We start from the raw sequence: 121,896 nt of genomic DNA, 5'->3' as shown, positions 1-121,896 counted from the left end.
ATGGTCCAGCTCTCACTTCCATACATCACTACTGGGAAAACCATAGCTTGAACTAGACGGACCTTTGTTGCCAAGGTGATGTCTCTGCTTTTTAAGATGCTGTCTAGGTTTGTCATTGTTTTTCTCCCAAGAAGCATGCGTCTTTTAATTTCGTGACTGCTGTCACCATCTGCAGTGATCAAGGAGCCCAAGAAAGTAAAATCTCTCTCTGCCTCCATTTCTTCCCCTTCTATTTGCCAGAAGGTGATGGGACCAGTGGCCATGATCTTGGTTTTTTTGATGTTGAGCTTCAGACCATATTTTGCGCTCTCCTCTTTCACCCTCATTAAAAGGTTCTTTAATTCCTCCTCGTTTTCTGCCATCAAGGTTGTGTCATCTGCATATCTGAGGTTGTTGATATTTCTTCCGGCAATCTTAATTCCGGCTTGGGATTCATCTAGTCCAGCCTTTCGCATGATGAATTCTGCATATAAGTTAAATAGGCAGGGAGACAATAGTGTTCCATATCCAGTTCTAACTAGCTTCTTGTCCCACGTAGAGATTTGTGCCTTTCATTTTCATTTTTATTTTGCCCAAGTGTAGTACTTTACATTTCTCCCTGTTAAAATTCATCTTGTTTGCTTTGGCCCAGTTGTCTAATCTGCTCCATATTCTTCAGGTCAGGCATTGTTTTCTTTTTTAGAGAATACTCCAGAAAAGTGGATCTGGGTGGCGCTGCCTATCCCCACCCCCTATTTTTATTTTATTATGAAAGTTTGCCTCCCCCCCCCCAAAAAAAAACACCTGCTGTAACATAGAACAAAAGCAATTGATTTCTGTGCAGGAGCAGCACAGGCTTGGAGGGGGGGTGCAGAGATGAGTCATTTTCCTGGCAATTATTGGACAGGTTACATAGAAGTGCCCAATTTTCAGTTAATCTGCAAGCTCCTGACACAGAACAGGGTCTCCCATCCCCTCTTTCTGTCTCTCTGTCTGTCTGTCTCAGAAATGGCTCAGTGGTGCCCCCTCCAGCCTGGCTGTTCTTTGCCCTCTTTGTAAGTTGCTCCTCAGTAGGTCGCCAGTGGAGCTGCTGGCAATGAACACACACAGGCATCTATTTTATTTTTTCACCTGCTCTTTTGTGCAAATCTGGTAGATCAAAACAGCCATGTTTCAGACTTAAAAAGGGACTGCTTTGCCCACTGTGGAATTTGTATGAAATGCTGGCTTTGATGTGTTATGCGAATTCTAATATGTCAAAAATGTTCATAAGAGCACAAGGTGAACTCACATATGTAAGTACAAAAGCCACATGTCTGCAACAGTACAGGAAAGCAATCCTGAAGCCATTTCAAGCTGTGCTTTTCAGAATATTAAGGGGAGGCAGTGGCGCTCTCTTCCTGGAGCCGCTCCAGAGAAGCGAGGAGGGAGAAGCGCGAGCGCCACCTGCAGCTCCTGTTGGGAAGCGCGTCTCGCAGTCCAGCAGGAGACTAAGGAGGCCAAAAGACGAAGTGAACTCAGTTTAATATACACTGAAATAAAGTGTCTCTTTATCCAGATAAATATTTGAAGGGTGAAAGACTGTGGAATGTGTGTCTATCTCTGCCCCTTAACATTCGTGCAACAAATGCAATAAGTGCCCGTAGCTGGAAACTGCACGTGGGGAGGGCGTGGCGGTGGCTGCTGCGCTCTGGTCCCGCTTGGGGGCTCCTTGCTACGGGCATGATGATGATCATGGTGATTTTATTCGGATGCTGCCAGGCTCTTCTGACTTTCTCATGGGGCACATGTATCTTGGAACATGCAAATATCTCCGCCCACTTCAGTCAATGCTTTTAGCCTTTTCTATTTTAGCCAAAAGCTGCCTTCAGACCCCGGGGTGGGTGGGTGGGATGGAAATACAATACTGTAAACATGCTATAGGTTAGAGCCCCACTCTCTTGGGAGCCCCACAAAAAATTAAAGGGGAAAAAATCTGGATGTACATACTCAATATCTATGTTGTTGTTGTTTAGTTGCTTAGTCGTGTCCGACTCTTCGTGACCCCATGGACCAGAGCACGCCAGGCACTCCTGTCTTGCACTGCCTCCCGCAGTTTGGTCAAACTCATGTTTGTAGCTTCGAGAACACTGTCCAACCATCTCGTCCTCTGTCGTCCCCTTCTCCTAGTGCCCTCAATCTTTCCCAACATCAGGGTCTTTTCCAGGGAGTCTTCTCTTCTCATGAGGTGGCCAAAGTATTGGAGCCTCAGCTTCAGGATCTGTCCTTCCAGGGAGCACTCAGGGCTGATTTCCTTCAGAATGGATAGGTTTGATCTTCTTGCAGTCCATGGGACTCTCAAGAATTCTCCTCCAGCACCAGAATTCAAAAGCATCCATTCTTCAGCGATCAGCCTTTGTCGGCAAGGTGATGTCTCTGCTTTTTAAGATGCTGTCTAGGTTTGTTACTGCTTTTTTTCCCCAAGGAGGAGGCGTCTTTTAATTTTGTGCTGCTGTCACCATCTGCAGTAGTGATGGAACCCAAGAAAGTAAAATCTCTCACTGCCTCCATTTCTTCCCCTTCTATTTGCCAAGAGGTGATGGGACCAGTGGCCATGATCTTTTCTAAAATATAATTTTTTATTATTTTCATTAATAAAACAAAAACCTAAAGTATAACATTATAATAGCCTTTCATAAGCATTTGCTATACTGAGCTTGTGGCTCCCTCCCTTCAACTGGTTTCCAATTTCCTAATACAGGGGTTCCCAACAAAATTTTCTCGAGGACCCCTCATCGAGCCGCTATTGTGACAAGGACCCCCATTAATTCCTAATCCTAAAATTAAAAAGTGAGAGCCAAATTAAGAGTCTTTTTATATTTAATATTTATACGTTTTTTACGGTTACAACAGAGTACTCCATCAGTATACAGTTAGTTTTAATTTTCAGTTCTTAATGAGATGAACCACTTTTTAACCAACGGTCCATTTTTAACTGCGCGAACTGTAGCTTCCGCGAAAAACAACACTTTGTTTACAAACACTACTGTTTTGCAAAGAGGCAGCGCGCGCCAGGGAGGAGGGAGGGGAATGGAGAAGATAGGGTACCTGCACAGTAGCGCACAAATGAAGCCGACGCGTGCAAAGCATCTTGGGGAGGTGAGCGTTAGTAGAATGCGCGCGCTGCCTAACGGCATACAGTAGAACTACTGCCTCTATCTAATTCTAGTTTTGCGCTAGACTCTGCTCATGCAGGAAGCGGCCAAAACAAAAAAATCTGTTATCATACGAAATATATTTAATATATTTTTTATTCTAATAGCATCTTGCGGACCCCTCTGGCATAGCTCGCGGACCCCTGGGGGTCCGTGGACCACCTGTTGGGAACCACTGTCCTAATAAATTGTATATGCATTTCTGCTGTCAGTTTCGACCAGTGGCCATGATCTTAGTTTTTTTGATGTTGAGCTTCAGACCCTATTTTGCGCTCTCCTCTTTCACCCTCATTAAAAGTTTCTTCAATTCCTCCTCACTTTGGCCCTGATCAATAGGAGCAATAAATACATATAATATATGCTCTGCATCTTATCGGGCTCCTATGGGGGGAGCCCTCCCCTGCCCTGCCCTGCCCTGCCCTGCGAGCAGAGTGGGAGAGAGAAAAAAACTCTGTACAAGCTCAGGGGCACGCTTCTCCCGCTCCGCCCCCTTGGAACGAGCCAGGGAGCGAAGCCACGTTGGAAAACTACGCCTCCGGAGCCCCGCCCCTCCGCCTCTCTGGCGCATGCGCGGCCTAGTGGCCCCGCCTCCTCCCTCGCGCGCCTGCGCCGCTTCTTTCCCGCCGACAGGGCCGCAGGTCAGCTCGGAGCGAGACCGGAGGCCTGTGGCGCCTGCGCAGTGCGGCCTCTCAGCCAGTCCGTCAGCCAGGCGGCCTAGCGGCGAAGGAGGAAAAGAAGGCGGCGGCGACGGCGACCGGGCGGCCGGGCCTCATGGCAGAGCGCGCGCTGGGCCAGGTGGGAGCTCCGGAGGAGGAGGGGCGGGGGGGGGACAAGAAGGCGGGAAAGGCCTCTGAGGGAAAGCGGTGGTTGCGGCGGAGGCCCCGCTGGGTCTCCTGAGGGGAGACGCCGCCTTCCCTTTCCCGCCTCACGCGACGGGATCCGGCCTCGGCGGGACGGGGGCCTTGACGCACACGCTCCCCCCTCAGGATCACCGCCCCCTCCCGGGGGGGGCAGGCTGAAGAAAAAAAGGGGGGAGGCAGGGAGCCCCGCCCATCGACCACGTGACGCGACTGGACTGGGGGGGGGAGGCGGCCGCCCCCTGAGGTGTTTCCATTGGGGGGTCCGGAGGAGAGATCGGGGGAGCGAAGGGCCACTGTCTTCCGGGGGACTTGGAACGAGGCCTTGACGGCCTTACTCCTCCTCCTCCTGGTGGCCGAAACGGTCCCCCCCCCATCCCATTTCAACACCAACAGCCACTCTGTGAGGCGGGGCAGGCTCAGCGACTGCCCCCCCTCCCCTCTGCCAGCTTCCTGCGACTCGAGCTGGGATTCTAACCCGGGTCCTGGCCTGGCGCTCTGACCATTGGGCCATCCGTGCCTCTTAGGGCGGTGGGGTTGGAGGCGAAGGAGGGTCCCATGGGGGGGGGGAAGAGGTTGGAAACAAGTCTCCAGAGACCAGCGTTGGCAGATCAGCTGTTTTTTCCTGTCGTGTAGTCGAAGGTTTTGCGTGTCTCTCAATCTATGGTCAGGGCTTTCTGGGGAGAAAGTTCAGTTTGCATAGAAAAGGTAGAGAATCCTTTGATCCTAGCTTGTTTTGTCTCACTTGTATTTAGTAAACTTTGGAACAGCCAAAGTCTTCTGCATTTTCATTGTTACTAATGAACTCAACGAAATAGAAAATACTTCATTAAAAAAAAACGCCGGAAAAGGTTCTGCCCCGCATCACAACTTTTAATTAATTACTAAAATCCCAAGATATTTTAGTAGCTGGATAATTTTGTTCCTGCAAAATGAACCTGGGAGTGTGTGAAGATTCACCTCCTTATTTGTTTTGGGGAATGGCATGTGAGGCTTTGCTTATTTCAATAACTTTCTGGTCATTGGTCGCAGGCTGTGGCTTATTGCTACTATTCTTTGTTTTTTATGAGTGGGTTTAAGTATGTGGACATTTTGTGCTCTTTTTATTTTGAGAGTCATAGTGAGCATTTTTAATTTTACATACTCTCCTTTCACCCTAAGGGCCTAGGGTGTGTCACACCATTAGACTAAAATACAACATTAAAAACAGTTTAAAACAAATTACAATTACAAAAGTAGGCTGGGTCCTAAAAACAGAGTAAGCTCGCAGTTTACAATGGGTTACATTCTGGGAAGTGTGCCTAAAGCTAAAATTGGGTTGGGTGCAATGTCAGGTGGGGTTGCCAGAGCATTTCCCCCCCTGGATGACCACCCCCTTTCTACCCAGTTTTTCAATTTTAACAATTATTTTGCTAAGCACATAAAGCTGAATGTGCACAGGTTAAATGTGCATAAGTTGTGTGCTAGAACAGGTACAAGTGTGCAAATGCACTCCTGGCCACTGCAGAAAGCTGGGCATGCAGACTTAAGGCTACATATAAGAGGGCACCCAGGTTTGTGTTGTGGTTGAAACTTTAATTTTCTTCATCACTGTCCCAACCCCTGAAAACAAACTGTAATTATATAATTGCTTTTCATTTTATTCTGAAAGTATTAATTACTTAAGCTACATTTCTCATGTAGAGATGCTGGGAACTGATTTTTACTGTCTCGGTTATAGAAATGTTGTGATTGATGATCATCATCAGCCTTGATTACAGGTTGTTAATTGTTACAGTCTTGCTCATAAGCTGTATGGGAGAATACCCACATCAAGGCCTGACGCTCATTTCTCCTAGCTTGATTAAATTATGTGGGCAAGGCTTGTTGCTCTTCTCTCAAGCCTTTGGCCTTCCAAAGTTGGGGATTATCACAGAGGTGGCGACGCATGACTCTCAGGGATGGGATGGGGTTTTTGCAACTCTCCAATTGCATGCTGGGGAAGCCAATTTGCCAAGGTAGGTGCCCCATTTTGCTTTAAAAGCCATTGTGGTTTTGAAGATTTGGGGTTTAGATGGTTGCAGGTTGTTTGACTGTGCAGGGAATAGGGAGGGCCTCTCTGACTGTTTGGCATTTCAATGCACAGCTCTTGGAACCCTTTTCTGAGGTGAGATTTCTGAGAGCATTTGGGCTGCCTTGCAAAGGAAGTGTGGGAGATGGGCTGGCTAGAAGCATTTGTGCTTGTTGTTACTTACTTGTGTTCAGGGGTTGGTGGGAGCTCCCTCTTTTTGGCTGGTCTTCCAGAGTAGGGAATGTGATTGTTGTGTGCTTTGGGGGGCTTATGGGGAAAGTAACAGCTGGGGCAAGCTGTTACAGGGTTTATGAATGTGGGCTTTGATTTGCAGGAAGTCCCAGAACTGTGAGGGGAGGAAAGATGAATCTCTAAAGGGCTAGTCAGAAACATTAGGAAGAATTTTCTTATAGGTAGTAAGAGCTGTTTGACAGTGGAATGGTCTCCCTCGGAAGTTGGTGGACTCTCCTTCCTTGGAGACTTTTAAGCAGAGGTTTGGATGGCCATCTGTCAGGGATACTTTAACTTACTGTGGATTCCTGCATTGCAGGGGGTTGGACTAGATCAGGCATCCCCAAACTGCAGCCCTCCAGTTGTTTTGGCCTACAACTCGCATGATCCCTAGCTAACAGGATCAGTGGTCAGGGATGAATGGAATTGTAGTCCAAAACATCTGGAGGGCCGAAGTTTGGGGATGCCTGAACTAGATGACCCTCAGGGTCCCTTCCAACTGTACAGTTCTGTGAATCTATGATTCTATTTATCTTGTGGGGCTTGAGTTGGGTTATCCGGCTCCTCTATAGCTGGTGGTCTGTGCTTTGTTGTTGTTTAGTCATTCAGTCATGTCCGACTCTTCGTGTTGTTAGTACTGTATTAATAGGATTCTTTCAGAGTGTTTCAACCAGTTAATTGGAACATTGCATTCAGAGAGAGAACTGAATTGCCATGCCCCCATCATAGCCAGCACAACAGAAAGGCTGCAAGTTTCCCAACAAAAGCACTAACCTTCACTTGGAGGGCTGCCACTTATCTTTGATGGGTGTGTGTATAAAAGAGAGGCCATGTGGCTGATAAAGTCCCAGCTGTTGGGAATGAAGGATAGCCAAGAGCTCTGATGATAGTACTGTAACAGTATTTTATTATTAACAGTATTTAATAATACAGAAGACTTCCATATAGCTATCAGTAATTTTGGGAATTTCTTCAGGATATGAAACAATTCAAATAAATTTACTTTACTTTCTAGTAAGTTGTGTAGGCTAAGGTTTGGGCTGCAGTAGCATTTTCCATGTTTGTTTTCCCCTCTGCTAAACTCTGCTATATCTAGGATTATATCCCATTCCTGCCGCTGATGCTCAGGGTGTTTTGGTGCAAGTCTCATCCATTCATCCTCGGTTCTTCAACATTTTTATTCCCCTCTATCTGGGCGGGTGAAAATGTTTAGTGTCAGCTGCCCTTGTTTTAGGAATATTATCCTCAGCAGATGATGACGATGATTTTCCACTTCAACAGGTTATTTTCTAACAGAACAAGAGGAGTGTCTGTCGCTATGCAGAGTTCAGATCATAAGGACGACAACAGTAACTTGAAAAGCGAGAGCATGGGCAAGGACACTGATGCCAAGAGTGAGCAACCAGCTGACTTCAGCACGGAGATCATGAGTGTCACGGAGATGGAGCAGTCCCCTGACAACTCTCCTGGCGACAATACTCTGGAAGAAACGACCCAGGACAGTGAAATGGCAGACAATGAAGCTGCAAAGACTGGGGACCCTGAACCTTCATTCCCTCCCGAGTTTGAAAAATTCTGGAAGGTGGTTGAAACTAATCCACAAGATTTCACAGGCTGGGTTTATCTCCTGCAGTATGTAGAACAAGAGGTAAGCAAGTGGTTTGTGTTTTTCTCTCTGATGTCCTCTTTCAAATGGGCAGTGCTTCAGTACATCAGCGCTGATTTTGATATTTCAAGCGTTGCCATAATCCCCAGTGTGTTCCTAGCATGCAGTGAAATAAACAAGAATTTAAAGTACAGTACAGTACAGGATATATTACAGCATCTGATACAAATAACTGGTCATCAGCTGGTTCAAATGTTTTGCAACATTGTCAGGGAGATACTTGTGTTTGGGGGGTTTTCACAGCAGTGAGAGAAAGTTCAAATAATAGAGACAGTTGCTCTCCCAACAACTGGGAAGGTCCCTCTGCACGCCTAGGCTGTTCTAAATTAGACAAATTAGAAGACTATTTGCAGCAGACTGTAAATTCCTGGACAGCAGCTCTTAAACTTTGTTTTTCTTTGGATCATTGAATAACAGTTTTTGTTCTACAAATTAAACCTGTATAACTCATATGGTCTAGCCCAGGCATCCCCAAACTTCGGCCCTCCAGATGTTTTGGACTACAATTCCCATCATCCCTGACCACTGATCCTGTTAGCTAGGGCTCATGGGAGTTGTAGGCCAAAACATCTGGAGGGCTGCAGTTTGGGGATGCCTGGTCTAGCCCTTTGAAAAGAATAGTTCTGGTTCTTTAATGCAGATAGCACTTCAGGTAAATCCTAATTTTGCGTACTAAATTACTTTTTGAAAGGTTTTTTTAATCCCAAAGGCTAACTTTGTGAGAGGTATCCCTTTCATTTTGGTGGTTTTCACCTGTTGAAAGCTTTCATAAAAATGTTGGTTTTCCATTGCTGGCCACGATTTTGAGCATGTTGTGGAAGAGCATTCCAGAGTTGAGGGGTAGTGATTGTGTATGCCTGTCTATCGTGTCATCGTTCCACGGATTCTGCTCATTGATTAAATACTAGGAAGATTCTTGGTTATTTCTTCGTAAGATGGTTGTGAAATCCCGAGGAGGTTGTAATTTCTAAGGTTTGCAGGACTTCTACTTTTCCTTCAGCCTTTTCTTTTGTTCTGCATGGATGAAGAAAGTCCAGGCAAGTAGCCCCCCTATTGGTTGGCTCTTTTAAAAGAAGTGCTATTGTTCTGGATTCGGGGAGGCCTCACTTGACAGAACTTCCTCCTGATAATGTGTGGAATGACATATGCAATGTCTAAGACCTCTGAAACTGAGCTGTGTGTTTCCCCCCCCCCCCCCAGAACCATTTACTAGCTGCCAGAAAAGCCTTTGACAGCTTTTTTGCACACTACCCATATTGCTACGGCTATTGGAAAAAATATGCAGACCTTGAGAAGCGGCACAGCAACATGAAGCAGTCGGACGAGGTATGTAGGCTGTGGGTTTCAGCTGTTGCTCTTGGTCCTGTGAGCCAAACCCCGATCAAACCATGGAAATTAACTCTTTGGCTGCCAGTACCGTCCACTGTCCGTACAGGGCTTTCTGTTTGCGCTTGTCCCTCTTTGCGGCACTCGTAGCTAATATCTTCTCTCTTTGTTGGCAGGTGCGTTAAACCTCTACTACAGTTTGTCAAGCTTTGCAGTGCAAGCGCCTGCATTACACTGCAGCTTAAGAAGTAGGGCAGGGCTTTTCTGTCACTTACGTTATACATCTATTATTATTTCACAAAAATTGAACACTGTGGTTGGTTTTGCTGGTCACCATTGCTACATCTTATTGCATTTTTGGTCAGACGCTGTCATTGGTGCTCTAGAGGGTCTGTGCCCTATGGTCTGTACCCCAAAGCCTCCCCACACAGCCTGGTCAGATGCAGGGACTGACTGCTGCGCTTTGAAGATCAAGACTCCGCACGTGGAGATCAGAGCATTGCCATGTTCTAGCCAACCTCCACCCAATGGTAATGGTAGATTATTTAAACAAAATTCCAGTACATTAGTATTTCTTAAGGTTCGCCGGATAGCACAGTGTTGCCTCTCTCTTGCGACCTAAGTAAGGATTCGAAAAAATAGCCTTTTGGTGTTCTCTTTGTAGGTATATCGAAGGGGACTCCAGGCAATACCTCTTAGTGTTGATCTCTGGATCCATTACATAAACTTCCTCAAAGAGACGCTAGATCCCAGTGACCCTGAAACTGTTGGGACCATTAGAGGGTAAGTTGTTTGCAAAAATAATCCACTATAAACACCCTGTGGGGTGGAGTTTTGCTTAGAGCTGTGTTTGGTCATGTGAAAAAGAGCCTTCTCATTTTCCATCTGAGTGGAATCTCTGTTGAACAGAGGGCAGACACACGGCTTCTGCTATCCAAGCTCCTGGAGTAGATTTTTTTTAATAATAATATTTTTATTTGTCAAAAGGACTCGTCTGAACTGGTCTTGGGAGACCTGGATGTAGACTTCTGCTCAGCCCTCAGCTCCCAGCTTGTTATGTCTTTGGGTTAACAGCAATTGGGGTGGGGAAACTTCCTTAAGGGACACATTCTTCTATGGGTTATATGCTTTGCATGCCAGTGTGCCTGGCAGCACCCCTTGCTCATTAATTCACACATATACCCAAAGAGGTTTGTTTTGTTTGGGTTTTTGTTTTGATTATGCATTTTGTGTTTTTATCTTGTGAACTGCCCTGAGATCTACGGATAAAGGGCGGTATACAAATTTAATAAATAAATAGTAGTAGTAGTGATTTCTTGCCCACATGCTACATCCCATTCATTCATATTGTCTCTACCTGGCATTGAGGGGGAAGACTCCCCCCCCCCAATGCAGTTTGCATGCATCAGGACACTCCAGGCCATTAGGAGAGGAAGCTTTACCCCTTTGTCCCCTGCTGCAGGGGGATAGCCCTCCCCACCCTGACTCCTGTAGTTTGGAATCCTGGGCAGGGAATATTCCCATTGGAATGAAAGGGAAGTCGTCGCCCCCCCCCCCGCCCCCCATGCAAGCTACTGATACGGGGATATGTTTGGGGCTGCAACCCAAGGGAGTGGGGAAAGAATTAAAGCCTTCTTGTTTCCCATGGCAAAGTCCTGATCTGGATTAGATCTGCATTGCAGGGGGTTGGACTAAGATGACCCCCCTCCCCAGGGGCCCCTCCAAGTCTACGATTCTATGAAAGAAATACAGTACTGGTTAATAATCTAGAAGATGCCTGCCATTTGCTGCATTTCTGTGCTGGCTGGGGCAGAAGAGAAGCCCTTCCATCTACAGCCAGCATGGAATCCTCACTGGCCAGATGGAGTCTGCAGGGCAGAGGTTCCCCATCCCTGCCTTAAATTGAGGAAGGGGCCAACAATGATTAAAATGAATTATAGGCATGTTTTGTAAATTAAAAAAATGGTTGACACAGAATATTTTCTGGCATTTCACGGTGATAACCCTGATCGTTTTCTGTGGCATCACAAACTTCATTCTTTTCAACAAGAGGGTGTGGAAGTCAGCTTTTAATGCCTTCTCCCAATTTGGTTAATGAGATGTGTTCTGTGTTCACATTTTTCACTAGTTGCTGTTAAAGCCAGTTTGTCAACTGGACAATTTGGTCAAATTGAAATAAACTTGCATGTCACCACATCCTTAGTCTAGCAGTCTTTTTGAGGGTGTTGAAGAAAGGGTATTGTTTCACAAGAGTGAGGGAGCTTTTTGTTAAATTTTACATTGCTTTCTCTTCAGATCTTAAAAATTTTACATTGTCACTCACTGATGGAAGGAAACCCCTTTTTATATTTTGCATCAGTTCAGGAATCTGGGGAATAGAATATTGCAGAAATAACATCTGAGCCAAAATGACCTAAGAAATGAACAATATCAAATTCCATCAGTACAGTCAGATTATTAAGGCTGATGATGACTGTTTTCAGATAAACTATGGTTTTGCAAAATGTGAGCAAGCCAGTTTCCCCCTTTCCTTTCCCCTCTTCCCTTTTGGAGCCTGGAAGGGTTGGTTTAGTGTCCCAGGTCCAGTCTCCAATGCCATCTCCAGGCAGGGTTGGGAACAGCTCTCTGAAACCCTGGAGAGCCATAGCCATTTCTTGTGAACAGCGCTGGGCTAGATGGACCAGGAGGCGGATTGGGCATAAAGCAGCTTCCATTTATTCATTTAATTAATTTTCATACCACCCTTCATCTGAAGACCACAGGGTGATTCACAATTATTCCTAAGACACGAGAATCTTGGGTGCCATCAATTATATATTATGCCATTTTAAGCAGCCAGTGAGTACATGACTGCCACGTTTTATTTTTATTTTGAGTGGGAGAAACTCTAGCCATCTGAACAGGATCTGTGCTCAGGACTAATGAAGTATTTCCATGATGACATAAATTGCTTTACCTCCCAGGACCTATGAACATGCAGTCTTAGCTGCAGGGACAGATTTCCGCTCTGACAAACTCTGGGAAATGTATATAAACTGGGAAAATGAACAGGCTAACCTGAGAGCAGTGACTGCTGTATTTGACCGCATTCTTGGGATTCCCACCCAGCTTTACAGCCATCATTTCCAAAGGTAAGGAGGTTGTTACAGTTGGGTTAGTGTTACACTTTTGGTTTCTGTAATGTCCTATTATTGCAACACTGAAAAGCCTTGAAATTGTTTTAAACAAATGCATTGTTAGGTGCATGTGTGTTCTGGTTGTATTCTAAAGGAGGAAATTAAGACGACGTTACACCTGAGCAATGTAACTGTGAAAATGTCATGTGTAGTGGAGCATCTAATAATTTTAAGCACTTTATACATGACATTCATTATGATGATGAGCACTTATAAATGTTCTGCCAGGCATGTATTCTCTGCTAGGAAGCCTAATTTTATCTGTCCCAGAGAAATAGCTTGCCATCTGTAAGAGCAATTTAGCCATGGAAAGCCCTGGGAAGTCCTCATAGGATGTTGAATCTTCTCCTTGGGCACAGAGGTTTGCTGTGTCGTTGTGTGAGCTGGTTGATGGGCACAAACTAACTAACTGTAATCTGGAATAGAGAAGCAGGGGTGGCTTTCTGAGTTATTGGTGGTAATGTAGCTGAGCTTCAGGGCTTCTTTTGGAAGATGAATAAGCACATAACAAGCAACTTAATATCTTATGTTAGTGTTTTTTGTTTGTAATATGTGGTTATAAAGAAGAGCTGCAAGGATCAAGGGCAACCAGATAAAATGAGAGAAGGCATTTCTGGAAAGCAAAGCCAGCTAGTTGCTTATTAAAAAGTAACAAATTCAACACTTGTTGCCTAGGTTTTCCTAGAGCAATTTTGTTGCGGGGAAGAGCTGTCCAGTTTCATCTTAGAACAGTCCACAAATTCATTCTCATTCTCTCTCTCTCAACTGCAGGTTCAAAGAGCATGTCCAGAATAACCTGCCCCGGGACCTTCTTACTACTGAACAGTTTATCCAACTGCGCAGAGAACTCGCTTCTTCTAATAGCCATAATGGGGAGGATGCCCCCCCTGGAGATGACCTCCCTTCTGGAACTGAAGATATAACTGACCCTGCTAAGGTAGCATAGGCCTAATTTATTCAGCTGCTCATAAAATGCCTGGAGCTTTTGCTGACTGGAGCTCTTTGAAAGCACATTCAGAAGCCGGGCGTGTCTGCATTTGGTGTCTTGTTTCTGCATTTGCCAGCTGCCATCCTTTGCTTTCTGCCTTTAAAGTTATTCCCTGCCTTGTCGCCCACCCATAGCAGCTCTCCATATTCCTGTCCTAGTTTTAGCACGTGTGCTTCTGAAGCCTTTCTTCTTCTGGTTAGAGTAGAGCCTGAACTGATGCAGGACCTGACCTTTAGCATAGATTTATACAAGTAGTTATATTTATACAACTGGGTCTACCAGTTTTTGGCCAGCATTGCTGTTGAGGCAGATTTGTTGTCAACAGCAAACCCCCTTCCCCATTTCCCCCCCTTTTTTCTGGCTTCTTCATTTCTCTCTAAATGTCTTTAGGTAGCAATATCCAGACCCCTCCTTCCTGCCTTTCCTCAGCAAGGAGGGTTCTGTTATGGCTTCCTAAGTACCCTGATGATGTAGCTACAAGACATGTTGTCTTATGGAAGCTTTTGCCAATTTTACTGTACTGTATCTTCTTATGTTGTATACTTTTATGAAAAATGCAGATCATAAATACTTCAATAAATAGATAAAGCCCCGCCTTATTCCCAGCTGAGGAGGTGGGTGGATCATCCTGCAGCTTTTGGGACAATTCCAGCTCAGCTCTGAACTTCAGAGTTAAGGGGGAGGCTGGCTACCTGCCACAGGAGGCAGCACCTCAGGCAGCAGAAATGCTGACACCTGTTAGCAGTTCCCTTCACCAAAATTTGGAAATGCTAGAGTTCCTTCTTTCAAGAGAGCTGTCACTCCCTGTATTTGAGGCAACATATCTGTGGCAGGGCCTGTGAAGCATAGCAAGCAGCAGAAGTGCCGTGCCGGGTGCTCCCTACCCCTTTGTTGTGGGTGTTTAGAAGAAAGAAAGATATATAAGCAGCTGCCAGACCTATAGACCAACGATCCCTCTAGCTCAGTATTACCAAATCTGACTGGCAAGAACTCTCCCAAGATTCTCAACCAGAGGTCTTCTCCTGTTGCTGTAGATGGGCATAACGAACGTGGTACCTTGAATTTGGAAAACTTGATTTATACCCTTGAGTTAGGTGCTTGTTCTTCTTCACTGTGGTCAGACTAGAGGTTTGTCCTTAAGAATTGGATTCTGCAGATCCCAGGTGATGTGCTGGCAATAGAGTCCAAGGACATGGCATTTTCTGGATCCCCTCTTGAGCACTGTGTGTGTGTGTGCTTGCTTCAGAAGGAACATTCTGAAGCTCACTGCCTCATAAAAGTGTGTCTGCTTCTGGATTTTGTCAAACCCTTTCCTTTCTGTATTTGTTTAGCTAATAACTGAAATAGAAAACATGCGGCACAGGATCATTGAGATTCATCAAGAAATGTTCAATCACAATGAGCATGAAGTCAGCAAGAGGTGGACCTTTGAGGAAGGGGTAAGTTCCTTTGTATAACATGCTTTTGAAATTCAGTGGAGGAGGAGGCGGCAGCAGCAGCACAAGCTTTGGGCTTCCATGGAGAAGCTGTTTCTGGCATTTGTGGGTCATGTCCAAAGCAGCTTGTAGTTGAGGGGCACGAACTTGCCTTTTGTGCTGCCATCTGGTTTCATAGAATCATAGAGTTGGAAGAGACCACAAGGGCCATCCAGTCCAACCCCCTGCCAAGCAGGAAACACCATCAAAGCATTCCTGACAGATGGCTGTCAAGCCTCTGCTTAAAGACCTCCAAAGAAGGAGACTCCACCACACTCCTTGGCAGCAAATTCCACTGTTGAACAGCTCTTACTGTCAGGAAGTTCTTCCTAATGTTTAGGTGGAATCTTCTTTCTTGTAGTTTGAATCCATTGCTCCGTGTCCGCTTCTCTGGAGCAGCAGAAAACAACCTTTCACCGTCTTCTAGATGACATCCTTTAATATATTTGAACATGGCTATCATATCACCCCTTAACCTTCTCTTCTCCAGGCTAAACATACCCAGCTCCCTAAGCCGTTCCTCATAAGGCATCGTTTCCAGGCCTTTGACCATTTTGGTTGCCCTCTTCTGGACACAGACACAGTTTCACAGACATCATTCCAGAAGACTTGCTAAGCTTCAGTCGTATAGTTCTTACGCTTGCTAAAGTCATTTGTACAGTGAAATAATGGCTTGCCTAAACAAAAATATTTTTTGCAAGCACCAAAAAGAGTACAGTGAAGGTGCCTGCCTGATGTCAATAGGCAGCGAATTCCTAAGTGTCGGTGCTGCCACACTCAAAAGATTGACATTCTTTCGTGTTACATGGCACCTGTTAACAGTGCCAGTTCTGCAGATGGAAGCAGTCAAGTGGGCATATATGAAGCAAAGTGGTCTTGCAAGTAAACTGATCTCAAGCTGCCAAGGTAAAGGTTACACCTTGAACCTGAACCTGTAGCAGATTGATAATTGGTGCAGATTTCTGAGCCAGAGGTATTACTTACTCAGAATGACAATTCTACACAGGTGCCGTTGCATCAGCATTTTTTGTGGTTGCCTTACGAGAATTTTCCCTGTTTCCCTGTCTGCTGCTTGTAGGCAGGCCCCCTCAGTGATGAAAGAAGAGTTGTATGATCCCTCAGATAGTGCATGCCTGACAAACTTGAGATTGCAGCCTTATCTCTTGCTTGCATTTGGAATTTTATGTGCATTGTTTGCTTCCTTGCCCTCAGGATTGCTATATGTGCGTGATGTGTAGTATGTAATGTTGGAGTCATTTCATTTATCAGTTCAAACCGTCTGAAATATCAAAGGTGCCAAATTCAGGAGCTTTACATTGGCCAAAGATTATTTCTTCACTGTAAGGGCCAATAACAGTGTTCTCATCTGATCTCCAGTTGGCTTAGTTTGCATAAAGAGAAAATGAATTGTCTCCTTCTATGACAAATAACTGCAAAGTGCTGTTTTCAGTAAATGCACAATCTCTTGACTGCTGGGTGTGGTAGGTCATCAGTATTGCTAGGCAGGGGCCCTGACTTGAAAGCAGCAGAATGTAGTGACTCCCTGCCTGGAGGGTTAGCCACCAGGAGCCCAGGGCAGCGCTGGCCCCCTGCCTTTGCCAAGGGCTTCCTACCCTTAAGCTGACTTCAAGTGGAGTTAAGGTTATCATAAAATTTCCCGTAGAGCTTGTCTGTGGTGGCGGCTTTTGGAGCTCCACCTTGGAGGAAGAGGTGAGTGAAATGGGATGTGTTGCAATCTGTCAAAGCCACCCAACTTGGGCAGGTCCTAAAGCAAATTCATACTCTGTAGATAAAGATAATCCTGAGTAATGTGGGTGTGGCTCCGCATCCCTTTGTATTCCACTCAGTTTCTGCTGCGGTCAGCAGACTTTAATTAATAGCTTGGCATTTGACTGGGAGTATTTTGAATATTAGATACACATTTAATGGGCTAAAGTGCAAGCTTTCTGTTGAATCCAAATGGCAGAGGGATCTACCTGTATAGTACAGCTTTTTCATCCTTAATACACTTAAAAATAATAAATCCAGAGGGATCACTGTTAGTATATTGCCACAAAAACAGTACAGAGTCTTCTTGCATCTTGAATTGCTGTTCCAGATGTTCAGCTGTTCCAGATGTTCAGTTAAGCTTTCTAATCTTACCCTTCCCCAATGGCGTTCAGGGCAGGCCATGCAGCCTCTCCTAGCAAGTTAGACTAAGGCAGGGGTGGAGATTTGGTTGATCTCTGGCTCGTATCAGCCCCAGCCACCATGGCCTCTGTAGTGCACCAAGGGGCGACAGGTTAGCCACCCCTGCGCTAAGAGCATGTGAATTGCTTGGAGTTGCCCTGTGAGTCTCGTGGTTTCGGTCTGGACTGCTTTTCTAGAAAGTGCAAATCAGAGTGCGAAAAGACCAATGAAAATTATTGCAACAATAAACACAACACACCAAATGGCTGCTATAACAAAAGCATAGTAGTTTGTGATTACAGTCATACCTCGTGTTGCGTTAGGTCAGGCGTCTGCAAGGTTATCCAGCCATGGGCCAGATTGTTCCCATGGACGTTGTCCGTGGGCCGGACAGGTGCAGTGCAACGCTGGAAGTGGCATCTGCAGATGTCCGCAGCGCCGGAAATTGCTTCTGTGGCTGCGCAGACACCAAAAATCACGCCTGCGCAGAAGCGATTTTCGGCGTCTGGGCATGTGTAGAGGCGATTTTGGGCAGCGGCACCATTTTCGGCGCCTCTCAGCAAGTCCCTGCACCACGCTGCACCCATTTAGCACAGCGCATGGGGGACTCACCGAGCAGGCGGCTCAGTTCACGGGCAGCCCATGGGCCGGATAAACAGCCTCCGTGGGCCGTATCCGGCCCATGGGCCGGAGGTTGCCAACCTCTGATGTGTCTTTTCGGCTGATGAATGCGGCAAACCCGGAAGTGTATACTTCCGGGTTTCGCTGTGCGCATTCTGCGTGCTTCACATATGCGCAGAAGCGGCGCTCTAGTTACAGACTTTTTGGGGTGTGAATGGCACTCCGGAATGGATTGAGTCTGTAACTAGAGGTACCACTGTATATAGATCCTTTATACTCTCTGGGAGCGGTACCTGAAATCTTGGGGCATACAGTCCTCATGCCTCTTGGACTACAGAATTATCTATCTGCTCGGAGGCAAACAGAACACCTGTGAAATTAATTGATTTCTGTAAACATGTGAGGATTCATAAGTGAGGTCACTTGCTTGATGTCTTCAGTACCCTAGCTTTTCTGGAAGCAGGGGCTGGTGGTTGCTGGGCAGAGCGCTTTCCCCCTGTGATGTACAATGTAAGGGCACAGTCCAGCCAGACGGATGCCAACAACCAGCCAAAGCTCTCTCCCTTTGAAGCCATAACACCAATAGCAAATTCCTTTACAGGCTGTGCTGTTGCTTCAAATGTAAAAAAATTGCCACAAAATACAAATTATTTGCATTGCTGACAGTGGTGACCCTATATGAACAATAGGCAGTTTTCCTGTTGCATTCCCCCTTGCAAGCAGCTCAAAGTGGCCAAAGTTCAGTAAAGAGTTAGGCAGGCAAGGTTTTGCTGGGCTGATGAGGGCAGATAGCCAGCAACATGTGGCACTATCTGTACTGGCTGCCCATCTGCTGCCAAGCTGTGTTCAAGGCCCTTGTATTAATTTACAAAGCCTTGAACAACTTGAGTCCAGGGCACCTGAGGGGTTGCCTGAATCCTTATATCTCGATTACTGAGATGATACTTAGTGGTGCTGTTGATTATCCCCCAGGTTGGAGAAGGCTCCAGTGTTATTGGCCCGGTCTTGAGGAATGCTCTTGCAGCAGAGATTCAGCCGGTGGTTTTTGTATTCATTTTGAAATGTTCATTGAAAACTTTCCTATGCCCCCACCTGATGTGGACAGTTAAAGAAAAATAATAATTTCTGCTACAGTTAGCCAGTGATCTGTGATTTTTGTTTTTTGTAGTTTTTTTTGTAGTTTTGTAATGCTCTGATATTTATATTTTTAATGAAATTGCAGCATTTTTATAAATGTAATGAGACGTGTGGGACTTCTTACCAACACAACTGCTTCTGTTGTCTCCTTTGATGCTGCTTCTGTTCAAGGTGTTTGCTTGTCCATAGGCTCCAAAGAACGTGGGGTGTAGGAGAGATGAGATCCCATCTCTGTTGGATACTCTTAATTGGCTTAATACCCTGTTTCTCATATTTTAAGACATACCCATAAAATAAGCCATAACAGGATTTTTAAGCATTCAAGGAATATAAGCCATACCCCGAAAATAAGACATAGTGATAGGCGCAGCAGCAATGCCGGCCGCGGCAGGAGGAGGAGGAAAAAAATAAGACATCCCTTGAAAATAAGCCATAGTGTGTTTTTTTGAGGAAAAAATAAATATAAGACATGTCTTATAATATGAGAAACACGGTAGCGTCTCAAGATTTCAGTCAAGTGGTTTTTTAGGTGTGGCCATTAAATAAGCAAAAAATTATAAAGTGGGATAGATCTCCAGATACCCATGTTCTGCTGGCTTTACCCTTCTAACTTAAGTGTCTGAGCGGTTGGTTTTTTTAAAGTCCCAGGATCCTGTGTCCTCCTTCTCACCCAGCGGTGCTCTTCTCTAAGGCAGGGGAATCTAGTCCAGCATTATTATTATTTCCACTGGTGGCCAGCCAGACATCTCCAGGAAGTCCATAAGTGCAGCTTGAAATGAGTGACTTCCTAGCAGTACAGAACATTTATAAGTTGGAGTGGCTTAGGAGTGCTCCTTTAGACTACAGGTGGTGCTTAGAAAAGAAGAATGCTTTGGCCCAAATCTGAGCACAGGTTGTATTTTGGTAAATTGGGGAGGACTTTGGGGCAAAGCCCCCCTCCTGGTGGCTATGCATTCTTATTGGACCCAAGAGTTCTGTGCCTGATCTTTGTTAGGTCTTTCTGTATAGAGAACTTGCTAGCTTGGTCAGCTGTTCTTGAAACTACATTTCAGGGGAAGGTATAGGGCTGATCACACATTTAACCATGTATAAATTAATGTGTGGAATGAGCACTAGTATTATTCCGGAGGGCTGTTCCCGACTTGTGGAGGGTCTTCAAACTTGTGAATGTCTTTTATGCATGCACAAGCTGGGCGCATGGTAGCCTTGTTCACAGGTTTGGAAAAATGAACGGGGAATAATGTGATCCACCTCTCTCCTCTGCATTCACTTGTATATGGATGTGTTGATTCTGAGTAGGCCTTGGCTTAGATAGCAGCAGGTTCCGGTTTCTCACGTGCTTGGCGGGATTAAGTGGCAGATGAAATTTGTTTTGTTGCCATTGTAAAACTGGTTTATTTTCCATTCCCTTTGTTCTCCTCCATTTCAGATAAAACGACCTTATTTTCACGTTAAACCTCTGGAGAAAACTCAGCTGAAGAACTGGAAGGAGTACTTGGACTTTGAGATTGAAAATGGGACTCATGAGCGAGTGGTGGTCCTCTTTGAGCGCTGTGTGATCTCCTGTGCCCTCTATGAGGAGTTTTGGATCAAGGTACGGGGCGTGTCTCCCACGCACAGCTCTCAGCCTTTGCAAACATTGATGATCAGTGACTAACCTTCTGTACTCTTGTTTGAATGTTGTTCATGTATAACTATATCTGTTGCATTAGGAGATGGTCTGCTTGCAACCAGATTTGACAGCTGCATATGCCAACTTCGTTGCCTCTCTTCGTCCCTCCTTACAGAAACTAGTCTAATGGTTCAATAAAGGTGCTGAATGGGTTTAAACACAAGAATTTTATAGTTCTCTCAAGTATTTAGCAGCCCAGAGTAAGCTGTGAATTGTTTAGTCTCTGCTCTGTCTTCAAATGCAGTATGCCAAGTATATGGAGAACCACAGCATTGAAGGAGTGAGGCATGTCTACAGCCGGGCCTGCGCGATACACCTCTCCAAGAAGCCGATGGTGCACTTGCTCTGGGCAGCCTTTGAAGAACAGCAAGGTGAGTGAGGAGCCCACGTCGGGAACAGCCGGGTCTCCTAGAGCAGGGGTGGCCAACTCCCAAGAGACTGTGTTCTACTGGCAGTGATCTACCCCCTGTTTTGGGGGGTTCAGGTCAAATTTGTTGAGCTTTTCTTAGGGGAGACAAACGTGCATCTCCACATCCCAGTATTTTGATCATTTGGCAACCCTGGAAAGGTGGCTCATCCGTGGATGAAACAGCTACTGCAAATTCTGGAGAAGTGAATGAGGCCCTGTAAACACTGATGGTGGGGCACATCTTGAGGGTTCAGGTCTTCTGCTTGGGACAGGGATTGGCAGCTCAGGGATCAGACCTGGCTGAAAGACCAGGATTCAATGAGTCTGTGCTAATGTTGTTGCTTCTCTGAATTTGTTGCAGAGTCTGGTTGGAAGAATATATTATGCAGATGATGAATTTTAGCAAAGTTTGTGACTCTAGTAGCTGGTGGTAAAATGTAGATCAGGGTGTAAGTGTCTGTACCTTCTATCTGAAGTTGAGGATCTTTTCCAGGACATTGCAGAATCTGTGCATGGAATCTGCTGGATGTGTGCATACACAGGCACTTGCCACCCATTACGACTGTAATCAGTCCTTGCAGGGAGACTCCTGATTGTATCTATCTCCTCTCAACCTCCGCACATATGAGAGCACACCCTGCTTCTCTCCACGAGAGTGCCAGGGGGCTTGGCAAGAGGCCAAGGAATGTCTCCTGCTGCTTAGAAGCGACTTCCACTATTCCCTCCTTGAAACGGCACCACAAAGGAGACTCTTGAGGAGGGAGCTATGTGTGCTGCTGGACAACCGATGGGCTGATTTATGAACGCCTGTGCATTTATTCACTTTGTACATTCCAGTTTCTCTGTTTGGTGTGAAGGAGACATTCAGTAGTGGGTTGTCACTTCCTACTGCTCAGGAAGGCGGGAATCAAGTGACCTGAACAAAGTCTGGTGCTTGAAGCCCCCCAATTCCCTTTCATGCCCATCTGAAACTTAACTCAGCTAGATGAAGGGGGGGGGGAGGTAAAGCAAAACCTGATATTTGGGTACCTGGAAGGGAGTTGTGCAGAAGGACCCCAAGGGGCTATGGGCCGATTCCAGCTAGGTGCCATTCCACAGCCACACGTTCCCCCTTGCTTTTTAGGGAATATCAATGAAGCCAGAAGAATTCTGAAGACCTTTGAGGAGAACGTTTCAGGCCTGGCCATGATCCGCCTGCGGAGAGTGAGCTTGGAGCGGAGGCATGGGAACATGGAGGAGGCTGAGCACCTGCTCCAGGAAGCTGTGAAGAATGCCAAGTCCAGCTACGAAGCCTCCTTCTTCGCGGTCAAGCTCGCTCGACACCTTTTCAAAATCCAGAAGAACCTCCCACAAGCCAGGAAAGTTATTCTGGAGGCCATCGACAGAGACAGGGTAGGTAGCTCTCGGAGGAGGGTTAACTGGACCCCTTCCTTGCCACCTCTGCCAAGGGGCTCCCAAGCCTGGCAACAGTGATGACGACTCTTGACTCTGCATTGCATGTTGCTGCAACTTGGAGACACCAGTCCCTCTAAACTGATGTTGCCAGGCTTCCCTTCCCTACACACCGCGCCCCAAACTCCAGGCTTCCCACCAGAGCAGAGCTAGCTTAGCATGGCAGTGTCTGGGGTGCCAGATCCTGGGGCTGTAATGTGGCCAGGGGTGCAGTCTCTCTCACTTTCGCCAGTTCCTGGGCCATAGATGTAGATGCATTTACAGAAGAATCAATAGACATTTAAATGGGAAAGGAGCCCCATACCTCATGGCAGAAGACCCTTCTCAGTACTGGCTTAAGGCGGGGTTGGCAGGGGCGGGGCACTCCAAAGTTCTGCGCATTACACATACACATATTTATGTTAGATTCCATAATAAACACACAGAGGTGCACTCGCTAAAATTCATTTTTTCAAGGCATTAAGATCTGGTGCATGTATCTAGGCAAACAAAAGTTTTTCTTCCTCAGAAAGGCACCAGCTCCTCCCTAACCTGCAAGACTTTTGTGCCTTGATTGGGCCAGGAGGTGGAGGGATAATGCTGGTGGTCTACGATGCACCTTGATGATATCGTGAATCCCTGAGGAGAATGCAGAGAAGACTGGTGCTCATGGGATTCTTTGTTTGCTGTGCGTCTGCTTTCTTAGAGGATCTTGTGCATGGCTAAACTGAGCCATCTAATTTCTGGAAGTGTAGTTGCAAATTAGTCCCGTCATGAAAACATTTCTGAAAGAGGTGGTTCTGAGAGGAAGAAGCCTTAACATGCACAGCTTACTCCCCCTGCACCCAAGCATAGGCTCCACTGCTGACATACCATTCAAACATTCTCTCTCCCTCCCTCCTGTAATTTCAATATATTTAACTACCTCATCATTGCGGTTGTAATAATTTGTGTACTTCTCTTGAATATTGCAATTTGAATGTTTCTGTATTTAATTTCATTTGCCTAGGATAACCCCAAACTGTATCTCAACTTGCTGGAAATAGAGTACAATGGAGACCTAAAACAAAATGAAGAGAACATCATTGCGTGTTTTGACAAAGCGATCAGTGGCACGTTGGCTATAAAAATGAGGATTATATTTTCTCAGCGAAAGGTGGAATTCCTTGAAGATTTTGGTCTGGATGTGAACAAGTGAGGTTTTACATGTGTTTAACCCAGCCTTGGGGGAACTGGATAGCACCTGGGCCCATTTTAATGCCTATTAATGGCATGTATGCTGCAGACAAAGTTCAGGAGGGTTGATGAGGGGCCATTCTTTGTAGAAGACTATTCTTCCTGCTAAAGGTTGCAGAAATTCTGGCCCTGGGAGTAAGTGGGGTTCTCTTCACTGATGCCAACTTCAGTAGAGGATTTAAACTACTGTGATCCAGTTCACAAACTTGAAGGCAGCTTACGGTAGTTTTCCTTTGCATTTGGGGTTGGATCAGAGCTGTGTTTGGAAGGTGCCTGCTTGCTGTGCAGCGTCTCCCAGCTCCACGCCGAGAGAGATCAGGCGCTGCTGGATATGGGAGCAAAAGCAGCTTTCAAAATGGAAATGTTTGTGCACCCTGCACTGACGAGCAGAAAGCCCTAACCTTTCTCCCCTCTTGCTTGCAGGCTTATGGATGCCTATGAAGAGCATCAATCCCTTCTGAAGGAGCAAGAGTCTTTGAAAAGGAAAGCAGAAAATGGGTATGGACTGTCTCGTTTAGCAGAGAGCAGTGGTGGCGTTAAGGTTTGGCTGCAAAAGTGTATCAGGGCTACCTTCTCCAAACCATACATTTTGGTTCACCCAATATGACCATGCTTCCTTGGGGGTGGGGGTGGGGGAAAAGTCACAGACAGACAGACAGAAGGCCAGGGTGGAAGCTCTTTTCCCAGGTGTGCTAAAGAGTTTTTCTGAAAAAGCTGCCTCTGGGTGGAGGTGGGCAGTCTGAGATAGTAGTGCCTCAGGATTACCATCTCCGTGAGAATTACGACAAAGTTTGGCTAATTGCTTAGCAAGTCTGAAGTTGAGGGGTTTTTTGTTTTTTTGCATGCCCCTTGACAGTCGAGAATGATCTGATGCTCCACTCATGAAAATGTGCCTCATGTTTAAATGCAAGCACTCGAGAGCTTTTTACTCTTTTCCCATGAAGCGTTAGAAGCAAAGGAAGCAGCGCTCAGCATTCAAGCAGCAGCTCAAGCTCTTCAAACTTTGGAAACTTCCAAGGGTGTTCTTCATATTAAGGGGTGGCCAGGCGACTGGCTTCTTCTTGTGCTGAAGATAGATGAGGAGCAGGTGGCTTTAAGTTTAACAGCCCCTCCCTGGCTTGATGGGAATGAATAGCGCCCAGGGCTTGAATGCCTTGTCAAATGTGTAGCAGAGTTTCTACGCTTTCTGTAGCACACAACAGTAAAAATACCCCCCCCCCCAACTCCAAACAATAAAAGGAGATAATCAATAGCTTGAAGGCCTGAGAAAATAAAAATGTATTTGCCTGGCATTGGAAAGACACCAGATTTGGCGCCAGGTCAGCCTTGCTGGGGTTGAGGCTATTCCACATGTTGGGTGTTGCAGCCAGAAAGTCCCCCTCACCAATCACCACCTGCCTAATTTCAAAAGGTTTGGGGTGGGGACTGTTGAGGAGGGCTTAGATCATGGGTAGGCAAACTAAGGCTCGGGGGCCGGATCCTGCCCAGTTCCCTTCTCAGTCCAGCCCACAGACAGTTCGGGAATCAGCGTGTTTTTACACGAGTAGAATGTGTGCTTTTATTTAAAATGCATCTCTGGGTTATTTGTGGGGCATATGGATTTGTTCATTTTTTTCTCCCTTTTCAAAATATATTCCGGGCCCCCACAAGGTCTGAGGGACAGTGGACCGACCCCCTGCTGAAAAAGTTTGCTGACCCCTGGCTTAGATGCTGGGCATAATATTAGAAAAGGTAGTCCTTTTAGAACTGAGGAATAAGATATAACAAATACTTTTGTAAACAGCTTATAGGTTTTCTTACAATCAGGTGCTATATAAACTTTGTTAAATAAAGGAAATATTTCAGAGCAGAGAGGCAAGTGCAGTATCTCAAAAGGGAGGGGATCTGGATCCCTTTCTGAAGTAGGGGTGAGGGGAGCAGATGTTTTGTTCTATCCCCCCCGGACAGGTGAGTTGTCCTGCCCTTACAAAGTGGGCCACCATTTGTTGTTCCCTAGAGGGTGGGGAGGTGACAGAAAGGGAGTTGGGGGTGTCAAAAGCCCCCTTCTCCACCATGGTGGGATGATAGGCAGTGGTGTTCAGGTTCTAGGCAAAGCACACCCAGCGAGTTGAGGACTTGCTAGCTAGCTATGTGCTGCTGCTGCTGCTGCTGCTGCTGGCTTTTCCACCTCTGGGCCCTCTGCTCTGTCGAATAACAGCAGCCCATTTGTTGCATCTTGCAGCTGTGAAGAGCCAGACGAGAAGCGAGCGCAGGGTGACGAGGCAGCTCTGGCATCTGGGCAAATGGCGGACGGAGACATGCAAGCGAACCAGGCTGCCTACAATTACAACGCTTGGTACCAGGTGAGCAGCATACACGTGCGAAGTTTCCAGGCTCTTTGCCATACAACCCCTCCCAAACTAAAGCTCTGCCATGGCAGGGATTCAGGCTTTAAAAATGCTAAGGGCCTCTGTACCTGCAGTACCCTGTGGATGTCAAAGAGGGAAACAACTGCCAGACTTTTAGAAGACAACTGAAGGCAGCCCTGTTCAGGGAGGCTTTTAATGTTTAATAGATTACTGTGTTTTATTTTTCTGTTGGAAGCCACCCAGATTGGCTGGGGAAACCCAGCCAGATGGGCGGGGTATAAATAATAAATTATTATTATTATTATTAATTGTATGGTGATAGTCAGCCTCACTATCCATTGCAAGAGTTTCCCTTTGATAGCTCCCAGGTCTCGCTTTGATGGTTCTGTTGCAGTGGAGCTCTTGGCCCTTTGCAGAGTTTTGCACAAGTGTGGAATGCGCAAAAAGTTTGCTAACCCATCTCCCCATTTTGCTTCCTCCTCTAGTACAACTACCCAAATGCATGGAATTACGGACAATACTACCAGACCTCTTCAACCTGAGCAGAAGAACAATTTGAGCAGAAATGGGGTGTGAAAGTGTTTTTGGTTTTATATATATATATATATATATATATATATATATATATATAAATTGGGATGTGAACAGACCGTCACACAATCCTTTTGTGTTTTCTGCATGTGCGGTGAACTGATGTCCACAGGGTTCTTGTGACAAATTCTGGTATTAATTGGTATCTTGCTGTATACATAGTTTATCAGGATTTCGGCTTTCCTGTTACAAAAAAAAATCCAAGAAATTGCATAGATAAGTCCATAACATCAATTGAATGCTGGCCAAAGTCAGCTCTTGGCAATGATCTGAAGGCGGCTAGAACAGGTTCGCGCCACTCCAGGAAATAATGCTCCATGTGAGTTTCCTGCTCCTGTCCCTGAATAAGTTTCAAATCTACACCCTCATCCAGGTCTGTTTTGGCGTTGAGTTTACAGTTACAGCATCCAAGAAAAGAGATTTTTAAATATATATATATATATATATGGGTGGGTGGGACTACATAATGTGGAAGGGCATCTTTTGGATTTAAAGAAGTGACAAATGAAGTGTGTTGCTAGAACCATGCTGTGTTTGGGGTGGGTTTTGTATTGAATTTTCATGTATAAGTTTAGAAAGGTTTGTTTAAAATGTCCTTTTTTAAATAAAATTGTGCAAATTGAGCTGCTTTTAGTTTCTCTTAGTCCTGAACAATATCACAGTTGTCAAATACACTACCTAGTAACACATCAGAGGCTTGAAAGCTTCTACAGTGCAAGAATCTGTTTTTTCTCATGAGAGAGCTACAGTCTACACTAGTAATAGCTGGCGATCAGCAGCCAGAGCTAATTAGGCTCTTGTCGCCTCCGTCAACTGATTTTCAGAAGTGTTCCTTGCCCCATAGCAATGTTATGTTATGTTATGTTATGACAACTGCACCAGGGGGGAGCTGTTGGATGAAACTACCTTTCAAAGGTGTGCCAAAGTAAAACAACCAACAGCCACAGATGGCCAATGACAGTCAGAGCCATGTATATAAACCAGTCTTTAGTTAAAGTGATGCTGTACACAGCAACTAGAATAAAAGCCATCCCACCCTTGCTGTGTGAGAAACAAGGCCACAAACACATTTCCTGGACTTCCAAGAGCATCTTCACCGTTTTCAAAGACATGGGGCCAAGAGGAGCAACCCATCATTCAATATCCACCAGTTCCACTTCAAAGAAAAGTTTTGCATTTGGTGGAATTCTAAAATGCAAGTTAAGGGATTCATTCTACAATAGAAGTTACACTTGCAACTCACTCAAGCACTCTGAGGTCAGGGTGGCAGTTCTGAAAACAAAGTTCACAGGAATAGGGAGGGAGGAGCAAAATGTAGTAAGCATTTGCCAATTGTTTGTTGTTGTTACATATCCTATAATTAGCTGATGAAGACCTGCTATATAACATCCCCCCCCCCCAAAGTTCAGGTACATGATCTGTCCGGTACAGAGTTGGCATCACCTTTCCTTTAAAAATTCAGTCACTGTGGAGAACACATAAGTACTTAAAACTAGATAGGCAGAGTTTGACTCTGTTCCAGAACAACTTCAGTTACAATTCCCGGCCATGGGACACACCACATGGACTGGGCTGCAGCAAGCATTGTCACATGAAAGGGGAAATGCAATGCTCTAGCCCAGGCATCCCCAAACTTCGGCCCTCCAGATGTTTTGGACTACAATCTCCTTCTTCCCCAACCACTGGTCCTGTTAGCTAGGGATCATGGGAGTTGTAGGCCAAAGCATCTGGAGGGCCGCAGTTTGGGGATGCCTGCTCTAGCCTCCCTCAGTACCTGCCTGTTCAGTTCCTTATTTCCAGGTCCTCTTGCCTCATCTTCAAACATCTTGGCACTGTCGCCATGCCCAATTTTAGGGATCACATTCTATTTGGCAGCACATAGGGATTCAGTTGACCAATTTAGTGTCAGAGCTGTGCTTTGCCCTTGTGGAAAGAGTGCTGGTGATGCCCGTTTGCATCCCATGCTCCCCAAAAATTATGGAAGAGGGGGGCTACTAGCCATAATGGCTGTGCTCTCCCTCCACAGTTGGAGCAGCAGTGCTGGAGGCCACATCAGGAGAGAAGCCTCAGACTCGAATCCTGTTTGCAAGTTTCCCATTGAGGCATCTGGTTGGCCACTGTAAGAACAGGCTGCTGGACTAGATGGGCCACTGGCCTGATCCGGCAGGCTCTGATATTCTTACATGCACTTTGCCCCATGCTTGGACCTAGGGAATTCCTGCACCAGCACCTAGCTTTCTGAGCCAGAGAATTTTGCACACCCACATTTTCCATCAGATTAGTAGACTGCTCAGCGGCACACTTTGCAAGGATACTTTGCATCCGGCTGCCCTTTCTTTCCATAAGCCCATTCCGGTTCAATTTCCAGGTGAGCCTTCTCCCCTTTGCTCATGGTCAGCAGAGCTTCGTCCCACTGAAAAACAAAGAAACCCCAAATCTACCTGAGAAACAGGCTGGAATGAATGTTTTTGACCTGGGCTATTAGAAGATAAGCTGAAACAATAAAGGTGAGTGGAGCAAGTTCCCTCTGCTGGTTAAGTTAAAGAACTCCAGCAGAGATCCATACACATTAAAGTCCTGGTGAGCATCTTTTAGAAGCCGGCTAAGACGTTTGTGTTTTGAGGAGGACTAGAGAGCCAGCATTTTTAGGTTAAATGTTTTACAAGAGGTCTTATTGAAAATCTGGTTCAGATGAATTGCCGCAATACCATGTTTAATGAATGCATTCTAGTGCTTTAAGATTCATCAGAAATGTAGAGACAGACTGATGCAGGATATGTAAAAAAAAGGTAAAGGACCCCTGGGTGGTTAAGTCCAGTCAAAGGCGACTATGGGGTTGTGGCGCTCATCTCGCTTTCAGGCCGAGGGAGCCGGTGTTTGCCCACAAACAGTTTTCCGGGTCTTGTGGCCAGCATGACTAAACTACTACTGGTGCACGGAGGACCGTGACGAGTTCCAGAGTGCATAAAAATGCCATTTACCTTCAGCAGTACCTATTTATCTACTTGAATTGGCATGCTTTCGAACTGCTAGGTTGGCAGAAGCTGGAACAGAGCAACAGGAGCTCACTCCGTCGCAAGGATTTGAACCGCCGACCTTTCTGATCAATAAGCGCAAGAGGCTCAGTGGTTTAGACCACACGCCACAGCTGTATACACTTAGTCATCTTAATGCCAATCATCCTAACCTGCGCTCAGGTAAAACATTTAACACCCCCACCCCCTCCCTCCATCTTGTTTCAATGGGCTCTGATGCAAAGACCACTGGGCATGGGAAAGGAAAATGAATTTTGTCAGATGTGCTATGGAGGAAGGCTGACAAGACAACATGCATCAGCTTCTCCTCTTGGAGGATTCAAGCAAATGGCCTGACAGCTGCCTGGCAACAGGAGCTCCTCCCTGATCGATGGGCACAGGAGGTGGGTGGGCCAGCCCAAACACCCGCCCACCCTTCCACCAGCATACTCACGCCTCGTATCACTTTTCCAACACCGACTTTGAAGCTCAGTGGTTTTGCCGCTTTCTTTTTCTTTGAACCTGAAACAACACCAACATTCTGGAGCTCTTATCCCTCTCCCAGCTGGCTTCTTGCTCTACACCAGCCTTCCCCCCCACTTGGTGCGCTCCAGATGTTCCGGACTACAACTCCCCACCCGGAAAGTATCGCTGGTGGACAAGGGCAATGAGAAAGTTTGCCTTCTGCCCAAAGGTCTCGAGGCAACTTAGACACAAAACAAATATTAAAAACATGCAAGAATAATACCAAAAGGTGGTCCCACTGAGCACTGCTTTGGGAAAGGATTCCTGAGGAGTCATCCACATTCTAGGTAACGCAAATTCACTAGGTAACTAGGGGGCAAGACTAGCCTGGTCACAAGCAGGCAGCCATTCCAACTAAGGAACGGAGCTGTTTTGATAGTTGCTTAACGACTACAAAACTCCCACCACTCTGCGTAACTGTCAAGAAAGGGGTTTCTCAGTCAAAGCCCAGTTTGCTAAACGTTTAGTGTATAAAAGGAGTATGGAAGACTGAGAAACACTGTGATTGATTTCCATCACACTCTCCTTTGGAAGCCTGTTGGTGCAGCCTCTCTGGCGCAAGATGCGCTGGAAGGCAAGCGACATGTGAAACAGCTTCCGTCTACTATATTTCAGTGCATTTTGCACTGAACAAAGGCTCCCTAAATTGTGCTGAGAAAGAGACATCCGCACCATAGGAGCCAACTCCAGGGGGCCGTGGGTGCTTGGGCACCCACAATAATACAATTGTGGGGGCAAGCACCCACAAAGTCAATGAGAAAAGCCAGCACTACCTCCAAGAGAGAAGCAGTTCAGCTCTGCCCTCTGCAGCCAACCAGCGAGGCATCCTTTTCGGGCAGGGGGGTGGGGGATTCAGGCATGGAAAACGTTGCCTCACTAGCTGTGGAGAGGAGGAGGAGGAAGAGGAGCCACAGACATTGGGTGTGTGACATCGCTCGCACATCCACATTGAGGTGGCAGGCACCCACAATCCTGAGGGCAAGAGGGCACCCCTGATCCGCCCAAATACCCAGGTCTTTGGGTAGTTCTAGATAGGGCCAGAGGCCAAGCAGACATGCAGAGGTGGCAACAGGGGACCACAGGAAACTCCTGCCTTATACAGAGTCAGACCACTGGACCATCTAGGTCTGAATTGTCTTCTATAGTGACAGGCAGCAGTGGTTCTCCAGGACTTCAGGAAGAAGTTCTAACTGTGCCCATGAGTAACGTGTGTGCGTTTGTGTGTACATATTTGTACATACATGTGTCAATACAGACACACTGAACACATCACATTGGCTACAATCCTTTATGTGGAACACTGCTCATGGAATAGGACTCTCTGCTTCCTTCTCTCCACTGCAGCTCCTGGGAGAGCTGGTCCTGAAGGTCAGAGACCCAACTAGGAGCACGTGGAATGTGACAGCATCGTGGGCTGTTGATGGGGGGCGGGGAGAGAGAGTAGGAAGAAATCACAGAAATCTCTTTTTCATTCAGACAATGAGACTCAAGTTCCTTCAGGTCCAACCCATCTGTCAGAATGCAAAATTTGATTCCCCAGTGCTAAACAGACCATGCCCTCGAGAATCCACGGGGAATGCAAACTGGTATCCCCAGATTGGAAGGGGGGAAAAAGCAAACTGCAGCCCAGAAGCAGAGGCGTTGCCTTGTGCAAGACCCGTTCACTTCACAGGCAACACATCTGCTGCATTGTGTTCGCAGAAGATGCTCTGTAGGCACACAAGGCCACCACCTGGCTGAAGGTAGGCAGGTCTGTGTCGAGTCAGGGACTTGGGTTCTGCGGCAGAAGACAGGTGGGGTATAAATGAGAGAAAATAAAGCTGTGTCTTCAGTCACAGCTACTCTGGTCTTTAAAGCCCACAGCTTCCCTACCTCTGTGAAGAAGAGGAATGACACCTTTTCTGAACACTTACTTGTCTGAATATTACTATCGAAGACTGTTCCATCTTGCAGCTTCCCTGTATACCAACAGTGAACAACATCACCCTTTTTGGGAAAGTTGATTTTATCCCCCTTCTTCAGTACTGACTTTGTATATTTTGGGGGGCCCTGAAATGGGAAGAGGGAAGAAACAAGGGTCATGCTCCAACTCTCAATGTTCCAAAAGGTACAAAAGCTGACCAAAGCATGGCACAGAAGACAATGAAGAAATGACTTCAGAAGGCAGAAAGGAAAGACAGCCCAACATTAGCTCTGCTATTTAATATTAAAGCCTCAATATGACTGAACACAATGCTCCACACAGCTAGTGGATGAGATCACAAAATGATGTGCAGCATGACCTACACTGGGCAACAAGAGGGTGAAGCCTGCAATACTATACACAGTTTCCTGGGAGTAAGCCCTGTGGAATACAATGGGACTTATTTCTGTGAGGATGTGCGTCGGATTGCGAAGTAAATCACTTAAGACTCTATGGATATGTTCAGGGAGGATCTTAAATTCTGAGCTCTTAGAATATGCGCTGAAGTCTGCCTGATTAAAGGTCGCCTGTCCAGAAAATGCTGCAATGGATTTGATCAATCTCCAAGGGAACAGAATCCTCTGGAGGAAATTGCAAATGGAACCGACAGCTAGTTCCAATCCAGACATTCAAACCCTTCGTGCAGGGTGTGAACTGGGACTTCTAGGCACACAGCTGCACTTTCTGGAGAACAGTTCCCACAATTACAACACTGCATTTTCTTGGTGAGGAAGATCTTGAAATTCTGAAGTGGCTCTTCTAAGTCCAGAAGAGGTGCACCCCCTCCTGCCCACTTTGCCTGCTCCCTTACATTCCTGCAAGGGCTGCCCCTTCCCACCAGCCAGAGTCTGCAAAGCATACCTGATTGTTCTCCTCACCTACCTCATCCACAGCTTCCTCAGGCTTTGTCTCCTTGGGTTTCTCTTCATCAATCTTGACATTTTTCACTTGCTCTGCTACATGCTCTGGACTCTCAGTACACTTAAATCTCTAGAAAGGAAATATATTTCATCTGTGAATGAATTCCTGTCCCAGAGCCATCTGGTTGGCCACTGTGAGAACAGGATGCTGGGCCAAACAGGCCATTGGCCTGATCCAGCAGACTCTTCTTGCATACTCATTGCAAAGGATATACAATTCATATCATTTTGTATACCTTATAAAGGAAGGAAGCCGAGCCACACAGGCCACAGTGAGCTTTAACTTGCAGGGAAAAGACTTATGGAAAATGCCACAAACCACAGATCCTACAATACTGACTACCAAACCAACAAGCAGACTGCACAAATGAGCACAGAAACGTTGATGGCTGAGCTTCCTGGAGAGCTCCACCACCCTATACTGGGCCTTCATAGTCATTTGGTTAACTATATTGATCCACAGGAAATAATTACCAGGTTTTTAGAGAACGTAAGTAGGAGCTTGTATGGCAAAGGACATATTATCTCCCTCTCCCCATCACTATCAATGGCTACTGAAAGGGGGTTTGTGTCATAGCTTATTTTAAATAGTGCTTGTGTAATATCGGGAGCCCATTTCTACCTTTCCCCAGCTGAAGTTAAACCTCTTACATTTCAGTTAAAAACAACTTGATACACAAAGAGCATTTCAATGCTCAATAATATCTGAACATATACGGATCAAGCCTCATGCCGCCCACTCTGAATGGCAGCAGTTCTCCAGGGCTGAAGGCAGAGGTCTATCCTAGCCCTGCAGGATGCAGGAGAAAAGCAAAGCATTTGTTCTGTTTCCAAGGTGCTACCAGTGATGGATAATTTTAGTGATCCACCTCATAAAAAAAGGCTAGAGAGAGGCACTGAGCCAAAAAGAGAGGCATCCTAACCTGCATCAATCACCCTGCAACTGTTTCTTAATTTTGATTTTGTTAATTGTTGTAAGCTGCTCTGGGACCAGCTAGTGAAGGGCAGGTAATAAATTTGATTATTATGAACCTTAGTCACAAAGATTCTAGTAATAAGATCTGTTCAGACAAGCCAGGGTACCTACCTTGGTTTCAAAGAGCTCATTATATGCCGTGATCAGCTGCTCCTTACTGGCTGTCTTGGCCACATTTTTTATCTGCCCTAGTAGTTTGTGCTCCGACAGGAACTAAGAGCAAAACCAAGAGAGTTAGTTCAATACTGGGAAAGAAAGGAGTCACGTCACTCTTGGGATTATGGAAAGTGCAAGTTACAGAGTGGAATACTCTGCTTGAACCAGACCACATCCAATGAATGAAATCAACCGAAGCCTCTTCTTCCAACAAAGCTCGAAAATCTCACATGGGCATTCGCAGGTAGTAATACATTGTGGCCATGCACTGGGGGTAAACTATAAACCCTGAACACAACTCAGTGGTAGCCCAGGACAGAGTCAGTGCTGGGGCCATGCTAATCTTCTCTGTATCGTTCCAACTTTAGTATTTGCGCTGTTCATGTATGCAACAACAGCGGCGAGAATTCTTTTAGCCAAAAAATGGAAAGAAGAAGTACCAAGGAAAGAAGAGGGGCAGATGAAAATGATGGACTTTGCGGAACTGGCGAAGCTGATGAGAAAAATCCAAAACCAGTGTGATCAATATTCCAAAAGGACTGCAGTAAATTTGTACAATATTTAAAATAGCATTGTAAGCAATTAACAACACACTAGCAGGGTTGTCTGAAGACTTGTAATGATAAATTTTATATTTATATAAATTTTGAGATATTTTGCAATGTGTGTAATCATAATTGGAAAATGTACAAAATGCTATAATACAGAGGTTAATAAAGAAAGCCATGAGGTGGGAGGGAGGGAAGTCGATAGGCTCTACAGAGCCACAGAGGTAAAGTGGATAATAATGATGTGAATATACCATTATTAAATGGAAAATTAATAAATATTATAATAATAAAAAAAGGAGAGTCAGTGCTGCCCTTGGGATTCCCCTCCCTCCCCTCAACCCCCAACCCAGAGGGATCCCCTGCAAGGGAGAATTCCGTCCCAGTCCTCAACCAGAGGCTGCTTTAGATCAAGAGTATTTCTTGCAAGCTTATAGGTACAAAAGAAGGCCAGCAATCAAACAAAACCCCACCCGACATTTATTTTCCCATCGTCGACTCAAGGTGGCTTACAGATGAAAGCAAAGGCAGGAGCGACTCCATTTGCCAGCACACATCCATGAACACAGGAAGCTGCTCTGCCCAGAGTTCAGACCCACTGTTGTCTATTGACTCTGACTGGCAGCATCAGCCTGCAAGGGTTTTGGGCAGGAACCTTCCCAGCCGCCTCAGGCCTTCTGCCTGAAAGCGGGGTGGGGGGCTCATAACTGGCTGCTGAAACTTTGGGGGGGGGACACTTGGTCCCTTCATTTCTTTTTTGGGAGGATCTTTATTTTAAAATACATAAAAGGAGAGGAGCTTTGAATGCTGCACAAAGACAAAAGAAGAGGGGCAGATGAAAATGATGGACTTTGTGGAACTGGCGAAGCTGACGGGAAAAATCTGAAACCAGCGTGATCAAGTATTCCAAAAAGACACGAGTACAATATTTGAAAGATCATTATAAGCAATTAACAACACTAGCAGAGTTATGTGAAGACTTGTAAGGTGATTTTTTTTTACCTTCCTATAGTTATTTAAATTTTGAGGTATTTAGTCATGAGTTATATTGGAATTGGAAAATATATAAAATGCTGTGATATAAAGGTTAGCTTTGAAAGCCAAGCAGTGGGAGGGAAGGAAGTCGACAGGATCTAAAGAGCAAAAGAAGGAAAGTGGATAATAATGATGTGATTATATATGTTTAAATGGAAAATTAATAAATATTATTTGACTGCCCCACCATGAGCAAGAGCCATTCAGCGGTGGAAGGCAGGAGCTCAGCTGGCCAGAGCGGGGCGCTGGTGACGCCAAGGGGGCGGGCAGGCTCCATGGCAGGGGGTGGGCTGGATGACCTTCGGGGGACCCGTCCAACCCCACGATTCTGCTCCACGTGGCGCGCGACGAGGTCGAAGGAAAAGGGAAGGCGGGAGAGGGAGACGCGCGTTCAGACGTTCTCCCAGCACGCGTGTCGGGGGCAGGAGGCGGCTCGACACGCGTCTCCCGCCCTAGCCGAGAGAGAGGCTTCTGCGGCCCCTCCGCCCCCCGCGTGTCCCCGCGAACGTGTGAAGGGAGGCCGAGCGAGCGCCCTCCTCTTCTCCCGCCGCCCGCCCACCTTGTGCGCCGCCTGCTCCTGCAGGAAGCGGACGATCTCCTTCTTGGGCAGGGCGTCTCCGCGGAGCTCCTCGGGGCTCCAGGGCCGCACGGGGGCCGCCATGGCATCGCCTCCTCCTCACACAAGCGAGGGCTCCCTCACGAAGCCGGGACTACATTACCCAGCGCACCCGCGGGAGCGATACGCCGCAGCTTCGCCCGCTCGGCATGCTGGGAAATGTAGTCCGCGCGGGTGGGAGGGCCGGCCAATGGCAGAGCCTCTTAAGGGGACCCCTGATGCATGCTGGGTAGGACCGTCGTGGTCTCGCTATTAGTGCAGCTCTGCCCTCTGCAGAGGTCCATAGATATATAATATGTAGAGGAGGCTGCGAGGGAGGGAGCGGGGATGCATAAGGAGGAAATGAATGGATATCTATCCGAAGCTTTGTATCCATGTAACGTTTTTATGGGTAACTGAATTGCTGTGATGCCTACATACATACACACACATATATATATATATATATATATATATATATATATATATATATATATATATATATATATATATATATATATATATGTGTGTGTGTGTGTGTGTGTGTGTGTGTGTGATTTTTGTCGTGTTGGAAAATAAATAAAAAGCAATTTAAAAAAAGAATTACTATTGCAGATATTTTTCTTTATAAAATAAAGTTCATATGGCGTCACGATGATGCGCTCAGCGTATGCGCAGGAGGAAAGCGTTCCCAGGCTCCCCTTTCACCCGTGCCACGTGAGCCTCCGGGAAACCCCGCCCAGGCGGCCATCCAGCCAATCACGGGGCGCAGCCCATCGGGGCGGTCATGGCGCGGCTTTTTGAGGGCGGCCGAGCGGCCGTTTCAAGATGGCGGCTACTCTGCCCGCCGCTCCCTGAGGGGACCCGCTCGTGAAGGGAAGGCAGCGGCATGAGGGGCCGCGGGGGCGGCCGGAGCGACCGGCAAGCGACGCTCTTCCAGGTTTGGGGGACGCCGCCTGCCGCTGCGGAGGCCCCCGAAGAAGCCGTGTCCGAGGAGGCGCCGGCTCCGGGGCCTTTGTGCCCTCCTTCTCCGGGCGGTTTCGGGGGCGGCGCGGCGGGCTCCGTGTGGCTGTTCCCGTGCGGCGCCGGCGTGGAGGAGCGCGGCTACCAGGTCCGGGCCTCCCGGGCGGCGCTCTTCCAGAACACGCTGCTGTGCCTGCCGACGGGGCTGGGCAAGACCCTGGTGGCGGCCGTGGTGCTGGGCAACTTCTACCGCTGGTTCCCCGGAGGGAAGGCGCTCTTCCTGGCGCCCACCAAGCCCCTCGTGGCCCAGCAGAGGGACGCCTGCGCCGCCCTCATGGCCATCCCCGCCGGGCACATGGCCGCCCTCACCGGTGAGGGGGAGAAGGGAAAGCAGCGGGGGGGGGGAGGGAGGGCGGGCTCATCACGCCCCTCCCCCCAGGAATTACTCTTGTTGTTGTTGTAAAGAGGCTGGTGGGGGGGGGGGAACCCAAGGATGGCCCTCCTCACAGGTCCCAGGGATTACTATTACTGTACTATTATTATTAAGCGGCTTTATTATTGTTTGTTATAAAGAGGCAGGTGGCAGGAGCCCAAGGATGGGCCTCCTCACAGGTCCCAGGAATTATTAGGCAGGTGGCGGGAGGTCCCAGGTCCCAGAAATTACGTACTATTGTTATTATCAGAAGTATCTGAAGAAGTGTGCATGCACACGAAAGCTCATACCAATGACAAACTTAGTTGGTCTCTAAGGTGCTACTGGAATGATTTTTTTTTATATTTTGTTTCGACTACAGCAGACCAACACGGCTGGCTGCCTACCTGTAACTATGGTTGTTGTTGTTGTGGTTGTTAATTTAGTTAAACTCTGACCAAATTAATTATGCAATAACGTGGCAGTGGCCCAGAGGGCTGCAAAAAATGTGATAATGTGTACCCCTGTAAATCCTTGAGTGTGCTTCTAATAGAGAAGTTATGGCAACATGTTGCTTTATGAAACGGATGATTTTGCAAGTTGCCTCCCCCCCCCCCCCCGAAATTTGGGCAGAAATACAGCTAATATGTGAATCACAAAGATGCAGCTGTAAGCTAGAACAGAAGTTGCTACATGGTGCAAATGGCTACACATACGGTAACACAGGTTCCCAACATGCACAGAACATGGTGGGAATCATAACTTAATCAGCAGAAATTGCCAGTGCATATTGCGCATGTGTATTAAACATGAAATGAGGTGAAAAATGAAAAACTTTATTTGAAATTTTTATAAATACCACTGCCTGGATCACCAGGCGGGGTTGCAGTTTTGTCAAGAAAATTAAGAACAGCTAAAAACCTGGGGAGGGGGAAGCAATTATTATTATTTTTTAAAAAAAGACAGTTAAACATTCCTGCGGCACCCATCTGTCTCTGGAGACAGTGGCGGAATAAAAGCAAGTGGCTGGAGAGCTGCAGCACCTGTCATGGCTTTAGAGGTGGATGCGGGAGGGACACGTTTGGGGCAGAGGAAGGCACCCAGCAGGGCGTTTCTTCTCTGTGCTCCTCCCAGCGGTCACTCCTCCTCTGGCTACTGCTGTGGATGCAGGACCTGGTGGTTTTCAGGCACTGCAAAGGTAGGCAAGGGAATATCTGCTAAAATAAATAAACCAAAGAATTAAAGAGCTAGAAGGGATTTCCCTTGGCCAGATTTAGTCCTAGGGCAGTTCACAATAAGCATATGGACCAATGCCTTCCTTTCACATGTGATATGTGCCATATTTTGCCCTTTACTCCAAGATGCTCTAACATGGAAAACTGGTCTCTGGCTAGAAATGTAAGGACTCCTTTGTTTGTTTATTTTGGACCCTTTGATTTAAGTGTAAGAATGGATCTGTTGGCAGCAGACACTGCTGAAGCGTGGCCTTTCTGTGAATTGCCAGTGAAACCATAGTGGGGTTTTAGGTGCCTTTCTAAATGCTTGCTTATGTTGTTTCAGGAGGGACCCAAGTGGCTGATAGGAAAGAAATCTGGGAAAATAAGAGGGTTTTCTTTCTTACGCCTCAGATAATGGCAAATGACCTTTTCCGCGGAGTGTGTCCTGCAGTGAAAATTAAATGTCTGGTTATTGATGAAGCCCACAGAGCTCTTGGAAATCATGCTTATTGTCAGGTAGGGCGACTCTTTGCAACTTGAAACATAATAAATGTATAACTATAAATTTAAATAATCTGTGGTAAAGGGTTTGATGTTGCCTTTCTGAGGATTTATGTATGTATGTAAGAAACTAGGGGATCAAGAAAACATTTTAGTTGCTGTTAATTTTGTACCAGCCTAGTCGGTTCGTGATTGAATAATGTTTTGGAGTCTCCAGGTAATCCATTCTGAAGAGTAGTGGGAAAATGAAGTTTGTGTCCTGAAAGGTGGTTTTTAACTTGAAGTCTTTTATACGCTGTATATGCTGAAAAAAGCACTATACTTTGGGGTTTTCTTATTGCTATATTTACAAGAAGTTTAGTAGCAGATTGATGCCTGTCTTGTGCCTCTAGATGGCTCTGAGGTCCTGTGATTTAACTGGGAAGCAAAAGCTAGCTGTCTCGACCCCCAGTTCACAGGTCACAGTAAACAAGTAGAGCTTTGCAAGCAACATGGCTTTCTGTGCTGCTGGTCTCTTTCTCTTAGCATATAGAATAAACCAACCGCGAACCCTGGATTAGCGTTGCATCCAATCCAGGAGATATTGTTTGTTCTCCCCGCCCACTCGCCCCCGTATGCCAGAAACAGTGAGCCAATGAAAAATAAATAAAATGCTGCCCTAGATGAGCTTTTGGCGTGAACTAGGAGGACATGCCATTTGGGAGCCTGTCATGTTGAAATTTGTTTTTTGATTACAGTAGCATAACAGTGGTGATGAAAGCTATTTCATTTTCAGGTTGTGAAAGAATTATGCAAATATACACGGCAGTTCCGTATTTTGGCTCTAAGTGCCACTCCTGGCAGTGACACAAAGGTAATTCAAGTCCTGTTAATCCAAGGGGGTTGAAGGGGCTTGTATTGACATCCTATGCCCATTGAAAATGTGGCTCTCTTTAGGAGGGGTGTGTTATTGGGTTATTTTTATTATATATTTTGTGGTTTCTATGTATCTCTTCTGTGAACTGCCCTGAAACCTCTGGGTAAGTGATATGATAGCCATGTTCAAATATATAAAAGGATGTCATATGCAGGAGGGAGAAAGGTTGTTTTCTGCTGCTCCAGAGAAGCGGACACAGAGCAATGGATTCAAACTACAAGAAAGAAGATTCCACCTAAACATTAGGAAGAACTTCCTGACAGTAAGAGCTGTTCGGCAGTGGAATTTGCTACCAAGGAGTGTGGTGGAGTCTCCTCCTTTGGAGGTCTTTAAGCGGAGGCTTGGCAGCCACCTGTCAGGAATGTTTTGATGGTGTTTCCTGCTTGGCAGGGGGTTGGACTGGATGGCCCTTGTGGTCTCTTCCAACTCTATGATTCTATTTAATAAATAATAATAAATAAATCTCGCTGAAGCCCCCAGTCAGCTGGTGTTCCACTTGCACCATCAATGGCACCTCTGAATGCCAGCTGCTGGGAATGGAGAGTTGGGATAGTGCTTTTGTCCTGCTCAAGGCCTTTGGGACAACTGGTTGGCGGGTGTGAGAACAGGATGCTGGACTTGTGTCCTTGTGATAATACTATTAATCTAACCTAGGGATGTAAATGTTACATGATATAGTGCAGGCCTGTCCAACAACTCAACAACTTTGGTCCTTCTTTCCAAAAAAAGCTCAACAACTCTGGTCATTCCAGATGGGTAGATCACTGCCAGTTGATTTATAGTGGGAGTAGATCACAGTTTCTTGGAAGTTGGACACCCCTGATACAGTGAAAAATATAATAACATATAGTATCTACATTAAACTACAGTGGTACCTCCGGTTGTGAACGGGATCTGTTCCAGAGGTCCGGCCAGATCCCGAGGTTTTCACAATCTGAGGATCACTGTTATACGCATGGTGGTAGACTGCTTCTGTGCATGCGCTCGTGGTGAAACACTTACGGGCTTGCCGCTTTCACAGCCTGAAGTTTATGTTACCTGAGGGTAACGTAACCTGAGGTCGAAACAAAATTTAAAAATTCCTTCCAGTAGCACCTTAGAGACCAACTAAATAACCTGAGGTGCTACTGTATGCCCCTATTTTTACTGTACTAACCTGATGCTAAGTAAAATAGAGTCAGATGGTAACTTTTTACCATTTCTTTGCAGGCTGTGCAACAAGTTATTTCCAACCTGCTGATTTCACACATAGAACTATGTACTGAAGATTCTCCTGATATCCAGCCTTACACTCACCAGCGACAGGTTGAAAAATGTGTTGTTCCACTTGGGAAAGAGCTGGCTGAAGTTCGTAATGCTTACATCAAGGTGAGTCAGAAACTTGGTCTTGAGTGGGTAAGAATGGCAGCAGGCAGGACTTCAGAGCAGAAATGGTGGTGAAACATTTGTTGAACGCAGCTTGTTTTTATTCTTCTAATGAGGCGTCTTCATTTATTCTGTGAAACAGAAGGTCAGCGTCACTTTTGTAACTAGATTTGTTTTTGGATTTGTTTTCCAAGTGCTGCTTTAATCTTTCAAAAATGTCACTGGTACCTGATCATGATGGTTGTTTTTAGTCTCTCACTAAATCACATCTGAGTGGACGATTCTAGTGTTGGATTCCTTGTAAGAATGCAGTGAAGGAACCTCAGGAAACTGTCACCCTGTTTTCCTTAAGTGGGTCCTGTCTCTAGGAGAAGGTGGCTTCCAGAGCTCCAATCTGGGGTTGGGATCTTCTGTTGGCAGGTGGGTGTTGGCAGCACTGAAGCGTAGGGATTATGGGCATTCTCCTGGTTTTTCTTAGGCGGTGAAAAAATGCAAATGGCATTGTTGCTTTTTGTGTGTGGGTGGCTTCCCAGAGGTGTCGCAATGCTTTCAATTCAGTCTCAGATGAGCCTGTCTTGAAATAAAGCCATCATTGCCGAAAAGCCACGCAAAACAGAAAAGTGCATTGAGCAAGTAATAGTGTGATGCAGAGGTTTTTACTGTCTTCTATAGAGGTTTTGTTTTATTTCTGTAAGTGTTTTAGTGGAAGCTACTTTGAGGCTCCGTGTCTATGCAGGGTTAAAGACAGGTGCTGTGGCCGATGGGAGAACAGTTGCAGAACTACAACTAATCCAGAATGCGGCAGCTAGACTGGTGACTGGGAGCGGCCGCCAAGACCACATAACACCGGTCTTGAAAGACCTACATTGGCTCCCAGTACGTTTCTGAGCACAATTCAAAGTGTTGGTGCTGACCTTGAAAGCCCTAAATGGCCTCGGTCCAGAATACCTGAAGGAGCGTCTCCACCCCCATTGTTCTACCCGGACACTGAGGTCCAGCTTTGAGGGCCTTCTGGCGGTTCCTTCGTTGCGAGAAGCCAAGTTGCAGGAAAGCAGGCAGAGGGCCTTCTCGGTAGTGGGACCTGCCCTGTGGAATGCCCTCCCATCAGATGTCAAAGAGAAAAACAACTTCCAGATTTTTAGAAGACATCTGAAGGCAGCCCTGTTTAGGGAGGCTTTTAATGTTTAATAGATTATTGTATTTTATTTTTCTGTTGGAAGCCACCCAGAGTGGCTGGGGAAACCCAGCCAGATGGGTGGGGTATACATAATAAATTATTATTATTATTATTATTATTATTATTATTATTATTACAGAAGGAGCAGTTCCTTTCAGAGAACTTGTAGAGGCCACTTGTTCAATTTTTTTGTACTTGTAGGTGCTAAATGGAATTGGTTTGATACACCCCCCAGGTTGGTAGTTTACAAGCACATAGTGGCAGCTGCTCTGTAAGACTGGGACATGTGGGCTAATGAAAATAGTTTCTGAGGATTGCTCCATAACCCAAGTTCCTTAATAATAGAATTGTAGAGTCAGAAGGGACCCTAAGGGTCATCTAGTCCAACCCCCTGCAATGCAGGAAACTTTTACAATGCTCCCACCTGACTGGGGAGGAGGGCCAGGTGACCCTAGACAACCATATTGCCAAGTTCTATGCCCATTTCCTATTTAATAAGACTTGCTGAAATTAAAGTATCTATGCCATATTATCCAGGTTGTACAATGCGTTCCTCTTCCAATACAAGTAATTTAACCTATTTTTAAAAATAAAATTCTGTCTGTGGTTTTCAAGTAGAGGAAGGTATCCAATATAAGTGGGGAAACTCAGAGCAACAAAAGTACACCTGGAAGCTTTGCTAACTTTTTTTTTAGAAAAAGATGCCAGTGACTTAACTAATATATCAAAATTGCTTTTAGGTTGCAGTCAAGTAGTGTGTAAATTTAAGAAATAAATAATAAACTTGGGATAACACAGAGCAATAAAGTTTTTATTCATGGCAGCTTCCAACAGTAAACAAGATATAATGTATATCTTGCACAGGTAAATTAGCAATTGGGATTCCAGCTTTATTATTTCTAGACTTGAATTAGATTTCATTTTGTATCCTAGTTGGCTAAGTGGATAATGGCCTCTTTCAAAAGAGTAAAAACATGGTATTCTCAGAATGTGAAATTTCCTTCTGATAATCCTTCAAATTAAAAATCAGTCAATCCTTTTATTTCATTATGGGCCAGCAAAGTTAAAACTGTGCTGAAGGCAGATTACAACATATAAAAAATACATAGCTACAAATATAACAAAAGTAGTCATAAACAATAAACAAAACGTCATAAACAAATCAAAAAGTGCACAGCCAAAATGAACAATTGCCACACAAAGTGTATGAACCAAAATAAAGATACAAAAAATTAACAGCAACACCCCACCTCCAACAAAACCCTCACAATAGCACAACCCAAGAGTCTGTTCAACAGCCTCAGCTTTTGTAGCTGGAGTCAGTCTGGGCCTCGCCCTCCCAGGGCAGGTGGAAAAAGGCCTGCAGGGCAGGGAACAAGTCTTCCAGGACTCACAGCCAAGATACCAACAATGTATACAATAAAACACTATTTCTGTTGATAAAGGAGGTAGCAATTTCTGTTCACCTATACAGTAGTACATATTCAGAAGAAAATAGACAATAGCACTGTATCTATAAAAATAAACTTCTGTAATAATCCTATATAATAAAGTGCAAGTGTCTCTGTGTCCAGATTCTCTGTGTCCGCGCTACTGCGCATGTGCCCCACGGACACAGGGACTGGACGCAGAGACTGGACGCACGTGCTCTCTCTCTCCCCCCAACCCTTTTGCCGTTTCCCTGCGGCCGCAATCGCCGCTCCCGGCTGGACAAGCGCCTCATTGCGCTTGCGCTAAAGCGCGAGGAGGCGGCTGCTGCTTTTTCCCCATTCCCCCTACGCTCCCCCCCCGCGACCAGCAGCAAGACGAGGAGGAGCCCGGTCCGGCTCCCGCAGCCGCCGCCGCCCCGGAGCCCGATGCCGCCATCTTGGTCCGCCTCCTCCTCACAACCCTCCCTGGCCCGTGTGAGGAGTGGCGGGGCCGCGGCCTTCCCTCGCTCTCTGCGCTTGGGTCTGTACCTCTGAGGGGGGAAGAGGAGTTGGGGGCGGGGCGTGACCTACTGAGCACGGGCTGAGCGGCCCAGGTGCTAAGGAGGTGGGGCGGCCGAGAGAAGGAGTCGTTGGTGGCGGCGAGGAATAGCAGCAGCGGCCCGTGAGGAGGCAGGGTAGTAGCGGCGGCGACGGCCTCGCAATGGTTTTCCTCAAACTACACGAGCAGCTGGGTGCCTCAATTGCGGCAGCGGCGGCCTTCCCCTCGCCGCCCTCAGCCTTAACGTTTGGTGAGGGTGACAGGCTGCGGGGCGGGAGAGGCACTATGGCGGCATTAGGGACAGACGGAGGTGGGTGGGTGGGGGTGGCGTGGCCCCGCCGTGGCCTCCCCCTCTCTCAAAGGCTTCCAGCGTTGTCCCCCCCCCACGCGTGTGTGACGGCAGTGTCTGTGGGGTCGCGGACATAAAGCCGCCTTCAGATTTGCCCCCCCCCCACCCCGAAGCCGTTGAATGAAGCACTCTCTCTCTCTCTCTCGCACACACACACAAACCGCCCGCCCGCCGCCACAGCAAACCACCCAGGGGGAGCCTGGGGCCCTCCCAGACGCTTCAGCGATGCGGCTTTCCCCGGGCCTGGCCAGGGTTACCTCACGCGCTCTCCCGTCTCCGGACGGCCAAGCGCCTCGATTCCTCCGTCCAGACAGGCCGCGTTTGAGGGGAAATTATTATTATTATTATTTTTTTAAAAAATTAACTTTATTTATAATTTCTTTAAAAACCAAAATACATATCAATCATTCTCATGAGTTTGAGGGGAAATTAAAGCATTTGGGGCGGAAGGGAGAGAAAGCCGTCTGCATCTGCCCCTCTCTCGGCTGCGCTTTTATTTTATTTTTATTTTTTATGGAGGCTTTTATTGGGTGTTGCTTAGGGAAACGGGGATCCACAGCAACCTTTTGATAAAAGAGGCTGGAGCCGGAGTGGCTTGACCACCACATCTTTCTCCACACACAAACCGCTCTCTCACACACACAACCCCCCCCTTCCTACCCCAAATACATTCAGTCCTCCCTATTCCACAGTGACCCTGAGTGCAGACTTGCCACCAGCCTGGTTGCAATGCACACTTAGCTCGCGCAGGTGGCGCGTCCCGGAGAAGCCCCGCTCGCTTCTCTCTCTCTCTCTCTCTCTCTCTCTCTCTCTCTCTCTCTCACACACACACACACACACACACAAACCGCCCACCCGCCGCCACAGCAAGCCACCCAGGGGGAGCCTGGGGCCCTCCACACACATCCCCACCGGTGGAGGCAACGCCTGCGCGGTCCCAGGGCTTCCCCTCCATTCCCGCCCGGCTAGCGCCCGTTTACTAAACGGGCTGAATGACACTAGTGAGGAATAATTACTGTTAGCATCTGCTAGGGAATTATTTGCTTACAGACAATGCATTTCATTTGGGTGGATCTACCTCTGTAGCCTCTCTCAAACGAATGGCAATTGTGTAGCATCAGATAAAATGTTCAGAAATTGTGCAGTTTTACCTACAACTTCAAAAGTAAACCATTGAGTTAGTGAAGCACTCTTGCACGTCAGAATAAATACTGGGAAGAATCATAGAATTGTAGACTTGGGAGGGACGCCAAGGGAACAGAATGCTTTATTTCTCTTAATACAGAATATCTCCTATGTCTTAATTTTGGTGAAAGTGCTTAAAATCTTAGTGACTACACATAACTGAAGCAACAACTAGGATAAACCCTTCAAAACTGGCAACAGACAGTCCAGGTTTTCCTTCTTAATGGCTGAGGAAGGGAGCTGGTTTGTCTGTCAAGCTATGCTGGTGGAATGTGATATTCATGTTTTCTTAGGAAATAGGCTTTATAGAGTTAATGGCTACATATTATTCTTGATCATTCCAGCTAGCTGACTAGAGTTCACCTGGGTGTTTCATGGGTGATCCGTCAATGGAACTTGGTTGTCTTGTAGCTCCAAAATAGCTGGCTATGGTCTTTCAAGAAACCATATTTCGTTCTGTCGATTTGTAGCAGCTGGATTCGTGTATCCTGCAACTATGAAGGTATCTTGCAAACACAGCTCAGGACTCTCTAGAAGTTCGGCCAGCAGATTAATTTCTCTTGCAATGGACGTTTCGTTGGTGACTCCTGTGAAGGCCCTGTGAACAAGCCATTTTTAAATAAATTTTATTTGTTTTATACTTATAGTCATCCCTTGATTGTAGATTTGAAAGTGGGATCATGACATCAACAAGATCTCTGAAGTTATAAAGGCTAGAAACTACCCATCTCTCGGTTTATATGATGTATGTGCGTGCACACAAATATATAAAAAGTGGACTGGGGAGAGTGTTGAGATTGTTAGAGGGTGAATTCTGCATGCCATGTAGCATTCTCGGTGCTTGTTGATTTTTGTGCTTGTTTCCACACAACTATTTGATACAGATATTCTGCACTTGTAGTCTGGTGTCCTTTCTCCCATGGGAACGCAGAATAGCAAACATTTCAGTAATGAAAATAGAATTTTAAATAAACTTAGGGTGAGTAGAAGGCAACTTGCATGACCAATCTTCCCCTTCCCCTCCTGCCCCCCCAAGCTCCTACAAAGGGTCTGGGCAACCACCTTTGACCCTCTGGAGAGGTATTTGAGTGGGGCTGGGGGGTATCAAGGGGCTGCAGGGAAGAAGAGGGAGAAAGAGAATTAGTTGAGTGAGCTGCCCTACTCTGTGTTGGATACAATCCAGTGATTTCAAGACTGAGATTTTAGTTGGGGTTTGTGTTGGTAGTTATAGTTAAGCTGCTTTAGAAGCCCAGTACCAGGATACAGGTTTGTCAGGTTTGTCAAACCTGACAAACCTGGACAGCATCTTCAAAAGCAGAGACGTCACCTTGTCAACAAAGGTCCGTATAGTTAAAGCTATGGTTTTCCCAGTAGTGATGTATGGAAGTGAGAGCTGGACCATAAAGAAGGCTGATCGCCGAAGAATTGATGCTTTTGAATTATGGTGCTGGAGGAGACTCTTGAGAGTCCCATGGACTGCAAGAAGATCAAACCTATCCATTCTGAAGGAAATCAGCCCTGGGTGCTCACTGGAAGGACAGATCGTGAAGCTGATGCTCCAATACTTTGGCCACCTCATGAGAAGAGAAGAATCCTTGGAAAAGACCTTGATGTTGGGAAAGATGGAGGGCACTAGGAGAAGGGGACGCCAGAGGACGAGATGGTTGGACAGTGTTCTCGAAGCTACGAACATGAGTTTGACCAAACTGCGGGAGGCAGTGGAAGACAGGAGTGCCTGGCGTGCTATGGTCCATGGGGTCACGAAGAGTCGGACACGACTAAACGACTGAACAACAACAACCAGGATACAAATGTGCTTAAACATACCCTGCTTTTTCATCAACTTAAACATCCACAAGTCACTGTGTAGCCTGGAGCCAAGATACCTGACAAGGTCTTAATACTTGCTTGGTTTTGTCTCAGACTGCTCCTTGCTTAATTAAAATTAAAGTTACTTATAATCACACACTGCCCTAGTTTGTCACACTAAGCCAAACTAGGCTTACTGGGAGTGTGAGAGTTCCCAGAGTTAAGGTCAAAGGGGCTTTGCTCCTCTCCAGGTGCTAGAAAAAACTCTGGTTACAGCTCATGGTTAGTGAGGAAAGAGTTTCACCATGAGCACCAGTTCAGACAACATGCAAAGCCTTGGTTTGGCATGACGTGCAAACCTTCATCATCATTTTAACAGCAATAGCCTCCCACCCCAGCAACCCCTAAACATCACTCCAGCTCAAGATTCTGTTCAGCAGCCTCAGATTTTGCTGCAGTTGGGAGTCAGGCCAGGTGGAAAAAGGCCAGCAAGGCAGGGAGCAGCTGTTGCAGGACTCACAGCCAAGATGAAATAGCACAAGGGAACCGTATCACTTTGTATATTTCAAGCCGCAGTTAGGTTTGTAGGACAGTGTGAGCATGAAGGCTTTGCTCAGGCTACTTCCAGCTTGTGTTTGTAGTCTTAAAATTATAACTTAGTACTGTAACTACATGCAAACCAGCTCAGTACATTCTTTGCCTAATAAACCATGAATTTATTCAGCCAAGACCATTAAGTCTGAACTGACTGTAGTGACAGAACTCTAAGTAAGCAAAAGTAAACATGAAATGCTGAGTATTTGGATGAGAGGATTTTGGTTTTGAATTGTTCAGTGTTTGGAATGAATCCATGGAAAACAATGTGTCATGATGGTGAGATTTTCAGGTAATCCACCCTGGCACTAAATAGCTAGGCAACTTTTTATTCTTACCTGGCATAAATAATGGTTGGAGGCCACTCTTCAATGACAATATCAGGATCATTGGGTGCAGGTGGCTGTTCTTGCAGCCCACTGGGGAGGTAATACGCTACAGTCACAAATCTCGTGATGCCTGGAGTGCTCTCACTGGTGTGAACTATGGTTGCAATGGGAACAGTCATCCCCAAGTATAGGCCTGAGGAAAGCATATCGTCATTAGTAATTTCCTGACATTACCCGTCAGCTAGTTGTGAAGTTAAATCACACATGCAGAATCAAATTTAGCAATCTTGGGAAATTTTGCATTTGGGAATTCTCCTTGCAGGATCAAATGGCACATTTATAAGTAATGTGGTGCAGTCAGAACAAAAGATAATGTAGTATGTGTGTCGGACGGTTGACTATTTACCTGATGAATTCTGCTGACAAATGTATCTCATAATCTTCATGAATCCTAGGCATATGCTCTGTTCATACTGCTTTTCTTGCACTTTGACGCAAGCCCATTTCGCCTTTTCATAGTGGCGTTTTTCATAAAGAAGATGCCCAAGCTGTAAATTTTCAAAAGTTCCTGTTGTTATTATAATTTATTACCCACATATCACCACCCTAAGGCGAGTTAAAGAGTTAAAGGAAGGCTAAGGCAGACTGGTGGTGGGCCTTCAGGAAAGCTTTTACTTCTACCAGTATTTAACATCCACCGCTGTTGTGGACTGTGAGTTTGCTTCTGAAAGGGGTGAATTCATTCAGAAATAATATTTGTGATGGCTGGATAGGGTAATTCATAACACAGAATTTGTTCATACATGTAATATATACAGTCTACCTGCCCTCCTGGTCTTTCAGAATGCAGCTAGGCTGGGAATAACTCATCCAACCCAGGGGTTACCAGACTACAGCTAAGGCTAGGCTACCTTTCTCCATGAGGAAGCGGCAGTGGGGAATATTAGCCTTAGCTGACCAGTACTTCATTCATGCCTTTGAGACACTTGTGCATCCATTGACAATGATGACTTGTGAGCACCCCTAAACTGAGCATGCAATCCCTCTGGGAGGGTACAGCCCCCTTCCAGAACACCGTCTCACCAACAGCCCCTCTGTCTTGCTGGGATTTAGCTTAAATTTTAAACATATGAATTATTTAAAGTTGCATTTCTATATTTAATCATCTAAAGTAAGAAAAAAATGCATTTTTAGACCTCTGCAGTAGGGTAAGAACATGTTAGGTAGGGAACAATATTTTTTTTAGAGCACAATTAAAATTGGGAAGGAACAAAGAGAGTTTTTAAAAACTCCTAGTTTTAGGACCACTTGCCACTCACTAAAATTTGACTGCTTGTTAGATATACAAAAGTAGAAGCCATGCCTGTTTCTCTTCCCACTCTTGCAATAATGCATGGAGGTGTATTTTAATGAAGAGATGATACCTGTTCTTTACGGGCTATCACAACAAATGGAACACTTTCTCTCTCCTGAGGATGGTTATTTCTGGTCAGCTGTTGGATTGGCTCTGCCATATCTGTAAGAACGTGATAAAATTGTTAAATTGATGTTTATAGAAGTAAATATGCCTGATTTACATATGAAAATTCTTATGTAAGTGAGAATAGAACACAGGTAGTAAGAATAGAACACAGTTCGGAAAAGGCTTGTTTCCATGATACACTGGTATTTATTGGACTTAAGAACAACCAACTAATTTTGTTTTGATGCCAAAGTAAAATTAATTGCAATATTTGCATAACTTATTTTGACTGGACTATGTGACTTTTACTTCAATGTAATGTATTAGCACAGAAAATATGTCCCAAGACATGGACATTACAGACTGGTGTGGATGACACCTCTGCACAGGACCCTAGTTGTAAGATTGCTGCATTGACTAACCTTTAATTACTATAACCAATTGTGTTGCTAACCAAGCCAACTTCAAACCACTTCTCTGTCTTCATTGGGGAGAAGCAACAGGTGGTGCCAAGTTTGGTTCATATGGCTCTGATTTTTGCTGTGCCATCGAATGCTTAAGAGTGGGCTGTGTTACAACCATCACTGAAGCAGTTTGTTGTCACCTTAATGAGCTTTCATTGGTGTTTTAATAATTGGGCATGGCTTGGAGGAAGACTTCTCTGACACACACACACACACCCCATCAAGGGGCTACTGATCATCCATTAAACCAGGGGTCAGCAAACTTTTGCAGCCGGGGGCCGGTCCACTGTCCCTCAGACCTTGTGGGGGGGCCGGACTGTATTTTGAAAATAAATATGAACAAATTCCTATGCCCCACAAATAACCCAGAGATGCATTTTAAATAAAAGGACACATTCTACTCATGTAAAAACATGCTGATTCCCGGACTGTCCGCGGGCCGGATTTAGAAGGCGATTGGGCCACATCCGGCCCCCGGGCCTTAGTTTGGGGACCCCTGCATTAAACCTTTCATTGTAGGACGACTCTTATGCCATAGGTGTGTTGAGTTATGATAGAATATATTCATCTCTTGAGGTCAGGTGGCTGGACAGTCTTTGCCTTGTGGAAGGTAGTACAGTAAACACCTCCCACCCCAAAGTACTGGTAGCTTGGATGCTTATGTCCACTTGCAGTGTGGTAAGCAGGAATTTACCATTATGTGCCAGAGCATTTGTCTGTTATTTCCCTGTAGATAACAGTTCTCATTTCTCTTCACCGCTACTTTTTGTGATCTTAAGTTCTGATGGGCAGAGTATCCCGCTCCATTGGCCTAATTTGATGTGCTTCCACCACCCCAGACTCCTTGCTGGGTTTCCTTGCAGAGCATTTTTGAAACCTTTGGCCAGCTTCAGGCTTCACTGTACTGTAGTTCTGTGATGTCAAACCAATAATAGCATTAAGTGACAGCCAGGGTGTGTATACTTAAGATGGTTTTCAAAAAGGATTAAACAATTAGTGGGAGATGTATCTGTCAGTAGATATTAATCGTAATAGCCAAGGATGGAGCATCCAATTTCAGGAGCGCCAAAGATCACATTTACAGGTGCTGGGGGCAATGATCATCTCTGGGGAGGGGCTTAGAGCATCTGTTTTGTATGCAGAAAGTTCAATCCCTGCGGGCATCTCCAATTGAAAGGATCAGGTGGAAGGTGATGTGAAAAAACCTTTCTTTACCCTAAGACCACGGAGAGCTGCTGCCAGCCACAGTAGATCATATTAGCTTGGGCAAATAGTATGAGGGTGTTCCTCCTACAGAGCTGGGCAGGACATCAACCGTTGTAGCCAGATTACTGGGCTAAACTCGGTGGTTGTCTTACTCAGCAAGGCAATTCCTACTGCAGATTTGCAAGGTAACACTGGCCAGTGCACAGTCCTACACAAAACCACTTTGGCACACCATCTCTCCTCACCCTTCCATCAAATGAACTCTTTGGAAACTCCATGGTGGGAGGAATTAATTTCATGGCTTGGAAATATGCTGACAAGCACAAATGAGCAGGTAGCAAAAGGTTTTTGGTAGAAAGTATGGTATCCATGTTCTGCTTTGTGGAAGCAGGTGCCATCCTGTTGTAATCGCAAGAAGAGCTTGCTGAATTAGGCAGATGGCCCATCTAGTCCAGCATCTCACAGTGGCCAAACAGGTGCCTGTGGGGAACCCACAAGCTGGATTTGAGCACATGAGCATCACTCTCCCCTCCTGTGGCGTCCACCAGCTGACATTCAAAACTACTGCTGCCTCGTTGTGGCTAGTAGCCATGGGTAGGCCTCTCCTCTTCCACGAATTTATCTAATCCTCATTTAATTCCATCCAAGTTGGTGGCCCTCCCTGTGTCCTATGGGAGGAAGTTCCACAGTGTAACTCTGCACTGTGTGAAGAAGTCCTTCCTTTATCGGTACTGAACCTTCCAACATTCAGCCTCATTGGATGCCCACGAGTTATACCAGGCACCCCCAAACTTCGGCCCTCCAGATGTTTTGGACTACAATTCCCATCATCCCTGACCACTGGTCCTGTTAGCTAGGGATCATGGGAGTTGTAGGCCAAAACATCTGGAGGGCCGCAGTTTGGGGATGTCTGAGTTATACTGTAAGGAGAGAGGGAGAAAAACTTTCCTCTCTCTCCACTCCTTGCCATGCCTAGTTTTGCAGGCTTCTCTCATGTCGCCTCTCACTTGCCTTTTCTCTAAACGAAAAACAAAAACAAACCCCAATGCTGCTGCCTTTCCTCAGGGCATCGGCTCAATCCCCTTGCTTAAATTCCCTCTACCAAAGCTGAAAGCAGCATTAACTTCTTCCTGATCCTGAATGGGAAAAACCTAGCGAAGACCGGCGGCCTGCCAGGGAAGGGAACCCTTCGTAACGCTCCTGTTCCGCGGAGCCCGTTCCTTGCAAGCGCTCCCTGGCGAACAGCTCCCCCCCCCCCAAAAAACTAATCCTTTTAAATCCGAAAGCCCCTTAAACTGCGGCAAGAGGCTTAGCCTGGCCGGAGCGCGAGTTAAGTACGCGCCTTTTGCGCAGAAGCCCTCCCGGCTCCGAAACGCGCCCTGTCCGCGCAGGAGGCGAGAGCGCGTCGCCTGGTCCCGGAGCCGAGCTCGCTTACCCCTGGGCACGTCCACCCGGTGCCCGCGGCCCACGCTCTGCCAGTAGCTCAGCAGGCGCTCCTGCTCCTGCTCGTCGCCGGGGTTGTCCTCCAGGCTGCTGCCGTAAGCCGAGTCCGGGCAGCCGGCCGCCCCCGGCGCCGCCTCCGCCTCCGCCTCGTCCCCGCCGGCCGCCCCGTCGCTCGCGCTCTCCAGCTCCTCCAGCGTGATGGCGCCGAGGGGGGCCGGATCGGCGCTCAGGCGGCAAGTGCGCGCTTCGCCCTCCATGGCCGGCTGGATCGCGCGGCGGCGGCGGCTCTGGCGCTCGCAAGTGCCCGCGCCCGGGGCGGCGCTTGCTTTCTTAAGCTGCGAGCTGGCTGCCCTGCCCAGCGGAGGGGAGGGGGCCTGTCCGCCCGTCCGGGCAGCCGCGGCGACGCCCTCCACCTCCAGGCGCGTCGGACTCGGGAGGAAAAGGGGACGGAGCCTGCAGGGATTGAGGTGCCCGGCTGGGGCGCAAGCCTGTGGCCCCCACCACAGCCCCGTTGCCTAGGCAATCGGGTGATTGGCACTCCCTTCCCCAGTACCAAGGGGCCCCGAGCAAGCCCCCCCCCCGAAATGAAAGCATGGTCTCCTTCTTCCGCCACAACCAGCCTACCTCGCAGGGTCGTTGGGATGATGAAATGGAGAAATAGTGTGTGCACCACCTCGGAGAAAAATGCAATAAAGCACCCCCTTCAAATACGCAGTGATCAAGGAGCCCAAGAAAGTAAAATCTCTCACTGCCTCCATTTCTTCCCCTTCTATTTGACAGGAGGTGATGGGACAAGTGGCCATGATCTTGGTTTTTTTGATGTTGAGCTTCAGACCATATTTTGCGCTCTCTTTCACCCTCATTAAAAGGTTCTTTAATTCCTCCTCAATTTCTGCCATCAAGATTGTGTCATCTGCATATCTGAGGTTGTTGATATTTCTTCCGGCAATCTTAATTCCAGCTTGGGGGTTCATCTAGTCCAGCCTTTCGCATGATGAATTCTGCATATAAGTTAAATAAGCAGGGAGACAATATACAACCTTGTCGTACTCCTTTCCCAGTTTTGAACCAATCAGTTGTTCCATATCCAGTTCTAACTGTAGCTTCTTGTCCCACATAGAGATTTCTCAGGAGACAGATGAGGTGATCAGGCACTCCCATTTCTTGAAGAACTTGCCATAGTTTGCTGTGGTTGACACAGTCAAAGGCTTTTGCATAGTCAATGAAGCAGAAGTAGACGTTTTTCTGGAACTCTCGAGCTTTCTCCATAATCCAGTGCATGTTTGCTATTTGGTCTCTGGTTCCTCTGCCCCTTTGAAATCCAGCTTGCACTTCTGGGAGTTCTCGGTCCACATACTGCCTAAGCCTGCCTTGTAGAATTTTAAGCATAACCTTGCTAGCGTGTGAAATGAGCGCAATTGTGTGGTAGTTGGAGCATTCTTTGGCACTGCCCTTCTTTGGAATTGGGATGTAGACTGATCTTCTCCAATCCTCTGGCCATTGCTGAGTTTTCCCAAACTTGCTGGCATATTGAGTGTAGCCCCTTAACAGCATCATCTTTTAAAATTTTAAATAGTTCAGCTGGAATATCATCACTTCCACTGGCCTTGTTATTAGCAGTGCTTTCTAAGGCCCATTTGACTTCACTCTCCAAGATGTCTGGCTCAAGGTCAGCAACCACACTACCTGGGGTGTACGAGACCTCCATATCTTTCTGGTATAATTCCTCTGTGTATTCTTGCCACCTCTTCTTGATGTCTTCTGCTTCTGTTAGGTCCTTTCCACTTTTGTCCTTTGTTATGGTAATCTTTGTATGAAATGTTCCTTTCATATCTCCAATTTTCTTGAACAGATCTCTGGTTTTCCCCATTCTGTTGTTTCCTCTATTTCTTTGCATTGCTCGTTTAAGAAGACCCTCTTGTCTCTCCTTGCTGTTTTTTGGAAATCTGCATTCAGTTTCCTGTATCTTTCCCTATCTCCCTTGCATTTTGCTTGCCTCCTCTCCTCCGCTATTTGTAAGGCCTCGTTGGACAGCCATTTTGCTTTCTTGCATTTCCTTTTCCTTGGGATGGTTTTTGTTGCTGCCTCCTGTATAATGTTACGAGCCTCCATCCATCTTCAGGCACCCTGTCCACCAAATCTAAATCCTTAAACCTGTTCCTCACTTCCACTGTGTATTCATAAGGGATTTTATTTAGATTGTATCTTACTGGCCCAATGGTTTTTCCTACTTTCTTCAGTTTAAGATAGAATTTTGCTATAAGAAGCTGATGATCTGAGCCACAGTCAGCTCCAGGTCTTGTTTTTGCTGACTGTATAGAGCTTCTCCATCTTTGGCTGCAGAGAATATAATCAATCTGATTTCGATGCTGCCCATCTGATGATATCCATGTGTAGAGTCGTCTCTTGTGTTGTTGGAAAAGAGTGTTTGTGATGACCAGCTTGTTCTCTTGACAGAACTCTATTAGCCTTTGTCCTGCTTCGTTTTGAACTCCAAGGCCAAACTTGCCAGTTGTTCCTTTTATCTCTTGATTCCCTACTTTAGCATCCCAATCCCTTGTAATGAGAAGAATATCCTTCTTTGGTGTCATTTCTAGAAGGTGTTGTAAGTCTTCATAGAATTGGTCAATTTCAGTTTCTTCAGCACTGGTAGTTGGTGCATAAACTTGGATTACTGTGATGTTAAAAGGTCTGCCTTGGATTCGTATCGAGATCATTCTGTCATTTTTGAGATTGTATCCCAGTACAGCTTTCGTCACTCTTTTGTTGACTATGAGGGCCACTCCATTTCTTCTACGGGATTCTTGCCCACAGTAGTAGATATGATAGTCATCCGAACTGAATTTGCCCATTCCCGTCCATTTTACTTCACTGATGCCCAGGATGTCAATATTTATTCTTGCCATCTCATTTTTGACCACATCCAGCTTACCTTCATTAATGGTTCTTACATTCCAGTTTCCTATGCAATATTTTTCTTTACAGCATTGGACTTTCTTTTCGCTTCCAGGCATATCTGCAACTGAGCGTCCTTTCGGCTTTGGCCCAGCCGCTTCATCAGCTCTGAATCTACTTGTCCTTGTCCTCTGCTCTTCCTCGGACGCCTTCCGACCTAAGGGGCTCATCTTCCAGCGTCATAAATTTTATATGCCTGTTGTCTTTGTCCATGGAGTTTTCTTGGCAGGGATACTGGAGTGGCTTGCCGGTTCCTCCTCCCCGTGGATCACGTTTGGTCAAAACATAACTTCTCTAAGTTATTTAAGCCCCTTCGCCACGACAAGGCAGTGATCTATGAAGGGGCTTTGTGGGGAACCTGAACAGAATATTGGGTTTCTGAGTGTGATGCTTTTTATAGGAAAGTGGTACTTAGCAGCTCTTCCCTCTTTGTTCTTCTCTGCACAAACTCTGGAAAGAGAAAGCCAGGCAAGTTGCAGGGAGCAGAAACAAAAATAGTCCATGTTGCCATGTCAGACTGACAAGTAGATCCTCAGTCTATTTTGCAATGTGTCAACATGTGTGTGCTGCTCTGAAATGGACATGGCATCCTGCCATCTTGACTCATCAACGTAGTGCAGGAGGCTGCTGGCATTTGGAAGCTGCCAAGCTGAACTTGATCACACAGGGAGCTGACTCAGTTATCTATGGTGTACAACCTCACTTCTTCTCAGCCACAACTTCCAGGGCGGAAGAAAAGGAGGGTGCTTCACAGTTCGAAATCTGTATCAAGGGCAGCTGTGTATCAGCTCCATCTGGTATGCAGGCTGAGACCCTATCTGGCCGTGGACTGTCTCGCCAGAGTTGAGCATGCTCTAGTTATCTCTTTCTTAGATTACTGCAATGCGCTCTATATGGGGCTACCTTTGAAGGTGACCCACAAACTACAACTAATGCAGAATGCGGCAGCTAGACTGGTGACTGGGAGCGGCTGCCGAGACCACATAACTCCAGTCTTGAAAGATCTACATTGGGTCCCAGTACGTTTCCGAGCACAATTCCAAGTGTTGGTGCTGACCTTTAAAGTCCTGAATGGCCTCGGTCCAGTATACCGGAAGGAGTGTCTCCACCCCCATCATTCTGCCCAGACACTGAGGTCCAGTGCCGAGGGCCTTCTGGCGGTTCCCTCGCTGCGAGAAGCCAAGTTACAGGGAACCAGGCAGAGGGCCTTCTCAGTAGTGGCACCCGCCCTGTGGAACGCCCTCCCACCAGATGTCAAAGAGGCAAACAACTACCAGACTTTTAGAGGACATCTGAAGGCAGCCCTGTTTAGGGAAGCTTTTAATGTTTGATAAATTATTGTATTTTAATACTTCTTTTGGAAGCCGCCCAGTGGCTGGGGAAACTCAGCCAGATGGGCGGGGTATAAATAATAAATTATTATTATTATTTATTGCAGAAGGAGCAGTTCCTTCAGAGAACTTGTAGAGGCCACTTGTTCAATTTGTTTGTACTTGTAGGTGCTAAATGGAATTGGTATGATACACCCCCCAGGTTGGTAGTTTACAAGCACATAGTGGCAGCTGCTCTGTAAGACTGGGACATGTGGGCTAATTATTATTATTCGAAGGTGTGAAAGGATGTAACCAGTGTTGACTTGCCCTGTTTTCCTTGTGTGGCTGCCATGGAAGAAAGAATATCCTTTATCCTGAGGGCACCATCATTTATTTGTTACCGTGACTGCAAGCTTGAGTCATACTCATAATTCCCCCAGTTCTGTGTGCTCAACCTTTTCAGTCAAAAATCATCAACTGGTTGGTTGTAGATGAAAAATATATATTCATAGCTGGTACCTGAATAGCTGTTTTTATAATAGTAATTCAAGAGTGCATGGTACTTGGCCTTGAATAAGTCCTGCACAAAGCCCATTTGTAACCACGAGTCTCCTGTATCAATTATGTGAAGAAGGTGGTGCTGGGCAAGCATGCTGTGTCCATTTCCCTGCCATCATTCCATAAAAAATGGACACCTTCCAACTTGTCAACAGCATTAGCTTTTTCCTATTGCTGCTGCATCACACTGTGGACTCATGTTAAGCTTGTGGTCCACCAAGACCCCTAGATCCTTTTACATGTCCTGCTACTAAGCCAAGTGTCACCCATCCTATATTTGTGCATCTGGTTCTTCCTGCCTACCGTTAAGTGCAGAACCTGACATTTGTCCCTATTGAAGTTCATTTTGTTGGCTTGCACCCAGTTCTCCAATCTGTTAAGGTCATTTTGAATTCTGATTCTGTCTTCTGCAGCAATAGCTATCCTTCCCAGTTTGGTGTCATCTGCAAATTTGATGAGCATCCTCTCAATTCCTTCATGCAAATCATTTATAAAGACATTGAACAACAACAGGCCCACTTGCCACTTTCCCCCAGGATGACACCCGCCCTGTGGAACGCCCTCCCAGCAGATGTCAAGGCAATAAGTAACTATTTTACTTTTAGAAGACAACTGAAGGCGGCCCTGTTTAGGGAAGTTTTTAAATGTTTGATGCTGTACTGTTTTTAATATTCGGTTGGAAGCCACCCAGAGTGGCTGTGGAAACCCAGCCAGATGGGTGGGGTATAAATAATAAATTATTATTATTATTATTAATGATTGCTCTTTGGGTTCGGTCAGTCAACCAGCTACAAATCCACGTAACAGTTACCTCATTCAACCCACATTTTACCAGCTTCCTCACAAGAATACCATGGGGGACTTTGTCAAAAGCCTTACTGAAATCAAGATACACTGTGTCTACAGCATTTCCCTGATCCACCAAGTTTGTAATTCCATCGAAAAAAGAAATCAGATTGGCCAGGCATGTTTTATTTTTGAGAAACCCATGCTGGGTCTTAGTAATCGCAGCATCCTTTTCCAAATGCTCACAGACCAACTGTTGGATTATCTGTTGTAGGACCTTCCCTGGTGTCAAGGTCAAGCTCACCGGTTGGTAGTTACCTGGGTCTTCCTTTCCTCCCTTTTTGAAGATAGGGGACAACATTTGTCTGCCTCCAGTCTGTAGGGACCTCACCTGTTCTCCAAGAAGTCTCAAAGATAATAGACAAAGGCTCTGAGATTACATCCACAAGCTCCTTTAGGTGCAGCTCATCAAGCCCTGGAGATTTGAATTCCTTTAAAGTAGCTGGGTGTTCCCTTACTACCTCTTTTCCTATCTTGGGCTGCAGCTCCCTCCTCACATCATTCTTTCTGTAAAAATAATGAGCTTGCCAATGAAAGCAGAATGAAGATGGCCACTGTGTTGTTTCTAAGTAGGTTATGTTTGTTGAACTCATTAGTTCCAGTCTGAAGCTCCAGGTGACTGGATCCTGCTGTTTGTTTTAATAATCCGTTATAGCTTGTTTTGTGAAAGATGACTTGAGCAGACAGTGTTACATGCAGGGTGAATTCTGGCCATGTCAATATCTTTTACGTAAAACCAGGTCAAGAGATTGAACAAGGGTCACCTCAGCATAACACCTTAGAATCATAGTTTCTTCCTAAGCGATCACATTGTGATTGCATTGATAACCTTATTTAACCGGAATAATAATTGCCTCCCGAAGAAAATGACTTACAGTCTTATGTTTCATCTAATGTATGCCATTTATGTAAGCTTTTTACATAAATATAAATACGCAGCAATATATTTCTGAGGAATGAATCAAGTTTTATTTAAATGGGGCAGGAATAGGGTGGCTTCCCTCTTCTGTATGGCTCCCAGTGTGGCTGTGATTGTGACATGCATCAAATTTCCTTTGTGTCCTTTGCTTTACTTTTAGGTCCTGGAAACATTTGCCGGCCGACTGATTAGGCTCCAGGTTTTGTCTAAACGTGAAATTCCTACACTTACTAAGTATCAGATCATTTTAGCACGGGATCAATTTAGGAAAAATCCTTCACGCACTGTGGTAAATATTACTCTGCAGCATGATATTCTTATCAGAGAATGTTTGGTTCAAGGTAAAAGCAGTGAAGCAGCGTATATCTCAGCACATGGGGTCTCTCTTTGTTTAATGCCCTTCTTGAGTGTTCGAAGGGCTTCCTGTGCATTTTCTCGTAAATTATGCAACCACCTTTCCCAGACAGGACAGCAGCACCTCCACATTATTGGGCTGAAAGAAAGTGGCTGACCTAAAAGAACCTCCCAGTGCGTTGACTAGACAGACAAGGTTTAAGTCTGGGTACCGTTTGTATGTTCTGAACCGCCCTGTGACCTTTGGATGAAGGGTGATATACAAATTTAATATGTAAAAAAGTAAAAGATATATGATTAATCTGAATGCACAACTCAGTTGCTTAGCCGCTACCCTGTGCCAGCTTGTTTGTACTTCTTACCAGTGAATATCCACATTAATTTCTATGCATCCCTATAAAATAAGGCACTGCAGTGATTCTCAGGATTATTCTTAGGGGTCTGTCTCGGAAAGAGGGAGGGAAACGGTGAGGTCTAGAACTCGCGGCTGTCGCTTTTAGAATATGTTTCCAGGGTGTAATAATTAATTCCGAAAACTGGCTTGAGGATCCAAATGATCCACATATGACGTGGATTTAGAGTCGTCTGGGTTTTCTCAGATGCAGGACATTCAGCCAGGCCAGTTTGAAAGGAGTGACTCACACCTGTGTCTTTGGGGGACTTGGCTCCATGGAAGGGCAAAGGGCAGTTGCTCAGTGGCAGTACACACGGTGTGTCAAAGGCCCCAGGTTCATCCCCTGGCACCTACAGTTAAAGGTTATTATTCATTTATTTTCATTTATATCCCACCTTTGGAGAAAGAAAACTCTGGTCTTAAATCTCTGCTGCCTTGTGGGACATCTTTGGGAGAAGAAAAGGCTCAGGAGTAAACTGTACACAAATCCAAATCCAGAGTGGAGTCCCTAAGGCGGTTGGGTGGCGTCTTGTATTCCTCCTTATGACAACTCCTGCAGCCCAGCTGCTGCCCAACGTCTTGCTCTGCTTTCCTTTGGACCACATCAGTAAGGCCAAGGAGGGGTCTTGTTGTCTGAGCAGCCCAGGACTTCCAGACACAGTGCCTGGTCAAGCGCCCCAGAGAGGCCACTTTGACGCTGCTAACGCAGCAGTTTGTCATCACCCCCGGAGGCACACTCCATTGCCTCTTGAGACAGAAGGATGTGGTCTCCCAGTTCCTAGTCCATCACCCTTAACAACAAAGCACACTAGCATGACTAGGAAGAGACTCTAGTTCCTCTACCATATCGTTTGCCTACATTTGGTAGGAAGGATAATGGTACAAGTCCTTTTGGGTGTAAATCTTTCTCACCGGAACTCATGTCTCCACAGGGAATGCAACAAGGCGCAATAGAAGGAGATTTTGCTCTTTGTATTAGTTTGTATCATGGTTATGAGCTACTGCTGCAAATGGGAATGCGATCCTTATATATCTTCTTATGCGGAATTATGGATGGATCAAAAGGTAAGGGATTCCTTTGCATGTGGAACACCTATTATCTTCCCTTTTTTTAGGTTAAAAATATACTTTATTGATCTTTTTTTAAAAAAATTACAAAATCATTAAATCATATAACTCATACATGTCAAAACCACTCATTCAAACATAAAGATTAATTAACTTAAATAAATCATATAAATCATAAATATTTCAAAACCAGTCATCCAACATAATTCAACTGACCTATTATCTTCCCAGATCAGCTGAGGGCATTTAGAGAGAACACTGGAAATTATGTATTTAACATAACCTCTATAAAATCTTATCTTAAAAGGTATGGGAAACAGGGCTTAGTTGCTTTCAGACTCTTAAATCTTTAGCGGCTCTATATATGCCATAATAATAAATACCTGGTACACAGAGCATGAGACTCTTAACCTTGGGGTCATGGGATTGAGCCCCACATTGGGCAAAAGATTCCTGCATTGCAGGGAGTTGAACCAGTTGACCCTTGGCGTCCCTTCCAACTCTACAATTCTGTGATTCTATCTTAATGACAAAAGCATTCCTTTAGGGTCCTCTAAAACCATTTACTGCTGAAGTTTTATTTCTTCAGTGTGAGAGAATTTCCATTTAGACAAATAATATTTTGTTAGATATCAAGGCTGTAAAATCAGCTATATGGAATAAGCATCTCAGAATCAAAATGGTTTTAAAAATAAATTGGTTTGACAGTAACATGGAAGATCCTAGATTTCAGAAGGCACATTCATAATGATTTCAGCTGAGCATTACAGTTCTTATTGTCGGAAGGGGTTTAGCACTTCCACCCTGACAGGCAAATTTCCAGCTGGCTTTGGATACAGATGGGGCAGACAAGTGAGGTAGTTCCCCCGTTTAGTTGTGGAGGAGTGTGGATGTTAATTGGTTGAGGTTCAGCAATAATTAATGAAAGTTTCCAATTCTTGTGGAAAATATTTATCCATTAGGTTTGTTCCCTGTGCCATCACCCAAAGGAACCCAGGGCAGCAAAGGATAATACAATTTAACTTATAGGTAAAGGATCCCTGGGCGGTTAAGTCCAGTCAAATTTGACTATGGGGTGCAATGCTCATCTCTTCTTTCAGGCCGAGGGAGCTGGCCTTTGTCCACAGACAGGGTTGGGGTCATTTTGTCATCAGTAGAGGTAAGAGAGCTCTCAAGTATGGACAGAACGTGTCAGGGCTGGACAGGTTGGAGAGGAGTCAAGAAAGTCCTTTGGCAGAGTCAAACCAGGTTGCATCTAATTTCTCATAATTGCTGCTTGTCTGAGGCAGGGGAGTTCCTGTGTAAACTTTTGCCCAGTTCCACTGACCCAGGTTCTTTTGCAGTTCTTTTGCAACTTGTATGAAATGTAATAGACACTTTGAAGTCGTGTAAAATCCATTGCCGTTATAATGCACTATTGCTTATTGACTGGCTTGTTGCAGATCATGGAAGCAATTCTAAAAGGGTAGTTCTTGTGTCCAATTTATGTAAGTCACGTGTCAATTTCCCCCCAAGATCTTTAAATTGGTTTACCTCTCTCTCGAAAGGTATGACTCGAACCAAAAATGAACTTGGGCGTAATGAAGACTTCATGATGTTGTATAGCCAGCTTGAAAACATGTTTGCAGACACAAATGTGACTTCAGCAAATGGTAAGAAAGCAAAGCTAGACTGGCATTTTCCTTCTTAGTAATAAAACACAGCCCTGTGGCTTGCTAATTTTTGCTCCACTCTGGATTTGTGTAGGATTCACTCCTTAGCCTTTTCTTCTCCCAAATATGTCCCACAAAGCAGCAGTGGTTTAGGATCAGAGTCTTCCTTCTCCTTCCCAGGTGGATGAGCCCCATCTGCCCCTCACTTCCCTCTACAGCTTGTGCAGAATCTTCCTTCTTGACCATTGGACCCCCTCTTGGTCTTGTCCGCTCAATCCCCCAGAGCCTGTCTTCACAAGCAGGGGAAGTTCCTAACTCACCAAGGGCTGAGTGCAGGGTGGGGACCAAAGGAGCTACCCCAGAAGGAGCACGACTTGTCTGCCCCAGAGTTGCTGCCCCTCCTCTAAGACCTGGTACACCCCAGCTGACACTACTGTGGTATAAAGGTAAAGGTAAAGGGACCCCTGACCATTAGGTCCAGTCGTGACCGACTCTGGGGTTGCGTGCTCATCTCGCATTATTGGCCGAGGGAGCCGGCGTATAGCTTCCAGGTCATGTGGCCAGCATGACAAAGCTGCTTCTGGCAAACCAGAGCAGCACATGGAAACGCCGTTTACCTTCCCGCTATAGTGGTTCCTATTTATCTACTTGCATTTTGACATGCTTTCGAACTGCTAGGTAGGCAGGAGCAGGGACCGAACAACGGGAGCTCACCCCATCACAGGGATTCGAACCGCCGACCTTCTGATCAGCAAGCCCTAGGCTCAGTGGTTTAACCACAGCACCACCTGGGTCCCTACTGTGGTATAAAGACTATTAAATTCAAAAGAAAGCTGTCTTGCTCGTGCAAACAGTAACATTGAGATGGCAGGAGAATGGTTAATTATCTTCAGGTTTTAAAAGGTGTTTTGCTCCTGCTAGAATTTGAAGCCTCTGTGATGATTTAGTTTTGGACAAATTTATTCATTTTGTCTATTATAAATGTTCTTTGCTTTTGATGTTTTTGAAGTTGAATAAAAAGGAATCCCTAAATATATGGTTTAACTTGAACAATTTCATTGTTTCTTAACAGTGTGTTAGACCATAATAATAGTTATAGCAACAGTCTGATTGTAATTGTTTCAAAGGGTTCCTATTTAAGATAAAGCTACCTAGAAATTACAGTTTTAAAACAAGGACCTTTGGCCTTACAGGTGCTGGAAACAGGAAGCCGTTCATCTACAGTCACCCAAAGTTAAAGAAATTAGAAGATGTTGTAGTAGAACATTTCAGATCCTGGAAGGAGCGTGGAGGTACATTTCAGATTTAATTAAAATGCTAATCCATAGCATGCATCATTTTACACCCTAACCTTTTCTGCTTCTGACATGTATTAGGAAATATGTGTTCTGTGCTTTCAGTTTTCTCCTCAACTAAATTGACATTTTGATTGCCAGAGTTTACGGCCTTTTCCCAAAACATCAGTCCCTGTTCTTCTCTTAACAAAGCTTCGTTCCCTTAGCCTTTATAATCATTTGACTTCATCAGCCCCTTATGAAATGTGGTTACCCAACTGACCATCACGGCACCTACTGATAATGCCTGCATTTGTTTTCAAAAATGTAGAGTTGAATTTGAGGAGGAACTATTGTGGCCTCCTATTCTGCTGCAAGGAAATGCTTGGATAATGCACTCAATGAACGGGATAAATTTCAGGGTGTAGAATATAGTAAAGAGGCTGCTAAAGGCATTCTCAGTTTAAGCCACTATCTCCTTGGGTTCAGTAACGCTGCCCATCTAAAAAAACTGGTTGGAGCTGGGACTATGCATTTGCTGATGTGGGGGTCTCTCTCTCGCTCTCTTTCTCCTGCATCCAATAGGTCAAAGTGCACCTGAAGGCCAACCTGGGGAGACCAGAGTCATGATCTTCTCCTCCTTCCGTGACAGCGTGCAGGAAATTGCAGAAATGCTGAGCCAGCACCACCCAGAGGTGAGGGTCATGACCTTTGTGGGCCACTCCACCGGCAAGAACACCAAGGGCTTTACGCAGAAGGAGCAGCTTGAGGTAAGGAGGGGTTGGGGGCTGGCGGAGAGCCCAGTGTGGCAAAGTCATGCTGCACACGTCTTGCTTGTTGTCGTCAGCGAGTTGTTGTTGCAAGGAGAGCTCCGGTGCCAAGAAAGCGCTCTTTGTAAGACAGAGGTGCCCATTTAGAATTTGGCTGCTATGTGCGGATGCTCTGAACTCATGATGGGTCCAAACCTTCTGCTCGTTTAGCATGTGCTCAAGTCTCTTGATATTTATAGAATTAATGGGCGTGTAACCGTACTGCTCGCAGTTGCAAGCGCATGATCACGGTCCAGCTGCAGAACTGCCACTGTTGCACAAGCCCAGAATAATCCTGCCTCTTTCAAATGATGCAGTGTGATTCCCATAAGGCTCTTCTGCTCAATACCTAAATCTGGATGAACCAAGTGGCAGAAGTCTATAGAAACAAAATTACTGTTTGGTATCCAGGTACATTTGGATTGTGTCTGCTGCTGCTGCTACTACCACTAGTGACTTGCCTATAAAAATGATGCAGTGGCTTACAAAGACATATGGTAGGGGTCGGCAAGGTTTACCTTGCCTGGGCCGGTTCACTACAGCGGAGATCTCTCCATTGGGCAGAGTGCAGGTGAGAGTGCGTGCCCGCGATTTCCGGCCTCTGCGAAGACGCAATTTCCGGTGCCACGAAAGCGAGTCCCCGTGCTGTGCTGGTTTAGCGCAGAGCGCGGTGACTCGCTGAGTGGGCGGCTCGGTTTGGGGGTGGCTCGTGGGCCAGTTAAATGATCCCCGTGGGCTGCTTGTGGCCCATGGGCCTTAGGTTGCCGACCCCTGACATATGGAGTAGCTGTTGATCATAGAATCCTAGAATTGTAGAGTTGCAAGGGATCCTGCAAGCGTCTCTTTGTAAGCCACTGCATCATTTCTTTGATTAAGTCCCTACCAAATTGCCAGAGCTACTTATCAGCCAAATCTGATAAAGAAATAAATAATTTTGCAGTTAATCTTCTCCAGAACTGCAAGCATCTCTCCAAACACCAACACGCCTTTACATTTCCTGCTTTTCCTCTGTTGTTGAACTCAAGGCAACATATATGTGAATCCTAAGGGAATCACTTCTTTAGACACTAGCCAGACTCAGGCCTTCTTGGCTCCAGCAAAATGTGGCCGCAGGAAGCCAGAGGTGATTGGCAGGTTCTCTGCAAACACTCAAGTGTATCCATCCTCCTTTAGGTCGTGAAACGTTTCCGTGAGGGTGGCTACAACACTTTAGTCTCCACGTGTGTGGGCGAAGAAGGCTTGGATATTGGAGAAGTTGACCTCATCGTTTGTTTCGATGCTCAGAAAAGTCCTATTCGGCTCGTGCAACGAATGGGCCGAACCGGGCGCAAGCGGCAAGGGCGGATCGTGGTCATCCTTTCTGAAGGACGGGAAGAGCGAGTAAGACAATAGAGCCAATAGGAACCCATTCTACAGCCCTCAACATAACCCACTTTTTTATTACTTTTCCAAATCAGGAACCCAAATCCTAAGACTTACTGTGCCTGAAAGTAAGTCCTTTGAGTAAGATAAACCGATGGGCCCAGCGCTGCAGTGGGGGTGCTGAAAGGCTTGGCAGGGCAGGTCTGCTGTGGCAAACATTTAGGATCCTCATGCCCAGATGTTCTGTGTATCCATCTCCCACAAAGCCAGCAACAAGGAGGACATAGCTTTATCTGATAACACGGACTAGTGTCTTTGTAATATTATACCATGGTTTAGTGTTCCATGGATGAGCCTCAGCAGCCCCAAGCAAAGCTCTGGGCTTGCAGGCTCCCCTTTCCACCTCTCTTCCTTCTGGTGGCCATGGCAGGAGTAGTGGTAGTAGTAGGAGGAGGAGGAGGAGAAGGAGAAAGAGAAGGAGGAGGAGAAGAGTTTGGACTTGATATCCCGCTTTATCACTACCTGAAGGAGTCTCAAAGCCGCTAACATTCTCCTTTCCCTTCCTCCCCCACAACAAACACTCTGTGAGGTGAGTGAGGCTGAGAGACTTCAGAGAAGTGTGACTAGTCCAAGGTCACCCAGCAGCTGCATGTGGAGGAGCGGGGAAGCGAACCTGGTTCCCCAGATTAGGAGTCTACCGCTCTTAACCACTACACCACACTGGCTCTCAATTTCTGCCCAGGATTCTTGGTTTACTGTTGCATGTAGGAATCCTGGTTTTAAAGATACAAGGGTTAGTTAAACAATCCAGCAGCTGTGGGCTGTAGAAACAGTGCTTACCTTTGCTTTCTCTTTCCTGTCTCCACTGGTTTACTGGTATGTCCTCCTGGTGAGTAGGGAGGCTGAGTTAGCTGGAAGAAATAATGAGAGCCTCCAGGGATGCCTCACAGAGGGTTCCGAGGAAGTTACCAAATTACCTGATCTCATGTAATCACATGACAGCAGTTGGTGCAGAGCATGGGTAAACTAAGGCCTGGGGGCCAGATCTATCCCAATTGCCTTCTAAATCCGGCCCATGGATAGTCCGGGAATCAGCGTGCTTTTACATGAGTAGAATGTGTCCTTTTATTTAAAATGCATCTCTGGGTTATTTGTGGGGCATAGGAATTTGTTCACCCCCCCCAAAAAAAACCCCATTCCAGCCTCCCACAAGGTCTGAGGGACAGTGGACCAGCCCCCTGCAGAAAATGTTTACTGACCCCTGGTCCAGAGTGCTGCTGGCCCAGAAAGGATTGGCACTGGACCCAAGAGTACAAAAGTCTGCAAGCCTAAAAACATAAGAAGAGCTCGGCTGGATCAGGCCAGTGGCCCATCTAGTCCGGCATCCTCTTCTCACAGTGGCCAACCAGGTGCCCATTAGGGGAAACCCAGAGGCAGCATCTGAGCGCAAGAGAATCACCCTCCCCTCCTGTTTTCAAGCTTGCTTTAGCTGCAGGTCTGTCCATCCATACTTGGGAGTCTGTCCTGCTGAATGCAGAGGGATGTACTTTCAGGCAAACATGCATAGGATTGGAAATTGCACCCCGCACACACACACACACACACACAAACAAAAAAACCACCAAAATTCTTCTTTGTTTTGCAGACATACAATCAAAGCCAGTTAAACAGAAGAAGTCTCCTCAAAGCTATTTCTGAAAGTAAAGGGCTCCACTTATACCAGCACAGCCCACGGATGATTCCGGAAGGCATCAACCCGAAGATGCACAGGATGCCAATTATGCCTGCGGAGCGTGAGCCAAGCCCCTCCAAGCCCACCTCAAAAGGGAGGAGAGACCATGCTCTGCTGCTCCAAAGGTGGCTTCCCTATCCCACTGGGACAGGTAAGATGAGCAGAATGTTTTTTCTCCTCTTGGGGCGTTACTGTTATTTAAAAGCTGCTTTTGGGGGCCATTCACTCACAAGCTGGCATACAGGAAAAGGGATGGCAAAATAGAGACAGCTGATTCCATATGCATTTTAAGGGTCACCAGCTTAATGCAAGGAAGCTCCTCCGAGTCCCAACAAGCAGCACAAAAGAGGAGAGTTTTCAAGGCCTCCTTGAATGCTTGTACTGTAGTGATGAGGCATCAGTCAGAAGGGGGTTCAGAGCGCTGGGCCTCCACTGAGGAAGCCCTGCACAATGATCTCACTGGCAGGTCCCCCAAGGCAGACCTTAACGGGATGGGGAGGGTCATAGGCGTGGAAGTGGCCCTGCTCCACCAACGATTTATGGATATGCCTTCCTGTGAGGACTTTGGAAAAGTATTATTGCAAGCTGGCTTTGTTGCTGGAGGGGGATCAGTAGCAACTAAATCCAGACATGTTCTAGGTGAGAGGCACTTTTGCTGTTTTTCCATGTGTATTGTCTAGCATCTAGATTAGGAAAAGGAAACATAGACATACCACATGTTTGAACACAAAATTTCTCATTCACCTTCCTTCATGAGGGCATTCCATGTGCAGATGTGTTTCGCCAGATGTTTTATCGTCTCCATCGTGCCACACGGTACAACATCATCTCACTCCTGCCCCATGCAATGTGGGTGTGTGGATTTCCTAAAGCCTGTCTTATCCCTCTTGGCTTTCCTGCTTTTGGAACTGGTCTGCTTCTATCATAGGATTGTGGAGTTGGAAGGGACCATGAGGGTCATCTGGTCCAACCCCCTGCAGTGCAGGAATCGTTTTGCCCACAGCTGTCCCTGGCTGGGCTCCAACCACCAACCTTCTGCTTAACAGTCAGACACATTGCACCACAGGTCATCAAGTAAGAATAAATGATGTCTGAAATCCCCCACCCCCTGAGAAAAAGGAAGAGAGGCTTGTTTGGTCTGATCCAGCACGGGCTACACATGGGGAATCATACCGGTAGATTCATAGAATCGTAAAGTTGGAAGGGACTCCAAGGGTCATCTAGTTCAAGCCCCTGCAGTGCAGGAATCTTTTGCCCAATGTGGGGCTCAAATCCACGAAGGGAGGGCAATCTTGTGCTGAGCTCCATGAGTTTAGAGGAATCTTCTGTTTGACAAGCTATGTGTCTGGTGCCTATTTGAGAGAATTTTCTTCTAAATATCGACCTTCTCTCCCTCCCTGCCTCCAAACACTTTCCAGATGCAAAGCTAACCCGTACGTCCGAAGCTTGGTGCCTTACAGCTGAAGAATTTGAAAGATGGAATAGATTGTATAAAATCAAAGCTGGTGATGGAATAAGAAACCCAGTTATGCCTCGAAGTCACTTTGAAACATTAGAAGATGAGGAGAAGAGAGTAAGTTGGGGCCTGAACGCGCTCGTTGGATGTTCTCTGGCCTGGAGCAGGAATTCCAAGCTCTGTCTTTCTGGATGCGCCTCAGCCAGGAGGAAAGTGGACTGATCCCTTGTCAAGCATAACAAAGGGCTGCTTTTTCAGACACCAGCTTGGGGGGTGGCGGCGGCTGTAGCTCAAGTCTCAGAGCATCTACTCTGCAGTGTTCCATCCCCTCATCTCCAGGGCTGGGAAAGACTCCTACCAGCAACCCTGGCCGTTGAATAGAAGACAATGTGTGTCACAGTCCATGCACAGTGCTTTGGTGCTCTCCGTCTCTTAACTAACAGATTGGAGTTAAAAATAAATAGTATTTTAAGAGAGAGTCGTCTTCTTGCAACAAATGTGAATGTTTTATTTATGCACCAAGCCCTGTAACTGGAATTACTATTTTTGTACAATCCGAATCATGAGATGCTTTGTATTTTGCCAGCCAATACTTGGAATGAGCTCAGTGTTGCTCTGTGTTTTGAAACCCAGGACTCTCACGCCAAGGAGGTCCATGTGCTGTCTCTGACAGAGTGGAGGCTGTGGCAGAACCGCCCTTTCCCTACCCACCTGGTGGACCACTCAGATCGCTGCCACCACTTCATTGGCGTGATGGAGATGATCGAGCAGATGAGGCACGAAGAGGTTGGTAAGCTCCCCGTGGAAAGCTCACAGCCTCACCAAACAAACATTCTCTCCCTATAAGATTCATGTCAGACTTTATAGCTTGCATGAGACGATGTTGTGCCTTTGTTGAAGGAAGTTGAGCAGGCTGAGGGGCCAGGCAGTGGAATTTGTAGGAGTGGGTTTTTGGACTCGGGGGGAGGGGGCAGTCTATGGTCAGCCATAAACCTCACTAGGTGGCTTTGGAAAAAAACCACCTCTCAGTTTGAGCCTACCATTCAGGACATTTATAAGGTAATGGGCTGCAAAGCACTTTCCAAAAGACCTTTGCCAGTAAGTGAGCATCTTCAGATGCCTTTCCGTATGACCCTTTGTAGGCCCAAGGGGGCCGGGACAATGTCATGCTTCATGTATCTTAGGTGAGTTCATTGCATTCAGGTTTGAGGACCTGTTGATCTCAGCAACTTAGTTTAACGTAAAAACACTTCAGTTTGCTGTAAATTTTGAGCAAATTCATGTATGAGATTCTAACCTGGTGCCATAATTACATATCTTTAGGCAATAGGCAAAAACATTTCTTTTCTGCCCAGCCTTTGATTTCAAATTATCCATGGTTCCTTCAGTGGTTGAGATGTTTTAATCCTGCCTTTTAAGAATATGATTGTCCTTTGGATTCTTATTTCGTTTTTAATGTTTTGTTTGTTTGTTTGTTTGTTGTAAGTTGCTTTGAGCTACTGTTAGAAGAAAAGTAACTAATAAATAAATAAATAAATAAATAAATAAATAAATAAATAATAATTAAATGGTGAATGGTTGAACTTTGAGGACAATGTTTACCCAGTGTTAGAAACTGAGATAACCTCTAGGTTATGGATGCAACAACAGAACGTCTAGGTGTGTTTTTTTATAACAAGAATGCAAAGCTGAAAATGAATGAATTGCAGCTAAAATATTATTTTCATTTTTCACATGGTCTAGTCCTTCCCCTGCCCACCTCCCTAATATTTTTAAGAGGGTCTTTTCCCAGTCTTCAGGGAGTAGCTGGAAGTGGGGAGGCAGAAAAAGCTCCTCCTTTTCTTCACTCTGCAGTTTCAATGTGAAATCTTAGGCTCAGTACTGTGCCAAGAGCTCAGAAACTGCTTGCGCTAATTACCTGTTGCAAAACGCGCCTAGAACAATGGGAGTTTCGAAAACTGTGTTTACTACCATGCAGAGCGCAGTAAATTAAAGGACTGCATTGTAGGTCTACTTCTGTGAATTCTTTAATAAAAAGTGTGCCCTGGGTGGATTTCAACCCCCCTTTTGTAGGAAAGTTTGCTAAACCTCCTTGCAGGCACTTCTGCTTTAGCTAGGGATGCAAATGTGCTTCCAGTGAACAGGTGATGCCGTGTGTTGGCACACTTAGGCAGGTTTTAAGCAGCAAACTCACTTTGAGTTCAGGAGCTTGAGTCACGCACAGTAACTATGCATTTCTTGGCCTGCACTAATAATGTCAGAGTGTTATATTTAACACTTGTCGGTTTTTCTCTCCTACTTCAATTCACACTCCTACACCAGCAAAATGGCTCAAGGCTATAATTGCCCACATGTGTGACTCCTACTTATGGCTGCTGGGATTCCATGGGTGGGAAACTGTGGCTAGAAGAAGCCTGCAGAGAATCCAGAGGAGGGAAGCAAGTCCCACACGTGCAGGAGAAAAGCAAATGCTCTGTTGTTGTTGTTGTTGTTGTTGTTGTTGTTGTTGTTGTTGTTGTTGTTGCAGCTTCAGCACTTGGGATCAAATGTCTGGAGGATGGGAACTGTCCATGCAAGGCAGCGTCAATCTGTGCTTGGATAATTTTGTTTATTTGTGTCTGTTTTCCCTCTTTGGAATAGTTCCAACAGTGTTGAAAAGGCATCTCATTTTCACAGCGGAAGCCCGCAGAAGAACCTCCGCTCAGGAGCACAGTTGTGGAGAATTCTTGTGCCTCAAAAGGCAAGCGCCCTCTTCTCACTGTGGCCACCCAGATGCCAAAAGCACAATTTCAACTCAAGAGCTCTCTCCCCTCCTGTGGTTTCCAGCAACTGTCATTCAGGAGGGCATTGTTGCCTCCAACTGTGAAGGCAGAGCAGAGCTATCCTGGCCTAGTACCCATGAATAGACTCCTCCGTGAATCTGTCTAATTCCCCTTTAAAGCCATCCAAGTTTGTGGCCACAGTTACATCTCATGGGAGTGAATTCCATAGTTTAACCATGCGTGGTGACGTTCTTCCTTTCGTATGTCCTGAATCGACCAACGCTCAGCTTTGTTGGTTGGCTCTAGATTGAGAAAGGGCAGGGTGGCTGCAAAGGTCTTTGCCGGGCATCTGAGTTAGCAAGGATTGTGGGAGGCCCCATGGGAGCCTGAGTGCGGTGAAGGTGAGCAAGTTAGCTTGAAGCATTGCTGTAGCCCCAGGCAGAAGCCCATGGGCGGCTGGAATACTCCAGCAAGGTGGTCATACAGTTCAAGGCACACTTGAGCGATGTACATGAGTCTCACCCCTGAGACTGTGGCAATGAGGGCAAGATCCCAGGAGTTGAGAGAACTTTTAGGGAGGAGTTTTTAGTACGTACAGAACATTGGCAAGAAAGGCACAGGTTCGTGGGGGAGGTTGCAGAAGCTGTGCTCGGAGGAGGGGTGGTTCTGCGCAATTCTGTTTACATGGTTTGCTTTTCAACCCACTTCTGAAAAGCTAAGCTTGGTGTGCTCAGAGCTTCCACTAATACTCATGCACACACACACACTGTTGCTAATCAGGTCCTGCACTACTTTGCCCTGGAGCATTAAAGGGTCATATGGGCATCTATGGTAAGAGGATAAAGCTGCACTCAGCAATCTGAAAGGCTTGCCAACTTTCCCTGCTTGCTTCTCCAGCTTGTTACAGAAAACGCATTGCCCATAATGACAGCAGGGAAACTGACGTTCGTTTCAAAACTATGCTTTGTCGGCTTAGCCCTTCCTTCCTTCCTTCCTTCCTTCCTTCCTTCCTTCCTTCCTTCCTTCCTTCCTTCCTTCCTTCCTTCCTTCCTTCCTTTTCCCTTTGGAGGCTTCTTCGTCATGCGCACCAGCCACAGGGTTCTTTTGCATTGTAAGGAGTCACTTTACTGGAGCCCAAGAGTTGTCAGTATCATTATTATGACTCCTATACTCCCAAAGTCAGAGTTGCCTTGTGACTCTGCGGGTAGGATGTTTGTGAAATGAGCTGTATGGATTCTCCCATTTATTGACGCCCTGCTCCCCTGGGAGAGAGAGAAAGAGAACTGTTGTTCATTTTTTTGCAGGCCAGAAGCCTATTTAATTGTTAGGCACCACATTCTCTGTCACCTTTCCAAGTTGTGAATATAGTTAATCAGGCAGGGTTCTGTAATTCTTAATGAAAGCTGTTGCGCTAATACAATCATATTGGGAAAGGAGCGGTGTTGTCCCATGACCTATTTTGCTGAGCAGCGGATTTCAAATCTCAAGTTTTGTTAGTTCCTTCAAATGGTTTTTTGATGTTTTGCTCTACTAAGCAAAGTGTGAAGGTGTGAGAGTGTCTTTGCTTCCCACCTGCGGTTTAGAACCTGCCTGGGGTCAAGTATCTTTTTCCATAGCAAAGGAGAGCATTTATGTAAGACCTTATGAGCCTGAAATGAGGACACACACTATGATCCTAGCTGCCAGACTTAGGTACCCCTGGAGGAGAGTTGCTTTATGTAACTTATATATCAGATCATTTTTAGTTTTGTTTCGTTTTTTTTCTAGGCCAAATTTGCAGGTAAATTAACTAGCTGTGTCATTCTGTTTTGATTTAAATGACTCCATGAGCCTCTGAACTTAGCGAAGGCTGCACCAAGACACACAGGCATTGTATTCCAGAATATAGTCAGTCAGGATTTGGAAGCAGTAAAGGAAAACTGGTGGAATGTATTGTTAAAGATAAAATAAGCAAACATATAGAAGAACAAGCCTTCCTGAAACAGAACCAGCATGGCTTCTGCAACGTCAAGTCTTACATTATGGACATATTTGAGTTCTTTGAGAGTATCAACAAGCAGAGCTAGGAATTTCAAAAGGCTTTCAACATAGTACCTCACCAAAGACTCCTGCTGAGTAAGCTTAGCAGTCATGGAAGAGGTCCTCTTGGGGATTGGGGACTGAGAAGCAGTGAGTAGGAATAAATGGACAGATCTGTGGATGGAGAGATATAGAATGTATTGCTTCTGAATATCAGGTGCTGGAGATTGCATGAAACGAGAGGGCTCTTGTGCTTGAATCTTGATTTGCTGGTTTCCCACAGGCATCTGGGGAGAAGCCATTGTGAGAACAGGAAGCTGGGCTAGATGGGCTGTTGGCCTGATCCAGCAGGCTCTTTTGATTTTCTCCTTGAGCCTTCACGAGCAAATGTTGGTCTCCTGGTCCATTTCCCTTCTGCAAGACTGAAGCGATGCCAGCCTAGTAAACACAGTTCATGGGAGGATAAGGAGTGTGATGAACTTTGAGTCAAGCAGACCTCCAAAATAACGTCTTTTTTCCCCCAACTAGGGAGAATGCCGTTATGAGCTGGATACCCGTCCTTATTTTCACTGGGAAGATGTTGAGGCATCAGAGGAGGCTCAGCGGGGCAAGAGGTGTTGCGATGCTGCAGCTGCTCAAAAGGCGCCTTTCTCTAGAAAAACCCTGGCAGAGGCTCCAAAAGCGGCAACACACCGCTCATCTTCCTCCGTGGAGCTTGATGCAGAATGTGTATCTCTCTTTAAAGCGACGAGCTTCAAATCTGTGAATAGGCCTCAGGCACTGACGGTAGATTCTGAAAGTCATGCTCCGGAGGGGCTCAGCCCTGCAGATGGTTTCCCAGCAAGCACTTTGCCATTGGTTGAAGGTGCTGGATGTAAAAAAATGTCAGATAAGAATGAGGAAAACATGGAGGAATCTGCTAGCACAAGCCCTGCCCAGAGAAGCATTGCTGATTGTGAAAATGCAGCAGAAACAGAATTTCAGCCCATCTCAAAAGTGTGCGGCTCAGGGAATGGACATGGTGCAGATTCAGTCTACGCCTGCCCTGAAGAAGAAAATTCTCCCCTTTCTTCCTTGTTTTATGCACCACCACCAGCAGCGGTGGATTTGTTTGTGCTTCCTGGTGCAAGTGCCGATGAGGATGCTTTTTGGGAAAAATGCATCCCAACAAATGCAGCAAGGCTTCTGTCACAGTCTCCCCCTCCTCTGAATGAATTATTTGCCTCTGAAGAAGAGACAGAGGATGTAGCCCAGCAGTTGAGCTCAGTGCAAAAATGTGTTTCCAGTGTGTTTGCAGGCAAATGTCCTTCAGGAGAAAAACCGACACCTTTCAAACCACTTTCCACGTCGCCTCAGAACATGTCTGAACTCACCGATGCTCAGGAACAGTGTTCCTTGGGTAACCTTTTGGGGGAAAGCTGCATTCCTGAAGCTTCCTTTAGCAAGATAAATGATTTTGATTGGGATGAAATATTTGAGTGTGACAATGAAGAGCAGGTGAGCATTCAAGGGAGAACTCCACCAATGGCAAATCATGATCCAGGAGCAAACCATTCAGGAAAGGAGAAGGCTTGTGGAAGTTATCAAGGATACCAGAAACTGGCTGAGAGGAATGCAAGCCCTACTGAAGTGCCTGGGCGTTTCTTTATAGGAGAGGGTTTTGCAGAGAGTGGCCCTCATCCAGACACAAAAGGAGGGGAGCTTTCAGAGCCATCATTGTGGGGTAGTGAAGCCAGCACCCCAAGCAAGGGAGAGGAGACCTCTGGAAGGCAGCCCTCGGGGGAAGAGCTTCATGAGGTCAGCCAAGGAAACCCCATGAAGTCATTGACAATCCCAGGAGATGGAGGTTTGGAAGCATCTGTTGATCCTGTCCATGCAGGCAAAGCAGAAGAAGCCCAGCGTCCTGGAGAGTTCTACAATGTTTCTCAGGAGTTGTTCTCTGTTAATTTTGATCTGGGTTTCCTGACTCAAGAATCGGAGGACGAGTGCTCAGAGCAAGTTGACAGCATGAAAGATGGGGGAGCTCACGCGGCAGTTAGCTCCTCTAGCGCTGAAGTTGCGCTCTCAAACAGCAACATGTCAAGGAAGTCTCCACTGACCTGGGGTCATGAATGCTTTAATGGAACCAAGTTTTCTACACCTTTACACCTGAAAAATCGGGACTCTTGTCTTGCGGCAGTTGAAAATGTTATTCCCTTGGTCTCTCCTTTGACACCGGTGGGAGGGAAACTGTGCCAGTTCCCAAGTTCTGTGCACGCTGCATTTTCCACACCGACAGGTGGGCAGGTGAGCCATGCTGGCGTCCCCAGAACCCCCACAAGCTCTTTCTCCGGGAATAGGCAGGAAAGCCCACAGGCGCCAGTTCCAAGGAGACAGAACGCAAGTACAGTGAAAAGGGACTTGGCTAACTCCATTTTCAGCACAGAGGGGCTTGCACCGCAGGAAACCGTGAAGGTGGAAGACGGAAGCCTAAATGGCCCTAACGTGCTTCCCATTGAAGGTAAGATTTTTTTAAAAAAATAAAATTGCGTAAAGCATTATGCAGAGAGAGGACTTAGTCTGCCTACAATCTTCAGAAGGCAGATGGGAACTGAATAATAATACTGAGATCCTGCCTTTTGAGCAATGAAGGGATGTTCTCTCTCTGGATTTATGGCAATCTGCATCAGGTTGCAGAAGGCAACATCCTAGAGTTGGAAAGGGGCTCGTGGGGCTTCAGCCCAACCCCCACACCACCCCTGCCCCCCCCAGCTGATACAGGAAACCCCCCACCCCCTGGACCTGCCTCTGCTTAAGAACCTCCAATGGAAAGAGAGTCAGCCCAACACTCTCTGTTGGATGGTTTATGCTGTTGGGAATGCTTAAATCATTTTTCCTGCGCTGCATTTAAAATATTTCTTAGCCTTCCTCTCCACACAAGATGGTACAAAAGTGGGGTACAGTGGAATAAATTAAAAGCAACCCCCTCTCCCTCAGTTACAGATCGTCAGTCAGATAAAAACAGGAAGAGATAGAACCACGGCAGAGTCAGCAGCGACAATAAACAGGACCAAAATACTGCTGTATAATCCTCAACGTCAATGGAGAACCTGCCCCCCCCCCGTCTCCTCATTGTCTCATCTCCAAGCTCAGCCTGCTTCCCTGGGCTCTGCAGCCTCTCCTCCTAGCAAGGGGCCTCCAGGTCTCCCTCCATCTAGGTTATTATGCTCCTTCTTATGCACTTTGCTTTGTCAGTCTATAGAAGAGCTTGCACACCTGGGTTCCTCCTCCCTCCTGCGTGTGGTGAGCGAGGAACCCTGTTGCAACTGTTTAATAAAGTTCAGACTTACTAGCTGCTTTGCTTCTCAATATTCTCTGCTTGGCCTCTGTTATTTTCTCCTACCAATAGAGAACCTACATAAGGACTCTATACAGGCTCTTGGGTACCCCATAAGGGGAAAGGAGCAGTTTTTTCTTATAACACCAACTTTATTGAAATATGTTTGTGTTTGTTTTAAAAAAGGAAGATCACTTTATTAATTTGGGATAATATGTCTGAATAAACCTCAACCTTTTCTGTTCCTCATTTGGTAAGCTTTTTTCCAATCAGATGTAAGTAATTTTGCAGTAAGAGTGGTATTATATAAGATGCATGATGATTTAGAGAGATACTGCAATTTATTACAAATTCCATTTAAAAAATTGAAATGTAAATAAACTGTGGAGCTTGGAACTGGACCCAGTAAGCCAGGTGAGGTCTGGCTGAAGTAGAATAAAGCAGCAGCATTGCATTTTGATGCTCTGCTTCTGTGGATGCCATGCCTTTGCTCACTCCTACCCTGGCGATTTCCCTGCCAGAGGCTGTGTGCTTCTGAATGGCAGTTGCTGTGAACCACGGGAGGGGAGAGCATGGCTGTGCTCAGGTGCCCCTCGTGGGCGCCCAGTTGATCACCATGAGAACAGGGTTCTGGCTCAGAGGAGCCCCAGGCTTCCTCCAGCTGCAGGATCAGCATAGGTTTTTACATCCTTAAAAAAGGTAAAGGGACCCCTGACCATCAGGTCCAGTCGTGTCCGACTCTGGGGTTGCGGCGCTCATCTCGCTCTATAGGCCGAGGGAGCCGGCGTTTGTCCGCAGACAGCTTCCGGGTCATGTGGCCAGCATGACAAAGCCACTTCTGGTGAACCAGAGCAGCGCACAGAAACGCCGTTTACCTTCCCGCCGGAGCGGTCCCTATTTATCTACTTGCACTTTGACGTGCTTTCGAACTGCTAGGTGGGCAGGAGCTGGGACCGAGCAACGGGAGCTCACCCCGTTGCAGGGATTCGAACCGCCAACCTTCTGATCAGCAAGCCCTAGACTCTGCGGATTAACCCACAGCGCCACCTGGGTCCCTTAGATTTACATCCTTAGCTTACATCTTTTACGTCTTTACATTCTTAGATGAAATGTAACAGTCCTACTCTCAAGGCCTGCTCCTTCCTCATTCTGTGTAAAAGCATGTGGGGGACTGCTGCATTCCTATTACAGTAGTAAAAACAAACCAACACAACCTTGAGGAATATGTGCAAGGAAGAGTTGGAAAATGGGACAAAAGCAGTGGGGAGGGGAGTCAGTTGGAGATACCTTGTTCCAGAGGTGTCTCTCTGGCTACCCGTAGGAGGAGCAACGACTCTTGTACGTGGTAAAATAAAAAAATTCCTTCAGTAGCACCTTAAAGACCAACTAAGTTTTTATTTTGGTATGAGCTTTCGTGTGCATGCACACTTCTTCTTGTACGTGGGTTGACAACATGTCCAAGAACAGATAAGTTGGTTTAGTGTTTCCCCTTCTCTTTCCCCTCATCCCTATCACTCGGTAGCACTCTTAATTTCCAGCTCAGCAAGACAATGCAGCCAGCTGTGTTCCTCTGCTGGGAAATACTGTTTAAGTTGCCCCAACTGGACCCTGGGCGGATGGGGAGTCACAGGCAGACAATAGCAGCCTCCCAAGCCAATTCAGAATTGCCTTATTTAAAGAAAAAAATGGAGAAAGCATTTTCCTCTTGGAATTACAAATACCGTGTTTCCCCCTTTTTAAGGCGTAGTCATAAAATAAGCCATAGCAGCATTTCTAAGCATTTGAGAAATATAAACCGTACCCCGAAAATAAGCCATAGTGATAGGCGCTGTGCGGAAGAGATCACTGAGCTCCCCGAGTCAGCAGCAGCAACGCCGGCCGCAGCAGTGTTTGCTGAGTCCTTTCTTGCTTTTGGGACTTGGTTACTGTGCTGGCTTGGGATGGTGTGTGTGCAATTGCTGTTGCTGCTTCGTGTTTTTCAGCTGGATTCTCTGGGTTCTAAGCACTTTCCCCCGTTTGTTTGTGAAGCAGCACTCGGCTGCAGCCCCTGCCTCTCCCGACGGCTGCATGAATGCGAGGCTGGATTTGATCGCTATCTCCTTTTCCATTTCTTTTGTCTTTGAGCACCCGGCCCCGCCCCCTCTCCCCTTCGTGGAATGAAGAACGGAGTTTTAGCAGCATTTCCTCATTATAAAAAAAAGGTCAGGAACTTTTACTTTAACCTCAAAAATGGGATATTTCCTCTCTCTAAAAACAACTCTGACCTGAACACCAATATAACGGGGGTAGATCACCTCCAGTTTATAAATCCGCAAGTAGATCGCAGTCTCCTAGAAGTTGGGCTCTATACTTTGGCTGATTGCAAGCCTTTGCATCTTTAAAAAACAAAAACCATGCGCTTCTCAGTCTTAATTTTCCTTTAATTCATCCCCCTATACCCTCCTCCAACCATTGCCTCCTTCCATTCCTTACCCCCCTCCCTCTCTCCCCACTTCCCTCACTCCTGTGCGATCTCATTTAGTCATATACTTGCTTTTTCTGTTGTGTTGTCTATTTTATATTTAATATTATTACCCTTTATGATGTTATTTTTCCCCTTGCGATAATTATTTATTTTTTATCTTTAACTAACTTTCCTTTCCATATTTTTCCATATATAACTCAACACTTTCCCATTCCTTCTTAACTCTTTGGATAGAGTGCCCCCCCATTATTGTTGTTAATTTTACAATTCCTGGATTTTTTATGGAACCGAACAGCTCGGGTGCTTCAGAATGTGCCTTCTGTTGCTACAGGGCTATGGGGCTTCACTATTTGACCCCCCCCCAGGTTGGGATTTTTAAAGTAGTTCTGTGGGTCCCAGGGCACAGAATCACCCCCGATCCTTTCCTTTGTCTAAACAGACCTATTCCCCCCTGACTTTGGAAGGCTGTGCTTCAAGGGTGATACCAGGGGTTTTTTAAGACCTGCGCCTCTTAAGGATTGTTACAGTCCATAACTTCCATTGCTTTCTACAGGGTTGGGGGTTTAAAGCACTGCCACCCCCACCCCACCCTGCAGGCGCTCGGAACTGGCAGCGCCAACAACGCGCCCAGCAATGTGCAGAAGAGAGCACCGAGCATCCTGAGCCAGTGGGTCCCAGTTGTACCAGCACTTTTTTTTTAAAAAAAAGACACCCCCTGAAAATAAGCCACTGTGTGTTTTTTTGAGGGAAAAAAGTTATAAGACGGTGTCTTAAAAAAGGGGAAACACGGTATATTGTATGGTGAAAAACACACACACACTTTCTTATTATTGCTACCCACATACTCCTTCACAGTTGGGGCCAGCAGTGAAAGCGAAGAAGAAATGTTTTTTCTCAGAAAAAAGAAGAAAGTGAACATTTTCACATCTCAAAACGTGAGTCAGCTTAGTTAAAATTAAATGCCACCAAGCTCCAAACAAAACTCCTCTCTGTGCGGTTTCTAAATGTGTTTTGACATCTTCCTTCCTTCTCCCAAGATTGATGATGACTGTGACTTGGAATCACCAGTATGCGCTGTCAAGAAGCGGAGACGTCAGCTTGTCACAGTGAGTAGATAACCCCAGTCAGGGCAGGAAAAACACATAAATGCATAAAACACATTCTGCTCCGTTTGGCTTAAACATTCCTCTTTATTGTTGGGAAATGGTTATTACTGTTTTTTCCCCCCAAAATGGCTTTAACCTGCAATAGTGAATCAAAAACAGAGCAACACGTGACCATATACAACCCTGCAATATCAACTCTTTATAATATCAACAGAACAAAAACTAAACATGTATAAGGAGACTGCAGTGGCTACATAGATTTATGAGCACTGTTCCTCAGTATGTATTTATCCTTATAAGAGATGGGTCTATGAAAACACTTCTGCTACCCATTACTGTGCTAAAGAAGTAATTACAAAACAGTGGACTATATCCGGAAACACTGTACATCATGACAGTTTATTAATCACTTCAGCATCGTTGGAACACTATAACTACTCATCTTTCCACTTGGTTTTCAATGACTGACTTACCGTGATCAACTCCCGCCCAGAAACAAATGTCCCCACTGTGGAAGGACGTGCGGGTCCAGAATTAGCCTCCACAGTCACTTACGGACTCATTGTTAAAACCGTGTTATGGAAGACAATCTTACTCGGCTACGAGGGATCGCCAAAGAAGAAGAATATTTCCTTGATTTATGACCAGCAGAGTCTTCCAGAGACTCAATTGAATCCTGCTTTATTGTTTATGTTTTGAAGAGAATCTTCCAAGAATTGTTTACATTGTGCATACATGCTTGGTTTTTGTTCTGTTGATATTATAAAGCAGTGTTTCCCAACCTTGTGCCTCCAGCTGTTTTCGGACTACAATTCCCATCATTCCTGACCTGGTCTTGCTAGCTAGGGATGATGGGAGTTGTAGTCCAAAACAGCTGGAGGCACAAGGTTGGGAAACACTGTTATAAAGAGTTGATATTGCATGGTTGCATATGGTCACGTGTTGCTCTGTTTTTGATTCACGTCAGTATTGCAACACAGGGGTTTGGTTAGTTGTATTAACCTGCAATAGGGCAGGAGCTGATTAGTGTTGAGATATCTAGCAGAAGTAGATATTTTATAGTCAATTCAATTATATACTACGTTTCCCACAATGACATCTGTGCTGAAAGCAGTTCCTGTAAAATGTGGTAACGCTGTTTATTCTTCAGATGGAGAGATATTTGGGCAGGATTCTCAGTTGAACGTACACAGAAAACCAGTAGGCTGCCTTACCCTGAGTCATCTTCCTGGCTGGCCACCTGCCCAAATGCTGCCCCTTCAGGGGTTCTGAGTCTCCATGAGAAATGGCTGAGCAGGCCACCCCCTCCCTCTCCTCCACTCTTTCTCCAGAATTCTTTAACCACCCCTTAAGTGTAATTTTAATGTTTAATCGATTATTTTATTTCTCTGTTGGAAGCCGCCCAGAGTGGCTGGGGAAACCCAGCCGGATGGGCGGGGTATAAATAATAAATTATTATTATTATTATTATTATTATTATTATTAATTTCACAATCAACATTAATCATAAGGAATATGAATTAGGCTGCCTATAGCACCCCAGATTTGAAGCCTAATAATAATAATAATAATAATAATAATAATAATAATAATAAATAAATAAATAATTTATTATTTGTACCCCGCCCATCTGGCTGGGTTTCCCCAGCCACTCTGGGCGGCTTCCAACAAAGATTAAAAATACATTAAAATGTCACACATTAAAAGCTTCCCTGAACAGAAACAAAGAAGAAAGCTGATCCAGCTACATTCTATGTGGCAAACAGGAACAGCACCACTTCTAGATGTACAAAATCCTCAACAAAATTAGAAGATTGAAATTCCAAATGATCTCATTATACAAAGCATTCTTTTGAGTGGTTCCAAAGGAGTAAAAACATACTAAAGTATTAAGAAGACTTGCAAAGGGTGCAAGTTTTGGTTAAGCCAGACCCAAAAAATCCCTGCCATGGTAACATTGAGCAACAGCTAAAGCCAGAGGAAGCTGGCTCTGATATGGCTTGACAGCCATCTGTCAGGAATGCTTTGATGGTGTTTCCTGCTTGGCAGGGGGTTGGACTGGATGGCCCTCGTGGTCTCTTCCAATTCCATGATTCTGTGATGCCATTGTTGACCAGTGTCTGTGCTCTGTTTCAGTCAGACTTGTCTAGCGATGCAAGCCCAGATTGCTCTGAGAAGAGCTGGAGCAAGAAGCCAGGTGTGAAGAGGCAGAAAAGGGGAGACGCTGCTGCCAGGAAGGTGCGCATATGACACACAGCGATGCTCCTTTGTTTCTGGTGGGTGTGAGGCTTGGGGTACTGTGCTTTTCGTTTACAAAGTAGGGAAGCAGATCCCCCCCCCCTCTGGAACCCTAGACAGGAAGGAAATACAGGACAGTGCGCATGAGGGGAACATGACTGGAAACAGAGTCTCCTCTGTTATGCCAAATTTCAATTTTGGAGCAGGGCCATGCAGCTCAGCTGAGCAGGAGGACACATACTTGGTGTGTCATTCAGCCCCTAAGAAGAGGATCTGGTGCAGGTAATGGGGAGAGGCCTCTCTCTGCCTGTCATTAGAAAACTGGAGGCTGCCTTATATAGGCTTTGATCCAGCTAGCTCAGTATTGACCACACTGACTGGCAGCAGTGGCTCTCCAGGGTTTTAGGCTGGAGTCATTCCCAGGCCTACTTGGAGATGCTGTCAGGGATTGAATCCCAAATGCAGGAAACTGTAATATCAAACCAAGGAATTCGGGGGCCGTGGGAGGTACTTTTGGCCTTGTGTTTTGTAATTGAGGATGGACAGTTTCTGCACTTAGAGGCTTTGGCCCCAGGCAGTGGGCTTTTTCTTCTTTCCATGCGAGGCTGTGGCCTCAGATCACTTGATCTGCATGGCTGGTCTTGGTGGGGCTTCGTGGGCTGGCTGTCAACATGGGATCGTGTCCTTGCCTGTGGCCAGTTCCTAAAAGAAGCCCAGTTCTGATCAGCCTAGGGGTGGGGGTTGGCCAGTCTACGGCCACCTGGCATGGCTGGTTCTAAAGCAGAGCCTGCGAAATAGGATGCTGCTGGGCAGGAGGAACTCTCTTGCTTTTGCTTCGTGTAGAATGCAGCCAAATACTTCCTGGACCAAGAGGCGGAACTTTCTGAGGAAGGAGCCATGGAGGTTTCATCCGATGAGAGCGTCGGCTCAGAAAATGTGCAGAGTTCTTCGCTCATCGAGTTTTTAAATGATGAGACACAGATTATGCAAGAGCTCAATGGTAAGTGAAGGGAAACCTTGCCCTTTTCCTATTAGCTGGCACTTCCTTTGGTCTAATTGTCCTTTCCCACTGGCACCAGTCCTCCCAGTAGCTTTCCTACAAGGCCGAGATTGCAGTCAGCATGTCAGGTTTTGGAAATCAGGTAGCAGCAGTAAATCAGGACTGCGTTGCTTAACCCTTCGGTCCATGCGGCAGTATCATCAACAAAGTGGAAAGGTGAGGAACAGTGGCACAGACTGCAGTAGAGCTTGAATAGCCAGCACTTGGTCCAAGGCCTGGAAGCAGAGAGAATGAATGGCATGTTGAGATGGATGCTTGGGGGCCACTGAACTGCTTGTGTGGCAGCGATTGCCACAGGTGGAACCTGCCCCCCCCCTGCAGCACTGTTGTGGGAAGAGTTTTGCTGCTACTAACAGGCCCCTGATTGGTGTGGTGGGAATTGTAACGGGATCCACGAAACAAGCTGCCCTGCACAACACAACTTCCCCCCACCCTACAGAGACTCTTTCCGCCCGCGAAGCCTGCCCAAACGGGTGCTGACTGCGGCTTCAGTTCCTCTTCTGCCTGCCTGACTGCTGCTCTTTTTTTCTCTCTGCTCAGAATCCGAGATGCATGCAGTCTACCTGAAATCTGTACGAAGCCCAGCTGTTGGCAACAGGTATAAGATGCAGAAAGGATGCAACTCGGTGGCTGTTTTCTCACAGGTAGGGAGGCAGACAAGGGAGGGTTGTGTCCAAAGCACAAACTGGGGCTGGGCTTGATCCACAAATGCTGCTGGTTGGTTTCTCACAGCCTTATCGGAGCGAATGGTCACTTTTCACGAGTGTCGTCTTAAAGGACAAGGCCGAAAGGATTGTTTCAAGGTGCGCTGACTTCTTAGCAAGGCAGAACCTGCTGCCTCAACACAGTCGGGGTTTGTTTGTTAATACCACCCTTCGATAAAAATCCCCAGTGCGGTTCACATGAATCAAAATATAAAAACAATGTAAAATACAAATGTCACAAATCAGAACTATTGTAAGGCACAAGAAAGAAAAGGCAGCATCGCTGTGGGGGAGGGGGGGCAACAACCTAAGAGCAGGATTCTGATTCCACCTGAATGATCTGGGAAATGTCTGTGTCAGGTAGACATTTTTGGGGAATAGGGTCCCTAGTTGAGATGCTGAGCTTGAGAGGTTCCCCCCTCCCTCATAGCCATGAGCAGAATGATCTTATCATATAGGTAGCTTGACAGGGAACTCAGCCTTCCTTTTGGCACTGGGGAGTCAAGCATGTTTGGCCTCAAAGGACAGTAATGCCACAATGAATTGGGCTTGGAAAAACACTGGTAGCCAGTGAAGGTCCTTTAACTGGGCCAAGTTGCTGTGAACAAATCTTGCCACTATTAAAAGTCAATACTAGCTGCAACTTCCAGGGTAGCCCCACATGCCAAAAGGTCCCCAGAGCATAGCTGCCCTTGGCCAGCCTGCCTCTCTCTAGGTGAAGCCCCAGTTCATGTGCCAGCATCAGCTGGGAGAGGGAACTCCCTTGGTGCCACTGAAAACGCTCGGGGGTCCAGGGACAGGACTGGATCCTCCCCCCCAAAAAACAAACAAAAAAAGATCCTTCAGGGGAGCGCAAGCGCATCTAGAACACATTGATCTTCTCCCTAAACCCAGGCAGCCTCCAGGAACAGAACTACTGCTTTCTAACACTTCTTCAGCCTGTGCCGTGAGTCCAGGCAGCAGTTCAGTGAGAGATATGAACAGTCCAGGGGTGGGGGAGTGTTTTTGCAGTGTGCAGGGACCTGGGGAAACCTGGCTCGGTTCCTCAGCATATCGATGCCACTTTATGCCAGGTTCTTACTATATTTTTCAATAGAAAGGGCGGGGTAGACGTGCCAAAATAAACTGGCTCATGCAAAATAAGGCATTTGCCTTCTGGATTTCTGCCATATTCCATACATAACTGTAAACCTGAGAAGAAAGTGTCACATAAATGTCATTTTGTCATTAGAAACTGTGCCAGCCTCATGCGCTGAAAACTCCTCCAGACGTGTCTGGGAAGGTCACCTGCATTTCATCTGCTGGAGCTGGCCAGGCCTGCAGTTACAGGCCACGTGAGGCTCAAGACGTTGTGGCTCTGCCTTGGGGTACGCAAATCATGGCATGGGTTCTCCTCAGCGGTTTCCTTTCCTTCCAGGTTCCAGAGCAGGACGAAAGCTACTTGGCAGACAGTTTCTGTGTGGAGGAGGAGGAGGTGGTGGAGGACCCCAAAAGCTGCTCCAGTGAAGATGAGGAAGTTTGTGTTGACTTCAACCTGCTGCAGGAGAGCTTTGGGCAGGGAAGAAAGCAGTATTGCACCCGACGCAGGAGGAAGTTGAAAGAGGCCCTCCTGCAGCAGAGAGCAGCTGCTCCCCCACCGCTCAAGAAACGCTCCCGGATTCAGATTCTCAGCAGCTCTAGTGAAGATGAAGGAGGAGTCAGGAGGGAACCGCCTCCCATCGTGAAAGCGGACCAGGGCTCGCATGCGTCCTCATCGCTGGCGTTAGACCACCGTCTGGACTGCAGAACATCTGCTCCAAAGGCTGAGATATGTCCACCCCGAGAGAGCAGGACCCAGGGGCTCATGGGACTGAAATCTTCCTTGTCAGAAGAACTGGACTTCCAGGCAACATCAAAGGTATGGGCTGTGTTCAAGCTGTTCCTTCCTTTGCTGGTTTATCTGTGGCCAGGGTTAGAGTAACAGACCAAAGCCCTGAAAGCGATCTGGTCAAAGCTCTCGCCAGGAGGCAGGATATCCCACAGCGCCAGGGATGCTTGTTCAGGCTTTCCTTGAGAACCTTCAGCAAAAGGTGCCACCCGCCCCCTTGGTTACAGCCTCCACTGTGAAAATGTAGTACTGGGAACAGACAATTGTTCTGCGCACTTTGGCTGGCAGCACCCCGGTTCTCCGTGGTCATGCTCAGAGGCCTTCTATAGCCCTTCTGCCTAATGGACTTCAGAACAGAGATTTTGGGGGTTGCACAAATCACCTTCTGCCTGTAAATTGAATAAATGTGCATGAGCTATTTTTGCAATGGCATTTACATTTTATCGAGCGCCTGGAGGACTGGAGAGGGCTTGAGGTCAATGAAAGATTGGCGGGGAGGGCACCACCTCCTCATCCCCAGTGTCCCCCGTTAGAATAATTTGCAGGTGACTTCCTCTGTGTGTGTGCAATTGTTATACTATGAGGCTAGAAGCACGTCTAAACAAAAGTGGGATTTAGGTTCTGTACCACTTGTCAAATACTTTCATTTTCTATGTGATCGTTGGATTGTCAGGCAAACTACCAGCCCCTACTTATCTTTCCCTTTTGTTTTTTTCTCCTGGTGGTCTATTTTAGGGCCTCCCCATGTTCTAAACAGGTCGTTGATGTGCTGATAGTGGCTTAGTGGTCTCTTTATACCACACATTATATCCACACATTTCACTTTAGGAGCTTTTCTGTGATGCTTCTTCAGTGCCACCTGGAGGGACACTCGTGCACTGCAGTGCAACAAAAGCGAAACACACACACACACACACACACACACACACACACACACACACACACACACCAACCAACTCCGGGAACTTTTGAGGTACAGGATTTCTGCAGGACGTAACAAGGCCTGCCCTGGTTGGAAATGAAGCAGCATGTCTGCCCCCAAAACCTTCACAGGCACAAGCAGTGTTGAAAGTGGGATTGTGTGTAACTGCCCCAATAGCTTCCTGAGAACAAATGTCTGGGGGGGGGGCCCTCAGGTGGTAGAATCATAGAAGTGTAGAGTCCAAGGGTTGTCCAGTCCAATCCCTGGGATGCAGGAGTCACAGCTGAAGAATCCCTGACAAACGGTCAACATCCAACCTCTCTGCCTAAATGAATGTGCCATTCCCCACCTCCCTGTTTTTAGCTGCTGTGATTTTATCTGAGTAGATGTCAGGGGGAAAGGCTGGGTATAAATACATAATCGTAGTAGTAGTAGTAGTAAACCTGCACCTTCCAAGAGTCTGTAAACTCTTTGGAGGCAGGGAGTGTGGTCTTGTGTCACCTGGGAAGCCCTGCAAGGCTCTGGGGTGCATTGGTAACGCACTATGAAGGGTGATGATAATAACGAAAGCTCAGCCTTCGCTTTCTCCTGCTCTGGCTGCTTTGATGATGAGTGATGGTTTCTCTTGTGATGTTCTCAGTCAGAAAGCTCTTTGGGGCACCTTGCGGCGCTCTGCTCCCGGAAGAACCCGCCGCTGCCTCTCTGCATTCTGGTTGACAGCCGTGAGATCTCCTCTGGGCCAGACGTCATTTCCACCCTGAAAGCTGTTCACAGAGTCAAGGTCCACGTTTGCTCACTGGGCAGCTGCGATTACATTGTCAGCAGCCGGCTGGCCGTGGAGAGGAGATGCCAGGCGGAGCTGCTGAACCCGGCACACAGGAGCAAAGTGGTCCAGCGAATGCAGCAGCTGAAGAGCAAGTTTGACAGGATCTGTGTGATCGTGGAGGAGAGAGTCAAAGCAGGTGGGTCTTCTAGCTTTGGCAGGTTTTCTCCTTAGGCATTAAACATTTCAGCTTCCAGCTCTGCTGGTTGGGCTATTTAGCCTTAAATAGAAAATGCAGCAGCTAAAACACTGCAAATAAACAGAGATGGCCATTTAGGAGGTAGAAACGTTACATGGTGCATGTGGGACCTTTTGGGGAAACTGGTAAACTGTGTTGTCCCACCAAGTGCTGAGTAGAATCTATCCCAGCTGCTTCTGATCACGCACTGAAGGACGATAAGGTTCTTCACGCCACTTTGAAGAATCAAGAGGCAACTAGAAACTGCACCTTTTTCGGTAGTGCAGGAACGTTGATCAGGAACTTGTATCTGCATACTCTGTTTCCACTCTACTCTCTCTTTGGGTGAAAGAGAAGAGAAAGATGGGCCCTGATTTTAAGGGTCTTCCTCTGCGCCCCTGGGCTGTGAAATGCTGTTAACAGCTGACAACTTGCAGCAGTTGCTAAAGAGCTGAGAACACAACTGGCCCTTCTGCTAGAGACGGGATGGAGAGCCTGTGCTCACCCCCAGGCTTTGCTGGACTTCCCACAGCCCCAGGTCAACATCAGGGCTGAGGTTGAGGGAGCCCGAGAATACCCTGAGCGCCACAACTTCCCCACATCTCTCTGCTTAGCACGTTGAAGCTGATCTCTTGCCACTTTGGGCATCAGGGAACGAAAGGCCACCGATAGCAAGAAATCTGGAAGCCTCTCCCAGGGGGCAGCGCAGGAGAAATGCTGACACCAAACTCTCGTTCTGTAAACTTTCAGGAGAAGCACCGAGAGTGTTCCACAGAAGCAGGCACTATGACAGCCTCCTGTTGGCCTTCATCCAGGCAGGAATCCGGGTGCTCTTCAGCTCCTGCCAAGAGGAGACGGCGGACTTGCTGAAGGAGCTGGCTTCGCTGGAGCAGCGGAAGAACGCGGCCATCCAAGTGCCCACAGAGGTGCAGGGGGGGCACAGGCAAGATGCCCTCCGCTTCTACCTGAGCATTCCCTGCATCAGCTACCCAGAGGCCCTGGCCTTATGCCACTGCTTTGGCTCGGTGAAGGAGGCAGCCAACAGGTAGGGCTTGGGCAGGGCCTCTTCCCGTTTCCAAAACCTGACTGGCTGCACAAGAGTGGGCTGCATGCTCCCTCCCTCCTCAACTTGTGATAGCCAATATCTGTTCAGGGACTCCTACTCCTCCAGACCTCAGATAGCAGCCCCTGCCACATTCTTTGGTAGCAAATTCCACAATGCAACTTGGTGTTGTATGAAACCAAAACCACCCACTGCTCTGTCCTGAGCAAGCTGCTGGTCACTTTGCTCTCCCTCCTCCTCCTCCCTGTTCTTTGCATGTGCCTCTCCTTCCCCCTTCAGGAACATTGGAAGAAGCATCCTGTGGCCCAAACACACAGTGTTTCTCTTGTTTGCTGCAGCAACTGCCTGCTGGCTTGCGATGGAGCTCAGCCTTCCTTTCTTTTTGCTCTTTTCCAGTTCCCCAGGCGAGATGGCAGCCCGCACCCGGATGAGCCAGCAGAAGGCAGAGAAGGTCTACCATTACATGCACTACGGCTTCGATGCTCAGATGCTGCCTGAGAAGATCACGTGACCAACTGCAAATCACAGGGGGCACCCCTTTTTAAAAGACGCACTTTATTGTTACATCTCTTTGTTGTAAGATATGTAAATAAACTTCCGAACTCAGTGAGTTTCAGGCCACAATTTTCCTCTGGAGAAACCAGGCAGCTGCAAATGCAGCCTTGCCACAGGGGTTATTCTGAGTTTATGCATCTGTTGAAAAAACACCCTTCTCCATCTCAAGAACAGGGTGTTGCTGGAGCTCTTCTTCCTACTTCCTTACAAAACCAGATAGGCTTTGCTCTCCCTTCCCCTGGAGAAAGTTTTAAGAGTAAAGCTTTGTGCTTTCTACATAACAGCTAAAAATGAACTTTCTTAAACCAGCGCAGGGAGCCTGAAACCACCCACTTGGGTGAGGCTAATGGAAGTTGAAATCCATCAACATGTGGAGGGCTGTGCATTCATCACTGATCAAGCTAGACACTTGTAGGGTTTTGCGGGGGCTGTCCGCTGCCTGCCTTTCTCGGAAATCTATCCTATGCAAAAAAAGAAGTGGTCTCTTCTTTGCTCGATCATGGTATATGGCAGGTGGGGGAAACCTTTTCCCCCTGCCGCCTGGTGAACTACATCAGCCCCAGAGGTTAGGGGCTAGTGATTCTGGGAGCTGTAATTCAGCACCATCTGGAGGACGCGTGCAGTATAAGGGGCAGGGGCTTCAACAATTCTGTTCAGTGCCAACAGGCAGGTGGAAAGCAGGTAAGTTTGTAGGACTAACTGAACATGAGGCTCCTGTAGGGGAATACTGGAATAAGAAAAGGAATTGTGAACAAGGGGATCAGGAGCATGCAAGTTGTTGCCTCGAAGAAAAAGGAACAAAAGTTGGGATTATGCATGCATAAATAGTCAAATTTTACACAGGTTGTAAAAACTGTTCTACTTAGTTCCGCCTTCTGATTTGTGTAACTCAGGTGATGATTTGCTGCCATCTTGTGGCTTCCTATACTTTGGTGCTTTTGAAAAATTTGCCTGTGCCTTGCTTGTGGCAAGCTTAGGAGAAATCTCACCCCGTTGCAGGGATTCAAACCGCCGACCTTCCGATCAGGAAGCCCAAGAGGCTCAGTGGTTTAGACCAGTGTGCCACCCATGAAAATACACCAAATAAATAAACTGACCCATGAGATGGTAAAAGCTTGCAGCTCCATTTGTAATTTAAAAAATAATTCAATTGAGTAAACAGTACTTTTAATATACCAGACATGATTCTATGGTAAACCAAGTTACACACAGCAACTTTGCGTATGTAGAATGCCATTTCCCACCCCCATTTTTTTTTCAATTCTTTCAAAATCTCAACTCCCCACAATGACTTTACATCTCTCAATTGGGCTAAACCTGAAGAATTAGGCTGGGACTCATGAAAGGCACCCACTTTCCATCACCATCGGGCCTCCAACCACCCACCCTTAGAGAAGACACTGTCCTTTTGCTTCCCAGAAAATGCTACTTGGCCTATTTCATTCTTAAATTTTAAGCTGCCAGTCAAGATCTGCAACAGACACACTGTGTACACACAGACAAAGGGTACACTCAACATTTTCAAAACACTTAAAAGCCACAGAGGAAACAAGTTTAGTACAAAAATATTTACCGCAAGTGCTATTCTTTGCTCTGTAAAGGAAACGTAAGCATCCTTTTGATATTAAATGCCACGTTTGGAAGTTTATTGTACAGCAATTTTTAAAAACATCATTTTGCTTCTTAAAGCCAAATAGTTCCCTGGAGCTGATGTCTCTCTGCATGAGACCCCTCCCCCAGGAAAACAGAGCAACCACAAACAGCAGCAGTAGACATCTTTGTATTCTGAACACTTGAGCAGCACCTTAACACGGCTCCAGAAAGATGGAATGCAATACTCTAAAGCCTTTTCGTAAATCATAACAATAGAGGCTTGAGAAACACTGGGCTTTGTGAAAATGACTTGAGACCTGTTAGCAAACTGCCCTTTGCAGATGCAGGCAGGCAGGCTGCCTACGTGGAAAAATACAAGTCCTCTTCTTCATCGGATAGCATCTCTTCATCCTCTTGGAAGAGCTGCCCCACCCCAGCTAGAGCAGAAGGAGAGAAAACCTGAGTTACCAGAAGGATCCCATTAGAGCAGGAGCGGCTAATCTATAGTATCCCTCCCCAGCTGCCCCTGGTGACAGATCGTAGTCTAAAACATCTGGAGGATCCAAGGTTAGCCTGTGCTAGAGGTAGGATGGGCTCCAACTCGATTCTGTTTCAAGGGGGAACCTTTCCGCCAACTCATGAAGAGACTGACTGATACAGTGGTACCTCGCAAGATGAAAATAATTTGTTCCGTGGGTCATGCCGCCGTACGGAATTTTTGTCTTGTGGAAACAAACGGTAGATGGAAACAAAAAAGCGGCAAAAAAAAAAACATCTTGCGAGACGCGGCCATAGAAAGCTTCGTCTTGCAAGGCAACAAAGGAATCGCTAGACGCTTTTGTCTAGCGAGTTTTTTTGTTGCGCGAGGCATTTGTCTTGCGAGGTACCACTGTATTGGGCGGAGAAGTTCTAGGCAGTGAAAGGAAAGACTCCAAATCAACTGACCGTGTTTCTCTGAAAATAAGACACTGTCTTATATTTATTTTTCTTCAAAAAACAAAACAAAAACACACACACTATGGCTTATATTCAGGGGATGTCTTATTCCCCCCCCCTCCTCCTCCCGTGGCCGGCATTGCTGCTGCGCCTATCACTATGTCTTATTTTTGGGGTATGGCTTATATTCCTTGAATGCTTAAAAATCCGGCTACATCTTATTTTCAGAGAAAAAGGGTGATATGGAAGGGTGCCTTTTCAAGGCTGTGAATCCACAAGAATAGGAACCTCTAATTTTGCTGCAGGCAATATTCATATAAATGTATCAAAGGGCAAGTTAACAGACTTCAGCATCTAAATGTGTTCTTTGTTTAAAATCGGGAATTGACTTGGTCTAAGGCAATGCACTCAGAAATAGGACAGCAGCAGGATATTGGTGCCTCAGTGCAGTATTTAGGCACTAGCAGGTTCAGTGAGAGGCTCATAGGCCCTGCTTCCTGCCCCTTCTCTCCACTTCCCTATTGGTACCTCTCAAATGGGAAAAGCTTTCCACACGAAGCCAATGCAACTCCCTTCCTACAGCTGATAATGAAAACGGAAGGGCCTTGCGATCCCCAGAGCAGCATAATCCACTTCCCCCAACAGGATCGAGACACCTGTCTGGCATGGGCTTCTCTGGCTGCTCCCTTAGTGCCAGCACAGATAGCCAAGGGGAGCCCCAAATACCAGACCCCCCTTTCTAGAGACCTGCCCCAAACAGTCCAGAGCAAGCAACAGTTATGCTCACCTTTGATATGCTCATCAAAGGCAAAGACGTTCGTTCTTCGAGAGTTGGGAGTGGTGAACGCGGTCCCAGCCTGTGGAAACAGAAGAAACATTACTTCCTGTAGACCGAGGCTTCACAGAGAGGCTTGGAAACACCAGAGTGCTCAGAGCAGGGGCCAGCAAACTTTTTCAGCAAGGGGCCAGTCCACTGTCGCTCAGACCTTGTGGGGGGCCAGACTTTTTTTGGGGGGGGGGAAATGAACGAATTCCTATGCCCCACAAATAACCCAGAGATGCATTTTAAATAAAAGCACACATTCTACTCATGTAAAAACACCAGGCAAGCCCCACAAATAACCCATTTTTATTTTTAAATAAAAGGGCACATTCTACTCATGTAAAAACACGCTGATTCCCGGACCGTCCACAGGCCGGATTTAGAAGGTGACTGGGTCAGATCCAGCCCCTGGGCCTTAGTTTGCCTACCCATGACTCAGAGCAAGCAAGGGGCCCAACCGAGGTTTGGATTAAGTGACCATAAAGCCAGCACTAGGACAGAGCGGGGCATTTTCAGAGAGCTGAGCAGCCTTTGACATGTTCACTCCTTTTCTGTGCTTGTTATCCGCAAAAAAGTTGGTGGAGCTTAAAGACAGGCAGTGGTGACCACAAGAGTGCCCAGTGAAGAGGGTGAAGGAGGACTTCCATGGAGTTCCCTCTCTTTATCCCATTACTGTAATAAGGGAAGTGTCAACATCATATCTGGATGATGGGCAGCATATAAACGTAATCAATACATAAAATAAGACAGCAAGGGCGAGGGGCTTGCTCTAGTGAGTTTTAGGAACATTGCCTTTTCCTTTCACTCTTCACGGAGCTTGGCGTTTGCTGCTCAAGTGGAAATGTACCTGTTTCTTCTTCTTCTTCTTCACATTGTGCCATGTGCGCTCCTTGCCTTTGATGTTCTTTTGCAGATGGAACACATGCTTTTCGTAGTTCCTAGAACACAAAACAATTTGTCCAGTAAGTTTCTAACCTGCCCTTCACCACAAGATCTCAGGGCAGGATACAAAATAAACACTAAACAATAGCAACATAAACCAGTTTAAAAAGAAAGTAGCAGGAGGAGGATCCAAAATACAGTGCAAATCTTTAAAAGGCAGCTTTCTTCAACATAGAAGCACAATGTCCTGCAAAGGACCGGACAAGCAAATGGGTTTCCCCCCGGCACCCAAAGGAGAAAAGCACCAGTGCTTCCAGAGGACAGCTTTCTCCAAGACAGGATCCCACCAACACAAAGAACGCCCTTTCCCACATCACTGCCTAACAGACACCTCCCAGTGGTAGAACAGTGAGCCCCCCCCCCGAAGACATGGGCAGTCTGATGAATGGAGTTACTTGGGTCCCAAGTCTTATAGGTCAACACCAGCATCCTGAATTCAGCTCCAAAGCATATAGGCAGGCAATGTAAAAATCATTTTTAGAATCCGTCTCACTGAGTTTTAATAACCACCCTAGAGTGCTTAGGCAGCTATAACCTGCCCTAGTCTGGAGGGGTGATTAAGATCTGCCAGCTCCATCTAGAAGGGAAAGCAAGCCTAAGAAGCAGCTGCAGGACAGCAAGAGACTTAAGAGGAAGCCTGGCTACAAGGAGGAGGAAGGCAGGGAGGGACATGGGGGCAGCTGTGCTCTCTTGCTGCCTTAAGACACTCCCCAGGCCAAACCTCATGTGAGGGCTAGGTTCCAAGCGGGCCGTAGCAGGGAATTGCTTCATGCCCTTATCTTATGAGAAGCCACCTGTAGTACACACCTGTCCAGGGATTCCAGCATGCCAGGGCTGATGTGCTGACACTGAGGGGTCTTCACCAACGGAAAGATGGCCGAAGTGGGAGTGATGGGGTGGCTGTCTTTCAGCTGGAAGACATCATCCTCTGGGACGGTACGAAACTCTGGTAACTATAGATCACATCTTTGTTATGGCCTCCCATAAGACAAGGCCTGGCGGGCACTGGAAGACTTTTCCTAACCTGTGCTCTCTACCAGCCACAAATGTTTTGGCAGTGGCTGACAGTTCAGCTCTGGGAGAGGAGGTGGGCGTTACAATCTCACACAAGCCATGCCAAGAGCAATAGTGGCACAGGTGGACTGATGACCAGAGAACTACGGAAAGAGTCCAGACTGATGCTAAAACCCCAAGGGGACAAAGCAGGTACACCGTGGAGTGAGGGGAAAGTAGAGAAGGGCTCAAAAGGCCCGAGGAAAAGAGGAACACCTAAGTGTGCTTCATTTGATACCCAGAAGCCCCTTGGGAGAATCTATAGCCTTTGCAGGAGTCCACAAATTGTAATCATAAACCAACCTGGCCTGGAGAGACAAGGTCTACCCAGACATCCCACTGAGCTCTGGAGCATCTCTGAAGCCCAGCAGGAGCCCAGGGATGGACCCTTTCCCAGCTTCTGAGCATGGAAACAGAGCAGGGAGCCTTCAACATGATGAGGGGATGGGCAGTTATGGACCTGCATAACATATTGCACCCAGGAGCACTTTTTATTGCTTGGGATAAAAGGTGCAAAAGTTACCTTTTTGTTCCTGTTCTGAAAAGGGGTTGTAGCGAAGATGTCGTCGTGGTTGTCCTTCGGCATCTGTTCCAGGAAGTGCCGCATCTGCTGCTTCCTTTTCAGTGTTCCCACTTTTGCAACAATGGCCACTGGCTGCTTCGCCCCCTCCTCTGCCAACAAGGACGACACACAAACAGAGCTGTCAGCTGGGCAGGGGGAAGGAACTTGCCGCCAAAGGTCATGATCCACCTCAGAACATTCCTGACGCCCCTCTGAACCTCAGGTTTCCACTGTGGAGTTATATCCCCACCCCCACCCACTACTTGAACTGCACCCTAAAAACATAGCTGTGGGTTATGTATTGAGCTGGAGTTCTGCCCCTTGGCCCAGAAGGTGGGTTTTACATACCACTTTAAAGGCATAATTCATAGACAGATAGAACTCTCTCACTCTCAACAGGTATCTCACCTATTGTCGTCACCCTGGCTCTTTTCTTCTCCTTACCCCTGCCCCTTCCTGATGTGTTCGGAGCGCACCTCTGTTCTCTCAAGTACAGACTCAAAAACTGGTCCTTTCCCATATTAAGCCACTTCAGGTGCCCCTCCTACATCCCCACAAGAACAAGCAAGCGGGAGAGGGGAGCAGACAATTGTTGGCTCTTGCAGGGGGCTTCTGCTGGCCTCTGCATCTGCTCCCGAAGCCTGGACGACAGGCACCATCCTGTACCTCTTTCTTCCTTTCTCTGCTTGGTGGTCCTCTTTGGGGCTCGCTTGTGGCTTTCCTGCTGTTCCATGTACCTTTGCTGGCATTCTTCAACAGATCGTGTCCCCACAGCCGTTGACACAAGCAGCCAGAAATCACTCTTATGTTTGGGCAAAGAAGCCAAAGCCCTGCAAAACACAGAAGACCCAGTGAAGCTCAAGCCCACCGTTGTTCTTTGACTCCTGTTTCAATTCCTAAAGGAGGCCTTGCAAGCCGACACCAGACGTATCAGACAGGAAAGGAGAAAAGGTAGGAATTTCCAGGGAGAGGCAAGGATGGAGGGGCAGCGGGAGTGAAGTGAGCACAGCATATGATGAGCACCGAGAGGAAGGTTTGAAAATGACTTTGTTAGTTACAAAAATGAGGGATCTGCAGGCTTCACTATTCTTGCACTGGAGGAGCAGCCAAAACCGGAACTGGGATGGGGGAGCTCAATTCTTACCAAACACCACCACTTACCTGTGTAGTTTCTGCAGTTCCTTTTCAGTCCAATCTTCATTAACATCTGGGAAAGAATCTCCACCCTTCCCTAACAGCTTCTTCCCAGGTGTCTTTCTGGGAAAAGCCAAGGTATTAGAAATTTCACTATTGGCTCTTTGGGCCTTTAAGTTTCCCCTTTTCACTTGAAACTCTTTAACGCTCGTTTCGCTTTCAGACTCGGATCCAGGGCTGTACTTTCTGAACTTTGCATTCCTTCTGAGTGACCCCTGAGTCCTGCTAGCCAAGTCTGGAGAAGTTGGCTCTTCCATCTTGTCTTGCTTCCCAGAGGGTTGAGCAACCCTCAACTTTCTGCTTTGAGGCTCTGACCCTCTTGGCTCCGGCAGCTGCTTCCCCGCCCCACTTTGCTGTCTGTTGGATGGCCTTCTATTGACAGGGGGCTGGACCTTCCTCTGGATACGCTGCATATCTTCACTAGATTCATCTTCGCTTGGGTTGGAGAAGCTTTCGGCAACTTGCTCGCTTTGGCAGATCACTTGTTCCTGTGATCTTAGCGGGTATTTTAACACGGCTGGCTCTCTGTCAGCTAGACATCTTTGGGAGCAATTTGCTTTCGCTCCCTGGGCTGGCCCCTTTTGTTTCCTCCTGGGCTGGCTGCTTTTCCTGGAGGGCTTTTCACGCAGCTTTGTATAGTTCAGTGGCGTCAGGGTAACAACAGCCTTCTTCTTGCGAGCATCAGCGATGGTGGATTCATAGTCGCTTTCTTCAGGGTCAGAAACCAAGTGCCAGGAATTTTGCTTCTCGGCAGGCTCAGCTTGTCTGGTGCTTACAGGTCTTTTTCTTCCTAGGGAAAGCAAAACAAAACAAAGATTCTCAATAGACTCATAGAATCTCTGATTTGGATATGGTCCTCAAATCTTACTCCAAACCATTGCACAGTGAAGCTAAATGAGACACGCATCATGCAACAGAATTTCTCTCCATGAGCAAGACAGATGCACAATGGAGGCAACACTGATAAAGCTGAAGCAGTAACTGGATGGATGGAAATCATTCTGCAAATAAAACTGGAAGTCTGACAGTCCAACTGTCTTCCCATCAGAGAAGAACAGAGATCAAGAGCAGAATGCCTTGGCACATCCCCTGCGTTGGGAGATAAACAAAATGCTCTCAGGTCCAGCACACCCATAAAAGGTAAAGGGGCCCCTGACCATCAGGTCCAGTCGTGTCCGACTCTGGGGTTGCGGCGCTCATCTCGCTCTATAGTCCGAGGGAGCCAGCGTTTGTCCGCAGACAGCTTCCGGGTCATGTGGCCCGCATGACAAAGCTGCTTCTGGCGAACCAGAGCAGCGCACGGAAACGCCGTTTACCTTCCCGCCGGAGCGGTCCCTATTTATCTACTTGCACTTTGATGTGCTTTCAAACTGCTAGGTGGGCAGGAGCAGGGACCGAGCAACAGGAGCTCACCCCGTTGCAGGGATTCGAACCGCCGACCTTCTGATCAGCAAGCCCTAGACTCTGTGGTTTAACCCACAGCGCCACCTGGGTCCCTAAGCACACCCATATCAACATGCAATACACTGAAGGCAGATTGTGGAGATGTCACACCGGACAGCACAAGAGCTCAGCCTCCTACAAACAGCTTGAGGCAACCCAGATTTTACAAGGAAGACAAACCACAAACGCGCACACATTTCCCACCCCAAGCACTAGCCAATCTGACGTGAGCAAAAAACCTTCCTAACCCCCTAACAGTTATTTGGCCCTGAGCATGAGCAGAATTCATCCTCCAGGGACATTTTGCCAGGCTTAAAGCAACTCACTGTTGGCCTTCCGTGGTTCAAGGTCTTAGTAGACCCCAAGCATAGCATGAGTCAACAGTGTGATGCAACTGCAAAAAAGGCTATTCTAAGCTGCATCTTCAGAAGTCTAGTGTCCTGATCAAGGGAAGTCTATTTTGCCTTCGTCAGGCCACACCTGCAATCTTGTGTTGAGTTGTGGGTTAAGAAGGGTTGACAAGCTGGATGTTTGTAAGCAGAGGTTCGATAGCCACCTGTCATGGATGCTTGAGGTTCCTGCATTGCGGGGGGTTGGACTAGATGACTCTCAGGGTCCCTTCCAACTCTACAGTTCTATGATTCAAGGACATGGTGCACTCTTTTTACCTTTTGCTTGGCTTGGAGGTACTTCTTCACAAGCCTTCCAGCTCTCCTCTCTGTATTCCACGTGGGATGTGATGTTGTGCCTGTCCTGACGTCGTGCACTGCTCACTGTCTTGAGAAACAAGGCAATGAACGTAAGCAAAGGGAGACACAACTCTTCAGACAAAGACTCCACATGCAACAGACACTTTATCTGGGTTAGGTTAGGAAGGCATTAGGGCTGCCAGCCAAAGTTTGATTTTTTTTGTTTTGTTTCTCTTTATTATGTATTTTGTGTTCTTCTTTGTATTTTTACGCTGTGAGCCACCCTGCACTATTTGGACAAATTACAAATGTAATTAATAATAATCCAAAGTTTATCGCTCTCCATCTGCTGAGAGTCCAGAACCCACAGAATTACCCTACTGCATGAAAACCATTAAAAGTCTCCAGTCATTCCAGAACAGGGATAACTGTGAGGAGAGCGGAATCTTACAGGACTCAAATAGTTGGTGCCCGGTTTGTTCACAGTGACATTCAGCGCCTGATCGACAAACAGCCGTTCACCACACCAGAACTGCATAGGTGGCTTAACCTTCCGGCCACTGCGGGTGCAACTTCTGTCAAGGCTGCTCTGCAGAGATGTTTGTGGCTGCACACCTGTCAAGACACAAAAAGGCTCCCTTCAACAACAGCTTTCTTCTCTCGAGTCAGTGGAGGTGCAGAACTGGATCCAGCTCCAAATCGACAACCCTGTTTGCTTAAGGCAGCTTCTGTGTCAAGCAGCTGACTCAGGCAGCATCCAAGGGGAAAGCGAAGAAGCTACCCTGGGCTTATTTAGAAAGGGTAATAGAAAAGAGGGTTTTCTGCGCTTTTAGCAACCACCATCTGAACAATCTGTGTGCTCTGCTTGGCTTAAGAAGCGCTCTCCCGGGCATTTTTCTCTCCTTCAAAGACCCATGGAATGTACACTCTTGACCAGGGGCAACCTCCTTCACAGAACAACTCCATAGCCACTTATGTCAATAGGCAAAGATGCCCTGTGGAACAGTCAAATGGTTGCATGTCTCCTATCCCTTAGTGGGCCCTGGGACAACAATCCAGCAAGAAAGAAGGCAGAGACTGAATGTTGGCCATCCCTGATCCAAGCCACAGGCGGAGGCCTCCATTTTTAGATAATCAAGTGTTTATTTTTTTTGGGGGGGGGGGGGAATGGGACCCGGCTATGATAATACATGCTGGAAAACAAGTGAATATTATTACTGATCCACCAATCAATAAACATATTGGGCTTTTAATGTCCCCTGAGGCCCAACAAAAGAATAACACTACCGAGCTTGTTATTACTTTGTGGTGTTGCCACGTAAGTGGTGCTTTTCGTTCTAGATTTTCTTCCAACTTTTCTGGGCATGTCTTCTAAGCACTCCATCTCCACAGGGTCCTCCCTTTCATTGCTATTCATGCTTGAAGCGAAGGCCCTCTGTTCTTTCCTAGTATTGAGAGATTTTGTTGGAAAGAAGGATTAATTAGCTGAATCTCTTAAAACCTCTATGAAACATTAAAAAACCACTGACATCGTCAATTAAACCTGCAGCAGCTGCTTTCTGAAGCCATTTGCCTCAGGCCTTAGAGCAGCAGACTTGGCTGCCCACAAAACACCCAGAGCTTGTTGTTCCCTTTTCGCACAGAGCAAAGGCACAAAACAAACCCACCTACCCCAAACCCATGGAAGCGTCCTAGGCAACTGGCAGCAGAATCACTCTGTAAAGAAACTGGATCAGGGAAAAGGGATTGAATAGGTTGTCGGAAGCCACATGCAAAAGGCTCCGCATATGTAATACATATTGGCAGAGCATCTGCTGTGCCAATGACGTCCCCAGGCAGGGCCCTTTCTTGAAACCCAGGAGAGGCATGGCTGGCCAGCAGACACAATACTGAGCTAGAGAAACCAGGGGTCTGACTTGGAACAAAGCAGCTTTCTATGGCACAAATATTATTTTCAGTGGCATTTACCTCCTCAGAAAACGAAGAAGATCCTCAACATACATTTTCCAGTTTTGTGGAATTCCGGATTCAAACCTCTTTATGAATTTAGCTGGCATTCCTGTTTGAAGCAAGGTATTACAATGTATTAGAGTGAAAAGAAAACCTTATGTGTCAGTTGTCAGAAACATTTGGCAGACCCAAACACAGATGGCATTCCATTTTCTAAAGTGCCTCAAGAAAATCCTTAAAATTTAAAGCATCCAGTTCTGGGAGCAGGAAGTGCACATGTGCAGGAAACACGTAAAGGTCGGCAAAGGACACAAGTTAAATGTGATGAGCATGAAGGTCTGGGCAGATTCTTATAAACTAGAATTTATAAGAATTCTGAATTTTCCACACACCCAGTTTTGGGAGTGGAGTAAGTTTAAGCTGTCATGAAACTCAATTAGTATTTTCTGGTACAGCACCATTAGGGGTGTGTACCTTTCAATGTCATGTGACTTATGCATACCACATGAGACTCCCTGTGGCCCAGGAAGAGAGGGGAATTGGCATTCTGCTGGCTTCCCACCAGTGTAACAGCCCAGCTCCTACCACCCTCAAGGGAGGAAGGTAAAGTCACATTGTGCGTCACCCAAGACCTGAAAGCCTGGCAGACTGCAGCAAACCCAGCACCTTTGTAGAATCTCTTAGGGCCAAAGTCTGTTGCTGGGTAAAATGCTAGAGGCTAATCAATTTGGCAAATAGGCCAGCTGAACCTGTGGCAGCAGAGATGGGAGGTCCAGTCCACATGCTGAAGCGTCCCTGGAGAGGGTGAATCCCAGCCTGCCCTCTCCTTTCTCAGTCAAGCTTTCATACCTTCCTTCTTCATGGCGCTTGCCTCAATGCACCCTTCTAACTTGTAGACCTTTCCAGATGAAGTCCTAACTTTGTTGGGTGCCATTCGTTCCACAATGGCATTGCTATGCCAGAAAACGCCATCCATATCCCTGAAACCGAAGGGAGAGGACATAACGAACAAGTGCCCCATGGTTAGCTAATGGAGAACCTAAAGGAAAACTGAAAACCACCCCCAGTCACAAGGAACAAAAGTGAATCAAGGCCTTGGTTAGCTACTGGGCTTTTTTTTTTTTTAAGTTTTTATTGAGGATTTTCTTGGTTTACAAAGGTAATGCAGTCTCATATTTTTTTTTCCATTGTTATACATCAATCTTGCTTGTTGAGACATTAGGAGGAAGGGGGGTAGAGGTGGGTGGGGTGGGTGGGTGGGGTGGGATGCCTATGTTTCTGTTTTCCTAGATATATGTAGGCGTTCAGTGTCAGCGTTGTTTGTGCGGGTTCTCTGTTGTTCGCTTGTACTCCTTTGTTGCCGAGAGAGGATGGGGGTTGGCGTAGGGTGTGGTTGTTCATTTTTGGATGGCTGTGGTGGTCTTTGGTTTCTTGTGTGAGTGGGTTGGGTGGGTGTTTTGGTTAGTTTAACCATATTGATTTGAATGCTGACGGTGGGTTTTTGTCATTATCCTGTTGGGCTGTGTAAGTGATGAAGGGGAACCATACTGGGGTGAATGTGTCTTCTTCTGTTTGTCCCCGTGCTAGTTTCAGCTTACTGGTTAGTTTTTCTAGTAGGGCCGTTTCCCATACTACTTGATACCATTGGTCCATGTTTGCTCCTGACAGGTCTTTCCAGTGTCTGGTTATGATGTTTCTGGTTGCTGACAATAGGTGGGTTATGAGTTCTTTGTAATCTGCGTGGGCATTGTTGTCTTGAAAGATGTTTAATAAGGCCAGTTCTGGGGTGATTTCTAGTACTTGCTTGGTTATCTTACAAATTTCTCTTATGGTTATTGTCCAGAATGATTGGATTTTGGGGCATTCCCACCACATGTGGAGGTATGTTCCTGTGGAGGTGCACCCTCTCCAGCATTTTGGTGGGGTTCCTGGGTGTATTAGTGCTAGTTTTCTTGGGGTTAGGTACCACCTGTAGGTTAGTTTCATGGAGAGTTCTTTTCTTTTTGTTGATATGGATTTGAAGGGGGGTTTAGACCACATTTTGGTCCACTGGGTGGGGTTTATTTCATATCCTATGTCATCCTCCCATTGTTGTTTGATAGCGTTTAGGGGGTTCGTGGGGCTTTTGAGTAGTATTTTGTATATTGCGGATACCAGTCCTTTGCCGTGTCCCTTTGTCGTTAGTAGGAGGTTTTCAAATGTTGTAGGGGGTCTGGTTGCCGCTGATTTTATTGCTGGATTGTTTAGGAGTGTATGGATTTGGTTTTGTGCCAACCAGGGTATTTGGGTGTCTTCTAGTTTGGTTTGTATTTCTTGTGCTGACAGGGGGTTGTTGTTTTTATAGAAGTCTGTTAGGCGATATAGGCCTTTGGTTTGCCAGGTTTTTATTTGGAGGTTTTGTGCTGCATGGTGGAATACTGGGTGGTAGGTCAGGGGAATTAGTGGGGACGGGGTTGGGCACAGTTTGCCTATTTCTGTTTTCCATGCTCTGAACATGGTTTGTGTGTACCTGGTAAGCTTTGTGGGGATTTTCCTTATTTTGTTTGGGAGGAGTGGGTATGCCGTGGTGCTGATATTTTCGATTGTCTCCCTCTCAAGGTGTGTCCATTGTTTTGTCTCATCTTCTAGTATATATGGGATTATATGTCGTATTTGGTTGGCACTGTAATATGCTTGTATGTTGGGGATCCCCCAACCTCCTTCTGAGGTGGGGAGGTGCAGGTATTTGGTGCTTACTCTTGGTTTTTTGTGTGAGAAGATAAAGGAGTGTAGTTTTCGTTGCCATCTTTGAAGCTGGGTTGGGGGTATCCAGATTGGGAGGGTTTGGAATAGGTAGGTTAGTTTCGGGAGGGTGATCATTTTGATCGTGGCTATCTTGTCTGAGAGGGTGAAGTTCATGCTGTTCCATCTCTTTAGGTCTTTGTTTATTTGTTGCCACAGGGGTTTGTAGTTGTGTAGGTATAATTTGTTGAGGTTTTTGGTTATTTGTACCCCTAGATATCTAAATTTGGTATGACAGAGTTTTATCTTGGTGGTGTTGGTGAGTTTTCTTTGAATGTGTGGGGGGGTGTTGAAGCACATGGCTTCTGATTTTGTAAAGTTTACTCGTAGTCCCGACACTGTTGCGAAAGTGTTGAGTTCTCTGATTAGGGAAGTTGCAGTGTTTAAGGGATCTGGTGTTGTGACCATTAGGTCGTCAGCGAATAGCCCTAGTTTGTAGGTTCTGCCTTTTATTTCCATTCCCTTGATGTCTGGGGCTGCTCGAATACGGATTGCTAGGGGTTCCAGAGCCAGGATAAAGAGGAAAGGTGACAGTGGGCATCCTTGCTTTGTGCCTCTTTGGATTACTATGGTATTTGAGTCCATGTTATTGATTCTGCATTTTGCTGAGGCTTGGGAGTATATTTGCTTTAGAGTTTGTAGGAAATTGGGGCCGAATCTCATGCTATTTAGTACTTCTAGTAGGTATTTCCACTCTAAGCAGTCGAACGCTTTGAGGATGTCTAGTGACATGATTGTTAGTGGGAGTTTAGTTGCCTTGCTATGTTCAATCAGGTTCAGTAGTTTTCTGATAGGGTCTGTAATGTTGCGACCGGGGACGAAGCCAGTCTGGTCTGGGGCTATTAGTTTGGATAGGAATGTTTTTAGGCGGTTGGCCAAGATTGATGTGAATATCTTGTAGTCTTGGTTTATTAGTGAGATCGGGCGGTATGATTCTGCTTTGAGGCTGTCCTTCAGGGGTTTTGGGATGGAGATTATTTTGGAGTGTGTCCAGGTTTGGGGGATGGATTTTCCTTTCATGATGTCGTTAAGCTACTGGGCTTTTTATCTAATTGGCATGCAAGACTGTAGGGAGAATTAAGGTTAGATAAAGTGGGAAGCTAGAATTGGTAAATTCTAGTGAACAGGTGTACAGGAGAGATACGTATATAACCATATTCTCTTAGAAGGGAATTCAGCTTGTAACCAGAGTCAGTCTGCAATGCTGCAATAATGCAGTCTGGATTATTTTTCCTTTGCTTCAAGGTTGCTGAGCTCATATGGTTTATTCTGTTTTTGAGGATGGTGGCCAAGTCATCTCTCTCAAAAAGGGCCCCCCTAGCTGCCAAACCACCCAGAACTAGAAACAGTTACTCCCAGCCACCAGGCCTTCAGCGCCAATGCTGCATCTACAGTAGCAGGACCCCCATTCCCACCTGCAACCAGGACTCTGCTGCTGGCTCTGACATTACAGACAAAAGCAGCAGCCACTCACACCCTCTTCCTTCTTCCTAATACTAGTCCTTGGGGGCCGCCCAATGCAATGGAGAAGCAGATTCTAGTGCTACGGAAACAAAATACATCTGAACATAGCTGAGAACTGAAGTTGCTTGCCTCCGTTTTCCTTCCAGGCACACAGCGGTATTGTTATTGATCACTCTGATTTTCCATCCACTGAGGCAGACCATCTGTTGTTCCTTTACAAAGTTAGGAAAACCGTTAAGGGCCACAATTATTTCTACAGAGTTTGATAAACCGAAAGCTAGAATTTAAGCACACCATTGTGAAACAGTAGCGACCTAGTCACATGCTCCCTTCATGCCCTGGTATTTAAATTCGACATCGGCATTTTGGTGCCAACAAGGTTAGGCCTGAGACACAAAGGACTGTATTCCATGTTAGCTCAAAGACCTCTGCTTGCGCAAGGGAACTTCTTCTCCCTTCCTTGTTCAGGGGTTTCCGCAGCCCTCCAGAGCAAAAAGAGGGGCACAGGAAGAGGAGAGGGAGGGAAAGTTCCACTGCACAAGCAAAAGTTATTACCCTAATGGGATTACTTCATTTGTTATAACCCTCTGGCTTTCTAGAGTCAAGACGATCAAGTTGGGCCAGTATGTTGCATTTAGAGGCCAGAGTGCATGAGCACATGCATTATCCTACATCTCATGTGCATGCAAAAGTGCTTGGCTTCTGGTACTAGAATGAACTTGGGAGCAGCCGCCTACACGCGTGAGCTCCCTTGATAAAAGTAGCACTGAAATGGACAGGGAATCTCTTTCTGTACAGTAAGCCTGCAAATTACGCAGGTTACATCCCAAAATCGCATGTAGTCTAAACCCATTGGTTTTATTGGAGGGTGGGACTACCAGAGTCATTTTTCCTGGAACCCCACCCCCTTCCCCTTCCTTTTAATTAGTTTTTTTTAATTGCCACATAAAGCTGAACGTGCACAAGTTAAATACATGTAAGTTGTGGGCTTCCTGTATTGCAGAAATTTATAAACAATCACTGAACAAGTCATTCACAGAAAAACAGATCTATTCAAAATAAATTTCCCAGGTATTCACAAACACCCATTTAGAATATGGCTCTTACGGGTTTTTTTAAATTGAGTTATGGTTTTTTGTTTGATTTTATATGTTGTGGTCTTGTTTGTGAACCACCCTGAGACCGCCGGGTATAGGGCGGTGTATAAATTGAATAAATAATAATAATAAAATTATGCTACTTGTTGTTTATCAATTTCACAACATTTAAATGTGGAAGTGTCTACAGAGCTAATTTTTTTATAAAAAAAACATTATGCAGTTCATGTACACTCAATTTGGCAGCATTGCTGTCATCACTGATTAACCATGCATATAATCCAAATTACTGAACCATTCAGACCTCCCCCTTCTCATTAAGAGCACCTGAACTGAAACCACCACCAAAAATGCTTTTGATTGTGAACAAGAGACAACCTCCTACCTCCTCGTTTGTGTCATCACTGCTTGAATTTGCCCCCACTCGTTTTTGCTTCCTTGGTATTTGGACTTTTGGAGTAGCAAAAATAATATCACACAGATGTTGGGGAAACGCCTGAGGGCCAGCCTTCAACTCCTGCTGCCCTCTTGGGGCAGGTTTCTGATTGGACTGATGTGATGTTCTTCCTTCTTCAGAAAGTCTTCCAGGTTCCATTTCTTCCAAGGTTTCCCCAGCCTTAAAAAGATCAAAGGTTAGAACTGCTGGAAGCTAAAAAGTCCTATAAAGCAATTTTGATGTTTATTGATGCAGAGAAAGCTTTTGATAATGTGTCTTGGAGTTTCATTAAAAGGAACTTGCATAAGATGGAGGTTGGCAAAAACTTTTTAAATGGTATTAATGCAATTTATTCTGAACAGAAGGCAAAAGTTATAGTTAATAATGTGGTTTCAGAGGAGTTAGGAACTGAAACCCTAACCCTGTAATAAATGACTGGCAGATGAAGATGTTGGACTACATGGAACTCACTGAGATGACTGGAAAGATCCGCGACCAGAAGGAGAAGGTGGAAGAAGATTGGAAGAAATGTAGAGAGTATCTGAAGAAACATTGCAACATATAATTTACCTTTAAGGAAGTACAGTTAGGTTTTCGGTAAAGTATAAGATTTAACTTCTGGATAGAATGGGCTGTCATAGATTTTCTTTTTCTTTTAGTTCAAGACTAAGAGGAACCTGCTAAATGTGATAAATGGACAATGTAGCTCAGAGGGGGGGACTGAGGGAAGTCCCTACAAAATGAAAGTAACAATGTGACGAACTGGGAATTATTTTTTTATGTTCTGCTTGTGTGTTGTCTTTTGTTTGTAATTTTATAAAACTTACTAAAAAAACATCTTAAAAAAATAGAGTGTGGCTCTTTGGGTTTTTTTTAAATTGGCTTATTGTTTTTGATTTGATTTTATATGTTGTGGTCTTGTTTGTGAACCACCCTGAGACCTCCGGGTATAGGGTGGTGTATAAATTCAATAAATAATAAAATTATGCTACTTGTTGTTTATCAATTTAACAACATTTAAATGTGAAAGTGTCTACAGAGCTATTATTTTGGGTTTTTTTTAAATAAAAAAACCATTATGCAGATCATGTATGCTCAATTTGGTAGCATTGCTGTCATCACTGATTAACCATGCATATAATCCAAATTAAGCAGGATGTTTACTGAGCCATTCAGACCTTCCCCTTCTCATTAAGAGCACCTGAACTGAAACCACCACCAAAAATGCTTTTGATTGTGAACAAGAGACAACCTCCTACCTCCTCGTTTGTGTCATCACTGCTTGAATTTGCCCCCACTAGTTTTTGCTTCCTTGGTATTTGGACTTTTGGAGTAGCAAAAATAATATCACACAAATGTTGGGGAAGCGCCTGAGGGCCAGCCTTCAACTCCTGCTGCCCTCTTGGGGCAGGTTTCTGATTGGACTGATGTGATGTTCTTCCTTCTTCAGGAAGTCTTCCAGGTTCCATTTCTTCCAAGGTTTCCCCAGGCTCAACAAGATCAAAGCTCATGTCCATAACATTCACTCCCATGCTAAAAGTTTCATTGTCCAATTTAACCGGTTCCACAATAAATTCATCATCCTCATTGGCAGAAGTGTTTAGACAATCTTCATTAAGATTATTTAGTTTTTTGGGTGAACTGGATACAGTTAAAGGTTGCTTCACTGCTGGTGAAAGAGGGACATTTTGCTTGGTTTGGTAAGATGAAGCATCTAGTACAGAGAACACAAGAACTCAATTGTTATCTGACATTTCAGAAGTCATTAGCACATTCATATAGGCACAATTTTGTCTGCTATAATTATTCTATTTACTTTAATCAGTACAAGTCTCTCTCCAAATAGACCACACTGTAGGCATTTACAGGCTTCTCTTGAACATCTCATCATAAATGGGCTAAAACCCGCTGGTAGAGGACACACTTTGCAAGTTCCAGATTCAACCCCCAGCACCTCAAGGAATTTACTAAAACTTTTTAAAAATCCAACCTCTTGGCATTCAGAGCTCAGCAGCTTCCAACAATATATTTTTATACTTTTTAAATTAAAAAAACACACAGTAAAGATAGTAACATTATCTTCCCCACGTAAAACTAGAAAATACCCCTCTTTCCCATCAGAATTAGGGGCTGTGGAGGTGTCAAGACAGGTGAATGGAAGCAGTGATGAAAATAAAGCACGACCCCAACCACTTGGCATTTCGTTATTTGTGATGTCAGCTGGCTTAGATAACTGTCAACCCTTTTGCTCCACCAATAAGTCGTGCAATCAGGTTAGGAAGCTTTGATTATTGCCATTTTAAATATCAGGGACCTTAAAAAATGGCGAAATCATATTTGAGTGCTGACTATATGGTACCTTTTGAAGGGAGAATAACTAGAAGGGTTTTTGTTTTTCTGCAATAAGAGCAATCTTTCATTGTAATGCTTCACAAATTGAATCTTAAAGCCATCAAAGAATGACTCTGGTCAGTAGTTTTCATGGAACTGCAAAGTGCTTCCTTCCTTTAGTGTACCCTATATGTTTCTGTTGCAGACTGAAAGAGTAAGCATTCCTGGGACAAACATACAGCCTGATGTGATTTGTGTGGAGAAGTACCTTTTTCCAATCGTTTCTGCTGCAGCTTCTGCTTTACACGTGAGAAAAATTTGTGAGGGGAATCCAAAACAGGAGGGCTCATTATTCCAGAACAAACATTTTTGTTCTTTGCAATATGGCTGGGCACTGAAATGGGAAATACAAGAGAAGGATTTTAACAAAGGTATATCAGTAGCCTCTGGATTATATGTTAGAAATAATGTGCATTCCACAAGGCTCACCATTTAAATTTGCACAACATATAACCTCAAGCAGTGGGAAACTACTCTTACTGAGGAAACTCAGATGAGTTTCTGAGGGATCCCAGAGCTACTTAGAACCTAGCTGAAAAACACTGGTTTACAACTTCTATGTATTTTGAGTTAGCTGACCAAGCTACTCCCCCCAGCGCCCACAGAAAAAAGTCAGTTGTACTGTTGGCAAGCTGTCTTTGCTTGAATAGTTGCCAACAGCCTCCATAGGTGCCTTAAATGAAGTCAGACTTTCTGCCACTGAGCTACAGCCCTTCCCCAAGGGCAGAACTTTCTGGAGTTAGAATCCAGTCCAACCCCCTGCCAAGCAGGAAACACCACCAATGCATTCTTGACATATGCCTGTCAAGCCTCTGCTTAAAGACCTCCAAAGAAGGAGGTCTTTAAGAAGGTTAAAGATAACAAACGAAATGGAAATGGGTGTTTGCTAGGAGCCCACTGGCAAGAGGTGAAGGGCCATGTTTGCAACTACACCCTGAACATCTAAACATGAAGCTTCTGTTAAGCAACATTTTCTAAGAAGAAATGATAAAGCAAACCTTGTTCTTCCCTGGCCTTTCCAAGAGGCTCCTCAGCCAGCCTCTCCTTTGGCATCTCATCTTCAGCCGTGGATTTTTTGTTTTGTTTTACCAAAGGGGTAAGATGCCTTTCAGGAGTGATGATAAGATCTGTGATCATGTCTGTGTTTAACAACTTCTGCTGTTTAGTAAGAGTTGCCCTGGTCTTCATTCTTGTGAAGACTTTTGCAGGAGACTCGAGGGATAATTGCCTGCAAGCTTTACGTTTCAGGGCCACATTCCCTGTCGGTAGCACAGGTTCCGGTTTCAGACAAGAGGCAAGCGCATTCAGTTCTCCTTCAGAAACTGGCTTTATCTCGCTGAGGTCAAGCAATTCTTTAGGATGAGTACCACCAGCTATTAAAGTGGACTGGAAAATGTTTCCCCTTTTGCCACCTTTTTCCAAGCAAAGGTTTTGGCTGGCAGGAACCCCCGAAGGCCAAGTAGCTTTCTTCATTGCTGAAGCAGGAACACAATCTGCTTGAAATTTCCCAAAATCCTTTAACGGCGTACCTCCAGGGATGTTGCTTAGGAGAACACCTTTCAAAGGCATCTCTCTTCTACTAGGAGAAGGAAGTGGGGACAGGTATTGCGTGAAAAGCAGATTCATTAAGGCCTGTTTATGTAGGTGTCTTTTTTAATTAAGTAAAAAAGAGGATTTGAGTGTGTCTACTTTTTCTTCACATCCTACCTGCAAAAGAAGCATAATTGTTGTTTTTGTTTTTATTGAGGGTCACACAAGAAAGAGTAACATTGTTTCTATCATAGCTATCAGGCAACATGAGCTTGGTGACAATGAAAAACCAATGGCTACTACCGTATCAGTTATATTTCAATATATCATGCAATTGTTTTAAAGTCCCTCACATTCAGTGCAAAGGAAATCGTATCAAAATTTGTAGGCTAACACCAAACATTACACACTTGTTTTGGTCCTAATAAAAATGACTGTCCCATCATGATAGGCTGCCCCCCCCCAAGTATGTCCACTATCAAAGTACTTCTAAATGCAGCACCAACCACTCCATGTTATGAACGGGACGGTTCCTGTCACCCATCAAGACTTCCATGTCTCAGGGAAAGTCATTGTCAGCGAACGAGGAGGAAATGGGAAGGATCCTTAAAAGTTCAGGAGCAGGTGGCAGGCAGGAAACAGGCCAGGAACAAAAGGCCCCCTGCACAAATCTTACGGTGGGCCACTGCTACAGCGGGGCTGCAATTTTGGGGGCCAATAATAATAATAATAATAGATTCAGGTAGGTAGCCGTGTTGGTCTGTCGTAGTCACAACAAATAACAAGATGAAAGATTTAAAAAAATTATTAAAAGATGATCCAAAAAGAACTCCCATAAGAGAATAAAGTCCAGACAGTCTTTAAAAGAATCTTCTCCATTTTTTAAAAAAATAATAATAATTCCAGTAGCCCCTTAAAGACCAACTAAGTACTGTACCTATAAGCTTTCTCGATATGAGCTTTGTGTGTATACACACTTCTTCCCCCGACCCTCTCTTCCCGCCGCCCTGAGCTCGGCGGGACTCGAGGGGTCTACTCTGAGGAGGAGCTCGGCCGGCGCCGCCGCCGCTTCCCTCAGGCCGCCTACTCCCTCGCCCGCCCTCCCGCCCGCCCAAGAGGAGGCGCCTGCGGGGGGGGGCCCAACTCACCGACCGACCGAGAGGCCAAGACTCCGGACCCGCGCCGCGTCTCCCCTCAGCCGACGACCGTTGCCCGCCTCCCGGTTCGAATTCGGCGCCCGACGACGCCGATTGGCTCCCCAGGCGCGAGGCGGCGGAACCGGAAGCCCCTCGGCGACCATGTTGGAACCGGGCGTTCCGGACGCCGAGGGGGAGGAGCGGGACCGGACACGCATGCGTATAGGCCTTTCCTTGCTTTCTGGGCGGTGGGCGGGGCTGAAGCGGGTGCCGGCACTTCGCTCGCTCGCTCGCTCACTCGCTCGCTCTCCCCGCCCTCCACCCTCCCCCGTGGAACGTTGGGATGGTTCAGGCGGAGAGGCGTCCTGTGAGCGCCGCTGTTCGCCCCGTGAGTTGCTCGGCGATGGTCCCGCCCGGAGGGGCGGAGCTAGCAAGTCTGGGACCCATCCATAGCCCTCTCCTCTTCCGTGAATTCGCCCAAGCCTCTTCTACATATGTATATTTACATTTTTTATTATTATTAGCAAAAACATAGATACATAACCAATGAAAAAACATACAGTACATAAAACAGAAAAGAGAAAAAAGAAAGAACAAAAGAAAAAATAACTATATCAAAATGACAACTTAAACAATAATACTGATAAGTACTGTTTAATATAATTCTCAGCAATGGCCAGAGGATTGGAGAAGATCAGTCTACATCCCAATCCCAAAGAAGGGCAGTGCCAAAGAATGCTCCAACTACCGCACAATTGCGCTCATTTCACACGCTAGCAAGGTTATGCTTAAAATTCTACAAGGCAGGCTTAGGCAGTATGTGGACCGAGAACTCCCAGAAGTGCAAGCTGGATTTCGAAAGGGCAGAGGAACCAGAGACCAAATAGCAAACATGCGCTGGATTATGGAGAAAGCTAGAGAGTTCCAGAAAAACGTCTACTTCTGCTTCATTGACTATGCAAAAGCCTTTGACTGTGTCAACCACAGCAAACTATGGCAAGTTCTTCAAGAAATGGGAGTGCCTGATCACCTCATCTGTCTCCTGAGAAATCTCTATGTGGGACAAGAAGCTACAGTTAGAACTGGATATGGAATAACTGATAACTGATTGGTTCGAAATTGGGAAAGGAGTACGGCAAGGTTGTATATTGTCTCCCTGCTTATTTAACGTATATGCAGAATTCATCATGCGAAAGGCTGGACTGGATGAATCCCAAGCCGGAATTAAGATTGCCGGAAGAAATATCAACAACCTCAGGTATGCTGATGACACAACCTTGATGGCAGAAAGTGAGGAGGAATTAAAGAACCTTTTAATGAGGATGAAAGAGGAGAGCGCAAAATATGGTCTGAAGCTCAACATCAAAAAAACTAAGATCATGGCCACTGGTCCCATCACCTCCTGGCAAATAGAAGGGGAAGAAATGGAGGCAGTGAGAGATTTTACTTTCTTGGGCTCCTTGATCACTGCAGATGGTGACAGCAGTCACGAAATTAAAAGACGCCTGCTTCTTGGGAGAAAAGCAATGACAAACTTAGACAGCATCTTAAAAAGCAGAGACATCACCTTGCCAACAAAGGTCCGTATAGTTAAAGCTATGGTTTTCCCAGTAGTGATGTATGGAAGTGAGAGCTTGAGAGTCCCATGGATTGCATGAAGATCAAACCTATCCATTCTGAAGGAAATCAGCCCTGAGTGCTCACTGGAAGGACAGATCGTGAAGCTGAGGCTCCAATACTTTGGCCACCTCATGAGAAGAGAAGACTCCTTGGAAAAGACCCTGATGTTGGGAAAGGTTGAGGGTACAAGGAGAAGGGGACGACAGAGGATGAGATGGTTGGACAGTGTTCTCGAAGCTACGAACATGAGTTTGACCAAACTGCGGGAGGCAGTGGAAGACAGGAGTGCCTGGCGTGCTCTGGTTCATGGGCTCACGAAGAGTCGGACACGACTAAACGACTAAACAACAACAATATAGTTCAAACCTATATTGGTATTGTATATTATAACCTTCGATTTGGATTGAATCCCTTGGATTGAATTATGTTATTTTCTTCTGCCTCATTGCGGTTTCAGTTCAAGTGTTCCTGTTTTTTACCCTGTGTTTAATTATTTATCCTCATCTTGGAATGAAGGAAATATATTTCCCTATTTGCGGTGTTATTCAAAGCACAACCAAGTCTTAATATTGGAGCCTTGTTTCATCAAAAGCTTGTTAAAACATTCCCATTCTTTTTTAACTTTGTTGATTTATTTCTTCTTGACTCCGTCATTTTCACAACTTCCAAGTACTCGCATAATTTTAGCCCAAGCCTCTTCTAAAGCCTGCCACCCTGTAACTCTGCAGCTCATGGAGAAATAGAAAGACCGGTAGAAATACTTTATTGTCACTGTACCACTTGTTTACAGTGAGATTAAACGAGCCCCCACCCCACCCCACAATATCTCAGTCCTTGTTACTCTCTGGGTGCTGTGGCATGACCACCAACCCTGAATGTCAGCTGCAATGTTGCTGTCTTCCATTCAGCAGCCTCACGGCACATTGGTAGAAACTGTTCTTTAACCTGTTGGTGCGGCTTATCATGCTTCTAGATCTCCTGCCCGAGGGCAGGAGATTAAAAAGGTGCCGGCCAGGGTGTGAGTCATCCCTGAGAATGTTAGGCAACGGTCTCCCAAGATAACATCTAGCGGACTCAGGGGACAGTCCATGACCCTCCGTAGGGACTCTCTGTCCATGGCTGTCAAACCAGCATAACACACCATAATGTAGTATGAGAGAACACTTTCTATCGTGGACCGGGAGGAACTCATCAGTTGCTGTCCAACCTTGTTCTTTCGCAAGACCCTAAGGAAATGAAGTCTCTGTTGGGCCTTCCTAACCACCTGGGCTGTATTGGCCTTCCAAGTGAGGTCTTCACTAAGATGAATTCCTAGGTATTTAAAGGAAGAGACTCTCTCCACACAGCGCCCCCCCCCCCCGATATACAACGGGGTTAGCTCCCCTCTCTTCCTTCCAAAGGCCATCACCTTTTCTTTTGTCTTGCCAATGTTTAGGTGCAGATTGTTCTCTGAGCACCATGTGGATACCTTTTGAACCCCCCCCCCATACGCAGATTCGTCTCTGCCTGTAATTAAACCCATTATCTTTGTGCCCGGTCTCTCAGAAAGTTTTTAATCCAATCACAGATGTTAGAAGAAAGGTCCAGGTCCCTTAACTTTCTGATGAGAAGGAATTCCCGTAGCCTTGGCAAGAGAACTTGTCCTGGGGTTCAGGGTTGTTCCCCCGCAGAATTCTGCACCTGGGATCATTGCCCCCACCCTACACCCTACACCACTGTGCTTTGGTGCTTTGGTGACCTCAAAACTGGATCACTGAAGTGTGCTGTACGTCAAGCTCATCTCAGACCATCCAAGTGTCCCTATTTTCCAAGGCCCAGCTCTCACTTCCATACATCACTACTGGGAAAACCATAGCTTTAACTATACGGACCTTTGTTGGCAAGGTGATATGTCTGCATTTTAAGATGCTGTCTAAGTTTGTCATTACTTTTCTCCCAAGAAGCAGGCGTCTTTTAATTTCGTGACTGCTGTCACCATCTGCAGTGATCAAGGAGCCCAAGAAAGTAAAATCTCTCACTGCTTCCATTTCTTCCCCTTCTATTTGCCAGGAGGTGATGGGACCAGTGGCGATGGATGTCCCTATTTTCATCAGAGAAATGTTGGAGGGTATGGTTGTTGTTTAGTCGTTTAGTCGTGTCCGACTCTTCGTGACCCCATGGACCAGAGCACGCCAGGCACTCCTGTCTTCCACTGCCTCCCGCAGTTTGGTCAGACTCATGATAGTAGCTTCGAGAACACTGTCCAACCATCTCATGGTAGGACGTCCCTATTTTCATTGGAAATCTGTTATGGGACCCCCAAGCCTAGGAAATACAACCTTTAGAACCTTTAGAGTGGCTGGGGCAACCCAGTCAGATGAGCAGGGTAGATGATGATGGTGATGATGGAATAGACCATCCCTATTTTCATTGGAGAAATGTTGGAAGGTATGTGGCCTGGTCTTGGGTTGCCCCAGATGCTCCAGGTGGTGCAAAATGAGGCATTTACACTGCTGACAGGAGCAAACAGTTGGCAGAACTTGACATTCCTGTTAAACCATCTTTTCTGGCTGCCCATCTGTTCCTGGGCCAGGTGCAAAGCTCTTGTATTACCAGTAATATACTAAGCTCTGAATAACTTTAATCTGCTTGAGGGCAACAATTCCATGCAAATAGTTGCAGCACAGAACAGGGCTCTACAAAGAGAAATTGCAAAATGTCCGGTGCTGCAAAATGCATTTTCTTAACAGCAAGCTGGCTGGCCGGCTCAGTGGAGGCAGGAAGGAGTCTCCTTTTCCCACTAGGTGGGGATCTTCTCCTTTCCTATTTGCCTCCTCTGCTCATTCATCTCTCAGAACTACAAATACATCTCAGCATCGCCGCCCACGTTCTGGAATGGTGGTTATTTTTATAACTAATTTCAATACTTGTGATGTCCTGGGGTAGAAGCAACAACATTCCTCTCATTCCAAGAACAGCAGAGGAATGTGGCAGGTAAAAAGACAGCGAATAAAAAAAAATATTTCTGGTGGAAAGTGCAAGTTTCATTCGAGCTTTTGGCTCAGTTTGGAGGGGCTTGAAAAGAAACGGGTAGCTCTCGGCATCGCATTTGCTTTGTCTTTGGCCTAATGCTGTTTTGTCCCCATTGTTTGGGTACTTCTGGCAACACAGCATAAGATCATAAGAACCGCTTGCTGGATCAGGCCAATGCCTACCACCCTGCTCTCATAACCAGATGGCCATGGGAAGCCAGCAAGCAGGATCTGAGCACAAGACCAAGTCTCCCCTCCTGTGTTTTCCAGCAACTGAGATTCAGAAGCATGGCTGCCTCCAGCTGTGAAGTGAGTTCCGTTAGGACATGCTGCAGAGTAAATATAAATCAGATTAGCTGTTTATTCTCTACCCAGTCGCCTTCTGCTTCCCCAGCACCCGCACCACTTGTCATTCAGCCACGTCCTTGAAAGCACTTGCTCAACCTATTTTTTTACTGTGTGTATTAGAACCCTCCTTGTACCTTATCTTTGTTGTTGTTGTTTAGTCGTTTAGTCGTGTCCGACTCTTCGTGACCCCATGGACCATAGCACGCCAGGCACTCCTGTCTTCCACTCCCTCCCGCAGTTTGGTCAAACTCATGTTCGTAGCTTCGAGAACACTGTCCAACCATCTCGTCCTCTGTCGTCCCCTTCTCCTAGTGCCCTCAATCTTTCCCAATCTGTAGGAGTAAGGATGTCCTCAATCCTTGTGCCCTCAATCTTTCCCAACATCAGGGTCTTTTCCAGGGAGCCTTCTCTTCTCATGATCAATGCCTTGTCGTGGCGAAGGGGCTTGAATAACTCAGAGAAGCTATGAGCTATGCCGTGCAGGGCCACCCAAGATGGACAGGTCATAGTGGAGAGTTTTGACTAAACGTGATCCACCTGGAGAAGGAACTGGCAAGCCACTCCAGTATCCCTGCCAAGAAAACTCCATGGACAAAGACAACAGGCAGGTACCTTATCTAGAGTTGTTTTATACTCTGGCATTTAGCCATTAGGTTCCTCCTAGGGACGGGGGTGGCGCTGTGGTCTAAACCACTGAGCCTCTTGCTCTGTCCCAGCTCCTGCCCACCTAGCAGTTCAAAAGCACACCAGTGCAAGGAGATAAATAGGTACCGCTGCGGCAGGAAGGTAAATGCCGTTTCCATGCGCTCTGGTACTCGTCACGGTCCTCCTTGCACCAGTAGCAGTTTAGTCCTGCTGGCCACATGACCCGGAAAACTGTCTGTGGACAAACACCAGCTCCCTTGGTCTGAAAGTGAGATGAGTGCCACAACTTTACCTAGGTTCCTCCTAAACTGTTCTTACGAGTTTTGTGGTGAAGCACTAACCACATCGATAAGGGGCCTAATAAAAATCCCATGTCGGGTGGCAGTGGAGATGGGTGCAAGTGCGTCCATCTGCGCTTGCCATCAACCCAATCCTTCCCCTGCCCAGCCCTATCCTGGCTCCAGCCAAGAAAGCCAGACAGCGGCCTTTCCCCACCTCACATGCCACAACTGCAAGAGCTGCTGCTTTCTGAACCATCTGCAACGAAGAGAAAAGCAATTCAAGGCTTTTTCAGAGGACAAGATGGAGATCTGGTAGTGAAATTATTCCTCGGGCCTTATTAGCATCTCGGTGGCGATGCTTTTGTGACGACAAGGGCAGCCGTTGAAAAGCTGGAGGTTGGCAAGTGGGGGGGGCACAGATGACCGTGGTGTGGGTTGCCATAGCTACCTTGGCACATCTGTTCTGCAGCGTCCGTCCGCTTGAATTCCTTCTGCATCAGGATTTTGCCTGTGCTGGGCTGTGCCTCTGCTCCCCAGCCAGACTCTGCGGAAATGTTAAGTCATGCAAATAACACTGCTTCATGGCCACGGAGAGGAGAGATGGCTGCAAAGGCAGCAGGTGAGCTGGGGAAGGGGAGCAGGTGAGCTGGGGAAGGGGAGAGGTAGACGTTCCACAGAGTGGGCAGGTCTCCACTGCAAACTTCTATCTTCCTTTCAATTACCAGGGCTTCCCCCAAGGAATCCTGGGAGTTGGTTGAGGGAAATGAGAATTTCTTTCTCCTCCAACATTTCACCAATGAAAATAGGGACATCCTAAGGAAAAGCATATGGAGGTCTCGTACACCTCAGGTAGTGTGGTTGCTGACCTTGAGCCAGACATCTTGGAGAGTGAAGTCAAATGGGCCTTAGAAAGCATTGCTAATAACAAGGCCAGTGGAAGTGATGATATTCCAGCTGAACTGTTTAAAATTTTAAAAGATGATGCTGTTAAGGTGCTACACCCAATATGCCAGCAAGTTTGGAAAACTCAGCAATGGCCAGAGGATTGGAGAAGATCAGTCTACATCCCAATTCCAAAGAAGGGCAGTGCCAAAGAATGCTGCAACTACCGCACAATTGCGCTCATTTCACACGCTAGCAAGGTTATGCTTAAAATTCTACAAGGCAGGCTTAGGCAGTATGTGGACTGAGAACTCCCAGAAGTGCAAGCTGGATTTCGAAAGGGCAGAGGAACCAGAGACCAAATAGCAAACATGCGCTGGATTATGGAGAAAGCTAGAGAGTTCCAGAAAAACGTCTACTTCTGCTTCATTGACTATGCAAAAGCCTTTGACTGTGTCGACCACAGCAAACTATGGCAAGTTCTTAAAGAAATGGGAGTGCCTGATCACCTCATCTGTCTCCTGAGAAATCTCTATGTGGGACAAGAAGCTACAGTTAGAACTGGATATGGAACAACTGATTGGTTCAAAATTGGGAAAGGAGTACGACAAGGTTGTATATTGTCTCCCTGCTTATTTGACTTATATGCAGAATTCATCATGCGAAAGGCTGGACTAGATGAATCCCAAGCCGGAATTAAGATTGCCGGAAGAAATATCAACAACCTCAGATATGCAGATGACACAACCTTGATGGCAGAAAGCGAGGAGGAATTAAAGAACCTTTTAATGAGGGTGAAAGAGGAGAGCGCAAAATATGGTCTGAAGCTCAACATCAAAAAAACCAAGATCATGGCCACTGGTCCCATCACCTCCTGGCAAATAGAAGGGGAAGAAATGGAGGCAGGGAGAGATTTTACTTTCTTGGGCTCCTTGATCACTGCAGATGGTGACAGCAGTCACGAAATTAAAAGACGCCTGCTTCTTGGGAGAAAAGCAATGACAAACCTAGACAGCATCTTAAAAAGCAGAGACATCACCTTGCCGACAAAGGTCCGTATAGTTAAAGCTATGGTTTTCCCAGTAGTGATGTATGGAAGTGAGAGTTGGACCATAAAGAAGGCTGATCGCCGAAGAATTGATGCTTTTGAATTATGGTGCTGGAGGAGACTCTTGAGAGTCCCATGGACTGCAAGAAGATCAAACCTATCCATTCTTAAGGAAATCAGCCCTGAGTGCTCCCTGGAAGGACAGATCGTGAAGCTGAGGCTCCAATACTTTGGCCACCTCATGAGAAGAGAAGAATCCTTGGAAAAGACCCTGATGTTGGGAAAGATTGAGGGCACTAGGAGAAGGGGACGACAGAGGACAAGATGGTTGGACAGTGTTCTCGAAGCTACGAACATGAGTTTGACCAAACTGCGGGAGGCAGTGCAAGACAGGAGTGCCTGGCGTGCTCTGGTCCAATGGGTCACGAAGAGTCGGACACGACTAAACGACTAAACAACAAACAACAACAAAGGAAAAGCAAGACATTTCGGGTTCAAATCAGAAGCGGGGATGGCTTCTGTAAATCTAGGACTGTTTCTGGAAAATAGGGATACTTAGAGGATATGTAATTATGCATTGCAGACCCCCACTTCCATTCATAGACATCTTCTTTCTTCTCCTTT

General features: G+C 46.3%; 5 protein-coding genes, 1 non-coding gene and 1 pseudogene across 11 annotated transcripts; 3 read left to right on the top strand and 4 right to left on the bottom strand.

The window, feature by feature from the left end:
• The first annotated feature begins 3,739 nt into the window (after nt 1-3,739).
• PRPF39 (pre-mRNA processing factor 39) lies at nt 3,740-27,179 on the top strand. The gene is made up of 14 exons (XM_035135971.3): nt 3,740-3,968; nt 7,593-7,959; nt 9,178-9,303; nt 9,968-10,086; nt 12,267-12,434; nt 13,251-13,416; nt 14,799-14,906; nt 20,299-20,463; nt 20,786-20,912; nt 22,074-22,342; nt 23,391-23,575; nt 24,041-24,115; nt 25,839-25,959; nt 26,451-27,179. Exons 2-14 carry the CDS (start codon nt 7,630-7,632, stop codon nt 26,505-26,507), a joined length of 2,016 nt encoding a protein of 671 aa, XP_034991862.2. The 5' UTR covers nt 3,740-3,968; nt 7,593-7,629; the 3' UTR covers nt 26,508-27,179.
• On the top strand, nt 22,412-22,495 carry LOC118075536 (small nucleolar RNA SNORD127). The gene has a single exon (XR_004691396.3). It is a non-coding gene; the product is annotated as a small nucleolar RNA SNORD127 (small nucleolar RNA).
• A 347-nt stretch (nt 27,180-27,526) lies between the features above and the next one.
• Nucleotides 27,527-36,384, bottom strand: FKBP3 (FKBP prolyl isomerase 3). Its single transcript, XM_035136094.3, has 7 exons — nt 36,253-36,384; nt 34,066-34,167; nt 32,941-33,048; nt 32,009-32,144; nt 30,025-30,092; nt 28,872-28,969; nt 27,527-27,744 (listed from the first exon to the last, which is right to left on the bottom strand). Exons 1-7 carry the CDS (start codon nt 36,352-36,354, stop codon nt 27,690-27,692), a joined length of 669 nt encoding a protein of 222 aa, XP_034991985.1. The 5' UTR covers nt 36,355-36,384; the 3' UTR covers nt 27,527-27,689.
• Nucleotides 34,435-34,500, bottom strand: LOC118075650 (U6 spliceosomal RNA; annotated as a pseudogene).
• Nucleotides 36,385-36,901: 517 nt separating the features above from the next.
• FANCM (FA complementation group M) lies at nt 36,902-91,472 on the top strand. Of its 4 annotated transcripts, none has more exons than XR_015951206.1 (23): nt 36,902-37,622; nt 39,224-39,396; nt 40,157-40,234; nt 41,507-41,665; nt 60,400-60,528; nt 61,920-62,052; nt 63,603-63,707; nt 64,901-64,999; nt 65,567-65,751; nt 66,964-67,170; nt 68,798-69,035; nt 70,303-70,457; nt 70,974-71,126; nt 75,650-77,621; nt 81,757-81,836; nt 81,939-82,007; nt 84,144-84,245; nt 85,089-85,245; nt 85,846-85,949; nt 87,427-87,906; nt 89,443-89,760; nt 90,550-90,844; nt 91,259-91,472. XR_015951206.1 is itself a non-coding variant. In XM_060269067.2 (23 exons), the coding sequence occupies exons 1-23, from the start codon at nt 37,178-37,180 to the stop codon at nt 91,371-91,373; spliced, it is 5,955 nt and encodes a 1,984-aa protein (XP_060125050.2). In that variant the 5' UTR covers nt 36,902-37,177; the 3' UTR covers nt 91,374-91,472. The 4 variants fall into 4 exon arrangements, 3 of the variants coding, with proteins under 3 accessions (XP_060125050.2, XP_088530885.1, XP_088530890.1); XM_060269067.2 differs by having other exon boundaries at nt 89,439-89,760; XM_088674759.1 differs by lacking the exon at nt 60,400-60,528 and having other exon boundaries at nt 89,439-89,760.
• On the bottom strand, nt 43,630-54,086 carry LOC118094975 (heme-binding protein 1). Its single transcript, XM_035135840.3, has 5 exons — nt 53,641-54,086; nt 50,498-50,589; nt 49,480-49,621; nt 49,083-49,266; nt 43,630-46,939 (listed from the first exon to the last, which is right to left on the bottom strand). The coding sequence occupies exons 1-5, from the start codon at nt 53,903-53,905 to the stop codon at nt 46,768-46,770; spliced, it is 855 nt and encodes a 284-aa protein (XP_034991731.2). The 5' UTR covers nt 53,906-54,086; the 3' UTR covers nt 43,630-46,767.
• A 1,090-nt stretch (nt 91,473-92,562) lies between the features above and the next one.
• Nucleotides 92,563-113,766, bottom strand: MIS18BP1 (MIS18 binding protein 1). 3 transcript variants are annotated; one of them, XM_035135329.3, is made up of 18 exons: nt 113,450-113,766; nt 111,770-112,478; nt 110,980-111,105; nt 109,640-110,094; nt 108,330-108,560; nt 106,977-107,059; nt 103,452-103,582; nt 102,621-102,711; nt 101,955-102,097; nt 101,104-101,267; nt 100,632-100,740; nt 98,488-99,310; nt 97,993-98,156; nt 97,288-97,436; nt 96,519-96,664; nt 95,617-95,707; nt 94,734-94,803; nt 92,563-93,447 (listed from the first exon to the last, which is right to left on the bottom strand). In XM_035135329.3, exons 2-18 carry the CDS (start codon nt 112,395-112,397, stop codon nt 93,371-93,373), a joined length of 3,681 nt encoding a protein of 1,226 aa, XP_034991220.3. In that variant the 5' UTR covers nt 112,398-112,478; nt 113,450-113,766; the 3' UTR covers nt 92,563-93,370. The 3 variants fall into 3 exon arrangements, with proteins under 3 accessions (XP_034991220.3, XP_060124891.2, XP_060124998.2); XM_060268908.2 differs by having other exon boundaries at nt 113,458-113,546; XM_060269015.2 differs by lacking the exon at nt 96,519-96,664.
• Between the last annotated feature and the right edge of the window lie 8,130 nt (nt 113,767-121,896).

This window comes from Zootoca vivipara, chromosome 1 (assembly GCF_965207765.1).
Source record: "Zootoca vivipara chromosome 1, rZooViv2.hap1.1, whole genome shotgun sequence".
Lineage (NCBI taxonomy): Eukaryota > Metazoa > Chordata > Lepidosauria > Squamata > Lacertidae > Zootoca > Zootoca vivipara.
The sequence above is the reverse complement of the archived record's forward strand: the minus strand, read 5'-3'. Positions and strand labels throughout refer to the sequence as shown.

Coding starts and splice junctions, on each gene's coding strand:
- FKBP3 (XM_035136094.3), bottom strand. CDS start 36,354: ATGGCGGCCCCCGTGCGGCCCTGGAGCCCCGAGGAGCTCCGCGGAGAC. Junction 33,049..34,065: donor ATGAGCTCTTTGAAACCAAG/GTAGGTACCCTG, acceptor TTTCCTTTCTAG/AGATTTAAGTGTACTGAGAG. Junction 32,145..32,940: donor CTGAGGAAGCTGTGGATGAG/GTAGGTGAGGAG, acceptor TTCCCATTTCAG/GGCCCCCCAAAATATACAAA.
- FANCM (XM_060269067.2), top strand. CDS start 37,178: ATGAGGGGCCGCGGGGGCGGCCGGAGCGACCGGCAAGCGACGCTCTTC. Junction 60,529..61,919: donor AAAATCCTTCACGCACTGTG/GTAAATATTACT, acceptor ATGTCTCCACAG/GGAATGCAACAAGGCGCAAT. Junction 85,950..87,426: donor CGGTGGCTGTTTTCTCACAG/GTAGGGAGGCAG, acceptor CTTTCCTTCCAG/GTTCCAGAGCAGGACGAAAG.
- MIS18BP1 (XM_035135329.3), bottom strand. CDS start 112,397: ATGAATCTGCTTTTCACGCAATACCTGTCCCCACTTCCTTCTCCTAGT. Junction 102,098..102,620: donor CTTCTTCGTTTTCTGAGGAG/GTAAATGCCACT, acceptor TCTCAATACTAG/GAAAGAACAGAGGGCCTTCG. Junction 96,665..97,287: donor TTCAGAACAGGAACAAAAAG/GTAACTTTTGCA, acceptor TGTGATCTATAG/TTACCAGAGTTTCGTACCGT.
- LOC118094975 (XM_035135840.3), bottom strand. CDS start 53,905: ATGGAGGGCGAAGCGCGCACTTGCCGCCTGAGCGCCGATCCGGCCCCC. Junction 50,590..53,640: donor CCGGGTGGACGTGCCCAGGG/GTAAGCGAGCTC, acceptor ACGTTCTTACAG/ATATGGCAGAGCCAATCCAA. Junction 46,940..49,082: donor CCAACCATTATTTATGCCAG/GTAAGAATAAAA, acceptor GCTTGTTCACAG/GGCCTTCACAGGAGTCACCA.
- PRPF39 (XM_035135971.3), top strand. CDS start 7,630: ATGCAGAGTTCAGATCATAAGGACGACAACAGTAACTTGAAAAGCGAG. Junction 14,907..20,298: donor GGTGGACCTTTGAGGAAGGG/GTAAGTTCCTTT, acceptor CCTCCATTTCAG/ATAAAACGACCTTATTTTCA. Junction 24,116..25,838: donor AAAAGGAAAGCAGAAAATGG/GTATGGACTGTC, acceptor TGCATCTTGCAG/CTGTGAAGAGCCAGACGAGA.